We start from the raw sequence: 144,179 nt of genomic DNA on the forward strand, positions 1-144,179 counted from the left end.
GCATATACAGGAGTCTTACTGACTGGTTTCCTTTTCTTTGTCATGACCTCAAGCTGCTCACCCAAAAGAACATTGTCTTCCACTTTGCCACTGATCCTTTCCCTGTGCACCTCTAAGCAGAGTCTAGCTGTGCCTGTTCTATAACCTTCTTCTGAAATCATAAGTTTTTCTTCTCCAGACTGAAGAAGCCCAGTTCCCTCAGGCTCTTCTTGTACTTCATTTGCTTCAGTTTTCTGAGCATCTTAGAGGCCTTTGCTGGACTGTCACCAGCTTGTCAATCTGTTCCTTTTACGGGAAGTGATCTAAATAGTGCCTAGGCTGCCTGTCTTATTCAGTATATGCCTTCAGAGAAGACCACTTCACAGATAGTTCCAACATCCTACAACACTTCTTGATTCTGTGGCAAAGTCTCTCTGAAAATGCAAAGCTGATCATTCACACTAAAGTGAGACCTCTTATTTGCTAGCCACTTTATTTCACGACAATACAGTCTTTCATTCTTAGCTAGGAGAAGGACTTTCTATAAAGAATGCATGTTTTCCAGTAGACAAAAGAGACTAGGTCAGTAAATACACCTTAGCAAGTTTTCCTCATTATCTGTATGTACTGTCTGTAACCTACTCAGGTGGCATTTGCACTGTGGTGCAGTCAGAGGAGGAACACGTATTAGTGGCCTAGTACTTTTAGTGGTAATTTATGATCCGTAATGAGAGTAATTTTTCTTCTGAAAAGATCTCCAAAGAATTTAACAAGCTCAAAAGACTTTTTTTTTTTCTTTTGAGGAATAGATTTACCAGCATATGACAGAATGGTTGAGGCTGGAAGGGACCTCTGGAGATCATCTAAATCCAACCCCCCTGCTCAAGCAGGGTCACCTAGAACGCATTGCACAGGATTGTGTCCAGACAGCTTTTGAACATCTCTAAGGATGGAGACTCCACAACCTCTCTAGGCAACCTGTTCCAGTGTTCAATCACCCTCATAGTAATAAAGCTTTTCCTCACGCTCAGGTGGAATTTCCTGTGTTTCAGTTTGTGCCTGTTGCCTCTCATTCTATCGCCAGGCACCACTGAAAATAGTCTGGCCCCATCCTCTTGACACCCTCTCTTCAGATATTTATACACATTGGTAAGATTCCCCCTGAGTCTCCTCTTCTCCAGGCTGAAGAGGCCCAACTCTCTCAGCCTTTCCTCATAAGAGAGATGCTCCAGTTCCCTAATCATCTTTGTAGCCCTTTGCTGGATTTGCTCCAGTAGTGCCCCATCCCTCTTGTGCTGGGGAGCCTAGAACTGGACACACTCCAGATGTGGCCTCATCAGGGCTGAGAAGAGGGGGAGGATCACCTCCCTCGACCCGCTGGCAACACTCCTCCTAATGCACCCCAGGATACCACTGGCCTTCTTGGCCACAAGGGCACATTGCTGCCTCATGGCCAGCTTGCTGCCCACCAGCTGTGCAGAACTGCTTTCCAGCAGGTCACCCCGAAGCCTGTATTGATGCCTGGGGTTATTCCTCCCCAGGTGCAGGACTTTTTGAACAAAGACCACTTCTTTTTGTTGAACTTGATGAGGTTCCTCTCTGCCCACCTCTCCAGCCTGAGAGAGAGGTCCCTCAGAGTGGTAGCACAGCCCTTGGTGTCTCAGCCACTCCTCCCACTTTTGTAGCATCAGCAAACTTGCTGAGGGTGCGCTCTGTCCCTTCATCCAGGTCATTGATGAAGAAGTTGAACAAGACTGGACCCAGTACTGACCCCTGGGGGACACCGCTAGCTACAGGCCCCCAGCTAGACTTTGCGCCACTGATCACAACCCTCTGAGCTCTGCCATTCAGCCAGTTGTCAGTCCACCTCACTGTCCACTCATCTAGCCCGTACTTCCTCATCAAGTGCTAGTCTTTCCAGCAGATATCAGGATGGTTGAAGTCCCCCATGAGGACCAGGGCCTGGGATCATGAGGCTACTTCCAGCTGTCTGTAGAAGGCCTCATCGACTTCCTCTTCCTGATCAGGTGGCCTGTAGGAAGCACCCACAACAGTGTCACCCATGCTAGCCTGCCCTTTGATCCTTACCCAGAAGCTCTCAACTCGCTCTTCATCCACCCCTAGGCACAGCTCAATACATTCCAGTTGCTCTCTCACATAAAGAGCAACTCCACCACCTCGCTTTCCTGGTCTGTCTTTCCTAAAAAGCATGTAGCCATCCATGACAGCACTCCAGTCATGCAAGCTATCCCACCACGTCTCTGTAACTGCAATGAGATCATGGCGCTGTGACTGCACACAGATCTCTAATTCTTCCTGTTTATTTCCCATGCTGCGTGCATTGGTGCACAGGCATTTCAGAGAGGCGATTGAGCATGCAGGTTTCCCAGGAGGAATACAAGAGGATCCTCTATAGTCATGTCCCAGCTGCACTTCCCCAGCTGCATGCACCCACTGGAGGCATCCCGACTTGAGTCGCCTTTTCCCATCTACCCTGTCTCTATAACTCTCCCCTTCCCCCATCTTTCCTAGTTTAAAGCCCTCCTTGGCAGACTGGCCAACCTGTTGGCAAGACACGTGTGCCCTGCTTAGTGAGGTGGATCCCATCTCTCCTCAGCAGTTGTCGATCTTCAGACAGGGTCCCATGGTCTTAGAAACCAAAATCCTGTTGCCAACACCAGCGGCACAGCCAGTTGTTAACTTGGAAAATCCGTCTACTCCTTCTCCCAGCCTTCCTCCTTACTGGCAGGATTGAGGAGAGAATGACCTGGCCTCCCAGACCCTTGACCACCATCCCCAGAGCTCTGAAATCCTGTTTGATGGTTTACAATTTGCCCTTGGTATCATTAGTGCCCACATGGGAGAGCAGCAGAAGGTAATTGTCTGAAGCCTGGACAAGCCTTGGCAGTCTTTGTATGACATCTTGGATTTGAGCCCTTGGCAGGCAACAAACCTCTCTAGACAAGAGGTCAGTCAGCAGATAGGTGCCTCCGTCCCCTGCAGCAGAGCATCACCCACAACAATCACTCAACAATCACCTGAGGTGGGGCTGACTAGCCTGGAATTCCCTGAGTCTTCCTTCTGGAAGAAGTTCTGGAGGACTGGCATGACATTAGCCTTCTTCCAGTCCTCAGGCTCCTCTCCTGTTCTCCACGTCCTTTCCCAGATGACTGAGAATGGCCTAGCAGTGATGTCTGCCAGCTCCCTCAGCACTCATGGGTGCACCCCATCCAGGCCCATGGATCTGTGGATGTCCGGTTTGCTAAAGTGATCCCTAACCCTATCTTCCTCCACCAAGGGAAAGTCTTCCTTCCTCCACACTTCCTCCCTGGTCTCTCAGGCCTGGGATTCCTGAAGACTGGTCTTAGCAGTAAAGATGAAGGTAAAGGCAGCATTCAGTATCTCTGCCTTTTCTGTGCCCTTTTTTGCTAGGACCCCTGCCCCATCCAGCAGTGGGTCCACATTTCTCCTAGTCTTCCTTTTGTTACTGATGTATTTGAAGAAGCCCTTCTTGTTGACCTTGACATCTCTTGCCAGACTCAACTCCAAATGGGCCTTGGCCCTCCTAGCCCCATCCCTACATACTCAGACAACATCCCTATATTCCTCCTAGGTTACCTGTCCCTGCTTCCACCTTCTGCACACTTCCTTCTCTGTTTGAATTTTGCCAGGAGCTCCTTGTTCATCCATGCAGGTCTCCTGCCCCCTGTGTTTGACTTCTTGCTCTTTGGAAAGGACCATTCTTGAGCTTGGAGGAGGTGATTCTTCAACATTTTTCCAAAACTCACCTCCTCCACAATCAAGGAGGAAGAACATTTTCTTCAGCACATATCAATAATCTCAGAAAGGAGATAATCCCCAATAGGGAAAAAAAAGAAGCTTCAGCTATTTTGCTGGACTCCTGTGGGAAATTCCAACCCATTTATTCTTTGTCACTGTTGAATTTCCTCTGCCCAGGCTAGTCGCAATGTCTCCAAACATTAAAGTATTTTCCCACCTTTTGACTGCCCTCTCAAACACATGACAGCCCTTCTTAGGATGCCATGCTCTCACACAAAGAATCACTTTCTCTGTGAGAACATCATTCATTAAAACCAAAACAAGCAAGAGGCCACTTTTGCTAGGTTTACTAGAAGTCCTCTAAATTATTTTCCCTGATGACTATGTTTGACTCTGTTTAAAACCTGTAGTAAGCACACAGTATTTTTCAGAAGATCAGTTTTGTGTTTGTATCTCTTCATAAGATTTAGTCTTTACACACTGAAGTCTCTTTTTTTTTCAGACAGTGTAACCAAGCTATCTCTCAACTACCTTCTTTTAAAGCATTTACATTACTTGTGTTCAGATTTCTATCTACTGCAAAATCTGCTGCTTGTTGTTAAACTGGAACTGTCCACATAGCTCAAGTAACTGTTCACATAGCTTCCTCTCTCTTCTGACATCCATGCTCACTGCTGGTTTTCTATACCATATTTTTTTGTTGGAGATAAGGAAGCATAAAAAGAAAAAAATAAAATGCCCTACCTGAAGGCAGGACAGTACTTTCTTCACCTGAGATCCAGAATGGTACTAGACTTAGAAGCCCTATAAAATAAGAAAATAATAAACCCTACACTAACAGAGAGTTTATTTAACCATCTCTGTTGCCAGAACCTTAACCTGTAAATGAAACTAGAACGAGGTTGTGACTGCATGCTTCTCCAAATCCCTTTAATTTTGCAAACAAGAACTCTGCAAACCCTTCTAACACAAAGTAGCATTTTCTCTGGTAGAGCCAGCTGTAGAGAGAACAAGAAGCTCAGACTGCAGAAAGCTTGTGCTAAACTATGCTAAGCAGTAATATGACTCATTTTACATGGAGGTGAATGTTGCCCAGTCTTAGCCTTCACATTGAACTCCAAAAGTCCAGAAGTGAAGCTGGATCATCAGTGCATTGAATTCACAGTCTCCTCTTCCACATATTAATACACCTACTTCTGCTCCATCACTATTATTGTATTTATCAGCTCACAGCCTTGTGAAATAAGACCTCTATTTTAGATCCCTTGCGCTTCAAAAGCAAAGCCTATGACAAATACATAGAATGTAAACACCGTGCTAAATGGCAAAATGGAGAGTGCAGAATCTAAGCTCCTAGCTTTCCAATTCAGGTTTTGCAAGTTTGCGATTATTCTCTTAGCTCCCCTTTGGACTTCTCCGATGGATCTCCATTTTTCATGATGTGTAGTGCCAAAACAGGATATGCCTGAGTCCTTCACAACACTGCACAGAGTGCAAAGTTCACCACTTCCCTCACAACGTTTTCCTTTTTCAGTACACCATTACTATGTTGACTCCTGTTTATCTTCAACTGGTTCCATCTTTAAGAAATTCTGAGATTAAGATATTCAAGAGTTTGTGACCACATGATGCGTGAGCATGCAGTGTTGAGGGAGACACACTGAACTGGGGAGGTGTTTAAGGTCACCTTTACACTGCCCTGTAAATCCGCATCTGAGAGGCTGGAGTGTAGGGATTCTGTACTGACTTGCACAGAGCCATAAATGCACTGAATTCCTGTGTCTTATCCCTTACAACATGAAAAATGTCATCGGGTTTAAGTTATGGCACCTAAAACTTAAGTGGCAAGACTGTGGAGTGATGTTAGATGCACAGCTGATTTATAAGCTGCATATAGCCCCATAAATCCTTCACGTGCACCATGGTACCAATTTCTAAATCATATAAACACAGATAAATCATGAGATCAAGGCAAATGCACCATCTTGTAGGAGAAGTCATCCTGTTGATCTGTGGCAATGTGTCATGGTTCTACCAAAGGAGCAAAGTCAGGATTTTCCATTACAGCTATTACTTATGGAGATCTCTAATTCTTTCAGGAAGAAGTAACTGTCGAGCTGAAACTGTTGACACTACATGAGCTGTGTATGCGAGCTGGTGACTTTAATACCTTCCTTCAGAATATCTAACATATGGCCAGGACTCATCAAACAGATTTTAGGACTCACACATTTCTGGTTTGATTCTAGGTGTGATGAGGGGAGGTTCATGTGCTCTGAATGAGCTATCTAGAAGTTAAAGGTGTAAGGCTGAATTAGTTAGTCAACACTTCCTTCATACTCAATGGGAAGAAATAGGACTACCAGAGAGATTCACCTCATCAGAGAAGTGGTCAAGACAGATTTGGGCATGCTTCTCAAAATCCACAGACAGAAGTCAAGCAGACCAGTTCAAATACAGCTGTTGAACTCTAGTTCCCTAAACCTAATAGAGAGGGATCTCATTCATTGCACAGTTTAAAAAGTCACTGTACATACACCCACACATACCAACGTAAAAAAATATACAAACTTATTAAAAAGAAAGAGAACTTTTGAAACCAAACACCCCAAACTGGAAAACATCTGGAATAGGACCACCCTCTCACTCTCATAAAACAACCACCATGGAGCCTCTGTGTTTTCTCAAACACTTAGTCAGATACCCTTCTTTAACACCAGCTCAACAACTTTCTCCAGTGCAACGAGAAATACACGGCCCAGTGCGCTGCAGAAAATGAACCCACTTACTAGGTTCCTAACTGATTTCCTAGTTTCCAAAAAGAGACTCTCAGTAAGTGACTTTGCCACAGGTTCAGTTCCAGCTACCAACCAGCCACAGCAGGACTGGACTTCCCTTCTTCCTTCACTTGCATGTCCAACTGCCTTGCAGGCATGGGCCAGAAATAATGAAGTACAAAATGTACAAAATGTACAAAATGTACAAAATGTAACAAAATTTGTTATTTTCACTGAAGTTATTTTTAAAAGCTTGTCTGAGTCGAAAGCTTGCAACATAGATTGCTCTTTGATGACTGCCTAGGTACACTACAACACTTACTAGGGATCAATAACAAGAAATGACACGAGAGAAACTGCTTGTGGTCACTCATTAAATAGAGATAATTTGACTATGTGTTTGAAAAGGAACATGAGAAAGACCAGATTTTCCAACCAGAAACAGTTGGAATAAATAAATTATGAATTTTCTCCAGAAAAATATTTTTGGGAAAAGAAACTATTTCAGGATAATAAATACCATGACATCATCAGTGTTTCATTTCAATACGAACTGTTTTTGTTTACTATTATAAAAAATTCAAAACAAATCAAGACCAATGACATGTCATTTCAAACAGAAAATTGAAGGGCTGCTCCGAAAAGGTCAGACCTTATCAAAGCAGTGTACTCCATCCTTTTCTTCTCAAGGAAATTTCATCAGAATTGACATGATTTTTGTAAAGTTTTTATTTTAATGAAGTGCCCTTTTTGGAAGAGAAAAGCATTTAGGCTGTACATCTGCAAGCAGCTACGTAAACAACCCATTCACCGAGCCTGCTACCCCATTGTCTATTTGAAAGATCAGTTCCTTTTTTAGGTAATAAGCACCAGCAGAAAGGGCTACTGCATCAATCAGGTGGAATCATATCTTTTCATACTGAGATTAGCTTACTAATTAAACAATAGAGGTATCCTGGATTTACATCAGCTAAATAGTTACAAGTCTGTAACTATATCAATTACAGTAAGGGAACTATAATTTGAAGAAAAACTGTATTGTTGAAGTTGAAACATCAAAGAACTTACACTGCTCATAGCTTTAACCTTAGTTTGCCGCCAATTCTCTTTACTGCCCTACCACAGAAATGTAGCTGATATTTATGCCACTAAGAACAGACCACAGAAACAGACTCTTTAATTTCTGTTCTGAAAACATTGGCTTTTGCCAAGCTGTGTTTCGTGTCTGCCCATTTACCATTTATGCCACATGCCACACTTGCCCCTTTGCAAGAGGAGCCTGTCCCTCACAAACACAGCCCGCATGGAGCCACCTCGGGGAGGCAGGGGCAAGGGGACGTGGCGTTCCCAGGGAGAGCAATCATTGGGCAGGGCCACAGGCCATAGGGCAGCGGTATGACAAAGACCCTAGTCAAGGGGAGAGCAGAACACATGTGGACACAAAAGAGCTTTGCCATGGTTGGCTACTCTCCTAAACTCAGATGGACCCTGAGTACCAGGTAAGTGCGAGAGGCACCTGCATTTGTTTTGCTTCCAGAAAACCTATTCAAAGTCCATCCATCCATCGCCCTCCCTCCGGGCAACATCCTGCTGGGCTATGGAGTTACAGATAGAGCAGTCGTGTCTTCCCCCACTGTGCTGCCATGGACGTCTCTGGAGGCAGGCATCAGCGCATAAGGGACTATCTAGCTTTATACAATGATTAATCCAAACCAGAACGCTCCAGGTAATGAGCGACATGAGCTCATTGCCTGTGAAACAGAAATTCTTTCATCTTGCACTTACAGAGCAATCAAAGTTACATTTTAGCTGGCATATAATCAGGAAAGGGAAAGAGATTTACAATACTTGAAAAAGAAAAGCATTATAAACGTTGGAATTTCGCATTTGTAGTTTGATTTTACAGAACACTATGAATGTGGCCTATAGAAATGTGGCATCAAAGCAGCTCCAGCTCTCACCAAAGCAGCACACTTCAGAAGCAGTTGCAACTAACATATTTTTAATGTTTGAGGAACTAGACACAGTGATCTCTTTTAAAATCATATCAGACATTTCCCTCCCTAACTGAAGCTTTCAGACTAAAGTAGGAAAATTTCAGACATGTTTCTCCCATTTCTCAATCACCTATAAAACTACTTTTTTTTTTTTTTTCAATTGGTGAGATGACTGAAACATCCTCTGTTCAGTTTGGTGGTTTTTTAGACAAAATCATCTCTTTCCTCCTCCACCCAGTGATACCACTTCAAGTTATACTTAAAGGTATTTGAAAAACTTATATGGGTAGTTCTACACCAAAGAAATCCAGATTTCTTTTTACACAAATTGCCTAGCATTAGTTAATTAGGCAGTTCTCGTACATAATGGGCTTTACTTGGTGAAAGGACATACCTGTAATTCTTCTGAAGCAAAGCTCTTTTTTAAGGCATAGAAAGTAGAACTAATAATGGTTTACTGCATTGCTTAATTTACTCCCAGCATGGCTGCAGTTATGTAGTGTTTTCAGAGTTCAAGACACTCCGAAAAGCCTTCTCCTCTATGCACCACCCAATATGTCAAAAGGCATTCATCATGTCCCAGTGCTCCTCTTTCCCATTTTAGAGATTATAGACCTGACTAATATTAATAAAGGGAATGCTTATATTATGCTTGTGATAGGGCCTTTTGCCCTGCCCCTCCATGTGAAGGAGACTCCTGAGTGTAAGAGTGATTGCCCATAGAAATGAACAGAGATGCTGAGGAAGAAGCATGATGCTTCTGCCAGTAATGCCATTTAGTGGATTGATTTCAGCAGCCACATGGCACTCGAGGCATTTTCTGTCCTCATGCTTTGAGAAGGACCATACTTTGATTATGCTCCTCAGCTGAAAAGCACTGAGCCACCTTTGCAAAGTTGCATTTGGGCAGGGAAAATGTATGACTAGCTCCTCAAAATGGATACGAATCATATTTTGGCTTCATCCATTTTGGAGGGGGATTAACCAGACCAAGATTGGATTCATCCCACCTTACTTCAGACATCTCACTGGGACACCAATGTGGTAGTTACTCTAATCACTGCAGAGACAGGCTCTTCCCAAAAGTGATGCAGTTCTTAGCTGGGCCTCATGCTGGGAACAGCCCATGTTTCTTGGCTGACTACAGAGGGAGCCTAAACTGTGACTGCAGGTGCAGCAAAATGGGGTGGATTCTGGGACTGACAGTGTCCTTTTGAATTTGAACCCTGGTGTGTCCTGGAATAGCTTTGCCTTGCAGACAGGCCATGATGGGCTGAGCTGTGGTGTTTTTCCTGCCCCACTGCTGCTAGACTTCTGCCTCCATCAGAAAGCCAGGACCCTGCTCTCCCCACCGAGCCAACGGAGCAGAAGCCTGAAGGCGGAGGAGGTCTAACATTTTGGCAGGACCTGCAAAGAATATGAAACTTTTTTCTTTCTTTCTCCCTCCCTCTCTCTCTGTATTTTTAATTGAGCTTTACACAGTTGCAGAGTAGTGCTGTCTGTGGCACTAAGTGGGGAAGAAATCCTGAAGGTTGTTAGTATAAAGGCTAGCTTCTGCAACCAGAATTGATTTAAATGCAAACCTAGAGCCCAAGGCTTGAAGGGCAGAGAGGTGGGAGGAACGGGGTGGATTAGTCGCTCTGCAGAACTCTAAAATCATGGATTTCTTTTTCTCCAATTTACCAGCTAAATCCTCAGTCGAGTTTTCTTTTCTACCTGCCAAAAGATAGTATTGAGCTCTGCAGTTATAAAGCATGGAAATCTCCGGCAGAGGCATGCCTGTATGGATGTACATGAGAATTAAGGGCTATGTTCCCTGTATACCCTTAGTCCCATACCACTATGAATTATTCCATTCACCAGGATAGGAAGGTGTACATTTTTATATCAGAGTGTATATCTGTGACACTATACTGCTCTTAGGCACTTTATTGCTATTCAAAGAGGAATTCAGCCCCTGTCCTGACAAAAAGAACTCAAAGACACTGTCACTTAAAACTAAGGTATTTGTGTCATATGCACTATTAGACTTCTCAGTTCTGTCAGGAGAGTAGAAAGGGATTTTGTTAGCACAGACAAGGACCTGATGATACCTATTTGTCTGCATCTTGTTTGCACCTGTGCTCTTGTCTCCCTCTTGTCAGTGCCTGGTTCACAGGAGAGGTTATAGTAATCACTCTTATTCTTGCTTCCTGCAGAGGTGGAGAAGGGTTCATGCCTGTGTGCAAGGGTTGGGTCAGTATCTCCTTTTTCTTCTAGTCCATGTGGAGTTAATCACAACATCACAGAATGGTTGAGGTTGGAAGGGACCTCTGGAGACGGTCTAGTCCAACCTCCCTGCTCAAGCAGGGTCACCTAGAGCATGTTGCACAGGATCGCGTCCGGGAGGGTTTTGAATATCTCCAGAGAAGGAGACTCCACAACCTTTCTGGGCAACCTGTTCCAGTGCTCTGTCACACTCACAGTGAAGAAGTTAAGGACAAATATAACTTCTCCATGAAAAATGTTAGCTCACCAGTGAGAAATTCAAAGAGAAACTTGACTTATGGAAGGAAAGGAAGCTAAGTGTTCTGCCCAAAGCAGCAGGCTGACCCACCTTCAGAGTCACTGGACTTCAACACACCCCTTATAACCAAGCTGTCAACATGAACCATGATATGTCAAGAAGGGATGCCTTCCTAAGAATGCCAAAGGACCAAAGCATTTCATTCTTTAAAAATCCTTCTCCTAGAAGTAAAAATCTTAGAATACGTAAACATGAGATTAACATTTCTTTCATGTACAGGATGACATTGCATTTTTTTTTAACTGCATTCTTGGAGGTACCTTTATTAGTTGTGGCTGTATATGCATTCATCCCTCAGAGCAAGCAGGAATATTTGCCTAATTATTAGGAACAGACTGTAAATGCTTCAAAGGACTATTTATTTATCTCTGTTGTATGGTAGGGCTTTAAGTAAAGAACCTTGTCCTCTCTAATGAACTGAAGGTCTTAATAGACTCCCTAGCTGAAGACTGGTCCACTCTCACTACGCCTACTATCATGGCTGGTAAAGAAGATTCAGAGAGGAACCTAAACAGATGAAGATGTTTTCAGAAGATCAGCTCAGTTCACTGCATGAGAAGGAAGGACCCACCTGGCCCAGAATATGCAGAGAGACCTTCCTCTTGTCCCTGTGAAGCCATTTTCTTAGCTGCATAATATTCTGGTGAGGGTGCACAGAATTTGCTGGTAGAAGTTGGAGTGTCCTTCCAGAAGAATGCTCTGCTAACATCAACATCAGCTAGAAAGATTACAGGCTAAATGAACATCTGTAAATGAATTGCTTCTCTGAGGAAAAACAAAGGGGTATGAAATTTACAACCAACACTATTTACACAGGAAATCACAACCATACAGCTTACAATAGGTGAAAGCTCATACTCATTTGTCTAAAAAGAACCATCAGGGCAAAGAATGGTAAATGTGGAGATAAATGCCAGGTGCAGGGAACATCTGTTCTTTTCTTTGCATGATATTTAACAGACTATGCTCCCCCTTCCTGAATCTGCACAGATCCCAACAGCTTTGCTTTTTTGTTTCAGCAGGGAAGGCTGAGACTGTTTGTGCCTTAGTGTTTAATAGTGATTGCATTGCAACAGCAAACAAAAGAGAGGAGAAGCAGAAGGGGTCAGTTGTCCTGTCTTGCAACAGTACTCCTTCATGTCCTCATGCAACTCGTGTCAGACAAGACACCAGAACAGAGCAGCAAGAAGAGACAGAGAATCCTATGCACTAAACTTCAGGCACCTATGTGTAAGTAAAAGCCCCTTCTGTAGATGGTGGTGAGAAACCAGCACATCCTGACTGAGAGTCATTCCCCCCTTATCTGCCAGACAGCTCTCAGCTCCCCAACACCACCAACTTGGGGGACCTCACCACTCTGCTGCTCCCCAGAAATACTCCCATTTTAATGGGGACGAGTAGTTAATGCCATACCCTGACTGGAGATCCCCCAAAACAAACCTTCCTGCTTTGTCTCTTGAGGACCTTCATGAGGAAGTAGGCCAGCATCCTAGGTGGCCAGCACAAGCCACAGTAACCAGCTCCATATGACTCTGAGGAAACTATGAGTTGGGAAGTCCCAGGGGCAAGATCTTAGGGCCCTCTCCTTTTATTACAAACTCAACTTTCAGTGCAGACAGGTCTGCAGTCACTGTTTTAGTGCGCAACAGCACTGAGTTGAAGGGAGAACAACAACAACCAAAATTGCTGGGCATCACCAGGGAAGGATGGAGGACAAGATGGGGGGGGGGGCATTCTTCACTACATAAAACCTTGGCACACCCATCTCTTGAGTACAGTGTGCACTTCTGGTCTCTACAGAGACCCTCAGTGAGAGGGTAGAGATGAGCGGTGGACAGAGAAAGGCAATCAGGAGGTGGACTTTTAGAGGAAGAGACTGCAAAGGCCAAGACTCTTTGGTTTGGAAAGGAAAAGGCTGGGAGGAATATCAGGGCGTTTACTAAATTATGAAGGTGGAGGACAAGGTGAATGCAGAACTGGTCAGAAATTCTAGAGCAAGTGTGCAATCAGTAAAACTAGAATGCAATTGGATTAAAAGAGTAAAAGAACACAGTGGGAAGTAAACTTATGGAACCTGCTGCCTCAGGAGGGTGTGAAGGCAGATGATGTCAAAAGTTGTGGACAACAGGCCTGTAAACAGGTACTAAAGGGAATGGGCAGGGATGTCCCCTTTAACATCCCAGCTCCAGTGACAGGCTGCTACAAAAAGCGGCCAGCATGACATGATCTCCCTGAATAGATTCTCTACTGATGGGGTTAGGGAGTCAGGGACAGAGGGCTAAGCTAGTAGGGCATTTCTTATGTTCCTAAACCACCATTCATGACTTTGGCAACCTGTCCCTCAGAGTTCAGGGGATGCCAGGGAGCCTCAGTAGTACAGTAATACTGAAATGCCCACTGTCCTCAGGGACCAGGATACAGCCAGTCCTTCGGGGTATTGTGTTGGGACCCACAGACTGTGCAGGGAATTGTAAAAGGAAAATCAGTACTAACTGTACCATAGATTTCTCCCACAAGTTTCCCCACTGCCAGCTCTCCCAGCATTATGGCCCATGGCTCAGAGGCCATGAAGAGCAGACCTAGCTACAGAAAGCAGCTTGCAGAAGGCAACGATGCTGCAGTCATGAGCCCATCAAAACATTTGCCCCTCCAACCCTGGCCGACATGCTGGGAGAAGCATTCACCATGCTCACAGACCCCCAGAGCAGCAGTCTGCATTTAGCAAATGTGGTTTACCAGGAGTCAAAGGGATTTAATTCCCAGTCCCCTTCAACTTCTCCTAGTTGCCCTTGTAATCTGTTCCCTTGTCATGTCCCCACAACACTCTAGTTTGTTTCTAGTTCCTTGGAGATGCTGTCACACTCTTGGGAATATGGGCAACATAATCATTGCAAGAGGGCAGGAAGAGTTGGGAGCTGACAGTAGTGTTGAAACTTCCCTCTCACAGACTGAGCTCTGAGGGGAGAGCAGTCGGTGTTGTCTACCCTGACTTCAGCAAGGCTTTTGACACTGTCTCCCATAACATCCTCATAGGGAAGCTCAGGAAGTGTGGGCTAGATGAGTGGACAGTGAGGTGGATTGAGAACTGGTTGAATGGCAGAGCTCAGAGGGTTGTGATCAGTGGCACAGAGTCTAGTTGGAGGCCTGTAGCTAGCGGTGTCCCCCAGGGGTCAGTCCTGGGTCCAGTCTTGTTCAACTTCTTCATCAATGACCTGGATGAAGGGACAGAGTGCACCCTCAGCAAGTTTGCTGATGATACAAAAGTGGGAGGAGTGGCTGATATGCCAGAGGGCTGTGCTGCCATTCAGAGAGACCTGGACAGGCTGGAGAGGTGGGCAGAGAGGAACCTCCTGAAGTTCAACAAAGGGAAGTGCAGGGTCCTGCACCTGGGGAGGAATAACCCCAGTCACCAGTACAGGTTGGGGGTTGACCTGCTGGAAAGCAGCTCTGCTGAGAAGGACGTGGGAGTGCTGGTGGACACCAAGTTAATATCACTGGAGATATTCAAAACCTGCCTGGACATGATCCTGTGCAACATGCTCTAGGTGACCCTGCTTGAGCAGGGGGGTTGGACTAGATGATCTCCAGAGGTCCCTTCCAACCTCAACCATTCTGTGATTCTGTGATTCCGTGATATAATGATGATACAAAGCTGGAAGGAGTGGCTGATACACCAGAGGGCTGTGCTGCCACTCAGAGAACTGGACAGGCTGGAGAGGTGGGCGGAGAGGAACCTCATGAAGTTTAACAAAGGGAAGTGCAGGGTCCTGCACCTAGGGAGGAATAACCCCAGGCACCAGTGCAGGCTGGGGGTTGACCTGCTGGAAAGCAGCTCTGCGGAGAAGGACCTAGGAGTGCTGGGGGACACCAAGTTGGCTGTGAGCCAGCAATGTGCCCTTGTGGCCAAGAAGGCCAATGGTATCCTGGGGTGCATCAGGAAGAGTGTTGCCAGCAGGTGGAGGGAGGTGATTCTCCCCCTCTACTCAGCCCTGGGGAGGCCACATCTGGAGTACTGCGTCCAGTTCTGGGCTCCCCAGCACAAGAGAGATGTGGCACTACTGGAGCAAGTGCAGCGAAGGGCCACAAAGATGATTAGGGGACTGGAGCATCTCTCTTATGAGGAAAGGCTGAGAGAGTTGGGCCTGTTCAGCCTGGAGAAGAGAAGGCTGAGAGGAGATCTTATCAACGTGTACAAGTATCTGAAGGGAGGGTGTTGAGAGGATGGAGCCAGACTCTTTTCAGTGGTGCCCAGCAACAGGACGCGAGGCAACGGGCACAAACTGAAACACAGACGCTTCCATCTGAACATGAGGAAAAACTTCTTCCCTGTGAGGGTGACAGAGCACTGGACCAGGTTGCCCAGAGAGGTGGTGGAGTCTCCTTCTCTGGAGATATTCAAAACGCGCCTGGATGCAATCCTGTGCAATGTGCTCTAGGTGACCCTGCTTGAGCAGGGGGGTTGGACTAGATGATCTCCAGAGGTCCCTTCCAACCTCAACCATTCTGTGATTCTGTGATTCTGACTGTATATCTCAACAGCAATGTGAGAAGAAGAGACATTTCAGCCTCTTGTTTACACCAGAACTGGCTCTGCCCTTCCTGACACTCCACAGCAGAAGACAGCAAGTGAAGAACAACACTGAAGTGAGAGAAGAGAAGCTCCCCATGATGGACACGGACTGTTCTAGAGATAAAGAATAAAACATAGTGGAGCCTATTCACACCAGTTCTCCCAGCAGCCTGGGAGCCTGCAGGTGTCCTGACCCAGGAAACAGAGCAGGGGGGCAGACTGGAGGCAAATATAGCTGCAAGCAGCAGATGAGTTGGATCAACCTCCCTGATGGTGGCTGTGTAAAAAAGAAACAAATGAAACAAAACAGTCTAGTGACAGTCTAGTGGAGGGTCACAGAAAGATACAAGCTCAAAGAATAGCACAGTTTGAAAAGATGAACAAGCGGCAGGAAATGTTCACAAGGAGCTGCCAGACCAACAGCAGAAAAAGCCTTAGTTTTGTTCACACAGTTTGTCCCAGAAGCTGAGATCTTCTGTCTCAGGCAGCATTTTGGTTCGGGAAACACAGCTTTGATACCTTTGACTGGCATTTGAATGGCAAAGGGGAGGAGAGGAAGTATCCCAAAGCACCACCAATCCAAAGAGAACAACATTTTCCTGGTACCCCAAGGAGCTGCAGTTGCCCAGCTCCAACAGAACAGAGGTACCGGTGCTGAGACATGACATTTTGCCAAAGACTGTCAGTACTTGAGGAGAAAGAGAAGGTGGGAAGATGGCTCACTCACCCACACTCCACTTCTTTTAGCCCTGCTTCTCTAGCCTGCGCACCACAGGACACAGAGCCACGCACACAGCCCTGAAGGTGCAATGGCCTTCACTGCAGCAAAGCCTGGGTGGATGTTGCCTCTGAAGAACATTGTTCTTTGGGGGTGGGTGTTTCCCTGTGTCCTCAGAGCCATGGGCATATTTTACCCACCTGCAGAAAAAGGAGATCTTGCATAGGCAGGGGGCACTTTGCCAGCAGCCTTTTCAGGGTATTGAAATAAACACAGGGGAAATGATCTAGACGGGGCCTTGGGGTGTGTCTCTGATCACTCCTCCCCTGGGCTACTCCAGAAATGGTCAGGAAAACTGTTCAAACACAGGGAGTTCACTTCCAAGACCCCACAAGAATTTACCCCCTCCATCTGTGGAGCTAAGGAAAAAAGGGCTCTTCAATCATCACTGAGCTCAGCAGGACTTGCCAGATTTTCCCCACCTAATTAAATACAACATCTACTTCAGCCTTCCCTCCTCAAGGTAGAGTACCTCTTCAAGGTGGCCCAACAGAGCAGGATGGGAAGAAAACTCTACTAAGACAGTATCTCTTGTCCTTCCATCAGGAAAACCTGCCTGGGTTACAGCAAAAGAAGGAGATGTGGGGGAGATGTCTGGACATTACCATATCAGACCTAAATGCAGGTGGCATGCCCAGCAGGGGGGATACGCTCCAGCCCAGCTGGCATGAACTGGCTTCTGCAGGCTTTGAGCCATACATAGAGTGTGGCTGGGACAGGCGTAGCTTTCACAAGTTCAGCCCCCGCGTTCAGCTGCGCAGTGGATCTGCACTTGCCCTCACACTGGAAGTGGAAGGTGGAACGATCATTTAAAGAGACTGGGAGTCTCACAGGATGGCTCTCCTCACCTGGGCCCTGAAGCAGGGCTGCAGTACAGAGTGGTAGGCAAGGAATTGCCCTCTACTCCGGAAACTCCTCAGCCCCTTTTTGGTATTGAGAAATAAAAACCAGTCAGGGCTCCCTTCCCTTAACCACCAGTTCCATTTATTTGTCTAATTAGAGCTGATTCCCATTATTCAGTATCAGTCGCTTTTTATCTCTCTTTGTGTACAGCTTCTCAGGAGCTGATAGATGATGCTTACTTTGTAGAGTTAACTGAATCCACTGCATGGAAATGTTCCCTCTCTGTTCAGCTTTGCTAGTCCAGGTCCATTTGACTTGCTGTCTCATAAGACATCTACATGCAACATGGTGCCAGTGACCGCTATGACCACCCCGTTCCATGCTGGACCACAGTGAAGGCAAAAGCTATGTATAGCCTGGGTGGGACTTCTGGGGAAGGTGACAGATGTTTTCAACCACTTTTTGGCTGTTCACACAAGCGCAAGAGTCTGTCATCTCCATACACAGACCAATATGTCCCTGTACAGCCTCTAAGATACACGCTATCTTACTGTTGCACAATGTGGGTTGTACAAGGAGTCTAGCTGGCAGCAGCCCTGTACACAGACAGCTTGCAGAATTGATCACTAATCCAATGCCCAGCTGGATCCAATCTATATTACACGCAATTCGTTGCCTGCAAAATACGTTGCTGGATGGGGAGCCATGCGTCCGGAGAACTCACCAAAAGAATATATTTCATCTTTAAAGGCTGTGGAATTGAAAGTAGGCAAGCTGACTGCTTGAATGCCGGAAAAATAAAGTTGGTTTCAGGCCATTTAAGTCTCCTCATAACATCTGCCTTTCGTGAGGATTCTTTCAAGTCCAGAAATCAGACTTTGCCTTTTTTCCCCTTCATCTTTGAATACAGTCATCCCTTCAAAACACATAATGAGGAATGTATCTTGTTGATAAATACTGCATAACAGAGCTTTGCAGGTCTGGAAGAGAGGGAAAAATTCTGTCTGTCTTTTTTTTATTATTATTTTTAAATGAACTTTCCCCCTAACAGGAAATAGAAGCAGAATAAGCAAATGGGTGAATGTTACAAACCTGAAGCAGTTGCAGCAGCTCTTCTTGAGAATTTTCAGTCCACAGGGCTTGTCACAATCCATCACACTGATTGCTGTGTCACCTTGCATCTTAAATGAGCTGCTCTTGGCACAAGAAAGCTAAACTTTCCTCCCAGACTTTGCCAACCCCCTCTCCCAGACTGGGGCAGAGAGCTGATGCCATTTATCCTTCAGCATATTAAGGATGGTTTTGCCTTCCTTGGGCACTGGAGCCTTAGAAAATACAGTCAATATTTTCTTAAGCAGCAAAGGTATTGGCGATTAACTTAGGTTTTGTTGTTGCTGCCATGCAATAAATTCATTTCTAGGATCCATTCCAGAAACGGCACATATTCCTGTATACCACACTGCTACCTCTCCCACCTCTAGGACATTTGGCACATGGGGCTGAAGAACCAGAGAAGTAGGGTGATGGACTGGATACATTTGCTTTGAATGAGACAGAACTGCAGACTAAAGGAAGGAGGGGGAAGGCCATGGTCATAGTCTTACCTCATGATCATGGGGAGGAAGGGAACAGCAGAGGGTGAGCCAGGACAGAATTCAGTTCTGTGCTTTTTGGTTAATAATTTGCCTTTGCAACTAGATTGTTTCCCTTGATAATGTGCTAACAAATAAGAACACCCTAAATCAGTCTTGAGATGAGGCAAAATAAATTAGCTCTATTTTGTATATGTGGAGAAGCTTAAGTATTATAGGGGGACCAGTGCTGCCCCACATGCCAACCAAGTAAAATCCATCAGGATTGGTGCAGCACAATCACATAGTACATGCATAGAATATTTAGATGACTAATAGGGAACCATACTTAGGAGTTGAACGTGATAAAGCAAATCTATAAAAATTTCATTGTGAACTGCTCATCTTTTAGCCTTGCACCAAGACATGGAGCAGCAGCAGGGGATGCAAAGTGACTTCCTTAATTAGTTCAAGCAACAAAGGAAGATCGTGAGGATCCATGTATGATTCATAAATGCAATGCTTCTTTTAATCTAATCATTACAGCCCTTCAAAATGAACTCCACGGGAATTTTTCCTTCTGCTCCAAAACCAGTGAATTTTTTCTAACTGTTTCAACTGTTAAAGCCAAGGGTTTGTGATTTTCAGTATCTCAGATATGATGGCCTGACCATGTCTTTTCTCTTTCTGGGAAGCATGGTCTGGGACTGTTTGCTGTTGGTGACACAGCTATTTGTTGTCAGAAGAAAAGGTAGAAGCCCAAGGAGTCCTGCAGGCCGCAGATATGCAGATAGTTTCTCTCTGGCTTGCCCAAAGGATCTGCCCTTCAGATGCATGCATTTCATGCATTTCATGCATTTATGTTTTCTCTTCAGGAGCTCCCTTAATCCTCTTCCCCACCCTTGGCCTGCTTCCTTCCAGTGTCAGGCAGGAGTTTGGCAGTGTTTCCCTGAAACAACTCAGCAGTTTTAGCTGAAACTTCCTAAACAACACGCAGCCAGAAGCATACACCTGGCATGGAAAAGCGGCGGCCCAGATGCTGAGCATCTGGCAAAATACAAAGTCATGTCAGGCGGGATGTCATGGAAAGCATTGGCCTCAGAGCATGCTAGCTGCTCTCCCAACAGTGCCAGCAGCAGTTACAGTGATTTACCTTCTGTCCAGACTGACTCTAGCTCTCCTTTCTGAAGAGTATAAATGAGCAGATGGCATCTCTGATGGTTAAACAGGCTACCTTTTTGAAGACATAGGCCTCACTGAGCTCTCCAGAAAAGGATCTGCAGAGGAAAACAGCTGGAGAGCCTCTGTCAACCTCCTAATGAGAAGAAATGCCAGGCTAACCAGGTGCAGCCTGGATCCTAGTCAGAATTGCACAGCAAGACCTTCCTTTCTCTGGCGTGCACAGGAGACGCTGTCCTGCGCACAGTATTGAATTCTGTGCAGCAGAGGGAAGCTGCACAGCTGATTATCCAGAATCGATGGCAAATGGAGGTGAAATAAAAAGCTCCGTGTGCACCTGAAAGAGTCAGGGAGTTAGTACATCATCATCTGCCTGTCTGAAGCCTGTCTGAATGCCCCAGCCTGCTGTGCTGCAGAGATTCATTGTTTGTGTAGTAATTCTCACAGCACTGCCTGAAATCAGCTCTAACAGAGCAAGAGAAATAGCCTAGAAAAACCTCTGTGAGCTGGATCTGAAAGGTGTAAACAAGCAGGTAGGTACAGCAGTTCAAAGCACTGGCTTCCATCCACCTCCCGGAACACTTCAAAATCTTTTATTATCAGGACATGGTATTAGGGCCCAAATTATATCTGACAGTAACAAAACCTGATAGCAAGTTACAGCAAGATGACAATTCATTCTCTTCCCATCAGCTATCCCTGGGGCCCAGCAACCCAAGTCCAAAGCAAAGAGTAGTTGTTCTGCCTGTCTGAAAGCTGTGCCTTGCAGCAGCCTTGGTATTTGAAGGGTCTGGCTGGTCCTAAACAAAATGATAGAAAAACTGATCTATCTGACACAGTGCTGGACCAAGACTCAGCTACAGATGCCATGTGTGATGTTGTTCCTCAGCCACGGCATTTCTCTGTGGCAGAGTGTCTTCTGGGGTGGTCGCTAGCTAGTGTTTACACCAGGCTTATGGTTCCTCAAAATCAGCTGTGCAGGAGACCGAGAGAGGAACTTACCAATGCATATAAATATCTGAAGGGAGAGCATAAAGAAGAAGGTATCAGACTCTGTGGTGGTGCCCAATGACAGGACAAGAGGCAACAGGCGTGGATGGAAACCTAGGAACCTCCATCTGAATCTAAGGAAAAGTTATTTTACTCTGAGCATGACTGATCAGAGAGGTGGTAGAGTCTCCAAACTTAGGAATACTCATATCCCTTCTTGGACCAGTCCTTGGCCATGTGCTCTAGGTGACCCTGCTTAAGCAGGGGGGTGGCCCTAAGTGATCTCCAAAGGCCCCTTGGAAACTCAACCCTTCTGTGAATGGGGGATCTCCTTCCTGAACTCCACAGGATAGTGGACGGGGCTGGGAGACACCGACCCCCTTGTCCCTGCCCTGCATGGGCTGGGTTTGGGGGGATCCCATGGTGACCTCCAATCAGCACGTCCCAGCCAGCTGCGCACACCAGATGGTGCACGCTGGGAGACAAGGCATGCTGGTGGCCAGCACCACCATGGCTGTCCCCACTGTGTGGGCCAGCCCCCTGAGGCACTTGTCCAGGGTGAGAGTCCCAAGCTGAGAGGACAGGACCCAACATGATCTGCTGCTTTGGGCCCTGTGCTCAGCAGATGGGGGCAGAAGGTGACCTCCCAAGTCCCTTGCTGCATGCCTTTTTCTGCTGCTTCACTGAAGATTCAGAGAGCTGCATCCAGTGGGGGAAGAAGGAGGACTTTTTCTGTCCATCAAAGCAGAGGAGAAGAACACAATAAACTGAGTGAACAAGTCTGCAGAAGCACTGGTTTCTTGCTTACAGCGTGTATGAACTGCAGTGGGTATGTCTGCCTCATTCAGTGTGTTATTTCTTGTACTGCAGAGCTCCCAGGTTGCACCCAGGCAACCAGTCCAATGCTGGCTGAAGCAGAGGGTTGGTCTGAAGCTGCAAAGGTTAAACAGCAAGGTTTACCTAGCCACGCCTAAGGGTGACCTGGACAGGAGCTGTTGGCAATGAAATGGGCTTGATCTGGCATTCAATCTCAAATGCTTCTGAAACAATGGGACATTTTCTGGTGCCAGCTCAGGGACTGCAAAAACTATGGTCTTCATGGCATGGGAAGGTGTTGTAGTGCAGCAATCCCTCCTGCACGATAAGACAACCTCCTTCTGTTGACAACCTCCCTTACCTAGAAGGAGCTAGGGACAGCTGCTGTTAGCATTGATGATCCCAGGCTGAGCCAGTCAGTGGTTGGCAGCTATTTCGCCTGGGATCAGAAGGGAGGTTTCAGAGAGTCTGGACCTTGGAAAAACCGCCCAGAGCAGGATCATCACCATTACTTCTACTTAACATTTATCAGTGGTAAAAAATAAACAAATTGCAAGTAGATCTTCTAGAAGTGTAAATAAGCTGTCAGGAAGTGGATCTCACTGATCAGCAGATGATTTACTTCTGAATGTATTTAGAACTAGACCCCTGCTTTGTAAGTTGCATCTTAAGCCTTCTTGCTTTTGTAAGGATCTGTTTCTGATTTGGCATTTAGAAAGCTGGTCTTTTTACCTGATTACCTTAATCTGGATTTTCTGTTGCACAAAAAACTCCACTGAAGCCATAGGGATTCAGTCTGTACATCTGAGGATGAAAGTCTCCATCAACATGTGTGAAAAGGAGGAAAGCAAAATTTTGTAAGGAAATACTTATTTCAGGCTTCCATAGGGTACCAATAAACAGAAAAAGAGTTCACCAAATGATGAGTGTTAGCTGACCAAGGTATTCCCTAGGATCTCATCTTCCTTCCCTTTGCGTGTTCACAGAGGAAAACTAGCCTGCTGCTTTCTGTTAAACTGTCATTTCCCTACCTAGAGCTATGATGCACATTTTTACCAAAGACAGAAGCTTGCCTGGGCAACTTTCTTTTTTTGTGATGACCCACAAGCAGATGAAATCCAGCCTGTGCATTTAGTCCTGGAGTTAGAGATACAGGGAACAGCACTGAAAGGAAAACGTCTTTGTCAACTGAAAATGAGAGATGCCAGCTGTGCCCCTCCACACAGACACTGCCAATTTTAGTAATTTTCCACATGTCAAAATGTACAACAGCTGCATGAGGCAAGGCACAAGGGTTGGTGCTACAGTTGGCTTTTTAACCCTTTTCAGCTCCTGTCTCCCAACAGACACAGGAAAAATCTGTCTGTAATTACATTACCCATCCTGTGGGAGCCTTTCCTGCATCTAATAAAAACTGGTGATGGGAATCCAGCTGACACAAGAAGACTCAATTGACACTCTTCTCTGGGATGTCTATTCTCCATGAGCTTTCCAGGTGATTATATATATATATATTTATATATATATATATATATATATATATATATATATTTTTTTTTTTGCTTGCTTGCTTGTGCAAATGCTGTGTTTCACCTTGGCTAACTGCAACCAGGCAGATATATAGTGTGAAGAACAGCACTATGCACTGGGCATCTCTTGCCCAAACCAGAGTCCCCACACATGTCTACCGCAGAAGGAACATACGCCAGGTTCTCCTCTCCACTCCTTGTTCTCCCGGTCCCATTGGGCTCCCAACCCATCTAAGAGCTGTCCAAGGGCAGACCTGAATGAAGGGAAAGAGAGTCTGAAATTGTGGTACTATTAGTGTTGTGGACAAACCCAAGAAAATAGCATGGATGGTCATGGCATGTGCTTCAGAGAAGGCATGCAAAAAGGGACTGATTGGCACAGCAGAGAAGAGAGGCCAATTACTTCATGGCAAAATGAAAAATCTCACTCACCCTAGTCCCCACCTTGCTCTTGTATCTGGGAGTGCCTGTTTTCCCTCTATTCCCATCTTCCCCAGTCAGAGCTTTATCCCGGATGGGAAGCTCCCTGCAGAGAAAGAGCTGGGTTAGAGCAACAACTGAAAGTTTCTTGTTCTCCACCAAGCAACACAGAGGCTCATTTATAGGACTCAGAGGCTGTTTCTCAGCACTCTGCTAATTTGAGTGGCTGAGTGGGCCTAGAAGTGATGTTGGCACAGTGGCACATGGTGAAGGGAGAGCCAAGGAAAAACAGTCCCTTCCGCCTCCAAAGGGAAGTGCAAGAGATTTTGGCTCCAAGTGTCCTACTTGACTGCAAGGGCCACTTAACATGAGCTTCAATGGAAACAGGGCAGACAGGTCCCCACAGCAGTTCTCAGTTATCATGGGAGGCAAAGCTCTTGGGCAATGTAGAAATGTCACACACAAGGAAGTCCCCTGCCAGGAAACATCAGGGATGGCTTGAGGAAATTTTGACAGGACCCTAGGGGCAGCAAATTTGGGGGTGAGGGGTGGGGGGAAGTCATGGTGCAGAAGCACAAACAGCAAGCTGAGCTCCCCAAAGATCTCTGCTCACAGTTTCAGCCCTGTCCCAGCCCCTTGGGGTGCAAAGCTCAATTTAGTGTGTGTTGCTGAACAACCGGGGCCAGTTCTGAAGCACAGTCGGGAGGTTTGTCTACACAGAGGTCCTGCTGCAGAATGGGCCAGACACACCTAAGTTCATTAAGGAACAGGAACCAGGCAGTCACAGACATGCAGAGCTTAAACAGGAGCAGGCTCCACAGTTCCCCTCCCATAGCTATTTATAAATTACAGGGGCTGTCAGCCCCTACTTGGTCCAAACTCTGTGCCAGGCCATCAAATGATGGTCTAGAGAGCACTTCTTTGCTCTGTCAGGTACTTTGGTCCGGGTCACAACAACAAACAGCCTACTCACGGCCAAAGCAAAAATTCTGTTTGAAATATTCTCTTAGGTGCTGCTCGGAGTTGTTTACTAGCTGATCTAAAGAAAGAGTTCACTAACAGCTTGTGTCCCCTTGCCCTTGCTAATGGTGGCAAGCATCCGCTAAATGAAAGGCAGTTATTAGTGCCACAGTCATTATATTCTCTTAATTTCTAAAGAGAGCAGCATGGTCTTTTGCTGACAGAAAATCCTGTCCTGTGATTTCACCAGCACTGCTTTGCCACAGAGCAGAATGTGTCTTTTAAAGCTAAAGAAATTCTGGTTTTGCCGATGCCACCAGACTGGATTTCAACCATCTCCTCTCCACAAAATAGTGATTACATGAAAAATTAAAATATTTTCCCTCAAAAAATGAATGAACAAATGAATAAATGAACAAAGAAATAAAGAGAAAAAGAAGAAGCGTTTTGGGGAAAATCCAGCTCGATAAATGCTAATGATACTTTTCATTTGAGATTTTCCAAACAGAAAGATTCTGCAGACCAAACATGCAGTCAGACCTTCCAGAACATCCTCATCTGGGGTCAGCAGAGATATACATCCACTTTTTCATGAAAAATACCATCTGTGCTGGGAGATAGGGAGCTAGGAACTGCTGTAACATCTCATCCCAATGTACAATTAATAGCAATTCTGCACCCTGACAAACAGGATGAGTAAGAAAAATCAGCTGGGTGGGTAAGATAAACCTCTGCAAGCAGCTGCACACTCAGGCACCAGCATCTCCACTCCCCCTTCTACCAGCAGCATGAAGGTGCATACTCAAACTTCTGCTACTCATTCAATTATTAAGAAAACACCATGGCAAGCTCAATCATTTCTATTTTATTCCACCCAAAAAATAAAAAATGGAAGAAGAGCAAGCCGTCAGCTTGTCAAAAACTGCGTGCATCTAAGCTGCCTGCAAAATTTTTCTCGTTCCTTGCCTTCTTCAAAATTTTCACCACCCACTTTCCCACCTCCTGAGTAGTGAGAATTAAAGGGTTAATCTTCAAACAATATTCCTTCCTGGATTTACAACATTATCTGCTTCTCACATACATATTTGTACTTTTCTATTTGCTTATCTGGCACAAATGATCTCTTCTGTGCTGGAAACACATGCAGGAACTAATTTTGTGAGCTGGAAGAAAGAAGTCATCCATTTGTGCAAGAACTGGATTCAAAACTGGCTAAATCTATAAGATTTCACATGCACCTTCCATTTCTCAAAGAATTTTTCAAAAGCTGCCAAAGCAAAACTTCCTGCAAAGTAATGCTAATAACAAAACCTCAGAAATCCATCATGTGTTTGTCCTTTGATAAAGAAAAAAAGGAGAAAGAGAAATGAAAAGGAAAAGGAAAAGAAAAAGGGAAAAGGGAAAAAGAGAAAAAGGAAGGCATTTGCTCTTCAAGAAATAGTTTTTGCTTCTAGGTTTTGCTTTTAAGTGCAGAACATTTCACCTAAGCTGAAAATTTTCTGCCAAAAACATTAATTATTCTCAAAGCTATTCTTAATATAAATACACAGGTATGTTTACGTTACAATAGTGAAGTGACTTCTGGCAGAGCTGGCTGAGCCTGAATGATAGTTCATCTGCTGAGACAGCGCTGGAGATCATAAGAAGGAATAAAGGAGCCTGTACTTGGCCTGAGAACTAACTGGGTGTTTCTCCAGCCTCCAGTGTCTCCAAACCCTGCAGACTGCTGACCACAGGGTTACTTTCTGGTGTCAGCTGTAGTACAGCCCTCCTCCACTGGCCGGCTCGCCCAGGCTTGGGCTATGAAAATGGATCTGAGCAGCCAGGGTGGGTCTTTAGAGAGCATTAATGAAAATCGAAATCTCTGCAGCAGTGGAAAGACCAAGTGGGTGTGAATGTTAATCACTCCTCCCTGGCACAAGACCCCGAAAGAAGCCTTGTTGTGCACATCACCTTCCAGGTTCTACACACTTCCAGCATCTGGAGGAGAGAGAACAGTCTCACAGCATTTCTGTGGACGAGCCAGGGGTGCAGGATCTGGTTGTGAACTCAGCTCACCCTTGCCATGAATATGAGGCAGTGGACCAAGAGAGAGATTGACGTTTTGAAGAGAGTCCAGCAGAGTCCACAAGATGGTTGGGGGCTGGAGCACATGATGCACAAGAAGAGGCTGAGGGAACTGTGCTTGTTCTGCCTGGAGAAGACATGGCTCAGGGGACCTAACTGTATTTGACACTGCATAGAGTGGGGTATAAAGCAGAAAGAACCAGCTTTATTTCAGAAGTGCACCACGCATAATTTGCAACAAATGGAAGTCTGATTTTGCATAAGGAAAAAATGTCTTCCCCTGAAACTGGTGGAGCTCTGGTACAAGGACCAGAAAGGTGGGGGAATCTTCATTCCTGGAGATATTCAGAACTCAGCTGGATGAGGTCCCCAGCAGCCTGACCTCGCTGTGAATTTGTCTCTGGTCTGGACAGCATGCTGGACTACAGACCTCCTGTGTTCCACTTAGGTCCTTTCCAACCTAAATTATTCTGTGATTTGAAGACAATTGTTAATCCCACAGAAGCTGATTGGAAAAATCCAGAATTTCAGTCAAATGGACTTAGATTTTAACCCTGTGACAGTTGATGGAGGAATAGTGACCCTATGTGGTATGCAGAAAGGGTCTAGAAGGAGAAGGATGAACCTTCCTAAGGAGAAGATGAATCTTCCTAAGGAGAAGATGAATCCCTTCAGAGGCCTCACACACTGAACCATGCAAATACAACACAGGTTTCTTTGCTTTCTTGGTTTTAAGCCTTCCAGATTTCGTGTTGTCTCTTAAACTCTCTCCTTTGTCAGGAGATCTGAACTATAGGATGTGGCCTATTTTCACAGGTTTGTTTTTTGGACTTGCTGGTTATTGTGCCTGGAGTCAGTAATTTAGCAAGGGAAGTTTTCACACAGTTCATCCTGTCTCCTGAATGATCTAACAGATTGTAAATACGAAGAGGATTCATGGGGAAATACTTTGGGGAGGTTGTGTCTGAGTGTTTTCATCATTAAAAAATATCACTACCTTGTGTTGCTTCCATTCAACAAGGCAGACTTTAATATGTAAATTATCCCCTAAGCATACTAATGAGGTACATAAAACTGCCTCTCTTATCTGAGCAGAGAAGCTCCACAGAGAATTCCCTGTTTCAGCAGGACTGCTGTAAGTTATAAGCACCCTGGAGGGGTGCACTAATATATTTAAAGCGGCCTTCATTTTTATAGAGTACTCTACAAGTCATCTTTACACACCACTTCATTTCTTATTAGGTACTAGCTCACTTTCAAGTCCTCCCAAGTACAAGAAAGGGCAGAAATATCGGAGGCCGTTATATATTTTTAAATTAAGAATTCTTGCGTAAAAAATGAGATGCATCTGCTTTCACTGGCTGAACCTTGCTAAGTGTCATAGGACACTCCAGCAGTAGCAAGAGAAGCATGTGTTTGGCTTCTAATATAAGACACACCTCACATGCTTTGTGCAAAAAGTTATGACAGCTGATTACTGGGAAAGGAAGGATGCACACCCTGGCAAGGACTGGAATAAGATATTATATATTCCCACAGCCCTTAGAGCAACACAGAGGGTCAGTGGGCATCAGTCAGTTCCCAGCACAACGACAGGAACGATCTACCACGAGAGGGTTAGACCATCTCTTCTTTCAGCTCTCTGACCTGGTGACATCATCTGTAGGACACACCAACTCATCTTTGAAGAAGGTTTGCCAGCATTGGACTCTGAGGAGTGCTTGCTGGAGGACAGAGATACTCAGCCCTGACATACTCATACTGCCTTGGCACAGGCTTTTCTTCTGTGGGGATGTGCCTGGGGAGCAGGGCAACTGGTCCCAATGTCACTACTGCTGATGCCAATGTTCTTCAGCCTTGATGGGGTCTGGCCATGGCTCCCGGTGGACCTCTGGCCTTCTGTGGTGACCTGGTTTTTTTTTTTCACTCTGTTTTAGGTTCGTCTGTAAAGGCCATCCCTGGACTCATGCTCCTTTTATCAGAAGACCAAGCTAACCCAGCAGTATGGCACTGCGAGCACATAGTGCTGAAGGCATTGGGAGCAAGGCTCATTCTCTGGCTCTGACTGACGTACCTCTCTGTACTCCTTCACTAATAGGACTGTGCCTGCAAGGCTGGAGAAGCCCATAGCTATCCACCTCTAGCTTCTTCCATCCAAAAGCATTTGATATTCAACCTATCAAACCAGCCTGCTCTCATGCTTGAGCTGGCTATCCCCTTCAGTAGGCAGTTAGCTGGAGACTAGTTATCCATGGCTTCCCCACCTAACGCAAGCCTTCCTCAGGCTGTAAGATCTTCAGGAAATTGGACTGGACCTTCCTACGAATACACACAGCACAAAGGTCTTGCCTGGAGTATCCGGGGAAATAAGTGGAGAGCACAGGAAAACCATCCATACACTGATAACCATCCATACATTGATGATGGATCCTTAAAGCTCCTTGATAAGAGTGATGTAGGCCTGAGTGGCGTAAAGCAGTCAGATCTAGCACCCCACTGGTGTGTCATACATCCAGATGTGCACTGCACATCCTACTCACCATTGGTTGATTAAGAGGATTGATTAAATAGAGTTCTAAGGGCAGAAGGGACCCTTTCACACTGGATAATGGGGGAGGGGGGAAGGCTAAAATGCAGGTAAAATACAGAGAGAAAAGACCTGAGGTAATTGGAGATTAAAAGGTAGATACAAGTATTAATCCTTAGAGGCAGCAGAAAAACAATTGGAAAGCTAAAACAGAAACATCAAAAGGCATGACAGGAGAAGAAAAGATGAGCTTCACAAAGCTGAGACTTATTTAAAGATGCATGCAAACCATTAATTAACCAAAAAACAAAATCAACTTCTCTTTCAAAGGAGGTGTGTGAGCATGGGAGGGGACTTTAAATGTCTCTATTATAAGACTCCAATGTGAGCATTTGCAGGAACAAAGACCGTATCAACCACTAATCTCCTGTGCAAGGCAGCTCCTCTAGCTGTCCTTCTCCAAAGGAAAGGGAGAGCAGAGAAACACTTAAAGAGTCCCTGCCAAAATAATATACATGCAGCCCTTCTCCTAGCTGTCCCCTGGTCATTAGTCATGGCAGTTTGTACCTACCTGGAAGATGTTCAGGTAGCAGGCTAAGGAGGACACTTCTCCAGCCAAATCTAGTTTGAAGAAGGAATTAAAAGAATCGCTATGCTTTTACTAAGTAAACTGCAATCACATAGTTGCAACGAGCAGCATGGGAAAAGATAGCAAAGTAGAGCTGGCGGAGGCATATGATGCAAATAACATCCACTTTACAGAGTGTTAAGACAGCTGCAACTCCATGGGATTGAATTTCCAACACCATGCAGCACACAATCACTTATTTTAATATAAAAATGGTCATTCTGGATTTAACCAAAAGGACTTTTAGCCCAGCTTGTCAGTAATGCTAGGGAACAGCATATGTGTTGAAGAGAGCAGAAGAACAGGACAAGCATGCAACAATACTCCTTAAAATGCTTTCCTAACCACCAGCAATGTGCAGTTCAAGGACTTCCCCAAATAGAGAAGATATTTTTATACTTAAGAGACCCCCAATGAATTTTTCTTCCATGAATTTGTGGAGTTGCCTTCTGAACCTGTGTGAACTTTTAGCAGTTTTAGCAAAATACCCTGTGGCAAGGAGTTATACTAATTAAAGGTAATATGTGTAAAGAATGAATTCCTTCTGCCTTGAAACTGCTTCCTTCTAATTTCATGTGTTATTTTTTTGTTTGGAAGAGACAGTCAATCTCCATTCACCTTCTCCACACCACTCATGAATTAACAGACCCCTGTCATATCCCTTCTCAGTTTTCTCTTTTCCAGAGTGACGATCCTATCTGTTGTTTTACCACTAACAGTAGCAGTCTGTCTGGTCATTCCCAAGGCCATTGCAGGTCTCTGATCATTTCCTGTCCTTGTGAATAGACACCTGAATAGACACCACAGAAAGCAGTTGCAAACGGCTCTTGGTCTGTATAAGCATAAAGTTCCCTGGCGTGGACTGATGAACCGTGGCACTCAGATAGGGAGCAGAAGTGACTGAAGAGGCATCCAGGAGCTCTGTCCATTCCCCAGAACAACAAACGGACCTGAGCCTGGGCCAAGTGGAGCGCTGCTGCGTAGCAAGAAGTTTTTCCAGCGGCTCAAAGTCAGGAGAGAAACAGGCCCCAGGAAGGTAAACCAACACTTCAAAGGATTATCTAGTCCAAGAGACAGGATTTTCCCTTCCAGATCTGTAGCAGATATTGAGGTCTTCTTACAGCTTGGTTGCCTGGTGGTACAGAAACTAGGAATAGAGGATCTGACTATTTTCTCAGTGCGGTTTGGGAAAGCCAGTCTTGGAACAAAGGTGATAGTAAATGACAAACAGATAGCACCATTTCCAGAAATACCCATCTGCTGACTTTCACCTAACAGTAAAGACAACAACAGTTTCAATATATTTTACTATTTGTTTCAAACTTTTTCTTGTTTGAGCTTCCAGTGCCAGGTGTTCTTAGGTAAATTCTCAGGTAAGCCTTAGGCTCAGTGCCCTCACTGAGGACCAGAACCCTTGAAGGGAAATTTCAGTGCCCCTGACAACTGTGAGATTTAATGTTTTCTCTTAAAGCTGCTGGAGTTCCATAAATATACAAAAATTCTCCAAGTCCGTACAAAGTATCCTATTTTTTAGCCCTCAGGATTATAGCACAGACCTAGATAATGTGACTCAACAATACAACCAGAGCTCTGAAACGATAGGGCAAATAAAATGAGCCTAGCATTTGCTAGATTTGCAAAGCATAAGCCAGTCTTACAATTTCAGGGAGAATGACTCAATTTTGTGTATTTGGGCTTAGCAGTGCTTCCAGCTGAGTTTCAAAGCCATGGATAAACATTTCCCAGAATCACAGCCGAGAACAACATAATTACAATGACTATTGTATGAGTATGAAGGGACATGTCAAGAAATGTAAAAAGATTTTTCAGATGAGAACTGTCAGAGACTGTAAATGACCAAACAACTCAAAAACCATCTTTTCAAGGACAAAATTAAATCTGTGAATTGATAAATTCTCCCACAGCTGGAATACTCAAAAGCATCTGCTATGAAGAAAATTCAGTGAGGAGCACTGTCTGAACTAAATGGCTGAGAAAACAAAGAGCTCTGCAGGAACTTCTGTTTTAACAGAACAAGCGTAAGTTTGTGAGATAATGGTGAGCAGAGCTGGATCATGCTTTCAACCCCTCTATGAAGCATGTACAAAGGTCAATTCTTTCCTGTGGTACAAGCTGTTTTTTAGAGAAGAACCCACTGAACAACACCAAATACTAGTAAACAGGCCTGTGTTGCTTTTCCTGAGTGGGATGTGCTTTGTCTTGTTCACTGGAGGCTCCAGTCTCATAGATACCCATGTAGTGGCACCTGGACACCTGGACACTGTTGAAGAGAAATCAGCGGAAAGTGAGGAGCCCCTCAGAGACAGGTTGAGTTGAAACAGTTCTTACTTGTGCACAGGTGGATAATCCAAAATTGTGGGTGTTCTGGCAATAACCTTAACGCTGTGAGAATTTGAAACACGGAGGAGTCCAGCTGGGATCTCAGATCTCTGTTGGAGCACCTGAGGAGCTGACCTGAAGTTTGGATGGGTCAGCCCCAGAGGGATTCAGCCTTTCCCTTCTCTGTTCAGTGTGTGTGCCTGCAGCTTTCACAGCCTCCAACTGAGACAGGGAGCAACATCCCACCATGCTGGGGGGAGGAGGTCTCATCATGTAACTTCTGGTGGTTCCCACTGAGCTTGGTGCTCTCTGTTGCTCATCCTGGCCTTTTCCCCTCCCCTAGACTTTGATTCCTCCCTCCTCTCCTCGTGCCTTGGGTTTCTCTTTCCACAAGTGTTTCTGGATTTTCTTGATTGCCTCGTCTTGTTTTGCTCTTTTCTGTTCCAGCTCTTGTCCCTTCAGTCCTTCCAACTGCCACAGGTGGTCCTCTCTCACCTCCTCCCAGACTGCTGGGGAAAGTCTCTACCTAGTAGTCTGTGCACATCACTGGAGTGCTACTGGTTGAGCCAGGAAGTCGTACATAAGTTCAGGATGTCATCCTCACTCCTTTCAGGAGAATGTTTTTCTAAGATTGTGGTTGTTGACACAAACAAGGAAGCTGTAGTGTGACTCTGGATAGATAAAAAGCAAAACACCTGGGACTGCAGTGGAAGAGAGGGGAGAGTCTTCTATCAAAGGGCAGGCTAGCCATACTTTTGAATTTAAATGTTTTTGATGAGGAAATGTTTATTTTTTGAAAGAATAATTTTTTGTAATAAGTGATTTCTTCCTTTTATTTCAAATTTCCTTTTTCTTCCGTAATGAAAACTCTCATCTTTTAGAGCTTGAACTGCTGGTGTGTATAGGAAAACTGTGCAATAAGTTATTTTCATTAAAAGTCACATACTGGAATATATTTAAACAGAACTAAATTGCATAGGCATTCTTAAAAAAGCCATGCAAAATATCAATAAAATACACCTGTAACATTCAGGACATTTAGCTAAATGCTAACCAAAAATTGAGGTGATAATATATTAAAAAAAAACCCAGGGAGTAGACAAGACTTTGTTTGAAACTAAGAAATTGAAAGGACTCAACATGTTTCAGAATACTCTAATAATAAATATTCCTCCTGGTGCAAGTTGAGCTTCCCTAGAGAAATTCAGCTCAAGGTAAAATGACCTAAGAGAGACTGCAAAACATAAGACTGAAATAAATCAATAAAACTTTCCAGCCAGGGGGAAACTGCAGTGATAAAGCCATTATTGGGCAATTTATTAAAAGGAAATTAAAGTGATCAAAAGAGAACAATACTGACAGCAATTCACCATAAAAATTACCATATCCAATCATCTGCAGTTTCAAATAAATGTTTGTTCTTTCTTTCTCCAGCGAGCAGGAAGGTGTCGTAAATGACAGACAGGCCCATGAGACATTGTTCTCAGCAGCCAGACTTTGGCAGGAGGTTGCACCTTATCACACGAAACAGTGAAAGGGAACAAAGTCAATTCATCGGACAGTTTTTCAGGGCAAGGCATAGGCGAAAAACTAAAGAGCAGAGAGATTTGTACAGAACTGAAGGCTATTCCTTTTAATTCAGCCTAGCACTTAAGGCTTTCAACAGAGCAACAAAAGCAATTTTGACCTTATCTTTGACTGGATCCTAGAGAAGACAGCTAAAGAAATAAGTGTGAGTCAGTGGAGAGAAATGTATGTATTTTCTAAATTCCCAGAAACATTTGAGAAAGTGGAAAGCCAAAGAAATAAAAAAAAAAAGGCACCCAGTTATACCAAATGAGGGGCTGTTAGGAGATGGACCTAAAGTAAGGATATATGTTTATCTGTAAAAACCAAGGTCGATACAGAAAATGTATAAGGTTATGAAACACTGTTTACATGCTGTACAAGCACCTTTTGTGTGTAGGCCTTAACAAGCAGTTCTGAATAGACCAGCCAATAAATTGTAACTATCCTTCCTAAACAATGATTGCACACAGTAGAAGGAGCTCTTGAATTTCACCTTTTCTGCAGGCACAAACTGCCTGCAAATTCCAGGGTGCAAAAGCCAACATTACAATAAGCTATACAGAAATCAAATGCACCTCAATCTATTGAAGCAGAAATATTCTATGAATATATGAGTCATTAAGTAGTGTGAGATTGAAATCAAATGGTAGTATCTCTCATTACTATCACTCAGTTTTTAGGAGAAAATTACATGGAATAGGCCTAATGAGGACCCATTTGACAGCAGTGTGGAAAAATATGAAGCGACTGAAATTAATGAGGAAGCCGGATGGGGAGCGAAAAGCATAGAGTTGCTCTTGGTCAACATGGGTTGATCAGCATTTCTTCTCAGAGCCTGCGCTCCTAATGCTCATTATCATGAGGGCAGTGAATCTGCTTGCTGCATGCTGTGGCCTTTATTTTGGAAAGTGCAACACTGAATCCTTCCTTTCCAAAGGCTCACTGCAGCCCACATTTACTGTGCTGGGCTGTTAGTTTGGGGTTCACCTTTCTCAATCCAAGCATCACAGTTCTGCAGGGTCTTGGAGCATCCTAGGGTCTGACTCCTCAAATTCACACGTAGACTTGTGGGAGGAAACTGAAGCAATCTCAGCAAATTTGCATGTGGCATGCAAATCATGAGGCAAGATGCTTGTGTGCACACCCTTTTCTCTGAGCATACAGCTGTACACAGCCTTCGTTCTTGAAGAATTCCTCGGTTTAGTTAGAAAGAGGATACTGCAGTTACTTATTAGAGAAATTTCTCCAGGGTGAAGGTATTCCGGGAGACTGGCCAATGGGGGGCTTGACAGATGAGCAGCCAGATGAAACTGAGTCTCATCACTTCTGTCTTCCTACCCCTGCCATGGACCAAAAGCAACAGTTCAATCTGAGTTTCTCAGTTATGACTGAATTTTCTCCAGGGAAGCCCACACGATGCTTGTGTCTGTGCTTGTGTCATCTGCAAAGGATTCTTGAACAGAATTGCTCTGCAAGAGGTTATTATCACTGGGTTGTTTCCATGACATGCTGCCCATTTCTGCATTCAGACTCAGCTTTAGACTCTGCCAGTACTTCATCTAGCAGGATGAGAATGTAATAGGCAGCAAACTCTTAATTCAACTGCAATTCTCACAGTGACATAACACTTCCACAGACCAAAGTGGAAGGATGTCAGGGTATTAAATTTGAGATATGTCCTGCGAATATGAGAGAAGATATTTGTTCTGTCTTGCACAAGGGGTTAAATCAGAACCAAACAATATACATCTGTGTATATGTGCTGATAAAGAAAGAACCTCTTCTGCCGCCATATCCAGTCTTGCAGGGGCAAGGAGAGCCTGGATGGAAGGAATTGTGGTCATCTAAACAGAAGTCTGCTATGGACAAGACCTGGGTTGGAAGAAGTCCCATCAACAAATGGGATAGTGCCTGTGAACTACACTTGTTTGAGGGGGAGGAGGAATTTACTGCAGCTGTACACACTACAAACAGCTAGCAAGTAGATCCATGGCCTCTGGAAAGAGTTGTCAGGCTGACAGAGATTTGTGGGTGACCTCAGTCTGTCGCTTCTAGCCCCAGGACAGAAAGTCCTTCACAGGATGACGTGTGTGTGCGGGCGAAGGGACAACAAGCATTGTCTCATACCCTGTCACACACCCCACAACATGGCTCAGGTCCCAGTCCAGCTCTGCCCTAGCACAGCCACAAGATGACTTGGAATTGAGTGTTGATGTCAGGGCCTGAAAAGTCCAATGCCTTCACTAGTAGGTGGAGTTAGGCTAGTAGGCTTTGCATTCCTTTCTCAGGGACCTCAGATGGGGACCATGGCCCCGATTGTCCTCTTCTTTTGCTTGCACCTTTTAGCCCATCTCTGATCAGCTCTCCACATCTCAGCTTTCTGCTTTGGCTTATCCTTCAACTTCTCTCAGGCTGAAGGAGAACTTGGTGGAGGAGCGCTGGCAAAGCTGCTGTCTCATTAAATACTGTATTCTTTTATAGAGAGAGCAATTTAATCAGCAGTGATATGTGCCTTCTGAATCCTGCTCTCTTGTGTCTGAGTGAATACACACAGCCCAGTGCATATACACAGACTACCTTGAACAACCTCTGCTACGTAATTCTAATTAAGATGTTCAGCCATCCTGGGCTGAAATTTTTCATCTGGAACAAGAGTGATAGAGCACAGAGGGCACAACAGATATTTTAAATCAGGGGCAAAAGGGAGAAGAGGAGGTATTGCAAAGACTGTGAGATCTTCTCCAGCTTTCCAGGGAAAAGGCTCAGTCCTGAGACTGGGATAATACTAAGGAAGTCAGACAAAAGGGAAGAAAATTAACACTTCCAGTGCTGACAGTGTGGGTCTATAAAAACATCAAAGTGGTTAAAAAGCACTAATTTCCCTCAGTTCAGCTGCCCAGGAGTTTCTGCCATATTCCCCATCTCAGGATGCTGAAAGTTTCAGGCATTTCAGGCCAAACAAAGTGTCTGGCAGTTGTTCTCTGGTGTGAGCAGGGTCATGCAATCCTCTGCTGCTGTGGATGCTGAGAGGTAAGCAGACAGCTTGCTCCTCCTTCACGGTGCTGTGCTACTGTCTGCCTGGCGAGCAGAGCACACTGGCAGCCTGGATGTATGCAGAGAGCAGGAAGGGAAATTATAATGGGAGCAGGCAGAAGAGGAGCCACATAGGTGCCATGGAGGTGATTCTTCAGCACATCTGCCCTGCTGCAACTCTCAGCCTGTCTGTGCTGAAAAGTCTTCGCTTGCTACAAAGCCACACAGTGAGGAAGAGACCTGAGCTCTGCCACTGTATAAATGATCCTTCTCCAAAAAGCATCACCCTCTGAAGGGTTGTGAACAGACCTCACATCCCAGGAGTCTGACTGCACTTGGTGTGAGAGCACCCAACAGGGACACTTCCAAAAAAATGTTGACCTTTCTTCTGCCAGATGCCAGGCCTGGAGGGTTACAAAGCACCACTCAAGTGTGGTACAGCGGTGCAGCAGGCAGCACTGAGTGCTCCACAATGTGCCTCCCTAGTGAAGGAGCACGAGCTATCTCATCGTAAGCAGACCGACATTAAATTTCACTTGGTGGCACACCAGCCAGGGAGTCATCTGTCCATGCTATGAAACAGTAAAGAGGCCCTCTTCCTCCCCAGTGAAGTCATACATCTGCTCCTTGGCATCTTCTGCTGCTTCTGGCTCTTCCTCCCACTCCTCTCTGTTCAGATCTCAGTCCTGACCCCTAGTCATGGCCTCTTCATGTGAGTGATAGCTTAAGCCTCCCTGGTTTATAATCTTGCTTATTAGTGGTCTAGATGGAAAAATCTTAGTCTAGTGCTTTATTGACTTTGAACTCTAATTCATACTCTTGGTACAGGACAGACTTGTCATTTTAATTTATAGTTGCTCATTTCCAGGGATGGCACTGTGCATCATAATTTTGTTATTCCCCTGAATAACTCATTCCCATCTAATGATCTTTGGTCTGTTTATGCAGGAAGCAACAAGAGACCATATTCTGTCAAAAACATTTAATAAGATCATGAGATTGAAAGTGCACTTCCCCACGTACTCTCATTTCAGAAACATTTTTCTGCAGTAGCATGCAGAAAAATAAGAAACTTAATTTGGAAACATCCTGTCCTTTTTAGAGCATGTGTTTCTCCCTCAAACCACGATCTGGCACCACGAGGAGAGAAAGTGCTCTATGCCCTGCTAATAGCTGGATCACACTCTGCTGGCAGACGTTAGAGGTTTATGATTCAGCACAACACAAATATGCCTCACTGCTCTGCAGAATGAAAATTCACCTCTTGGCAGGCATTCATCAGCTGCAGTCTCTTTTAAGAAATATCAGGCATTAGTTAAAAGATAAGGAGCATGCCATCAATTTCTTTGGAAGACACAGCATAGGAAAAGACTGAGAAGCTTCAAAAAAATGAATAACCGCCTGCCCCATTTCACTCTAAGTCTACGAAACTCCCTTAGTTCCATGGCTAACCTTCTGCCTCCTGCTCCAGGTGAAAGCTAATGAAGGGAGGAGATAAAACAAAAAAAAATCTAAGGCCTTGCCACAAGAAAAATCAGTGCTAGGTCCTGCTTCTGCCAAACTCAAGCATATAAGTAAACCCAAGGGACTTCGCTGGAGACTGCCTTGTAGGCTAAACTGAGGTAATTTGGCCTGAGCTATTCTGCCTATGGCTTTGTTTGAGTAAAAGGAGCCTTAGCAGAGAAACTGAAGAGCCCAGACTGAGTCACTGTAGCCCTTTTGATCACATCTAGTGAATCTCTGCAAGAACCAAGCTGTCTCAGTACTTACTGGATCCACGTGAACCAGAGTCACCAGAACAGTCCTCAGGAGTTTTCCTAAGATACAATCTCTGCCAGCTTGAAGCTTTTCCTGAAATCATGACTGGACTGCTGCTAATACGATCTGGCATTCTACATTTTTTTTTCACATGGAGATGGATGTCCAGTAAAATGCAACAATTCAGCCAAAGCTTTTCCTGCAACTGGGCTGTTCATAACCTCTTTCTCCTGGGTAGTTTCACTGGAGCAGGGAATTTTACCTCAACTAATATTAAATATCTAGAGTGTAGATGACTCTATGTGAACTAGATGTTTAGACTCACTTTACAACAAAATGAAAGCTGTAGGCACTACCAAAACAGGTCAGCTGAATTGTGTTCCAAAAAGAAATGCCGACTTCTCTCTCACAGTCCTCTGAAATTCTGCTGGTAGAAATTACGGAGATATGTTCATTTCTTTCTTGAGAATTAATGTACTGGTAAGTTTTATGCAGGACATTTGAGACTTTCAGGGGTAAAATATGCTGCAAGAACACAAAAAATACAGAAAAGCAGTTTGATGGTAGGCAAACGATTCTAAGAGAAGTATTGGAAGTTATATCTCAGCACAGAGCTTTTGGAGAAATTTGGAAGAGAAATATTGTGTGAGGAGAACTGGACAGAAAGGCCTCTTCTAACCAAACAAAGAAAAAGATGAAATTAGGAAGCAGTGTGTAGGAAATGGCTGAAAGAAAACATACCTTGGTAGACAGGCACAGAAGAGGGGAGAACAGAAGGAAAATACGCCAGGGTGGCAAAGGAAGAAACAAAAATATGAAGTTCCCAAGAGGCAGCTGAGAACGCTGAAGCTGATTGCCAGCTTGTAAGAAGGGTTATCAGGGTCAACTTCAAGCATGTTATCAAGCAGTATTTGTATATCATGAGCCAGTCTGTATCAACTTCAGTGATTTTGAAAAAAATCTAATTTGTTCTGTGCATCTGAATAATACTGCAAAGTTCATGACATGTTAAAGTGCAGACTTCATTCAAGACCTTAATTCTGCAAATAGGAATAAGAACTAACACAGCCAATCACAACAGAGACCAAGATTTTTTTGATAAGGTCCGTAAATTATTCAAAAAAAATTCTGTTCAATTGGAAAGTAAATTTTTGAAAAAAAGAAAAAAAAAAAAGCTAGATGGGAAATTTGCACCCAGCCCTATCTGTGGACGATGTTTCAGATTCAGAAAGGGTGATTAATGACTTGGGATTTTTGTTCAATACTCCATCTCATTTTATTTCTCATGGACAATTTCAGATAATTGAGAATAAAAACCTATTCTTGTTTCCCAGTGTGTGGGATCAGCTTCTCTTAACAGTGTCACTACTTACCTCCATCTATCAGGAGACAAATAGACAGAGTGGCTTGTGGGTGACCTGGAGTAAAGAGGGGTTAAGTGGTGAGTACCATTCTAAAAGCATTGGGGTACAAAGTCTTTAGCTGCACACACACAGACAGCACAGCTGTGGCCTCCGATCATTTCCTGTCTTTTCATTTTGTCCCTTCAGCTTTATCAGTGGAAATGATATCTTTGCAGAGGTTTGGTACAAAAAACTCTTCTGTCACATCTGCTCAAGAGGTTTTTGCAAATCGACTTCAATTGTCAGGTTCATTCATCTGCTTTCACTGCCCTGTTTGCTCAGATTTTCCCTGGACTTGAATACATGAGAAGCCAGAAAAAATACGGGCAGGCTGAAGATGCCATCAGATCACACCTAAACCGGATCCAGATCCCACATTTAAATCTGTACTGTGTGTCTGCCTGGGAAAAGCTGCTTCCCCAGGCTGTGCTCTGTGGCTGTGTCCCATCCCTTGTCTAGTAGCCAGGATTATGTTCACAGCAGACATCCTGACCATGCACTTGCCAGCACACTGAGGTGGTGGCAAATGACTCATCATAAAGAGAAACCTAGTATCTTTCACTCTGCAATATCCAAGGAGCTTCCTAGGAGAAGTGATAGGACAGCAGCTCAGCTGTAGGGCAGTGTTAAAATTGATATTTTATTTAGTGGGAAATAGTCACATTTAATTTTTTTTCCTTATTATTTCAAATGACTTCTGGTCATCAGAGAGGCAAAGCTGACTTATTCTAGTAAGATCTTGGCTAGCCAGGGTTATTTCTTCCTATCTGTATGTATATAAGTACATACACGATACATACACGATGCAATGGAATTTGCTGTCAGCATACCCCTAGGAGATCCAGAGACACCACCACTGAACAACAGATGAAGAGATGACACCATGACCCTGGCTAGACCATTAACCAAGCTAAAAATAGAGCCCTTTTCCTCTGGATTGCTGCCAGGTGCTTTATCCATTAGGTACTCTCTTAATCTAGTACAAAAAATCAATACTGACACCCACGAGCTGCAAGAGAAACAACAGCCCCTCTGCACCCAGCACATAAGGCACAGCCTTTGCTGCATTTGCAGTCTCCCCAACAGACTCCTCCCCATAATGTTTCCTTTACCTGGCCTCTGAACAGACAAGAGTTTGCCAGGTTTCTTGTAGTTAGTTCATTTTCATAGGTCACCTTCAGCTCCTAATTTCCTGCCAGTTTCGCTAATTTATCTAAATGTGTCACATTGTCTTGTTATAGATCTATCTTTCAGGGCTGGAAATGTTGCCTAATCACATTTTAAAGCCTGCCCTCAAGATCCTTTCTCTGGAGGAGAAACAATCTAAGAAATACAGAGCAAAGAGTTAAGGAAACACTTAAATTTTAATGTTAAGGAGTAAGACTGGTGCAGACGAAGCAGAGGGTCTTTGGGGAATACTGTCTCTCTTTGCAGTGCAAGTCTTGTTTCTCCAGGAGTCATACCCATTTACCATGCAATATTAGCATAATCGGAAAGTGAGGGAAGAAACCCACGCAGTTTGTCCCTGTCAGAAGAGAACAGAGTCTTTTCTGACCTCTTTCTAGGGGAATCCGGAGGGATATGAAAAAGCAGCACTCCTAACTTCACAGGAGCTTTTCAATGCCCCCATGCAAGGTGAGAGCTCCTGCTGAGAGGCTGGTTGGCAGAGCTTTGTTAAGTTAGCGTTGCTGCTGTTTCAAATGTGTATAATTAGGAGCTGAGAACAGGACAAGGCTGAACCCTCTGCTCCCCAGCTCACCCCTTTAGTAACACTTTCCACTGCTCGGTGGATGGCCATCTGCTCAGCCGCGTCCCACCGCAAGGACTCCAAACCTGGGCATGCAGCCAGGGTGGGAATGGAGGGGGAGAGGACACCCCCGGTGGTTCTACGTTTCCCCAGCTGAGCTGTGGCACAGCCACTCACCCTCCTAACCCACCGCAACCTGAAGGAGCTAATGCTTGTTAGTGTAAATCTCAGTACAAAGGTCTCAGCTAACATGGTTTACCTTATGCTAACTACAGGATCCAAGCACACACTCCAATGAAGTGAGTAACTGCAGCTCAGCTGATGTGTACTAACTGTATAAACTCCAAAAAATCACTGATGTTTCTGAGGGTAGCTATACTGCTACACTCAGCATCTGCTGAACCTAGGCCAGGCCCTCCGCTCTCACCCTCAGATTCCTCCCACGGGTGGATCAGAGCAATTTCCCAGCTCACTGAAACAAACCAGCCACCATTTTTAAGTCAGTGAAGCTACGCAGGTTTATTCTAACTGATAGATCTACGCAGAGTTCGTCTGCAGCTAGGCGTCCACAGAAATGGTGGCCTTTCAGGTGAAGTTAAGATTGTATTTTGATTGCTTTCTAGCCTTCCACAGTAAGATGTAGTTTATTTAGCGCCAATGTTTTAGCATTTAAGGAAGCAGAAAAAGTTGTTTATTTACCATGGATGTTCTAGCAGTTAAGCAGGGGAGACGACTGATTATGTATTGCAATACTTTATTGACAACTTGTGCCTCATTGGGACCATTTGTCCACAACAATTATAAAGCACTTTACAAAAACACACTCCCGATAGCCTTCCCTAGCTAGCACATTCCCACAGGCAGGAGAGCCTTCTAATGCATTTGCCTGCATCTGCCTTTGACTCTGCCTGCTGCTATTTCCACCTTCAATGGCATGATTACAGCTCCAGCCCAACCACTCAGCGTCTTCCTTCTCAGGGTAGCAAAGACCCTGCTGATGTTATCACTATTATTATTCTTCCCTTTTTAATCTCTTTAGAGGCTGAGATAGCAGGGTAGAAAAGGTGAATCTCATCATGAAGAGTTTATATGAAGTGAGGCAGAATCTTTCCCTCTTTCACAACAGGGGAAACTGAAATGCAAACAAGTGTTGTGTCTGGTCACCTCAACAATCCACAGGCTTTGAAACTACTTTTTTAGCTAGTGTGATTTAGCAAAGCTACTGATTCCCAGGACTCTTATTCCAAGCTGATTGATGCTGGACTGGGATAGACGTGGTGTTCAGAGATGAAACCTGATTTATATCACACAATAGCCAAGTTTCACCCATCTTGCTTCATTTGCATTTCATAATTCCACTCTTGGAGGGTGAGGGTAAAAATTAATGTTTCTTAGAAATTGAAACCGTATGTAATAAGCACAGGTGATGCCTTTCAATATTCAAGTGCCATGCAATTGCTGCAAGAACACTATCTGTGTATCTCAGAATGAAAGGAGGCACAACACACTTGTGCCTGTATTACAGGCTCTGCTCTGACAGCAGAAATAACTGCTGCCCTTGACACACACAAGAACTTGGGGGGTGGGGGGGGGAGAAGAAAATGATATTAACAACCTTGAAAAATACTTCTCCTTCTTGCAGGCTACGCTACTTCTTTTTTATTTAGTGGCTACATTGCAGATCTTTTTCCATGCTGTGACCACAAAGCGGGAAAGGGAGGGTTGGATACTGGCATAGAGAGACACTCAAAGTTCATGAGGGGTTAAACAGGATAGATTTAATAAAGGACTTACACTCCAAGCTGCATGGGGAGCCCCAGGAACCACATGGAGAGGTCACTGATGGGAGGCTGCTGGACACACAGGTCGGAAGCCCAGGCAGGACCCAATTTGTTGTATCCTAAGGGCACCTTTCATCTACTAGAACTATTTCCTCATCTCAGCTGTGCTAACCTTGTGTAGCTGCTGGCTACAAAGTAGCTAGACAATGAAAAATATGAATATGCATGTCCACCCTTGATGGGTTTCAGTCAGCGTGTAGAGAGCACACTCTGGGACTACAATCATGTACTCTGCCAGTCCCTGACTCCTCACCAGATCTCCCACAGATGTTCCAGAGAATGAAGAGTATGGAAGCTCATCTTTATGCTAAGCCATTGTAACATAGCTAAGAATTTCTGAAATATACAAAGAATAATCCAATTCACAGCTAACAGAGACAGTGAACAGACTCAGCAGTTTGCTCAGCAGTGTCTAGGCTCTGCTTAGAACCTCTGAGAACCATGTCAGAAGTTGTGGGGACTTTCTGAGGATCCTCTGAGGAATGAGAGGTTGCTTGCTTTGGACAGCTAAGGAGAGCTAGGCAAGGATAGCTACAGAAAGCCTTAACTTCTGGGAAGCTCTAGCTAGGTGTAGCTGCTGCTAACGAAACACAGCTCTACAGAATTATCACTTACTGATCCACATGACACAGAGCCTGCATACATCTCCACTGCTGGGGGGGGGGGGGGTGAGACTCTGAAAGCTGTGGGGTTTTTGAGAATAGGCCATCTCTCTCTCGATCATCTTCTTGGATGCTACACAGCCTGCTTACTTCCTCAGGTGACTCCTTGACCTGGCGACACAACTCATCACCAACAGCACACCTTCTGCAGAAAAGTTGACTGTCAGCTCCAGCCTCATGGAAAGGTCCCAGGTACTTCTGGCAGCCTGAGACCTGCAGAGCTGCGTCCACTGTCAGAAGGTCTGTCTGTGGAAGCCTCCAACATGGCAGACACAGCGACTCCAACAGCTACTGGGGACTGTGCTCTGCGGCGTGTCATAGCCATATTGAGGAAGTGTATGCTACTGTGAGGGGAGAGGAGGGGAGGGCCCCTTCTTTGCACCCTTCTACATGAACTGCTACACAAACTGCTGCCTCTGTTCACTGCACTCTAGATCTGGCTCTTATATAGCCTCTCCCTAGAACAGGCTAACAGGGTGCTTGACCCACCCTAATCAAAGGTCAACTGGTGCCAACTCCCTCTGATCAGGGGCAACCAACAGAGCTACTAAACTGAAACACAAGAAGTTCTGTCTGAACATGAGAAAAAACTTCTTTACTGGGAGGATGACAGAGCACTGGAACAGGTTGCCCAGAGAGGTTGTGGAGTCTTCACCATTGGAGATGTTCAAAAGCCATCCTGGGCAACGTGTTGTAGGTGATCCTGCCTGAGCAAGAGGGTTGGGCTAGATGATCTCCAGAGGTGCCTTCCAACCTCAGCCATTCTGTGATTCATATTTCTTGGGTTCTTGTTAGTAAAATCCATTACTTTGAGGCAAAAAGCACAGAGAAGTCCAGTCAATCCATTGATTCTTCTAGGTATCTTTTGACCAGAAAGTTCTCTGGGAGGATCAAGCCTCCTATTCAGTGTTTTCTTTTTGGCTTCTTGCATGAGAGAAGCAGAGGAAACCTTTTCCCTTATATATTATCAAATGCATTCCTGAAGGGTGAGCTGTTCTCACCACAGAAACTGTACACTGGGTCTTGCTTCACTGAGTTTGTTCAGTACTCATATGCCTCCATCCCTTTCTAGCCTCAGGGCCATGCTGAAACATTAAACTTTCCTATTTCAAGGTGTGCATTTTCCTTGATTGGTAGTTTCATTAATTGTTACTTCATTAATACTTAGTCACATGTAGCACAGGCATGAATGTGCTTCTGTTTGTCTTTAGGAGAGCAACATACAGAGCTTTCTTCTTTCTCATTTCCTATATAAGAATGACAGCATATTTTGCATCCTTTCCCAAGGGCACAAGGTTTTCACTGTCTATGGCTGTGTGAACCCCCACTCTAATTCTGACTCTCTGTCCCAGCAGTTTCAGCCACACTGATGCTCACAGGAGCCTTCTTTTCAAGGACACATTTCAGTGAATGTCCAGCTGGAATGAGCATAGCTACAAACACAGTTTTACACAGGGTTTGCACCAAGGGTAGACTTCCCTTGCATTTCACTGACTATGAGGAGCAAACAGCTTCACTGTCAAGGCCATTTCTCAGAGCCCATGGGAAACACAACCCTCAGAGCTCATTCTGCAAAGGACAACTCAGCTGGGAACAGCATCAGATATAGTCTTTGATGGGCAGCTTCCTACCTACGCAGCCTATGGGAATGTTGGCTCTGACACCAGGAGACACAGAGGCAGGGATGCAGTGATAATTTTGGGGGGAAAGATGGAGGGACAGCCCAAAGGGGTCCACTGACAATTCTTTAGATCATTTGGGAAACATACAGAGCAGAGGCAGGGTCTGCAACAGATACAGATCCGTGAGCTATTTTTTCAAAGTCAGTTAATCTAGCTATTGAGTTTAAATAGCTGCTCGTATTTATAGCTCTGAGAGCTCTTGTGTTGCTTGGGGATTAGGCATAAGCAGCTGGGGAGAAAATGTTAAAGAAAAGGAGGAGAGGAGGAGAGGAAGGAAGGAAGGAGGAAGGGAGGGAGGGAGGAAGGAAGAAGGGAAGGAGGGAGGGAAGGAAGGAAGGAAGGAGGGAAAGAGGGAGGGAGGGAAGGAAGGAAGGAAGGAAGGACTGAGGGTGTTAAAATGAAAGGATTATTAAATCCAAACATATTCTCCTTACGTAAAAGATAGCTGTCTCAAACACCCTCCTAATGTCCACTGATGAGCTAACATCCCCGTAATGAGCAATGTCTGATTAAGAGTGGCTTGGCTAACATATTAAGGCCCAGAAGGAGATTTATTCCTGTTCATCTTCTTTTTGCCTCCCAGGAAGCCAGGGAGCAAGGCAAATTGCAATAATTCGTGTCTGTAAAGCAAACAGAGAGATCTAATTATATTGTTTTCACCAACAGTCACTTTAAATACACTGTCCTGGTTTGCATTTGCTTTTCTAAAGTCCATTAGTTTTGTCAGTGATGTTTTCTTGGAGGAAAAAGTTATTATTGCTGAGTAGCTTCTGATTATTTTCATTATTATATGAGACACTTGTTTGCCTGGCAAAACATTTGTTATGCCAGTTGGCCCCTTCAGATAATACTGTTTCTCCTAGCATGGCTTGGTTAGGTTTAAAAAATTCAAGTAATGCAACTGACAGGAAAATGATCTACTCAGGTCTCCTTAAAGCAGGTTTCTTGTTTGACCTACAAATCTAATTTCCAGTCGGCATTTGCTCTTTGGGTGTCCTAGAAATTTAGACACAGACAGACAGACTTGTTACCTTCTGGTGGCCCATTATTTGTTCTGCCTCCTGAATATGACAAGGTATACTCACATGAAGGAGCCTCACACATATCTTGTCTTTCACAATGCTGGTTGTATGCACATGCTGGGCAGTAGATGACTGACTCTTCATTGTGGATCCAAGTGTGAAGAGGACAGTACCAAACCCACAACAAGACTGTTACTCTAAGGATGTATAAGAAAGCAGGAAAGCAGATCAGACCATTAAATCTACCTCTCGTAGATCCATGTTGATGGCTCTTACTTAAATTTTTTTTCCCCCAACTCACAGAAGCAACATGAGATGTGGGGGAGTTAAATGGTTAATAGTTTTGAACACCCTGTTCTTCCAAGCCTTCAAGTTGGCCCCATCTTGCAAAGGCTGGAAGGGACTACATCCTGCTATGGACAGGGAATTTATATGACGGGTAAGGTTCAACACTGCAGTCAGGAAGTGCAGCAACAAGCCTTCCCTTCTTCAAGTCTGATTTACCTTATTCTGCTGAAGAAGTCAGTGAAGATTATGGCTGTCCAGACTAATACATCCTCCCCATTTGGAACTGCCTGTAGATTTCAGTAGCTCTGTGAGAAAAGAGTAGATAAAATCACATGGGGCTGAGCGGGATCTCCACAGTCTCTCCTGCTGGGAAAGCCACCCACCATTTTTCCTCCTACCTAGACTTTGTTCAGACTCACCAGATTTATCCATGCCTGGCTGTCCCAGATTGCACAAAAGGAAGTGAGAGTCCTGTAGGCATTGATTTTCAAGAGTGCCTGGACCACAATGCATGAGCAGGGCCTGATGTTCACAAGTCCCAAACTCAGTACTCTCTAACAAGAGGATTCAATAATGTTTGCATGGTAGATAGGGCCATGGTTGGGGTTCTTCTTGCCCAAAGGCACTTGTGATACTTAACAGAACACAGATATTTGGAAATAATGTTAAACGTCCACATATAGAAGAGTGAGGAAAAGTGTAAAAACCAGCTATCATTCTTCCTGAGGAGGGACCAAATCCAAAATGCATTTCCTAAGCACAAAACCTGTTCATGGGAACTGCAGCCTAACAGTGATCTTGAAAATGATAGAATTAAGGGTATACTAGTTGCACCACCTGGCACTTGGTGCTGACAACCAGACACACTTCCCCAAGACTGCCAAGTTCAGGGACTGGATGTAAGCAGGGAAAAGTCCCAGTATGCAGCCCTGTTCCAAGTCCCAACTTTGCTTCTTTTGCTGTCACTGCACACTGTGACAGGTCCTGTGGGTCCAGCCTTGCTGACATCAATGACAAAACTCCCATAAAAATTTAACTTGCATGGTCAGCAATTGCATCCTGATGTAACAGGCACAGGGATCTAATGACTCTGGGTGCAGCATCTGCAGAAGAGGGAACGGAAGAGAAGGAGGGAAGCAAAAAAATGGGAATAATCACAACAGTAGCAGGTCCATCACAATCTGATGGCTTAGGGAGTGGCAGGGTAGAGATTCAGGAGACGAAACAACTTTGAGACCATCATAAAAGTTTTTCCTCCATGTACAGCTTTGAAATTGGGGTATTTTTGGTAGTCAAGTGTGTGCAAAAAGGCCTTGCTGCTTCCTTCAGGACTCTCCCCTGATTTTATGGTAGGACACTTGTAGTAGTATGAAAGTATGAAGCAGTTCTGTGGTGAGCAGCACTGTGCAAGCCAGGGTGAATTCTGACCCCTTCCCTGGAGCTCCGTGATGATGCTGCAATTTTGCAATTTCCTTTACTGCTAGATTAATGTCTCTGCAAATGTCTTTCATTTCCTTTGGCTAATGCGAGATGATGGAACACTTCTCCTCAGAAAAATGGCTGCAGTCACCTTAAGCAATGGCAGTTGTAATTAGGAATAACTTTCCAATCAGAGGGAGAGTGATGCTTTTGAAAAGCTTCTCTGCTCGACAGCTTTCAGCCTGGTGCACTGGAGTGGGGAGAGGGTCAGAGCCTAATCACAGAATTACAGAATGGTTGAGGTTGGAAGGGACCTCTGGAGATCATCTAGTCCAACCCCCCTGCTCAAGCAGGGTCACTTAGAGCACGTTGCACAGGATTGTGTCCGGGTGGGTTTTGAATATCTCCAGAGAAGGAGACTCCACAACCTCTCTGGGCAACCTGGTCCAGTGCTCTGTCACCTTCACAGGGAAAAAGTTTTTCCTCATACTCAGATGGAACTGTCTGTGTTTCAGTCTGTGACCATTGCCTCACGTCCTGTTGCTGGGCACCACTGAAAAGAGTCTGGCTCCATCCTCATGACACCCTCCCTTTAGATATTTGTACACATTGATAAGATTCCCCCCTCAGCCTTCTCTTCTCCAGGCTAAACAGGCCATGCTCTCTCAGCCTTTCCTCATAAGAGAGATGTTCCAGTCCCCTCATCATCTTTGCAGCCCTTCGCTGGACTTGCTCCAGTAGTGCCACATCTCTCTTGTACTGGGGAGCCCAGAACTGGACGCAGTACTCCAGATGTGGCCTCAGCAGGGCTGAGTAGAGGGGGAGAATCACCTCCCTCGACCTGCTGGCAACACTCTTCCTGATGCACCCCAGGATACCAGTGGCCTTCTTGGCCACAAGGGCACATTGCTGCCTCATGCTTAACTTGGCGTCCACCAGCACTCCCAGGTCCTTCTCAGCAGAGCTGCTTTCCAGCAGGTCAACCCCCAATCTGTCCTGGTGCATGGGGTTATTCCTCCCTAGGTGTAGGACCCTGCACTTTTCTTTCTTGAACTTGATGAGGTTCCTCTCCACCCACCTCTCCAGCCTTTCCAGGTCACTCTGAATGGCAGCACAGCCTTCTGGTGTATCAGCCACTCCTCCCACTTTTGTAGCATCAGCAAACTGGATGAGGGTGCGCTCTGTCCCTTCATCCAGGTCATTGATGAAGAAGTTGAACAAGACTGGACCCAGTCCTGATCCCTGGGAGACACCGCTAGCTACAGGCCTCCAACTAGACTCTTCACTGCTGATCACAACTCTCTGAGCTCTGCCATTCAGCCAGTTCTCAGTCCACCTCACTGTCCACTCATCTAACCCACACTTCCTGAGCTTGTCTATGAGGATGCTATGGGAGACAGTGTCAAAAGCCTTGCTGAAGCCAAGGGAGACAACATCCACTGCTCTCCCCTCCTCTACCCAGCCAGTCATTCCATCAGAGAAGGCTATCAGATTGGTTAAGCATGATTTCCCCTTGGGGAGCCATGCTGACTACTCCTGATCACCTTCTTTTCCTCCACATGCTTGGAGATGGCCTCCAGGATGAGCTGCTCCATCACCTTTCCAGGGATGCAGGTGAGGCTGACTGGCCTGTAGTTTCCTGGGTCCTCCTCCTTGCCCTTTTTGAAGACTGGAGTGATATTGGCTTTCTTCTAGTCCTCAGGCACCTCTCCTGTTCTCCAGGACCTTGCAAAGACGATGGAGAGTGGCCTAGCAATAACATCTGCCAGCTGCCTCAGCACTTGTGGGTGCATCCCATTGGGGCCCATGGATTTGTGGGTGTCAAGTTTGCTTAAATGATCTCTACACCGATCCTTTTCGACTAAGGCAAAGTCTTCCTTCCTCCAGACTTTCTCTCTTGCCTCCAGGGTCTGGGGTTCCTGAGGGCTGGCCTGAGCAGTAAAGACTGAAGCAAAGAAGGCATTCAGTAACTCTGCCTTCTCTGCATCCTTTGTCACCAGGGCACCCACCCCATTCAGCAAAGGGCCCACATTTTCCCTAGTCTTCCTCTTGCTGCTGATGTATTTGAAGAAGCCCTTCTTGTTGTCCTTGACATGCCTTGACAGATTTAATTCCAAACGGGCCTTAGCTTTCCTCATCGCATCCCTGCATACTCTGACAAAGTTCCTGTATTCCTCCCAAGTGGCCTGTCCCCCTTTCCACTTTCTGTATACTTCCTTCTTCTGGTTGAGTTTTGCCAGGAGCTCCTTGCTCATCCATGCAGGTCTCCTGCCTCCTTTGCTTGACTTCTTACTCATAAGGATGCACCGCTCTTGAGCCTGGAGGAAGTGATGTTTGAATATTAACCAGCTCTCTTGAACCCCCCTTCCTTCTAGGCCCTAACCCATGGGATTCCTCCAAGTAGGTCCCTGAAGAGGCCAAAGTTTGCTCTCCTGAACTCCAGGGTTGTGATCCTACTTAGTGCCCCGCTTCCTCCTCGCAGGATCCTCAACTCCACCATCTCATGGTCACTGCAGCCAAGGCTGCCCCCAACCTTCACATCTTCCACCAGTCCTTCTTTGTTTGTTAGTACAAGGTCCAGCAGCACACCTCTCCTTGTTGGCCCCTCCACCACCTGTGTCAAGACATTGTCACCAATGCTCTGCAGGAACCTCCAGGACTGTTTGTGCCTAGCTGTGTTGTCTTTCCAGCAGATATTGGGGTGGTTGAAGTCCCCCATGAGAACCAGGGCCTGGGATCATGAGGTTACTTCCAGCTGTCTGTAGAAGGCCTCATCGACTTCCTCTTCCTGATCAGGTGGCCTGTAGGAAGCACCCACAACAGTGTCACCCATGCTAGCCTGCCCTTTGATCCTTACCCATAAGCTCTCGACTCGCTCTTTATCCACCCCTAGGCACAGCTCAATACATTCCAGTTGCTCTCTCACATAAAGAGCAACTCCACCACCTCGCTTTCCTGGTCTGTCTTTCCTAAAAAGCATGTAGCCATCCATGACAGCACTCCAGTCATGCGAGCTAACCCACCACGTCTCTGTAACTGCAATGAGATCATGGCGCTGTGACTGCACACAGATCTCTAATTCTTCCTGTTTATTTCCCATGCTGCGTGCATTGGTGCACAGGCATTTCAGAGAGGCGATTGAGCATGCAGGTTTCCCAGGAGGAATACAAGAGGATCCTCTATAGTCATGTCCCATATGCACTTCCCCAGTTGCATGCACCTGCTGGAGGCATCCCAACTTGAGTCCCGTTTTCCCAACTACCCTGTCTCTATAACTCTCCCCTGAGGGAAAGGTCTCCTGAAATGAATCAAGATGAACAACTGCACGTTCCATGCTGCCCTATCCTCACCCGTTTTGACTGGCAGGTCTCGTGAGTAGAGGCCAACTTTTGATTCTTGATTGGGCAATTAGCAAAAAACATTATCATTCTATGGGGTATTACCTCACATTTGTTGTGCCAAAGAACAGAGTATCTATAAAGGCATTTTTTAATTGTTTGTCTAGTTCTAGAGTGCTGAAATGATTCAAGAAAAATTTTCCAGTTCCTCTGTAGATGAATTAAATCACAACCATAATTGAGAATTCAATACAGCACTGTGGGTGTGACCTTGTCATGCAGAAAATCACTTAGAAAAGAGACAGGATCAGAGCTTCAGAAACTTCATTTTCTAGTTTTCATCAAAAATGCCTTTGAAATGCAAAACAATGGTGATTAAAAACAGAAAATTCATTTTAGGTAAAAGTGAAACATGGTTAGTAACTTAGAAAATGTCCTATATTTCAACATCTGGACATGAAAAACAGAAAGTACTGGGAACTCAACAAACCACTCTTATCAGTAAGGGCTTTGTCCATTGTGAAGATAAAGTTTGCAGCTTTTTATCCAGAAATATAGTTTTATTTTTAATAGTGACCCAAATACAAACAGCATAATCCACCTCATGTCCATATTTTCTTTTTTATAATGAGATTCTGGGAAAAAACACAAAGTATATTTTGCTTCTGACTGATAAGGAGTGCAGATCACAATCAATCTTGGTTTATAGACTGTGTTGACAATAATTTCCTGACATGGGTGATTGAGCAGCAGATAAGGGATAGTGCTCTGCTGGACCTCGTACCTACAAACAAGGAAAGCCTGGTTGGAGGTGTGAAGGTCAGGGGCAGCCTAGGCTGCAGCCACCATGAGCTGGTGGAGCTCGGGATCCTGCAAGAAGGGAGCGGGGCAAAAAGCAGGATCACACGCTGGACTTTAGGAAAGCAGACTCTGGCTTCTTCAGGGACCTGCTTGGAAGAATCCCATGGGATACAGCTCCAGAGGGAAGAGGGGTCCAGGAGAGAGGTTCCAGGGTTGATGTTCAAGGATCCCCTCTTCCAGGCTCAAGAACGGTCCACCCCAGCAAGCAGGAGACCAAGCTAAGGTGGCAGGACACCTGCGGGGATGAACAAGGAGCTCCAGACGTCACTCAGCCATAAACAGGAAGGGTACAAGAGGTGGACCTCCAGGTCAGGAGGAGCCAGGAGGAACACTGAGACACTGTCCAAGCATGCAGGGATGGGGTTAGGAGAGCTAAAGCCCACCTGGAGTGGAAACTGGCAAGGCATGTGGGAAGCAACAGGAAAGGTTTCTACAAGTGCATATGCAGCGAAAGGAAGGCTAGGGAAAAAGTGGCCTGCTCCTAAAATGCAACAGGTGCCTTGGTGACAAAGGAAACAGAAGAGGCAGGGGTACTGAATGCCTTCTTCCCCTCAGTCTTTACTGGGGGTAAGAGTGGCCACAGGAATCGCAGGCCCCTGGGACCAGAGGAGAAGTCTGGAGCAAGGAAGACTTACCCTCAGTGAAGGAGGATCAGGTTAGCAAACACTTAAACGGGACATTACGCAGGTCCACGGGCCCTGAGGGGATGTGCTTGCAAGTGCAGAGGCAGCTGGCCCATGTCACTGCAAGGCCACTCTTGATTGTCTTTGTCAAGTCATGGTGATTGGAGAGCTTCCTGAGGCCTGGAAGAGAGCAAACGTCACCCCATTCTTCAGGACAGGCAAGAGGAGACTCCAGGGAACTGCAGACCAATCAGCCTCACCTCCATGCCTGGGAAGGTGATGGAGCACTTGGAAAGCATTTCCAAGCAAATGAAGGACAAGAAGGTCATTGGGAGTAGTCAGCATGGCTTTTCAATGTAGAAATCACACTTAACCAGCCTGGTAGCCTTCTCCTATGAAATGGCTCTCTTGGTGGATGAAGGAAGATCAGTGGATGCTGTTTATCTTGACTTTAGCTAGCCTTTCCACACCGGCTCCCACCACATCCTCACAGACAAGCTGAGGAAGTAGGGGCCGTATAAGTGGGCAGTGAGGTGCACTGAAAAGTGGCTGAGCTGGCGGGCTCAGAGAGTTGGATTCAATGGCAGGACATCCGGCTGGAGACCTGTCACTACTGGTGTCCCCTCAGGATCAACAGTGGACCAATATTGTTCTTCGTCTTCATTAACAGCCTGGATGATGGCACTGAGTGCACCCTCAGCAAGCTGGTGGACAACACAAACTGGAAGGCATGGCTGACCCACCAGAGGGTTGTGTCAGTGTTCAGAGGGACCTCAGCGGGCTGGCAAAATGGGCAGAGAAGAACCTCCTGAAGTTCAACAGAGGGAAGTGAGTCCTGCACTGGGGGAGGAATAGCCCCAGGCACCAGTACAGGCTGGGGCCAAGCAGCCAGAGATCAGTTTTGCAGAGAAGGACCTGAATGTCCTGGTGGACAGCAAGTTGAACATGGGCCAGCAATGTGTCCTTGCAGTAAAGAAGGGCAATGGTTTCCTGGGCTGCATTAGGCAGAGCATTACCAGCAGAAGCCCTTTACTCAGCAATGTTGAGGACACATCTGGAGTTTTCTGTGCAGTCTTGGGCTCTCCAGTACAAGAGAGACATGGACCTACTGGAGCAAGTCCAGCGAAAGGCCACTATGATGATCAGGAGACTGAAATCTCTGTCATAGGAGGAGAGACAGAGAGACCTGGGACTGTTCAGCCTGGAGAAGAGAAGGCCCAGGGGGATTTTACCAATGTATATACATTTCTGATGGGGCACAGTATAGAAGACAGATCCAGAGTCTTCTCAGTGATGCCCAGACACAGGATGAGAGGCAATGGGACGAACTGAAATATAGGAATTTCTGTCTGAACATAAGAAAACACTTCCTTACTGTAAGGTTGTTTAATGTTGGGACATTTTGTCCAGAGAAGTTGTGGAGTCTCCGTCCTTGGAGGTATTCAAAACCTGACTGGACATGGTCCTGAGCAATCCACTTTAGCTGACCCTGCTTGAGCAGGGGGGTTAGACCAGGTGATTTCCAGAGGTGCCTTCCAACACCAGCTGCGCAGCTACAGAACAGCTAGAAGAGAGGGTCTGGCGTTCCTTTATTTTCACATGTCTCTTCCTTTCTTTTTCTGCCATCATATAGGTCTTAATGGCCTAATTTTGGATTTCTCCAAGATGTTCTGTATAAGAGTTTCAGGTTTGTGCAAAAACATCTATAAACTCAGTTTTGTAGAGGTATTTCTGGAAAGCACAGTGTAAGAAGCCTGTTTGCGCTCCATTCCTGTTGTTCTGTGAGGCTATTTTTCACCAGATACACAAGGATATAAGTGCTTATTCCAACTCTTGTAATTCCTTATGACAGATGAGCCTGTTGTTAGTAAAGTTCCCTCTCTGACAGGGCCTGCTTTTCCTCTTCTGGGAGTAAGACTCTTTCTTCAGCGCAGCTGCATTTATAAAGGACATGCAGAGCTGTTTTCGGCCTCCTGGCTTGGCTCCCTTGCAGGCTGCAATATTTGCAGAGGCAAGCAAATGGTTGCGTTCAAACAGATGCCTGAGGCTGTAAAACGGTTCCTGGTTTCCTCCCAGAATGATGTTCCAAGATCTTCAATCTCCTGTTTTTATGATGGGCAAAGTGGGGTGCACAGTGCTGTTGCTTGCTATGGTTTGTTCTACCCTTTGCCACAAAGTGGCCAAGCAGGCATCTGTAAAGAGAAAATCTTTCCTCACTAGTAAGGCATTCCCTTAAAATGCCACATTAGTACTGTTCCAGAAAAACTCCCGTTTTTCTTTAAGAAAATGCAATAAAATAAAAGCCAAGCTAAGGTCCATTTGCAAGCCTGTGTGATAAAAATTCTTCTTTAGGCACTGCTCACAGCAGTCTACCAGGAGCTTGTAATTGCCTTTGACCCTGTGGGGATGCTGAACATGAGTGATTTCTTTTCATCTGCCTCTCTGATGCAGCAGGATCCTTCCTAGGGTGTAGGTTTATTTCTAGATATAGTACAGCCACAAGAGTGCACACAAAGGCAGGAGGTCCAGCCAGGGGTGAAGACATCTCCTGTCTCCTAGAGATAACTTGTAAGGAGCAGAAAGACACTGTGAGTGTTGCTCTTTCTGTGCTGTTACAGGTGGCTGTCTGATAACAGAAAGGATGGTCTTGTGGTTGCTCAGCTGCAATGGAGTAAAGCATATGATTTTTCATTCTGGGACTTTGTTTCACCTCATTGAAATCTGTGCCTTAGCACCTCCTCTCCCACTCATACTGGCACACATGCATGCCCACATGTAAAATGGTGGAAAATGAGGAGTGGAAGAGAGAATCCATTAAGGATTGGTAAGTGCTTGGCAGGTTCTTTTTCTGTTGTGCTGGAAAAAAGTACACGTAGGAAGAATAGTTGTCTCTGAAGTAGAAATCTGAAATATACAAAGCAGAAACATTTTGGGTCTCTTGCTTTTCTGTCTATAACTCAATAAAGCAAATAAGCTGTATTGGTAGCATGCAATTTACTTGTTATTCAGGCACCAGGTGCTGGAGGAATACATTAGAATGCATGCCGAGTGGCAGGAACATAATCATGGAAATTGTGCAAAATTTGAATGCATTTGCACAATGCATTAATTTCATCCTTAAGTGTACTCTTCTTCACAGAATTTCTCTTATATATTAGGGTCTGATGCAAAATCCTTTGGATGAACCCTCTTGATCTGGGAGAATTCTGGATCAGGTTCTTTATATATTATTAGCAGTAAATAATTTCACCTTATGAATTTAGGTTGTTTCCTTGTTATCTGTTAGAAAAAGAGACTCAAAAGGCTTGAAGGCAATAAGGAACAAAAAAAGGTAGCAGTTTAAGAACAGAAATAGATAAACCAGCTGTGGGGGATCTTAGACCATTTGAAATATTCTCCTTCCAGGGTCAGACACGGTTGTGTGTCTGCTAGATACATTGACTAAGCACAGAATTTTAATTAGACTTTCCATTCACCTTCCCAAGAAATAGTTACGTTACTGTGTTTTGCAGTTCTGCCGCAAAGAAAATAGCAAGATTTTTGTCTGATTCATTTAGCTTCTTCTATGCTGGGGCACTGGCAGTTGTTGTGAGAATAACATTCCAAGACCTTTAGAAGCAGTGTCCCAGCCTTCTTCTAATCACAGCTGCAAAGCATTGTTGCCTCCATGATACGGCTGTCAGATTTGTTTTCTTTTTATTAATACCTTTGCTGCACACAAAGTAAATTGCCATTTAAGACATCTGCTTCATACCCAAACCTCATGACACCTAAAGGCAACAACAGATGGTAACCTCCATAGCAGAATCCCATTCTCGCTCCATGAATGAGGCTGGACACATGTCAGAGGATTTGGAAGAAAATGCACACTTCATACAGACTGAATAAATTACAGATTTGAGAAGGTTTATGATACAAAGGAACCACCCAAACACTAGCTGGCATTGCAAAAACAACTGGCAAAGACACCTCTTTATTTCCAAAGAGAAAAGGTTTTCCACTTTTTCAGTTTAAGCCAAAAGTTCTTTGAGTGGTGACTTGGTAGAAAGATGTGCTGTGACGATTCCTCATGGATGAAACAACTTCCTCCCAGCATTCCAGCCCTTTTTTAATATGAGCTGCTGTGTTTCCCAAAATATAGTTGGGATCCTGATGAACATATCCTGCAGCAACATATCCATATCCCACTGTCTTCTCTGAGGCTGGTGTTGAAGGTAGCAGTCACCTTTTATATAACACCTCTGACTGCCTATGTCATTCCCCTGTGACGAGGGGAGATCAGATTTAAGCCATACTTGGCTGAAGCATTAGGAAGCTGCTAGCAGGTTACTTACACTGTGTCCCCCCTTCCTGAGGCTAAACTAACTCAACTCTTTCCACCTTTCCCTGATAGGCCACATTTTCTGAGCCCTTCCCTACAGCCTTCAGTTTGTCTACATCTTTCTTTAATTCTGGGGTCTCCTTCAAAAAGCATTCACTTCTCCAGCTAGAATCTTGTAACCATGAATGGGCTGGAACAGACTTATTGCCTACTGCACCTGATGTACAACACTGATGTAAGTACACCCCAGTGTCATTATGTTCAGCGTCCCTGGCACCATGGATTGGTATAGTTTGTTACCCAATATAACTGGAAACCTTCTTCTGCCGTCCAGTTGGCTCAGCAGCACTCCTCCATTTCTTTGTATGTTAGGTTTTCTTTCCTTTGCACTTGACATTATTGCTGCCAATGATTTTGGGTTACCTCTTTGGTTGTGATCTTGGCTCCAGAGGTCAGCTGACTGCCATGAGCATTGCCTTTACTCTTGTGTGAGCCACAGCTTTTGTAGGTTGTGCTATTCAAGCTGTTAATTAAGACATTGAGTGGAACGGGATCAGGGTGGAGCCCAGTGGATTAGCAACTGCGACCCAGCAACTCTGAATTTAACATCTTATCATGGATAACTCTTCTAAACCACATTTTCACACAGGTTTATCCTCATCATAGAATGGTTATATATTTCTGTATGCACATTTTGGAAGCAAAGCTTAACATTAAGCCTCAGGGCTCAGATCTGTCTCCAGCTCTGCACTTAAATGACACTATTGGAAAGAAAGAGTTTAGGAAAGCAGGAGGGATTATCTCTCGTCTTTTGTTCAGGAGTCTTTTCAGCTTCCTCTGAAGGACCTTGTGTTTGTCACAGAAAGGGACAAGATGTAAATTAAGTGGATGGGTCTGCAGCTTACCTAGTATTGCAGTCCTGTTATGTTGTCATGGTTTCCTTGTTGCACATTGCTTTGTAGGCCAGTATTCAGCTGAATTTGGAAGATGATGAGTGTTTATACTGCTAATTACTTCAGTGATATTGGGGAGGGTTCTTAAACCAGGCAGAACATGGTAAGACTGCTCTCACTTTTTCTTCAAAGTGCAATTGTGGGCCTTAAAAGACAATGTTAATAATCTAGTTTATGATTTAATGCTTTCAGTTTCAGAAATAAGTGCTGTCCTTTGGCCTGCTGGGGCAGTTCTTGTATTAACATCTTATATTAACATTAACATTCTTGTATTAACATCTGATATGAGCTTCCAATACAAACATCTTTGTTCTTCCACTCAACTTTATGAAAGATTTTGTCACCCTTTCTCTTAACAATAATTCTAGGAGTGAGAACAAAGAAGGAAAGCTCAGTGCAACAGAAGGGAATAGAAAGGAAGCAGTTTAGAGGAGAAATAGACATTTAAAATTAGCTGTAGCTTCTGCTACTTCTGCAACCTGTAATAAACTGGATATCACAGTGTGCTTCAAAGAAGTCTGTTTTCAAAATCTCCTTGGTTTGGACAGGGTTTGTTGTCACAGGCTTTTAGAAGAAAGCTATTAGATGTAATTTGAAAAGAATGTGAGTATTTTATGTTGCATTTTTTTCTGTATCAGATTTATAATTTTTAGAGGATGTTTATGAGGACAATTTATACAATGCTATTCTTCACATAACCTGAATACGAACACTTGCAATGGGTTGAGGTTTGGGCAGGCTTTTAGAACAGGCCTGTGTGTGAGTAAAGGAAGCTTATGGGATAATGGGTGATGTTTATATTGTGTTTCAAGTGTTCTTCCATTTTCTTTCAGCTCTCTCTTTGGTTTAAAGTGGATTCTTTTGCTGTGTCCTCAACTTTTTTATTCAGGATATTTATTCAAATGTTTATTTCAGGAGCTCTGAAGGTTTTCTCCGTATCAGATAAGAACTCCTCCTCCTAGGGAGACCAATGTGAGCAGTTGTGGGGGGGGTTTCAATACTTAAATTGAAGGGCTGAGAAACCGGTTTGGATTATCTTTGTCTATTTCCTAAGGACCAGATATTCAGAAAGGCCAGCAACTCTAACACAAGAAGCTAGTAATCACATGTGATTCCAGAGGAGTGACTACAGGCCATGAGGACACACTTTATATGGACTGAGATATATTCATAGATATGAACTGGGTGAGAATCTGTCTAGGACTGCAGGTAGCCAATTAAAGTGGTTGTTAGCCTGTGCTGAACTCTGGGCTGCTGTAGCTAAGGTGCTAGCTTAAATGTAGGTGGGGTTAGGTCAGCATGAGCTTCTTCAGTTCATTGGGTTACAGAGCAGACACATACACCTGAGGCACAGTGAGTCAGGCAGAAGATGTCACAGAGCTGCAGATTTAGGAGACAGGAGAATGCCGGAGGCTAAGTTTGTGTTAGCTGATTTTGTAATGGCTTGTGTATTCCCAGCTGATGTCAGGACAAAGGCTTGCCAGGGCACTGACCAGGTCTCTGAGCTCATAAGAAAGGCAAGGTACAGAGTCCCAGCTAAATATAGTTAATATTCCTGTGTTAAATGCCAAAGTGCAGCTGTGCTGCCCCACAACAGAAAAGCTGAGCCCGTGCCCAATCCCATGTAGCAAACATACATAAGCATGCTATGGCCTAAACATGTCCTGAGCTCTTTGCACCCAAAACAGGGAATATACAGAAGAAGCTATTGCAAGGTCACCATTGTCAGTATTTAATCTTTCCTTGTCACATACAGAAATGGTCTAAAACTCCCTCACAGGAAAGATGATTATTGATGTTCCACCTGCAGTAGAAGTGGGAATAGTAGAAGTGACAAAAAAAGAGAAGCAAATTTTATTTGAGCTTACAGAAGATGGAAGTTTCTTTCTCTTAGCCAGGAGCTGTAGTAATTTTTCTCTTGGAATTTCCCGCAAGCCCTGTTTAATACAAATTTTTATTGAACTTGCTTTTGAAACTTTTCTGTTAGTGTCATTCAGAAAGTAGAGTTTTTAGTAAATAGAATGGTTCTTGCAATAGTTTTAAAAATGATTTTGATAAAAAGATTGGTGGAAAAATTGACAGGTTTTCCCACTGGTGTTTCTGGAAAAGTAAGTTTCATCAATGAAAAGAAAAATGATATTTTTTCCCAACCAGAAGCTGTCAGCCCATTCTAGTTTAGGATCAGGCTTTATGTAATTCCATTGGATTCACATTTATTCTGTTCCAAAATAAGTATTTGTCAGCTATGATGTGCTCAGTTCATAGATCTAATATTCTTCTGCAAAGTAAAGTTGACTATTTTTTGTCGTCCTTTTTTTGTAGTTTCCTTTGATAGTTAGCAGACAGTTTAAGCATACAGTCAACTAGGTTGCAGCAGGCATTTATTACCTGTGGAGGTTAGCTGAAAAAAATTGATATTTCATCTCTTTTCCAGGGACTGAAATTGTTTCCTAGCACTTGCTGTACAGGATACAGTCCTGGGAAGCTGCAAGGAATTCCTGAGAGGAATTCTGGTCTTGTAGCAATGCAAAAGTGAAAGACAGCTCCTGCAGATAAATTTGTTGCTCGATGAGCTTCTCAAACACAGCTTTGAAAAGCCATAATTGGCAATATTTCACATTTGGCATGTTTAGCAGGAGAAAGGAATAACAGTTGACATATTCAGATAAGTGACCATACAGCAGGTGAGAAGATATGACAAAAATGCTGAAGAAGAGAAAGCAGCAGGTTAGACAAACAAAGGATTGGTAAAACCAAACAGTACAAATGGACTACATAATTGGAGACACCTAAACAGAATCCAAATTAGGCCCTTCTGTTAGGGACACTGTCATATATTGTGCTAGGTACCTTTTTTTTTTTTTTTAAGGACAATACAGAAATGGAACATGTAGACAGTGGGAATTAAAACTATTCATTACCCTGTGGTTCTTAAAAGGTAAGATAAAAAGAGATGAAAGGAGGAAACCAGTAGGGTGTGGAAAGCACAGGATGGTGTGAGCTGGAGACAGATGATGAAAGAAAGACCCAGCTTCAATTAATAGCAATGGTGAAGAATATGGACTAGTATTTCTGAACAAGCACCTAAGTAAGTGACAAGCTACCAGCTGACTGTACTTGGCATTAACTGTTATTTAGGAGATCTATTTAAAGTTAACCTGAAAGTGAGATTATTTTCCTTTTTTGTGGTAGAACAAACAATAGGTCAGTTGGAGACAACTGAAGTATTTCCTTTGGCCCAAAATAAAATATTGAATTTTGTTTTCTTGTTACTTCTTCCATTTTGTTTTTTCTTTTTTGGCAAAGTTTTTTTTTTTTTTTTTTCCAAACTTGACCCGTATTTGCAAATATTTCAGTCACCTTTTTTCGGGGAGGGGGGATCAGATTTTTGGGGGGAAAATCTGCTGTGCACTGACATAAACATGTTGAATGTTGAAATGGATATGATCTTTTCTGGAGCTCAGAGTTGTCACTGCATTATACAGGTGTAATAGGACCAGGCTAAATATTTGGAGAAAGACTACCATGGGTCATGTTTTGTGCTGTTCATCTGTGTAGTGGTGACTAATTAGTACTTGGAACAACATTTTGTTTTTAAATACTGTGCTTGATGAGTGTCTGCCTCTGCTGTGGTGTGAATGGTGGTGCTTTATAAACAAAACCATCTAAAGGATGGTTGACAGTGTGTGTGTGTGTGTGTGTGTGTGTGTGTGGTGGGTGGGTGTGTATGTATATAACATTAACATATATCAAAGAATCTACTGCTGACTTAAACAAGGCCAGAAGCTCTCCCACACAAGGCTATCACACTGTAATGTAAAATTACCTTAGGTTCTCGACTTGAACTGGCATCAAAATCACGCCATGCAGTATCTATATATTTATGATTAATGTGTGTTTATATTTCTAGTCCTAAAATCAGGATGAAAAAAATGAGTTTCCACACTGTGTTCCGACTTACCATATTTGCATTTCTTACAGGTTTAATAGTAACTTCTGGCTTAATGTGGAGTTGTTTGTTTATCTTCTTGGTTTTTTGTTCTTTGGGCCAGGGAAATTATCAGTTTCTGTGTACTACTTATTGAGTCAGAATTATGTCTTTACTTGGAAAAACAAGCATAATTTTTTATAACATGAAAAAATTAAGTTTTTTTTTCTGACAACATAATTTGATTAAAAATATAAGGGTTCAGAATTAACCCTAAAATCCATTTCTGTTCCAAAATTTTCATCTAGCATTAACTTTATTTTTTAAATTCTATTTTATAATCTTAATTAACCACAATGCAATTTTGCTTTTGCCTGAGTATTCCATTGTTCCTTTCTTCTTGCTTACTTCTTTTTGTTAAAAAAAGAAATATGTTTCATATGCCAAGCCTGAAGCTCAGAAAGGTTGTTTACCTGTGCTGTCTCCAATGACTTCGTGATATTGACACAAATTGTCTCCTGCACCACAGCATTGCTTAATACAGGATAGAGAGCAAGTTCAGTAGTGTGAAAGACCATGTGATGTACCTCCAAACCACTCAAGCCTCAATAAGGCAACATGAGAAACAGCAATCACAATTTCATTGACAGCCAGGTAGTGGTGCAAGGAAAGTATTCTGCTTGGTTATGAATTTTAATAGCTTGGCAGATATCTCAGAAATTGTTGTATTCCAGGTGACTGTCACTTGCTCACACAGCTCTACAGGTGCAGAAGGAGAGAGGCCAAAAGCCCACTGAGATGATGGGAAAATCCCCCTTGCTACCTTCAGTACATCCTGAACCAGAGGCTGTAATTCTGAGCCATTGCATCATGGTGATTACAGAGACATTTGTGGGTTTTTTGAAGTTCTTATATGTTTGTTGACACTGTTATGTACTTTGACTGGAAATTAGATCTTGTTAAAATCGCGCAAATCAGTCTGGAGGATTACTTCTTTGGTTTAGCCCTAACCCTGTAAATAGCGTTAGCTGTATGGATAATTTATGAACAGATTTGCACTTGCAAGGGAGCACTCTTGGAAGTCCAAGTTGCCCAGGCTGTGAAGCTATTAGCCCACCTCCAGGAATGTTTTTGTCCTGACTGGCCAGCACTGTCCCAATCACTACCTTACAGTGACCATTCCCCCTAGGCAGTTTGCCTGCAGCCACCCACTGTGGAAGCAAAGACAGCCTACTAACCGATCATCCCCTGCCATTCTGCCAGAGGTGCCTGGGAACATTCCTGGGCATATTTAATTCATGAGGATGGATGCAGCCTTCAGGCCTGACTTTAACACTCTGAGCAGTCCCACTATATTTATTACACCAACAAGTGTGTGCAAGGTTGAACTCCCCAGTGGATGTTCGCCAGCTTGGCTGAAGTCATGCCACCTATTCTCTTCTAATGATGAGCTGTAAAGCACAGCTTTTTAGCTTGTAGCACTTCTCCAGGAAGGTTTTGATTTAACCAAGATGTCAGCATCCTGTGCTACTTCTTTTCCTCATGCTGGGATGCAAAGAGAAGGCAGGGAAGGCACTCCTGTGTCAAATTCTGCTTTTCATCACAGGCCAGCAAGCGATACAAACCCTTTAAATATTTACCACTGCTAATTTACTGAGTCTCCTGCAGTCTCTTTCTCCTGCCGCATAGTGCCTCCAGCTCCTTGTAAGTGCTGCCTTCCTGTCCTGCTGAGAGTTTTGGCAGGTAGCTCTGCTCTGTTATGCTTTTCTTGCCTGAAACTAGCTCATGTCTCTAGTGGTGAGGGGATGGCCTTTGCTCCCTGAAGTGGGTGATGGTAGGGTCAAAAGGCTGAAAGGATTTTTTCCAAGGCAATCTGTGACCTGCTAAAGGCTGAAGTCCTCTCTGATTGAAAAGAAATTCTCCACCATTTTATGGCTTACAGATAAAAGTGCTGCCTGTCTAGCTAAACCCACTCAGCAGTGCTCCAGCAGTGGGTGTGCCTTGTCCACTGAGATGCCCTCACTGCCGCTCCACAGCCTGAGTGGCAGGAATCCCTGGTTCCCAAGTCCCACTCTCTGAGTTGCTCACCACAGGCATCTGCTGGCACCTGGCTACTTTCTAGCAGCCCTTTCACCCACCACCCTGCCTGGCAATCTCTAACTAGACAGACGCCTCCACCCTGATCTCTGGTCCTGCTCAGGTACACTGGATGAGGGCTCAGCTATCACATTTCCTCTGGCGGAGGTGAGATTTGATGATGTCCACCTCCCTACCATGAATAAGTGACCTCAACCTCATTACTTTCTGGTGGTGCTTCATGTGTTTCATTCCATCTCTTCCCAATTGTTTCTAAATAAGCTTCATTTACCACCACAGTTGTGCTATCATTTGTGTACCCTCCTGACAAAAGGTCTGCACTCCTTCCCCATACTCCCTGCTCTCCATTCCTTAGTTTTCATGTGTGACATGTTCAACACTTCCCATGAATCATTTACAAAGCTGATATGCTTTGACCTGCTGTAAATGGGGAACACATGGACAACATCAGACTATGATCCCCGCCTCTACCTATGGCCTGCAAGATCTCAAATGTCTTCCTCCTGCAATCAGTGTCGTCGTTTCAAAGATGGTGAAGAAATTTCAGTGTCCTCTGCAGGCTTTCACTCTTCATATGCATCCCTTTCTTCTCCTTTTGAAGCACTGGACCCCAAGAGGAACAGTTGAAAATAGTGCAAGAGGAATGAGAAAGAGACGGCATTAACATCTGGGAAAAGGGCAGCTTTGGACACTGCTCACCAGGGGATGTTTTCCAATGACCTGACCTACCAGTGTAGTTCAAACACTTGTTCAACTGCTTTTGCGAAGACTGAGGAGCTGGATGCATTATTCTTCCTTTGGCCAGCATTCCAGGGACACTGGAACATTATTTGACCATTTTAGCCTTCGGGGTTTTTTTTAAGTTTTTAATTATGTTTTACGGTCTAGGAATATGTTTTGGGAATGCTTGCCAAATCATTTGCCTGAACTGCCCTGCTGACCTGGGCTGCCTTGCTTTTGGGGGAAGCTGTTCTAGACTGGGGACAGGAACCTGTGGGTGTGACATGGGACCACTGTGAAAAGCTGATGTGCTGAACAGAAGCAATGCAATAGTTTGCTCAATGAGTGACCTAAAGCAGAGCGCTGCTCCATCCCACAGCACATGGAGAGAGCTGTTTGTAGCCAAGAGATGAGAATCAATATGGGACAGGGATGAAATACTCATCTATATCCTTTTGGCTCTGCATGAATTCACTGTAAAGTTCAAGGTACATATAACATTTTCCTCCTCCTCCTATCATTTCACCAAGCCTTTCTGCCCAGCAGGGAACCTTGTTGTGTAGGCAGTTCCAGGGAGGTGATTTTTCTCATAGCACATATTAATAATATCTCCAAGAGGCCCTTCACAGTGTTTCATGGAAATCTGCATCAAGCATTTTGGAATTTAAAATGTAGGAAAATTGTTTCCATTTTTATTCCGTTTACGAGGACCTGAGGGCTGCAATTTGGTTGTCAGAAACTTAAATGGATTGAGAATCACTTTTAAAGCCAAGAGTTATTATAGTCTCACACCTCCCAGAGAGAAAAGAGTTGATAGACTTGAGGGAAATGGATCTATTAGGATGGGAGACAGACACCTCTTTGCTAGTGCTTGAGAATGTAATGATGTCCGACTCTTTTATTTTGAGTAGGAGCTCAGTGAAAGAAATTGTTTTGCTACCTGTTGGAGAGATTCATTGAGGATGTATCAGCAGGGTTAGGACTCATTTTTTTCTTCTTCTGGTTCCCCCAGCCACAACTTGTTTCATTTCCTCTTTTACCAACAAACTTTGTTCTTAAATCAGGATAGCATTCATTCAAGAGGTGAGCCACTTGCCATTCCCAGTGAGGATACTGGAATGCTTGCATTACAGAATTGTCTGTTAGGAGGCCTATAAAAGAATGGGACTTCTGGACTCCTCACAGAATGTCAAACAGACTAGCAGCTTATTTATAGGGGACGGAAACCGCTGACCCATGGCCGTGACCCACGGCACACCCTTACACTACTCGGTCACTCTGTGATCTCTGCTGAGGAAGGAGGCAGCACTCTGTCAGCCCGTGACTCTGGAGGTGCCAGGATCCTCCTCTCCTCTTTGGGATTATGTGTTGAAAGCAGAGTCCGGAGTGGGTGATGTTGTTAGAGATGAGGCAGAGGACCCGCCATCCTCTAAATCAACAAATGAAGCTTCCAAGCCTGCTTTCTGCAGTCAGGCTGACAGTCTGAAAGCTCTTCCATGTGAAGCATTTCACTGCCCATGCAGTTATATTAGCATCCAACATATTCATAAATTAGCTTTTTCCCAGGTGAAATCTAGCAGGAAGTTATTGTATTTCCTATTTGTCCCATTAAATCTAGTGTAATTTGACCAAGTACAGTACTTCTTTCCAAAAATTGTGCTAACTACAGCTCTTCCACCATCATTCATTGAATATGAGATAGGTAAGATCAGGGCAGTGGACAGGAAGGAATATCTAAGATTTGCCCAGGAGTTTCAGTGTGAGTGAGGTTAAGCTTGGGATGGCAATCTGCCTGCTGCCTTCCTTGAGAGACTATCTATATTTAGATGTTTATTATATTGGTTGATGCATACATATTGTTTTCAGGTAAATGAAAATGTTAAAATGTTAAAAGAAATAGTTAATTGGAGGAATACTAGCCACAGCAACAAGAATTTAAGTCTGTTATCCCAGCAACTGTTCTGTGATACTGGGCAAATGACTCCCATTGCCTGCTTGTTTAGGCTGTGTCCTCTGAGGGACAAGGACTGTCTCTTTCTTGCATTTATCAAGCAGCTCCAGGTAGGGAACTCTTGGAATGAATGGAGTGCAAATAATACAGAGGAAATTGCCCAAGATTCATGGTGTGGATGATGAAGAAAAGCTCCAGATGGACAGGTGACGCTCAGACTCAATTCCACCTGCCTTCCCAGAAGTTCTCTCATGTTTCAGATGGCTGGGGCTAGATCAGGGCACTTATACTGAGCAGACTCTTATTCCAAGGCTCCAGCCTTGGAGTCTCTACTGAAAGTGAGATGTGGCAGCATTAAGTGGAAAGGTGCTAGAGAGAGATACACTTAAACTTCGCAGGTGATTTGGAGCTGAGGGAGTGGAGAAAGGGGTCAATAGTGACTGGTGGTTGAAAGGGAGCAGATCTTCCAGGGTGTATTTTGGAAGACTGCACTGGGCTGACCTGCTATGATAGTTGATCTTGGGCTTCAGGCTTCAGAAATTTGCGTGTGCTTAAAAGAAGAAAAATAAGGGGGGGGCGGGAGGGGAAGAATCCCCCCCACCTATCCTCAGTGAGGAATAAACAGGATTTGGGGTTTATTTTTGACTTTCTGGCAAGAAGACAAAAGGTTGGGACAATCTAATGAGGTGTCCTGGCAACTGCTACAGAATGGAAAATTTGAGTGCAGCAGAAAATGAAAACCTTTTTTCCAACTGGTTGGACAAAACAATATTTTCATCATGTATAGTTATTTTAGTGATTTTACAGAGCCTTAGTGAATTCAAGTTTTGTTCAAGTGTTTGAGTCAAAAAGGGAAGGGAGAATCAGAAAATAAAACAGTAAAACAAACCAGCTTGAAACATCACAATGTCAGTTCTTTCGCATTAAAGCAGTGAATCTTTTACCCACAGAAGGCAGAGTGTAACGAAATGCCTTAGAACTTCATTGGAACAAGAGAGGCTTTTCCAGAGCAATACACTCCTTGAAAGAGAATCTGTGTTTTGGAGTCACAGAGTAAAGAGATAAATGGCCTCTACTCTCTCTTCCACTCTATAGAAGATTATGCATATAGAAGGCCAGCGTCTAAACCACACACAAAGGGAAAAACAAAAAAAAGGACCATTCCAAATAGAGTGAAAAAGTTTTCATATTTCTTCCTGACTGAAAAAGAAAAGAAAAAAAAAAAAGGATTTTGTTCTCTTGGACATGTTGGAATAGTTTGAACTTAAAAATAAATAAATAAAAAAGGCAAAAGAAGTGAAGTGTGGATCTGCTGGTAGCGTCCCTATTTTCTGAGGATGTTACCTGGCTGGAAGCCCACATGAGAAGCAGGGGAGTCAAATATCCCTTCAGACAGAGGAAGGAAACTTGGATGCTGTACGGTGTAGGTCAGCATGCTAGCTCGAACATGAGGAAAAACTTTTTCACTGTGAGGGTGACAGAGCACTGGAACAGGTTGCCCAGAGAGGTTATGGAGTCTCCTTCTCTGGAGATATTCAAAACCCACCTGGACGCAATCACAGAATCGCTGAGGTTGGAAGGGACCTCTGGAGATCATCTAGTCCAACCCCCCTGCTCAAGCAGGGTGACCTAGAGCACATTGCACAGGATTGCATCCAGGTGCGTCTTGTGCAACGTGCTGTAGGTGACCCTGCTTGAGCAGGGGGGTTGGACTAGATGATCTCCAGAGGTCCCTTCCAAACTCAACCATTCTGTGATTCTGTGATTCTGTGATTCTCTTAGGTCCTGGTTTAAAGGGATATGCCACCATTACCGGCAGAAGGCAGACTCTAAGCTTCAGTTTTTGGAGGTGAATGTCTGGTGAATGAAATCACAGAGCCTTATTGCTTGGTTACTGTGCCAAGGTAATAAGAAAACGTGGATGAAGCTGGCGTGTATTTTGGAGTGCAAACAGAGGAGCCTGGATCTGTTTGTACACAGATGCACTAGTCAGGACTTGGGCAGGGACCATCTGGGCCTATTACCAGTAGGCTTGAGGTTAATTGTTTCTACCTGACTAATCACAGCATTAGGTACTGTTTTTCTTTCAGCTTAAGATCTCAAGAATCACAAAGTCACAGAATCATAGAATTGCTGGGATCAGAAGGGACCTCCGGAGATCATCCAGTCCAACCCCCTGATCAGAGCATGATCAACTAGAGCATGTTGCTTAGAACCATGTTCACATAGATTTTGAATTTCTCCAAGGACAGAGACTACACCCTTTTTGGGCAACCTGTTCCAGTGTTCAACCCCCTCATTAAAGTGGAATTTCCTGTATTTTAATGTGTGCCCATTGCATCTTGTACTTCCAGGGGGCACCACTGAGAAGAGTCTGGATCCATCTTCTTTAGTCCTTTTGCCATCAGATATTTATACACATATATCAAGTTATCCCTGAGTTCTCTCCGCTTCTCCTCATACAACAGAGGCTCCAGTCTCCTGACCATCATAGTAGCCCGTCACTGGACTCGCTCCAGTAGGTCCATGTCTCTCTTGTACTGGAGAGCCCAGGACTGCACAGAGCACTTGTCACAGATGAGTGATGCACTTCACTCATAAGAGAGAAGCAGCAATATGTTTTATTGAGATAAGATAGTGATTTAACAAAGTTCAATAGTAAATAAAACAGTGGTTTAACAAGATTCTATGGCAAGGTACACTCGGTTATTTACTGCATGGAGGGCAAGGTCAGACGAAATCGTCAAGGAAACCGTCCCATTGAGTCATGAGGTTCAGAGCAGATCCCCTTGCTTTCCAAATTTAGAGGAGTCTGAGTGTGGCTGGATCCAATCTTAGTCCCAGACTTGGTCAACAGTTTATGTCTAAAGGATTATGTGCACAATCAATCTGAGATGCAATTTAGGAAAGTTTGCAAAGTTTCAGCATGCTGTTAGTCACTTACCAAGATCCGTCGTGGGTAATGAATTTCTTGACCTTGAGGAGTAACCTTGAGAGGCGTCCCTAATCGAGAGGAGATCCTGGCATGCAGCCTGCTGCTGTGCAGACGGACTCAATGGGCTCTGGGCTGCCCCCTATTTATGGGGTAAGATGATTGACTTATAGTCATATTTGCATACCAGCCGTATTTTGGTTGGCGCATGCTCAATTAGCCCTTGGCTATTGTGCTGTTATCTGTCTCCCCAGATTCTGATTTGAGCCGGATGCAGCCATCACGACTGTTACTGGTGGTTATTGCCTGAGCTGGGGGAGGGGTGGGAGTGGGGGAGGTCAGGTCTTACTGAGGGCTATTGCCTGAGCAGGATTATGGGTGAAAGGTCGGTTGGGGGCAGGGGGGAACACACCGTCACAACACTCCAGATGTGTCCTCAACATTGCTGAGTAAAGGGCTTCTGCTGGTAATGCTCTGCCTAATGCAGCCCAGGAAACCATTGCCCTTCTTTACTGCAAGGACACATTGCTGGCCCATGTTCAACTTGCTGTCCACCAGGACATTCAGGTCCTTCTCTGCAAAACTGATCTCTGGCTGCTTGGCCCCAGCCTGTACTGGTGCCTGGGGCTATTCCTCCCCCAGTGCAGGACTCACTTCCCTCTGTTGAACTTCAGGAGGTTCTTCTCTGCCCATTTTGCCAGCCCGCTGAGGTCCCTCTGAACACTGACACAACCCTCTGGTGGGTCAGCCATGCCTTCCAGTTTGTGTTGTCCACCAGCTTGCTGAGGGTGCACTCAGTGCCATCATCCAGGCTGTTAATGAAGACGAAGAACAATATTGGTCCACTGTTGATCCTGAGGGGACACCAGTAGTGACAGGTCTCCAGCCGGATGTCCTGCCATTGAATCCAACTCTCTGAGCCCGCCAGCTCAGCCACTTTTCAGTGCACCTCACTGCCCACTTATACGGCCCCTACTTCCTCAGCTTGTCTGTGAGGATGTGGTGGGAGCCGGTGTGGAAAGGCTAGCTAAAGTCAAGATAAACAGCATCCACTGATCTTCCTTCATCCACCAAGAGAGCCATTTCATAGGAGAAGGCTACCAGGCTGGTTAAGTGTGATTTCTACATTGAAAAGCCATGCTGACTACTCCCAATGACCTTCTTGTCCTTCATTTGCTTGGAAATGCTTTCCAAGTGCTCCATCACCTTCCCAGGCATGGAGGTGAGGCTGATTGGTCTGCAGTTCCCTGGAGTCTCCTCTTGCCTGTCCTGAAGAATGGGGTGACGTTTGCTCTCTTCCAGGCCTCAGGAAGCTCTCCAATCACCATGACTTGACAAAGACAATCAAGAGTGGCCTTGCAGTGACATGGGCCAGCTGCCTCTGCACTTGCAAGCACATCCCCTCAGGGCCCGTGGACCTGCGTAATGTCCCGTTTAAGTGTTTGCTAACCTGATCCTCCTTCACTGAGGGTAAGTCTTCCTTGCTCCAGACTTCTCCTCTGGTCCCAGGGGCCTGCGATTCCTGTGGCCACTCTTACCCCCAGTAAAGACTGAGGGGAAGAAGGCATTCAGTACCCCTGCCTCTTCTGTTTCCTTTGTCACCAAGGCACCTGTTGCATTTTAGGAGCAGGCCACTTTTTCCCTAGCCTTCCTTTCGCTGCATATGCACTTGTAGAAACCTTTCCTGTTGCTTCCCACATGCCTTGCCAGTTTCCACTCCAGGTGGGCTTTAGCTCTCCTAACCCCATCCCTGCATGCTTGGACAGTGTCTCAGTGTTCCTCCTGGCTCCTCCTGACCTGGAGGTCCACCTCTTGTACCCTTCCTGTTTATGGCTGAGTGACGTCTGGAGCTCCTTGTTCATCCCCGCAGGTGTCCTGCCACCTTAGCTTGGTCTCCTGCTTGCTGGGGTGGACCGTTCTTGAGCCTGGAAGAGGGGATCCTTGAACATCAACCCTGGAACCTCTCTCCTGGACCCCTCTTCCCTCTGGAGCTGTATCCCATGGGATTCTTCCAAGCAGGTCCCTGAAGAAGCCAGAGTCTGCTTTCCTGAAGTCCAGCGTGTGATCCTGCTTTTTGCCCCGCTCCCTTCTTGCAGGATCCCGAGCTCCACCAGCTCATGGTGGCTGCAGCCTAGGCTGCCCCTGACCTTCACACCTCCAACCAGGCTTTCCTTGTTTGTAGGTACGAGGTCCAGCAGAGCACTATCCCTCACTGGCTGCTTGATCAGCTGTATTAGGAACCTGTCATCAATGCACTCCAGAAGCCTCCTGGATTGCTTGTGCCCTGTTGTATTTTCTCTCCAGCAGATATCAGAGTGGTTCAAGTCCAAGCCTTGTGATTGTTTTCAGGCTCCTGCTCCTGGACCAGTGTCATGAGAGAAAAAATTAGCTTTCACTGACACAGAGAAGGAAAGAGGAAAAACAGAAGTATGGTCTTACAGTTACAGATAAAGAACTGAAGCTGTGAGTTCCTACATTAAAAGGTTTCTAATTCTGGAGGAGCTTAAAATGATTTTTATGCATGAGAATAGCTTAAAAAATATGATTTTTATACTATATATATTTGGATTCATTTCTGACATTATGAATTTTTCTGTTTTGCATCTTTACAGTCTTTTCTCAATCCCTTTTGTGCATCCAAGACACCTAAAAAGATATTATTTTAATAAGCAAGATGAGGTAATCAGAAGACTCCGGAATCTGGTGCTTTAGGACAGGAAGTACCAGAAAATCCTGAGTACTGGTCAATCTGTAACTGGTGCACATCTCTCCAGGACACAGATCTCTATGCCTAATGCTCTTCTTCCCAGATTTTCACTCATCTGTGTTGGAAAGCCATCGGTCCCAGGAAGAGTCACAGAAGCAAGTTATACAGAGCCTGAATCGTGTATTACAGTCACTGCTCAGCAGATGCACTTGGTAATTCCCCTTATAAGAACAGTCTTATTCCTGCTGAGACAATGCTAAAGCGACTGCAACTACTTACTATATCTGAGTAGTTACACTTACAACTCACCTCATGTTTTATTCGGAGCATTAGATTTGTTTGACAGATTCACACCTTCAGGCATGATTTAATTAATATTATGAGCAAAGCTAATAGCTCTTTTTTCTTTCTCTTACAGGTACCAGTGTCTAACTACACTTAGACTGTGAAATACATTACTATAATGTAATGCTGCAACATCTGGTCTCCTTCACTTTCTGTCAGAATGATCAGCTTTAATAAACAGATGCATAATTAAATTGAAGACATTACTATTTAGTGCACATTAGATTTCCAAACATATTCCTGACGTTTTCTGGTTCCTGGTATACAGGTTAGTAAGAAGTGGTAATGAGCATTAGACAGCAAATGGGGGATAAAAAAAAAAAGAAACCTTGAAGCAAGCTAAGTCTCATCACGACTATGCGCACCTCGCAGTACTAGCATGGCTGCCCCGACATGCTCTGTTTTACTCACAAAAGGCCAGGCAGCAGCTGCAGTTTCAGCAGCTGGGTTCAGTGCCCTCCCTTCCCTGGAAAGATGAGCAGTCAGCATCTCTGCTGAGAAAAAATGTGTTGAAGAGAAATGTGTGGGAAACTATAAGCGATTTTGTTTTTGTAAGATTTTACGGGATGACTGAGGTAACAGCTGAAGACAGGACAAAGCCATGAAATATGGATCCCCATCTCAGTAACTATTAGACTTCAGGCTATGCATTATTCTACTGTTGATGTTATGGTAGCATGGAGAGGGGAAGTGTCTTTGTTAAGGCTCCCAGGAGATACACAGTCAGAAAGAATCCCTTCCCTGAAGTGTTTACAGACTGAACAGAAAAGACAAGATGTGATTTACCAAGGTCATGAATGAGTTTAGCAGCAGAGGCAACCTCAGGATTTGTGTTGCCTGGATGTCACACCGATGTTTGATGATGTATTATGAGATGTCTGTACTCTGAGTGAGTTTGGCCCTACTTCATGTCAGTCAACTGAACCAAAAAAAAAAAACCTTCACAAAACAAAAAAGTAACAACATTTCTGGCTTCAGAGCCAAGAACTAAGGAGTCTATGTCTTCTGAGCTCTACAGAAAGCATATATTTAATATATCTTAATATATTAGATTATATATATAATCTAATATATAATAATATAATATATTTATAATAATATATAATATAATATAATAATATATTAATGCATATATCTAATATATCTTAAGTTTGCTGCAGCAAAGAAGAAAAGCTTGCTTGACAGCCAAGGCTTCATTCGCTGTCAAAAGCACAAACACTGGGTTTCAGTTAACCTTGGTAAAAGAGGAAAATGCTGAAAGATGGCATGCCCACAGATTACTAACCTTTTCCGCATTGTCACTAGACATCATGCAACAGTCAAAAATGATACTGGCAATAGACAAAACACCACTATATTCAAACTGGACATCAGCCAATCCCTAAATTTCTATGTTGCCCATTGTCTTTGATATACCTCGTCAGTAAAGCCTGAAGGACACAGGTAAAAAAAACAAAAAAAACTTCATTGAACCTGGAAGGCAAACCAACCAGCAGGCTAAAGTTAGATACTAGTCATTTTAGTTTCTTAATAAACATAAGCGGTAATAATACTTTTACCTTCTTATTGGGATAATAGGCAGTCTGGTGGACATGCAAGAGTATAATTTCCAGCTGGCCATAATCACCAGATAGTGGCAATACCTTCTGAGGTGGGTCCTTCAGTCACACAGTCTGTTCATGTGCTTCTGGAAACCAAGCAGTTCAATGATTCCTTTTAAAAACTCTTCAGTGAATGAATAGTTCATTGTGGTAAATAATTTTCCTGCAGCTCCCATCCTGCACTGGAAGGCCAAGAAGCACAGCTCGGCTAAAGGATATCTGTGCAGCAGGAACTGAGGGAAGGATTTGGCGGAATACAGACATTTGCCCTTCAGCCTACTTCTGGGCAGACTCCAGCTTGCTGCTGCTGTTGGCTTAACATGCACATCATCTGACATACATAAAAGTGACCCATTTGTTGCACTTAAGCTGCCAGTCAGTTTTCAGGCATGGCCTCTATGAAACTTTTCTACATGAAGGTAAATAAAAAGATCTGAAGGCAAAACCGTATTTGCAAAGGAAGCACAGCTACCATGTGGCTGTGTATGAGTAAGCCAGGCCTGCAAGCTCCACCTGTTTTTGAGATAGTTCCCAGGGCCAAGAAAGGTCTCTTGCAAGGGCCCGGATTTGGCCTCCTCTTAGGTATTTCACTGGTGAGGCACAGCTTAGAAGACCAGTAGCCTTAGGTCACTTCAGACAGGAAGAATTCACAGCATCTCCACTGTCAACAGAAAGAAACAGTCCCCTTCTAGAGTGCAATTCAGATCATAGCATGGGATGAATCACAGTGATTCATCCTCCTCTCTGGAGGCCTCTTCTTCTCTACAATGCCTGTCAAGGAAGGCCAGGACAGCCAGTTTCAGAAGCTTTATTGAAATCAGGGTCTATCACTCTGGCTGCTTTCCTCTTATCTACCAGGCCAGACATCCTGTCAAGGAAGAAAATTATATTGGTTTAATATGATTTATTCCTGACAAATCCATATCAGCTGCTTTTTATGCTCTTACTGTCCTCTTGGGAACTTGTAAATGAATTGCTTAATGATTTGCTTAAGAATCTTTCCCTGGCTTGAAGTGAGGCTGTTTTCTGTTCCTCATGGTCTCCTTTTCTGTTTTTACAAAGAAAAAGGAAGCTTGACCTTCTCCAGGCTCCTGAGACTCGCTCCAGAGCTTCCATGACTGGTTAAATATTGTAGTGTGGGCTCCATCAGACCCTGGCAAAAAATTTGAAAGTGAAGGATGGGTTTTTGAGAGCTGCTTGGGATCTTGCATCCCCCAGTTAAACTAGTGAGAACCAGCTGTCTTGTCTCCTCGGTCTTTTCTGATTCTCTGTAATCTAAAAAGTGCTTGCAGAGCAATCACTTGGGACAGCACAGGCAATGGTTGTGTGAATGATGAACTTGGGGGCTACCACAGACTGAAGTCTTCAGTAGCCAGGGGCTGAGTTCAGCCCTTGTTTTCTAGCTGTCTTGTAGAAGGCTGTTTCTGATCCAGTTCAATTAGCAGATACATATCATTCAACAGCATGTGCTGCAAATCAGTTGCTCAGCATTCACTGAATGACGGAGAGTGGAGATCTAGTCCAAGCCCTGGGAGAAGCTAAGGGAAGAAAGAGCACTTGTCACTTAACATACTGAAACAAGCTATGTTTTTAATAAATATTTCCATGATTTCCTTTTTTCTTCAAGCTGTGACTGAATTTCTTTCTCAGCTATGTCAATGTGGCAGACCTCAGGGAACCCCAGGCATTTCATGGAATCTGCTTTTGCTTCCAGCTCTCAATTTTTCATCCATAGCATGCTAGGCCTGAAAGGCCATGCTCACCTTAGCATGTTAATACAGTGACCACTGCAGTGTATTATAGTTTATTCATTACCGAAGTACCACATCTGAAATAAATAGTGTCTAAATCAGTATAACAGGAGAATCCACAAAATTAAAATGATATATGCGCTTTAATTGTATGTATATAATGTATGTGATTTCTATAATATCATATAGATTTTCACACATCTGTGAAAACCCTGTAGGTAGCTCAGCCCTTCTGGCCCTCCACCAGTGCTCAGCACAAAGTGGCAGATGGCTTTCCTCTTTCATGCAGACCCAAAGAGAGGTTCTGACCAGTTGTCATTCCCTCTGCAACACAGACACAGCTCACCATGCCATAGGGAACATTGGATAACCAGGCTTCAAAGGATCAGATGTTGCCATATCTTTGAGCATGTTGCTGCAATCGTTAGTTATCCTCCACCATAAAACAGCAATCTTATTTCTAATCTGAGTAGGTCTAGCTTTATTTTCCAGCCATCAGTTCCTCGTGGTGGATTTTGCAGCTAAAGAAGCCCTGGTGATCTGAACTTTTGGGTTCCATGGGTTGTCATCAATTTCCTCTTCTGCTTGACCTTTGCATTCATTTAACCAGAAAGAAGTAATACGGCTCTTGCAACTTCACTCTTTCTATTCTCTTGTTCCTCCCAGGTATAACCATGTCCAGAAGGTATTAGATGGAGGGAACTGCACAGCCATTAACCACATCCTATGACCAAGTGTCGGATAACACTCCTGGCAGAAATGAATGCTCATCTGTAAACAAAAATAAACCTTGGTTCTGTGCGTCTGTCATGCCACAATGACTGTGTGCAGTGTACTCTGTACTCAGTGAGTTACAATTTTTAATCTCAAATTTCCAGAGAACAATGTTCTCTTCTTGTACATAAGTAACCCAAAAAAAAAAAATCCCCAAAGCAGTACAATTTCAGAATGTATACTCTTTCAAATGATAAAATGAATCCTGGGATTCCCAACATAGTGTATCAAAAATATTTGCTCATGATTTTCAACAATATACAAAGACATAAAGAGCAACTTATGTACAAAAGCAACTCCATTAATTGAAGAAGTTGTGGTTGGAAGGATGGACAAACAGACAGATGGATGGATGTATTATTTCATGAATAAATGACTAAAAGACTGAAAATGTGATGTGGTACCATTAGAACTGCCTTCAAAAAGTTCGGAAAGAGGCAAAATAAAAAATAATGTGTTTTATCCTGCTCAACTACAAATGGGATACAGGTGATTTATTTAACAATATGACAATGCTGAGGACAGGGTGTTCCCAAAAGTACCTTGAAAACAAAAAATTATGTTGCTGAATATTAAGAAACGTGCCTTTTCTATGCCTCATACCATCTAACCAAAGAAAGGTGTCCCTAGAGTTTTTAGATTGTCACTGATAAGACTTTTGGGGCTCTCACAGAAACATAGGCACTGAAATTTTGAATGATGGGTCAGACATCATTGTACAAAAATCAAGTTTCTCCAGGTTGCTATAAGGCAGAGCAGATTGACCAAAGAGAACTGGAACAATAAAACACGAAGTATGGACTTAATCTGACATCCACGAAGAGATTAATTAGAAGAGGAGATCCTGAGTATAAACAAGTGACAATCTCAGCTTGAGCATCACTGGGGAAATAGGGTTGCTTATAGGGTGTTTTTTTTCATCCGATCCAAAGGCTCAAGCACTAGCGCAGTACTCAATAGCTTGAGACGGAGAAATGATTCTTCCTGGAGCAAATGAAGTTCATAATATGGATTTGTACTTACCTTCCTTCCTTCCTAATGCCTCTTTTCTGTCACGAAAAAGCAATCAGCAAAACCACCAGAACTTCATTTCTGCCATAACGTTTCCGGTATTGTGTGACTTACATTATCATAAAGCGTGAAGTCAGCAACTGAGACTGAAGTCTCACAAAGTCAGGTGCTGTGAATGAAAAGAGAATTGTTTCACTAGAGGATGTCAGCCTAACCAGAGTTGAGGAAAAGCAACAGGGTTGCAGAAAGATGAGGCCCAGATTCCATTTAGGGGAGAGTACAAGGCTGGCATTCAGACCATGCTGAGAGGAACACCTGGCAGGATTACCAAATGCAAGCACTTGGCTTATTCCAAGCGTGCAAACACCATAATTCAAGTCTTCATAATGACGAGTTGCCTTTAAAACAAGGAATTGTGGGGAGTCTTTCTCTTCATCACTCAGTTCATGTTTGTAGGTCGTACTTGTCTCTTCTTTCAAAATATTCTTCTCAGCTATGGAAGCTAAACAAAAGTTTTCATTCTCCAAATAAAATCTGTACTTCTTTCTCCATTCCTAATCCAGCTGCTGGATCTTTAAGAAAGACTACATCCTCAACCCTTTCAACAAAATCCTGGGAACAGATAACACAGACATGGATAGGTCCTCTCCAAGCTTCCCTTCCTATCCCGTATACCCATCTCACTCTTCAATGAAGTAGCTAGTCCCACTAATTTATAAGCAAAACAGAGAGGACACCCAGCTCCTGAAGCAGATGGGAAAGAAAGTAACACTGCACAAGCCTGCCAGGTTTCTCCTGTTACCATATGTTCTAATTGGGCTTGGTGATATACACAGAAAAGGAAAATTTGGCTCACTGAACAATGCCTGAAATACAGGTAGTATCTATTTACAACATATTAAGTGTTTACACCATCATTCAAAGAAACCCTGGACTCCAAGCTATACCGAATGTTCTCCGACCAGCACAAAAGTTTTCATGGATGCAATAAGAAAGAGATCAGGAGAGAGCTGTCATCTAGCCACCACATCTCTATCACCATCAGAGAAGTGATTGCCTGTGTGCAGCAGGCAGAGAAGCAGGATGCACATGCCATAGCAAACCCTCCTAATGAGTTCACAAATACCTACTGCTGGTGCAGCCAGTGCTGCAATCTGTGTTGCCTCAGTTTCCCTGCTGTTGTACACATCCTTGCTCCATGGGAGCTGACTCAGGTACAGCTCACCTTAGAAGTAGTATCTCCTCTGGCTATAAGTTGCACCCTGAGATGGGAACCAGGTCATGCCTATGTATCATGCTTTCCTCTTTGTGTCCAAAGCTGCTGGATCCTGCAAAGTGAAAAGCAGAAAGAGAACAATGCTTTTACTCTTTTCCAAGCCCTTCTTCCATGAATCTGTAGCTTAGGCAGTTCCTTTCTTTGCTTTCTATTAAGTAATAGTTAAGACTGTGGCAATGTTTGTGGCAAGTTCTATGGAGGAGAAAAAAAAATGAAGTTAGTCTCCAGTCTCTAGTTTGGTCTGCTCCCTTCCCAAAGGTAATAATGACATTATTTTGCTACTTGACTGTTTGAGCTCTTCCCCAAAGACCCCAAATGCTCCCCAGTCCCCACCTTCAATCTCTGCTAGCCAACTGCAGGAATATATGAATATAAAAATGAAAAACTAATTACAGTCAATAGAAAAATTGGAAATGGGAGGGACTGAATAATCCAACAAAGTGCCAGTAGACCTCTGCTTGTGGACCTAAAGCAACCCAGATGAAATAACAACACCTATTGTCAGTATTTGCCAGGATGACCATTTCTTGGTAAATATTGACATTCCTGCAGATGACCATCCTGCAGATGATTTCCAACATGAAAACTGCTTCCACATTCTCATGAAAATGCTTCTATGACCACAAGTCTCTCCAGAGAGTAAAAAACCTACAGCTTTAAAATAGAGAGTATAGAGGGCTTTGGTCTCCCAGTGGCTATTTGATGAGAAATGCCATAAAGAGATTATGTCTCAGCCTGCATGTGTTCAGAAAGGTGCTTCTTCTTTTTCGTTTTCTTGTCTGGCTCACTCATATCTTCCTTATCAGATATAAGGACCTTGTTGTTCTATTTATTTATTTTTTCTTTCTACAGTACAATTTATCCCACTCTAATTCTCTCCTAAACATGATGAATACTGTTCTAACATCCCAAAAAACACCTAAATGCATTATTACTGTGTTGTCCCGTGACAACCAGAGTTGCAGGCTCCTGCAGACCTATATTTGTGCATATCCAGACTGAGAGGTAATCCCTGTTAGGAAGAGCTTACAACAGAGATGCATGGACAAGGCAAAAGGACCTAGATGCATGGTCAACAAGATGGGGAACAAGGGCATGAGCTTCTCAGAGCTCCACCATAAGACTGACAGAGCTGAAAAATGAAGAGCCCTTAGGTTTATTTCTAATTCTATGACCCCTCTGCCACACTGCCAGTTCAACAGAGAATTCCAGCTCAGGAATTTACATTTTTTGACTTTCTTTTCTGTTTTGCATTGCTAGAAGAAGGCAAATCCCAGTTGCCCACAGGAATAACAATCAGGCATTCAGCAGTGAATTAAACATGTCCAGATGCCTTCACGTAGAGTCATGTAGGAAGGATAAATTCAGAGCTCTCCAGTTTGTCTCAGCTTCATGTATAATAATAAATGCTCCAAACTTTCAGCAGGATCTAGGGACTGCGCTTTACCCCAGAATCTTGTAGTTTACATTTTTATAGATTTTTACGCATATATTTCATTTTATAAATAATGCTTTATTTTCCAGGGAAATCAGAAGTTGTGTGGTAAATAATCTTCAGGAGATAGCAAGCAACAAGTCCCAGAAGAAGTTTAAAACTTCTTATTAATGTATTTTTTAAACCTTTCTAGGGGAGAGTGAAAAAAATAATTAGAGCAAACTGTAAAACTCTGACTTTAATTTTCTGCAGTTCCTTTCCTAGGGAAAACTCTCCAGAATGTTGCTGTACAGAAAAGGAAGGACAAGAAATGCAGAAACTTTACTAAGAAATTAAGACCAGAGCCAAGAAATGAGAAACTGAAGGACCACATTATGAGCATCAGCAAAGGACCCAATTTCTGTCAAAAAGTCACTTGTGGCCTTCTGCTTTCCACCACTCAGTATCTAGTATATAGCAAAAATAGCTTGATTATTTTGCACCTTTTCAGTATTTTCTTTTATTTTTCTCCTTCCTCAAACAACGTGTGCTATGATGTAATGTATTGCTGCATAAATGGTTTTTAGTATTTTCATGTATAATGTGACAACTGCCATCTTTTTTAATATAATATGATTTAATGTAGGGGAGCTCCAGGATTCCACTGGATCATTGATTGGTTATGGAGCTACATTGCTTTTTCTTCCAGACACTTGGTCGTATAAGGACCACAGCATACAGTTCAGAAATCAACTCACATCAGTCCTGCGCTGACCTTTGACTGGGCTAAGTCAGCTGGTTAGCCATGGGGCGACACTAAAACACTTAGTACCTGTCCTCTTTTTAAAATAGACCAAACACACAGCATTTATCCCCTGGTAAAAGACAAATGCCATTTTCATGAGCCTTGAAGCCAAGTTCTGCCTCCATGGCTCTAACTCATCTCAGCATGTGGTTACTAGACTCACAGCTTAGCTAGTGTCAAACTTACCATGCATCTCTCTCCCCATCTCTGTCATGCCCATTAGAACAGAAGTGTTTGTAGTCACAGCTCGGACATCTTTGACAGAAAGGGTGTCAGGGAGAGACCAATGATGGGGAAGCAGTGATCAGAAAGGGATGCAGAGGAGTTGAATTCAGGCTAGAAGCTCCTTGGAGCTGTGTGGTGTGTATGATATTTATTTGAGACAGTATTTGGTTTGGCAGAATAGTCCAGACTTAGAGAAGAGCAGTTAACTTTCATGGCATGCCAGATATTTCCCACTAAAGTGCTGAAAAAAGCATGATTTTTAAGATCATGGAAGAACATGAGAGAGTGTGGATGGGATGCAGGGAAAATAGTGGATGTCATTGACCTTGACTTTAGCCTGATTTTCAGTATAGTCTTCAACAGCATCCTTGCTGTCGACATGGGGACTTTATGGTCTAGATAAGCAGGTTACTAGATGGGTGAAACACTGGCTGGATTGTTGGGCTCAAGGGATAGTTGCTGATAGGTACTCTATTTGGGACCGGTGATAGCTGGAATTCCTATGGGATTTATCCTGGGACCTGTTTAATATTGTTATCAATGACCTGGACAAGGAAACATAATGCACCTCATCATATCTGAGGATGACACCAAATCAGAGGTGCAGCTGATCTATTTGAGAGGAAATCTGTCATTCAGAGAGACCTAAACAGGCTGGAGAAATGAGTTGACAGGAAGTTTGTGAAATTCAGCAAGAACAAATGCAAAGTCCTGCACCTGGGATGGACTAACACCCTGCAACAGTGCAGGCTGGGATCTGACTGGCTGGGGCACAGCTCTTCTGGAAAGGCGCTGCAAGTCCTGGTAAGCTAAATGTGAGCCACCAATGTGCCCTGGTAGCAGAGCAGGCCAACAGCATCCTGGGCTGTATGAACAGAAGCACAGACAGTTGACTGAGGGAATTGATTACTCCCATTTACTTGGCACATTAGACCACATCTAGCTTGCTGCATCCAGTGTCGTGTCCCCCCCAGTAAAAAGGAAGACAACGATTAACTGGCGCAAGCTCAGTGGAGGGTCATCAGAATGGCTGCGGATTGGGGCTCTTGCCCTGTGAGGAGAGACTGAGGGAACAGGGCTTGTTCAACCTAGAGAGAAGACAGCTTTGGGGACATCTCATGGTGGCCTTCCAGCACCCGTGAAAAGATCATAAAGAGAATGGAACCAGGCTCTTCACAGTGGTGCATGGAAGAAGACTGAGAAACAGTGATCAAAACCTAAGTTGAGGGGTTCAGACCGCATATAAGGAAAAACTTTTCCCCAGGATGTTGGAAGAGGTTTCCCAGAGAGGTTGTGCAGAAGAGGGCTCTGCCAAGCCTCACCATCCAGTACAGACTTGGATAAGCCTTGCCATTTTGATGAGGACAAGGGTGAATCCCCTCCTGAGGAGCCAGCAGAGTGGAAGTGGCTCAGTGAAAAGGCACACGGTACCCTTACATAGAGGAGTCAGCTCCCAGGACTATCTACAATGAAGTCCTCTTCAGACATCTGCCACATCCACCCATGGTAGAACCAGGCTGTCAACCACGGCAAAGCTTATTGTCCATGTATTCTGGAAAATGAAGACTGCAAGTTCCACAGATCATTTGACCTGGTTGTAAGCCACACGCCTCATCCTTTGTGTAAGCATGCAGAAAAGCAAAGGTCTCTCCTCCTCACACTCAGTACCTCATTAAAGAGGAGAACAGAGGAGATGAATTCACTTCACAGAAAGGTCAGGGCAAGAATTCTGCTCTTGCTACTCTTTTAATGGTTACAAGAGTAAGGTGGAGCCTCATGTAAACGGAATATGTACTCACCTCAAAGAATATTTAAATTATGCCTGAGTGAGTGGTCTGGCCAGCAACATTAATCAGTCCTCTGCCATGTTACCACATGCATCCTTTGTCTCAGTAGATGTCATCTCTGTGTATCTTTTTCAGGAAAGGGTTAGTATGGCATTTAAACTGAGAGATTAAAACTGAAAGAACAGTTTTTATTTAGAGACAGAGTTCAGACTGCCATTTTGCAATGAAGTGTGCATGACTTGAAAAGGCAGGAGAAGTTCGGCAGGCAAGCCACCAGACCAGGATGCCAGAAACCTGGGCTTGACTCCTCTGCAACCTGTGTCCTGTGTGACCGCAGCAAGTCACTTCCCCCTGGCTCCTTTCTTCCCTTCTAAATCCACATCTGTCATGCTTGCTTCCAATGTAAGCTCAATGAGCAGGGACTACTGAAAACATATATATTCACACTCAGAACAGGGCTCCCATATCAGTGGGAGTCTCTGGGCCACACTGCAATACAAGGAGGCAACAAACCACGTGGAATTTATACGGGCAAAAAGAATTCATTACGTCATTAGCTGCTGATGCATTAAGGCCTTAAGTTCCTGTGAATGATGGAGCAAATAGATGTATTTGCTGTCACTTATCAACTTTAATCAGTTTTTTACATTATGCTGTCATTGTTCTGGAATTCACCACGAAGACGATGAAATCAGCAAACATGGCGAGCATACAAAAGAGGTGGGAAAGATATGGGGGGAGGGCAGAAAGCAAAATGGCAAATGGAGAACGGAGCTCTGCCAACTTATTCCTCATGCATAACTATTTGCATTTGAAAATTCAGCCCCAGAGAGAATCTCTGCAGCTTTGTTTATAAACACATGTAATTAGGAGCTTATAATGTGCCCTGAATAACAGAGGCATCAACATTACCAATGAAAATCAAGATCATTCCCATCTGAGGCAATGAATTTCATATCTTAGAACTGAACCGGCTCAGAAAATTGGAAAGCATTTACTAGACTTCTGACAATGTGATAGCTTTTCCCTCAAGTCGTCCACTTTTCTTATTATCATTCATCATATTTACGGCCACATTCAATCCTCAGTTGGCTTCATTATTTATGTTAAATCTGTTGATGGTACTGTAATGAGTTGTGTACCACTTGAAATGGAAACTCATTTTTCAGGGAAAATAAAAAAAGGAATGTGTCCTTATTTTGTTTTGTTTCTTAAGGAGCTATAAAAGTTTTTTTACATACTAATGAAATTAGAACAAACAATAAGAACACAGAAGGGAAGGATGGAATGAAAATAGAGAAAAGGTCAAGGTTGTAATGGCAAAAATTCATGTCCTTTAACACACCACAGTCAGAAACTTTTGAAGACACATGGTGGGAACAGATGAAAATGCAAAGCTGAGACAGGGCAAAACCATCTCCAGATTTACCTGCACAGGAGCTGTAGTTGCCTTATTATTAATCCTTCTCACAGGTTCACATGGCAGATGCCTGACAAGCAAACTCATATTTGTGAGCCTTCAAGACCCACCTTAAACTAGGCAAGCAGAGCCATGTTGTGTGCAATGTGACACTGTGAGCTGGACCATTCTGTGTAGATTTTCTGAAGACTGATAAAGAGGGATTTTTACTACCCTGTTTCTTCAGGTGGTGACAGGACTCAGTATCTCTCTTCTCTACTTTTGCCTTCTATTTCCTTCAAATACCACTGGGGTTTTCACCTCTCTCCACAATTTGGTTGAAAGTGGCCATCAGGTATGAAAATTATTAAGTGAAGTAAAATACATATAGAGACTTAGAGAAAACTGTGAGAAACAGGGTGGAAACTGAGGTTCAGCAGAGCCTATGACCTGTGGTGCCATCTACTTGTTTGTCTCCTAATGGATCTCAGCAGAGAGTGATTTAATTCACTGAAATTTTGTGGGTTTTTTCTTCCTTGTGTTTGTTTGTGATTTTGGAGAGAATGGAGAAGGTAAGGTCACAACCTGCTGGGAGCTCAGATGATCCTTCTTCTATATATAAAGGTCTTTCCCTAAGCTAGGTATGTTTAAAATACAAACTTTTGACCTCCCCTTCAGGTGGCTTTTTGTCAACAGCTGAACTTTTGTGAAAATGCTTTTGATCCTATCAAAACTTTGCAGATTAGTTCTTACAGAAATGAGTGGGGAAAAAAAGTTAGGAGCCTAAGTTCAGACTCGGATGTGGTGACGAGAAGCCACAGGGAGGGGTGCTGGAAGCCACCTGCTCCGCTTTGCTGTCCCGATGGGGGACAACTCATTCTGACAGTCTCCCAGAACATGCTTGATTTACTTGATGTACAAATGGATCTACATTACATGAGAGTAAGATTTTTTTAAACTGTTTCAATACAAACCAGATGAACGACTAAGCAAACTTTCCCCAAAAGTGTCTGGATTTTTTTTTTTTTTTTTGGTCTAACAACAAAACAAGGATTATTTCAACCTAAACATTAGAATATGCCTCTCTGTTACAGGCAAGCAGAGCTTTAAGGTGTGTTACCAGGAAACATTTTCATGAACAGAAGGTATATTTCCAAGTGAATTTTCCACCAGAAGTAAAAGATTTTCATAGATTCCCAGCCTTAAAAATTTACCAGTAACAAGGATGTGCTTTTTTATGGAGAAGCACGGAATTAAACAAGTGAAAAGTAATGGAAATATATGGAAGAAAATCAAATCAACCAACAGTTAGATTAATGAGCAGCTTATAACCACATAATGGAAAGTATACCTAATAGATGCTCTTCCAATTCAAATAGTCTCCCTTTATCAACTGAACATTAAAGGTAACATGTTTTCAATCGCATATTCTCTTTCCTCCACTTTTCCTATCACCAGAGCACACATTGCAAATTTCCAGTGCAAACTCTCTCTTGAATGTTCTAGAAGAACGTTGGGAAGCTCCAGACAATAGGAAACAATTTAAAGGCAACAATTTGATACAGATGGCAGCCTCTTTTCCCTGTTAGGACAATATCAGCCTTATGTGAATTAATCATGTCCTGCTGCTTTAGGCTATGTAATATATTAGTCTTTCAAGACTAGAAATAACAACCTATTTGTGACAATCACTGTATACAAATAGTTCTCTGTTTCCAAGCCATGTGGAAAACAATGAAAGAGAACGTGAAGATTTTTAGAGGTTAAACCACTTATCAGACCAACTCTTAATAGAAATAAGGAAACAGGAAGGAAAAAATGCAGACAAAAAAAAAAAAAAGGCAAAGAAGAGTCACAGTATTTTTCAACAGCAGCATCTACCTGTGTGCAGAGGACTGCAATATTACCTACATTAGGCCAGAATTTCTTCGTATTAGGTCACAGCAGAAAACTCTATGGACAACTTAGGTCCATACCTAACGAAATATCATGCCATTGTCAGCTCCAGGTAAAGACACTTTTATTTCCTTTGAGCAGCACCAGTCTCTGAAAACATTGTTTCATCTCCACTGTTGCAACACTCAGATCCCAGCTACTGCCCAGACACAGTGGGTGGATGGTTTGGTGGTTCTTCTCTCTTTATTTGCTATTTTCTGAGATCTTTGACTCCTCAGAAGAGCCACCCCAACTGAGAAGCACTTGCAGGAACTCGCTGAAAGAAAAATATATCCTCTCTGATTAACAATGAATTTGGGTCAACATGATGGTAAGGGTCCTCTTTGGGTTCCATAAAGGAGGAATGAATTTTTAATCCACTTTTGACTCTAACACAGTCTCCTGTTCCAGGAAAAGGCTTCTCTGCTGTAAGTAAATTCTTCAGTGGGGGGGGAGGGGGGGGAGGGAAGGGAAAGTTTCATTGTGGAGGAGCAAAACTTTAATTTCCAAATACTCAAAGGAAAGGTAGAGTCTGGTGTTGCCCTGCTACCAGTGTTTCTTTATGAAGAGTTGGGGTGACAGCAGGAAATACAAGAAGAGGAATGACAACACAACAGCTAGTTCTTGTTGGAACTGTTTACTATATCAACTGTGACCAGCCAAACAACTGAACTCCAGATAACTGAAGATAGGAGAGGTTTCTGTGTCCAAGCATTTCTGATAGTACTGCAAATAAACAGCCTAGACCACATGGAAGTTGTTGTTCAGTCACACTCCCAGTCAATTCAGCTAGCAGTATAGCATGGTGTAAATTCCAATGGAGCAGCTGGGACTTTTACAGAAGTGGTTCTTCAGATTCCTAATATTTGGAATTTTTCTGTGTTATTTACTTGAAATCAGCACTGGGATAGATACCGCTCATGAGGACTGAGGGATCCCCCAAATCTTCAACATAGAGCATAAAACTGAAGATTAGTGGGCTGAGGCAGGAAATGAGGCCACAAAAGTTACAGGATTTGCCCAACGTCACATGGCAAGTCAGTCAGAGAGTCAGGGAGAGACATCAGGTCCCCCAAGTCATGGACAAGCCTTGTCTTCTCCAGGTATGTTAGTGTATCTCTGAGATGAGAATCATGGGCCGCAGGCTCATGGTACCTATTCACCCAGATCTACTCCTACCCTCTCCTGTCTCTGTTTCTCTTCCTGCTCTCAGCTTCTCTGTGTTTTACCTTCTTCAACCTTTCTCTAGCTTCATTTCCTTTCTGAGGTGTTTCCTGTCACATTGCTGGTGGCCCCTTCTTTCTGTGTCTACTTTCAGCCTCCTCTCCCTGTTCCCTTGGCAGTTTTCCCTCCCTTTTCACATCAAAAGACCTCCCAGTTAAAATATTTGCGACCAGAAACATATTAACACAAGGGAAGCTGCTTTAACATATGAAAGATGTGCATATCCACAACAGAAAGGATACATATTCTTGAATCATGTGAGAAGATGGGCAAGACATCTGCTGAGATACAGATCAGAAGCCATTCACAGCTCGCACAGCAATAGGGGCCTGATGGAATGCACTTGTGAGTGCTGAGGGAGCTGACCGATGTCATTATAAGGCTACTCGATTATCTTTGAAGGGACATGGCAATCAGGAGAGGTTCCTGAAGGACTGGAAGAAAGCAAATGCCACCCCATTCTTCAAGAAGGGCAAGAAGTAGTAGTCAGTATGGCTTTATAATGCAGAAATCACACCTAACCTGCCTGGTACCCTTTCCTATGAAATGACTGTCTTGGTGGATGAAGGACGATCAGTGGATGTTGTTTATCTTGACCTTAGTGAGGTTTTAGACATTGTCCACCATAACAACCTCACAGATCTCAAAAGTCCAGGATGGCTTCAAAACCACTCACACCTTTCCTCACTCCTTTCTCTGATGCCTCTTTTGACCAAACTCATTGTGGAAAGCTGGAAGGATTTGTGAAGCTCCTTCAGTCCCATGATTTTGGGTGACATGATCAGTTTCTCTTCTGATGCTTGAGGCAATTTTCTTCAGGTCCTTGTGAGCCCTCACAGCCCAGTAAATGCATTTTGCTAGCCCTTCCCCACTACAGTCTTTCTCACAGCAAATTTTGAACAGCAGGTTGAAGTCACTGTTTTCTGTCCAGGCCACTGAAACAATGAGATGCTTGCCTGTCCCTTTTCACCACTTTGTATTCTTTCAGATAAATGATACCTCAAACACTGGAGCCACTAGACTGCATTGTCATAAGTGATTTCCTCTTATTATTGCACTGGGTAAGATTCCACTGGCAATTTTGTTCTGTGACTCTTCTTTCTCTTCTTTTGCCTTCAGAATAGATCTTGGGGGACTGCATGCTCCACTGAATGACAGAGTGCCAGGACATGATGTTCTAGCTCCTTCACAGGTCACAGCAACAGTACATGACCTTATAAAGACAATGGCAATTCAGAAACAGTGAACTGGGCTAATAAAAAAAAATTCTACATCTATATTAATAATAGCAAGGCCTCTGTTTCCACTATATCGAACACAAGTGGCTAAAATAGCTCCATAAAAAACAACTGAGTGGGTACTAGACAAAGAAGAAAAGGCAAATATTTTACTTTTACGAAACAATGAAAACTGCTAGAACAGTAGCAGCTTGGGTAAATTGCTTTCAGAGAACTGAGCATGATTACTCTTCCATAGTGCTTCTGTTAAATGTCCTGCAAGAATTCAAGATGGTTTTCTACAAACAGCAATACGAAAAAGAAGGCAGGTAGAGAGCCTTAGCAAAATTTCAATTCAGAAATAACTGTTCATTTTGTTTCCTTTCAGGCAGACTGAACGACACCCTTCTGAGTGGCTGCAACACTGCAACAAAACTGTTCAAATGTCCTCAGTTCTGTCCTAGGGACAGATGTAGCTGCTGCAGCCAGCTACATCTCCCATCGGAGAACACAACCACAGTTCTGTTCACACTGAATTCAAGGAGATGTAGTCAGGCAAAACAGTCTGGGGTAGAATGGAGATAGGAGGCACTGTACTCTACTTTTCATGTGAAATGCCACAGATGGCTCAGGCAGTCTCAAATTATTAACAGATTGACCCAAAATATACTTTTTGGCTTGATTCCAAGAATTAAAACATTCTAGATTAGGTCAAAACAAAAATAAACAGTTTATTCCATTTTTTCCTATCAGAAACCTGAATATATCCTGACACTTTCAGTTTTGATAAAGCAGCCAGCACATTTTCCCATGTAAATGATTTCATAGATCAATTCCAGTCTATACTGTGTACAACTTACTGCACTGCACCACTCACAGATGCTATCATTCTACACCCTAAAAACATATGTCACTCAAAATACAAACTGATCTACATAATATCAAAGAACAACAAAGCAATGCAGATCTGGATGCTGTATACCAAGTTCCTTTGCCCAAAACTTGCCCAAAAGTGCTCACTGCACTGCACCACTCACAGATGCTATCATTCTACACCCTAAAAACATATGTCACTCAAAATACAAACTGATCTACATAATATCAAAGAACAACAAAGCAATGCAGATCTGGATGCTGTATACCAAGTTCCTTTGCCCAAAACTTGCATGGAACCCTTCTGAATAGTGCAGCCTCACCTTCACAGCCTCCTCAAAAGAAGTCTTTGCGGCTTGGTTGACAGAATATTCCCAAATTCTGAAAAGCAGCAAACTCTCAGTCCCAAAGAAGAGACCAGATCCCTTGCATGCTTGCATTTGTAACTAGACTCTTGGAGAATCACCATAGCCATTTCAATTACGCATATGCAAATGTGCTAAAATAATAACAAGCTACTTTTGAACAGCTTGATAGGGTTTTGCATTGATGTAATGACTGAAATTTCTCTTAAAAATGATTCATTGAGTCATTAGACCATAATTTGATATTTTGATTTCCCTTATTTATCTAACTCTCTGATGCAAGTTTCCATCTGTTTGTTCCAAAACAGACTCATTCAAAAGAGCAAATAATTTCAAATGATCCCCCTTTCTGTGAGGGGAATAATACCGAGCCTTTTACTAGCCTTTTACCTTGCTTGACATTTCTTCTTCTTCTTTTTTTTTTTTTTCGGTTCCAATGCCCAGGGCAATAGTTAAGAAACAACTGCTCTAAGTAAGGATCGTGGATCTTTCCTATTCTACTTGAAACAAACCAGAAGGGAAAGAAACAGTGGCAACTTCAGAACTCAGCAGCTCTGAACAGTTTCAGTTGCTTTCTGTTGTACCAGGATAAGTTTCAGAAGATAGGTAATTTTCTAGGTAGATCAACATTTTGGTGGATGGTTGAGGAACTGCAAAAGTGACTTTATCTTATATTATCATGTGAAAAGCATCACAGACTGTATCAAACAGTGTTTATGGCTGTGCTGTCCTCCTCAGCCATATAAATCAATGCCTGGCTTCACAGCACAACAATTGCCCAGCTTGCAAAGCTATCTGATCACCTACAAATTCTGTTGCTCTATGTGTTTGCAAGACAATCTTCATGCCAGATCCAGCAGCTGGGTACATATACACCTTTCACTCCTGCTGAGTTGGTTTACTCAGCCCTGTGGTTTAATCCTGCTGAAAAAATGCCATGTATTAAAATGGTAAGCCATGGACCTGACCCATTCAGTGCAAAACTGTCCCTGCATTCAAAGGACCTTACCTGATGCTTTTGGAAGCAGAAGCCAAAGCTGAATTTCTTCAAAAGACTATCCCTGGAACATGATTACACAGGGAATGTTTCCTGAACTATTTTTGAACTTCCACAGTTGCTTCCATCAAGTGCAGAGAAGATTGTTTTTTTCTGTTTCTCAATGCCTGCATGTGTTGGGGTGACCAGCTGTCCTGAACTGGCTGAGGCAGTCCCAAAAACACAGGGATCTGCTCTCAGGTTCAAAGAAAAACCTGCAAAGTGTTTTTGAGTCCCAGAGTTTCACTGGATCCTGGATTTTCTTCAAAGGCTATTCTCACACTGCAGCTGTACGAACTAGCCTCCTCCTAGGGCATAACTGGAGAACAGAAGACAGAGGTTTGGTACACCTTCACCCAAGGGTCCCAAACCACAGCTCACATCCAGCCAATGCAACTGGTAAGTCCTGGCATACCTTTAAAAAATAAAATGAAGCATCACCCCAAAGTATGGAGCCCTTGTATCACCTTCATACAACTTGAGGTTCTTTGTCTTCTAACACTTCTCGCACTCCTTAGTTTGTGTTTTGAATTCCTTAATCACTTAGGGTTTTTTGGGATTTTTTTGTTTTTGTCAAAGGCACATCATGGGCTGCTCCGTGCAGCGCAACTGCTGAATCTCATCACATTAGAACTTCTATTTTTAATAACATTTTCCAAATTCCAAATAGGAACTAATCTTTGTAGTGTCAATAGCACTTTCTGTATGGAAAGATAACATTTTGTTATTTAAGAGGCTTTGCTGTTTGTTTTTTTTTTTTTTACAATGTGGCAAATCTTGGTAACTATTTACGTTACAAGCTTTGCACTTCTTTTTTTAATCACATCTCAATTTTATGATCACCATTAAGCTCACATAAATAATAAACAAGAGCACCAACAAGATAATGATGTCTTTTTTCCTCTCCTTTACAATTGGTGGACCACAGTAGAAATATTTTGAAAGATATTATGGCCAAACAGAAGGACAATCCCTTCCAAATGTTTTACTTGAAGAATAACTGGATGAGGAATGTGCTGGTCTGAAGCTGCATCTGCATCTTATCTTAAACTATCCATTGTGTTTAGAAGTGTTGGACTGGCTCTCATTAGTTTGAAAAGCAACGGCTGTGTTAAAAATAGGTTTTTGGAGAAAGATTTTTTCCACAGGCTTGAGAGGAAAGATCAGCACTCTGGAGTCAGAGCACACTCCCATCCTCTGAACACATTGTGCAAAGAGCTGATCAAAGTCCTCGAGGAAGCTTTACCACTCCATGACCAATGGTGTGAACAGCCTGTACAGGCACTAAAAGGTCTTATCCCTCCTTTCCAGGAGAACGCAGCCAACTTGCAGGCCCTTATGATTTTAAAGTGCTCAGAAGGGATCTGTCTCTATGTCCTGCATTATGCTGGTTTTAGCAATCTGTAATCCTTCCTGCTACTATCCTACTCAAGACAAAATAAAACTTGAAAACAGCCTTTCTGGGTATAACCAATGGCCCATCTGCTACAGGTGCTGTTTTATGCAATAACTAGAGCAGAAAGGCCAAAAAAAAAAAAGGGTGCATACAACATCCTCCTTCTCTCTCAGATACACAGCTTCCACCTTCAGCTGTCCAAAACCTCCAGTTCTTAGCAAGGCCTCCAGGTTTAATAGCCACCTATCCTCCTCGAGGCAGCATTACCCCCTCTATCATTAAATGATGTACTGTGTGTAAAAGGACTTTCATTTGTTTCCTCTTCCAGTGTATGTACCTTGTGAGAGGAGTAACAACAAACCTGAGCTGTGGACATGCAGATTATACCAATCAAAGAGTTCTCCCGGCACTCTACAAAGGAGTATTATGAATATAATAAACCCCATTAAGGAAAAAGGGAGTTGTTTTCCCATAACATAATCCCCTGTCTAGAGGCAGGCACTGCAGCAGATGTGGCTACTGCAGTCAGTGGTGGTGGGAGGAGAAGACATGATTTTTTTCCTAGGAGAGACTTATCTGTGCCAAGAAACACAGACAGTCCCCTGTTTGCTATTCCTTTCATTTACAGGGCACTGCTCTTTGTATAAGCATTTGAGGAGGAACTCTGCTTTACAAAACTATGGATACTCATGTATAAATGGGGCACATTTGCATCTGAACAAGCTAATTTGCGTCTGACCAGCATATTTGTGACAGAAGTGTGTGTCTGACCACACCACATCACTTGTGGGGACTGTGACAGGAGGAAGGTTGAATGTTAGATTTGCTTGATGGAGAGTAAAATCAAACCATCTCTGCTGCCCTCAGCAAGTCAAAGACCCTGCTGTTTTTAAACATGGGCATCCAAATACATACTTTTTTTAAAAAAGTTTTGTGCTATCTTCCTATAGGAGCACATCAACAGATTTTAAATACCCATGGCCAGTTTATCTCATCTCCCTTAAAACACTACCTTCCAGTGGTTTTTTCTCAGACACAGGACTGGCTTATAGAAAACAGGGCCATACAAAGGAGGCACAAGAGCACTGTCCTATGACCTTGCTGACCAGGGCATTTAGCAGATGTCCAAAAGCTTTCTTGCATCAGCAGCCTCTGCCACAACAGCATCCTCACATACCTCCAACCCAAACACACTCACAGACCCTTACTGGCATCAAGCAATTCTGATCAACAGCTAGTGTGGAGGTGCCACTTTCCACCCACCATAAGCATCACGCAGTGGTGGTCAAGAGACAGTGGGGGGAAAGGCCAGGTCTTGGTCCTACTACAGCCAGGACCACCTGAGTCGGCTGCTGCAGCTCAGCTACAGCCTGGCTCATCTCAGAAAGACAGCTCTGATGCTTCTTACCCAGCCCAGCCAGCTATTCATCTCACTCCCACAGCCTCTGTTCCTCCCAGCCCAGAGAAAGACACAGCAGAAAACTTGCAGGTTTCTCTGCTTTTCCTGATGAAAGGCCAGTCACACAAATAAAAACTTTCAGCCTTCTCAGCGAGCAGTAATTTCTTACTCTGTGTCAGCTTCCCAGGCTGTGCTGTTCCTGTTCTCCCTTCCCTTTCATCAATACATTTTGAAGCACTGTATCATATAAACGCCAGTCTGAAAGTGAACATAGTCTCCAAACAATGCTGCATCCAGACTGCTCTGGGGCAGCACTCAGGTGTACCTACAAAGGCTGCCAGGGCTAGTCCCCTTCTCTTCCACCTGCCAGGGAAGCAGAAGGCTCATTTCTCTTTAAGTTCTCCAGCTCTTACAGAAATATTTGCAGAGAACACTGTCTGCTCACAGATGACATGTGAATGACAAAACAGGTTTAATCTCACAAGTGAACACTTTGCTTGTTCAAGCAGATCTAACTGCAGCTGCTCAAAGGCTCAATAGCTCTGCAGTGTAGCATTGCAGTCTTACTCTGCAGCCTCCAAAGCCTGCATTGAGAGCTCATGACCGTGCACTGCAGTGCGACGCTCTCCTACCACAGTACTGCAGTCCGTGCAGACTAAATAAAGGACAGCAGCAAAACAGAAGCTTCTGGCAGAGCCCAGAATTCCATTTAGCTTCAAGGATTTTGCTTTGATGAAGCACACATTCACTGTTTTAATGCAAAACTCAAAAAGCAGAGCACTGCTTTGGTTTCATTTTTGAATAGGCTGTGCTTAAGGATTAACTCTGAGCTGACAGTGGGATCAAGGAGTGTTCTGTTCTGTATTAAGTGAGCAGCACATTTTCCTTTTTCATTGATTTGGAGAAATCCCTGGCAGATCTTTTGGCACTGCATTGCTTTCCAGGTGATGCTGGAGGCAGCAAATAGTTTTACGGCCCATGTTAGACAGCCAGCTGGACTGGAGGATCAGTATGATTTTAACTCAATAACACCAGGTCAGACACAGGCGGTGTCTCACTTGGAACATTCTTCTACCTCACTTTGACTCTGTTTGTCTCCTAGTTTACTTCCCACTCACCTTCACATTGCAGCATTTTCCTGTCAACTAGCAGCATTGTACTCTGGGAGACCTGTCTGGCAGCACATCTCTCCAGCTGCAGGAAGAGAGCCCAGGACTGAAAGCTCATGACTGCAGTTGTTCCTGGCTCCCCGTTAAGAGGGGACTCACTGATGGGGCAAGGAGGTTCCACAAAGAGCAGATAATGGCTAATACAGGAAGAAAAAAATAAATAGATATCCCAAGGCATAAGAAAATTTGCAGGAAATGCAAATAGCCTTAAGAGACTTATCTGGTCTTCAAGAAAAGACCTGAACACACAGAGACTACACACTACATGGAGAGGAGACTTGCAAAGAAATACTGGCAAGCACAGCAACATGATCCTGGCTAAATCATCTTCCCTATACTACAGGAAAAACAGACTCGCTGACTCCACACTGCTGAGCTCCTTTGTCCTCCATTAAAGTCTACGGGAGTGCCAAATTTGTTAACTCACAGGGTTTGACTCTCTTGGTACTATGAAGATACTCAAAAGTCATAGAAAAAAAGTAAACACAATAATAGAAGAACATCCTCAAGCCCGTTTTGCTTGCTATGCATTCCACTTACAGTGTAAAGGGGGAAACGCCCTCCCCTCCAACACAGGGCAAGGACATTGCCTTTCTGGAAAACTGAGGTCCCAGGCACTACGAAAGTCAAAGGCTTTGCACCCCTGAGCAAAGACATTCGCTCCTGCCATTCTTGGTTCTTCATTCGGGCCTGGGTGCAGTGAAGACAGGAAAGAGAGGAGTCAGGTCCTTTCAGGAAATATCGCATAACAGACTGATTTCTATTGTAATAACCTTTGGCATTTCAATAGCTCAAATGATTGATGAGTCTGGACTGGATATCTTCTGAAAATATCCAGGACTGAAGATATCACTGGATATCTTCAAACCACAAGACGGACTCCTGCGGCCTTGGACCCATCTGCTAGGAAAGAGAAGAAAGAAATGCCTCCGACTGCATTTGTTTTTATAAATATTTATTTTAGCCAATGCTACATTTTCCTACTTTGATTTCACAGCACAGAAAATCCAGATGGATCTAGATTTTCTTCCTCATTGTCTGGCATGGCCATTTTCCTCCACTGGCTTTATTACGCTTATCTTTGATTTCAGAAAGGTAGCACAGATTATCTTAAGCCTTCTCTTTTAGAGTCTGTTCTGCCTTTCAGAGCCAAAACAGTGTTTCTTAAGTCTGACCTCACAGCCTGCTAGACCAGACCCTCAGAGGAAAGCTGTCAGGATGCCAGAAGCTAATTGCCACCCTGTGAAACACTGGTTATCCTATACTCTCCATGAGGGCTGACCATCACTCTTAACTTCCAATAGCAATTTCTGACCTAGCTGGGGTTTTCTCCCTGCTCCAGGCAATGAAGATAGGCAGATGTATTCAGATTCTTACTCCTCTGACCTGTTTTGGTCATCTAAATCAATATAAGCTGAATCACTTTCCAGAGGTGCTGATTCTTCCTGCAGACTATGATGGGAAGCTGGACGGGTGCAGATGTAGATGCTAGCAGACCTGACCTGGACAGAGAGCTCCTCTCCAGCCCCTGCCTCTGCAGCAGGGGGTCCAAGAAAGCTGGCTCTCCAAACTGTTTCCAGCTTCACTCAGTCAGGCCAGATGCTCCTTATGCCACCCAGCTCTCATTCCAAGATTGCTGTGTGCCAAGGAAAAGTTTCCATATTAGTGCCGATGCTCTTGCGCTGTCTGGCAGAAGAAACACAGAAGTTCCCTGCTTCCCCTTTCCCCTGTTCTGCTGCTGCTCCGAAGCATGATGCTGCTCAACTCTAGCCCATAGGCCAGGGTCCTTGAGCACATGAGTCACATGCATTGCTGGTCATGTTAGGACTCTGCGAGGCTGTGAATAGACTTTATGTGCTTGCTGGGAATATTTAGCTCAATCTGAGAATTTCAGTCACAGGCCAGACAAAATAACTATCATGGACATAGGCAGGAAGTCTCCACAATACAGATAAGCCAGGCTACTTTACTAGCAGTAAATCCAAGACACTTTCTTGCAACAGCAGAACTATTTGCAGAAGACACACCAAGGCTTACAGGATTGGATACGTGGCATTTATCACTTAGTATGTTCAGTAAGGGACCAGAAACAGCAGCATTGCAGAACATCTCCTGGCAGATAGGAGAACAGACTGCCTGACTTGGAGATACTGGTATCAACTTACAATAACACTTGGCAGGGCAAAGATGGCAAAATAGTGCTGTTTTAACACAAGGGCTGTTCCTCACATGGAAGTGAGGAAATACAAGAGGCTGAACCCTCCTGCTCTTGGAAAGGGTTGTGTAATGCCATGGCTGCAGATTGGTCCATTGCATGTGCCAGAATTGGGAAAGCCATGTAGGTGAAACAAAACATGAGAAGAAGATGTAGACAGCAGCACAGAAGGAGTGCTCTGATCTCTCTAAGGGGCTTTCCATTGCCTAAAGCCATTAGTATGGTCTGGGGGCAGGGGGGAGGGACCAGAGGTCAAGCTGATTTGATAATCACTCAGATTCTATAAATAAATAAATATAGAAATATAGAAATAAATAAATATATGTCTTTTCTTCTCTACAGCTGAGTAATACCAGATCCTTAAAAATGTGAGATTATAGGTGTACCATATCACTAAGATAGTAAATGCACTGAGGGGATGCATCTCCCTTGGTTAATCTTTACAGGTCAGAGAGAAAATAACACCAGCTTCTACCTTAATTCTCTGCCTTTCCAATGGACAGGTGTAGGAGGAAATGAAATCAAAGCTTTAAAAATTTTTTTGGACATTGATGGATTTCATGCCTAGAGTCTGGAGGAATACTCATTTCCTTGTCAAAGCTGACACTTTTATCTTAAATTCTAGATTTACTTAACAGTAGGCCCAGCCCATTTCATTTGTGTACCTCTTGACCTGCCAATCTGAATCAGGCCTAGAGGGGAATGAAAGCTTCCATCCCAACTTGATACCTTTTTCAAAAGCCTATTTAAGTAAGATGAGGTTAAGGCTAAAAGAAAGCCCATGTTAAGTGCTGCCTGACAGGCAGTTCTGGCAAGATTTGCTAAAGCTGTGTAAGAAGTCCCTGACAGCTAACAAGATAAGCCCAGCCGAATTTGTACTCACAGCTCAACACCACAGCTCTGACTGGCACATGAGCCCAAGCTGCAGACAAGCAGGGTTGCACCAGGACACCCAAAGGTGAAGTGAGCCCCAGCAGAGAGACCAGGTGGATGGCTGGAGATGATAATCTTCTACCATACCTGATTGCTCATTTGGCATTAACCAAAGCACTGAAACACTTCCAGACATTTGGGATTAAGTCCTCTGCAATCAATCATCAATTTTTTTGCACAGCTTTTTATTACCTGGTACTCATCTCTGTATCATCATATAATATTATTAAATAGCAAATTTCTCACAGGACAAATCCTGGGCCAGTAGGCACCTAGCAGTAGAGCCAATTAGCCCCACTTTTAGGTTTGTGCAAACACACCCATCTGATGTGTGTCAGTGCAAAGTGAGAGTTGGATGTGGAGCTCAAGTACATACAAAGCCCTGAGGACCCATGCGGAAAATCTGTCTGGACTTACCTTGTTTAGAAATGCAAGCAGGATGCTGGTGAAGTTTTATTTGCCTGTTCCAGCTCATGGGAATATCAAACGATGCATCATAGAAAGAGTGAATCCAAAGATATAGAAGTTAAACGAAGATGGTTTTCAGTTTTGCTAAGCAGGAAATCAAAAAATGGAAGCAGCCTCTTGAAAGAGGAACTAAAAAAAGAAGAGTGACTAATTGCTCTGTGTGTCAGGAAGCTTATTAAGCAGACAAATATAGGTTCACAAAAAAAGAGAGAGAAACCTTTGCTCCAGTTTCTTTATTAAGAGTTCAAATCCTACAAAGTGGGGGCTGGATGCACGCTCTCTTGCAGAGGGGCTCTGTTCTCATCCAGGGCCCCTGGAGTTACCATGATAAAGTGAGACCCAGTGATGACAATTTAGACTGTATGTCTGGTTTCAGCTATGCTGCTTACGTACCTCTTCTGGTCTTCAAGACTAGACACAACTTTGGAAAAGCAGGAAACCCGCCTCCTGCTTTGAAAACTGTGATGGGTATTAACTACTATCACATGGTTGTTTGAGACAGGAAATGCATTCTCTAAATCAGTGTTGATTGTTTGAAATGCATCCTCATGCAGCCTGGTAGGGGGTCAAGTAGCTAGCCCATTGGATTGAGGCGTAAGAGATCTGGGCTGTTGTCCAAATCCTGTTACTGATCAGCCACACAGCCCTGTGCAAGCCATTCACCCTTCACTTCTCCTCGCACTTCTTTCCCACCCTTCTGAATTCACATGTTAAGTCTTCCAGGGGTAAGAAAAGGCTCTGAGTGCGTGCGTGCCCAGCACCAGAGGGGTCTCGTTGTGAGTCAGGGGTTGCAACTGCTGAAGTAGTGTAGTACTTAATATACTGATATAGCTAGGGATACAAGCAGAAAGTATCCAGGGAAAGACATCATACGTCACAGTGTAATATCAAGGCTAGCTGTCTCATAAATGCTTTTTTGACCTTCCCTTTTAAATCATTATGCTTTAAAATCTCAGCTAGCCAAAACAGCAGATTGATTTTAAAATGTCACCCAATAGTTATTTTAAATAAAAGAATCTGCCAAATACTGAAAATTGTATTACTAGGAAATCAAAATCATTAATTTGACATTAAAGTAACCTTTAAAAGTCATTCCTCAGAGACAAACCTAACCTTTTTACCTAAGCAGCATGAAACATACTCTGCACAAGTCCATATTGGAGCTGATATTTCTGGTCAGGTATAAGGAATGCACAGTGAGTGGGCACCTAGGGCCTTTAAGCTCCAAAGGCAGCTGGCTCAGACATTTCTGGCAGGACTGGGCCTTTCAGTACAACAAGAATTTCTTTTTCTGGAATCTTAATTGAATGCATAAGCCCAGAAGCTTATAAGGGGTGTGTGCAGGGACCTGTTGATCCCCTGCACTGCTCCAACAAGCCACTCTCCAGCTGGGCTTCCCAAGGGGTGGAGACAGATGAAAGACACAATCTGTCTCCCCCCTATTCCCAGTTCAGAGTGGAGCTAACATGCTCAGCCAGTCCACAGTGGGAAGCACTCCGCTGCAGAGCCAGCATCAGCAAAAGCAACCTCCACCATGGCATGGCCTTCATACCACTTCTCTCCTACAGCAGCAAGGGTCTCATCACAAGGTGAACACACTCAGTCAGAGCTCCTGTTATCCACTGGAACCTTACAGTCCAAACAAAGAAAAGAGAAAGTTTTACTGTCCCTGTTTTATAGAGAAGAAATCAGTGTAAGTCGATTGAGTTTGCCCAAGGTCAAACAGAGAACCTGTGTTGCTCAGGGAGTGAACCCTGCCTAAGGCCTATCCTGATTCTCCTGTGGATCAAGGTTAGCCCTGAAAAAGGCTTAGGATGAGGATGAAACTGGTCCTCAATGCCCCCAGCTCAGAGGACAATGAAGAGATTGATCTGGATTGTTTTACTCTTGTAATGCCTGGGTGACAACCCCTTGAAACAGACTGTACAGGGCATAAAAGGAAAACACCTGCATTAATTCATCCAGTCCAGCAAAGTTCAATTTAACGAGAAACCTGTGACAAACAGCATTCTGCAGTGTGCGCTGGCATTTCTACAGTTAATTCTTGTATTAACATGAAGAAAATGTTCTGCAGCTGGTATTTAATTGAGAAATAAGTGGGTAAAGAGCTAGCCACTAAAATATCTTTTGAGAGCTATATTTACATTTCACGAGCTAACCAAACTGCATGTTATCTACACATCATCTAGCTGGGTGTTCTCCAAGTCATTTTATTACTTATCCAGGAAATTTGGCAAGGGGAATGAGAAGGAATACAATGATAAACTTCACACCATTGCTTAAGGTGTTGCCAGCTCAGAACTCTTCCATACTTACAAAATTCCTTTGCCAATGACTATGGTATGAAGCAGGCTGCTGAATGGGACTACGTCCTCATGGTTCCCTTTCAAACACAGAGCAAGTGCATGTCCCCACACTGAAGCACTTCATGCGTTATGAATGCTGACCAAGAACTATGGTGCCCTTCTGGTCAGAAACATTTCTTTCTCTTAGTTCAGTTCTCTTCCTGAAAATGTTGTAAACATACATTTTGAGAGCACTGGTTCCCTGACATGTGTGAACTGTCCTTGTAGACACTGGGTGCTGTGGCTCAGAGCTGTCCACAAATCCAGTTCCAGGCCAACAATTACCCTCTCTCAATTAGAGAAGTGTTCCAGGGACGGCGGCACAGATCTCTTCTAAAGTCATAACATATGTGACAGCAACGTAGCAGCACAGATGCTGTTTCAAACCCTCATCCAAGGAAGCCTCTGTCAATGCCATTTTGCAGATGAGAAAAAAAAGGTCTTAAGAGCACTACCATCACCTGCCCCTTTCTCTACTTGCATAGCCAGGGGGCCAGACAAAAGGAAGATAGGAAAGAAAAGCAAACCTATTGCTTATCCCAGACATCTCTGTAGGAGCTGGTATCCTGGTATTGGGATGTCACTACAAGATCATGACTGGCAAGTGGCCAACAAGCCCTGTACACACATAGAAGTGAAAAAGAGAGTAAAGTGTTTGGGTTTGGGTGGGGGAGGGGGGGAGTTGCTGATGTTTGTTGGGGGGGTTTTTTGGTTAGATGATTTTTGTTTTTTTTTAAATAGTACAAAAAGTGGCCAGGAGAAAAAAAAATGTTTGCAATTGTCAGAAGACTGAAGAACCTACCTTGCACATTGTAGGGCTGAGTTCATAATAAGTCGCCACAGAGATGCTGAGACCTAGGACAGTGGGGAGGAGGGAAGGGTGGCAGCAGAGAGGGACATCATAGAAGATCCCAGATCAGCTTTAGACAAAACAATGGTAATTTTCTGTTCAAAGGAAGTCCTGCATGTCAGCTATAGGTCTACAGTAAGGAGCACAGAGCTTTGCCACTTTGAACATGAAATTCAAAATACCACAAAAGAACTGAGGCAGAAAGTTATCCAGAGGTCATAAAGCAGGAAACAGTACGTGAGGCATGTTTGCTGCCATAAACACTGCTGCCTACAACTATGCTGGCACATGGTGCAAGAACCAACAGAGATCTCATCTCCCTAAAAGACTCTCTGAGCACACAAAGACAGCAGTGCAAACAACAACAGCAGAGAGATTGTTTGCAGGAGCAATAGACAATGCTGTATTAGAAGATGAATGGACTATCAGGCTGGAGGCTAACAGGATATTTATTCATTTTGTGTTGAAAACATGCATGCCAGCCCACATGCACAAGTATATGAAAAATAATGATGAAAGTACTTGAGGAGAAAAAGAAACATTCAGTAACAGCAAACAGGTAAGACCCCAGTGCTCAGAGTGATGGTTTGCTCCAAGTACATTAATTAAGAGGAAGGCTAAATAGCAATCTGGAAAAGGCTGTTGGGAAAGTACCACTATCACACTAAAGTGCTCTTGATCTCACCAAGACAGTGCTTCTTTGGAGGGACGGCTGAAGAAGGGTATTCCAGAGACAGAGTACCCCTGAAAGGGCATATAGAGAGTAAAAGTTCATAGGTTCAAACAGAAGAGGGCCTTTTGCCTCAGCTTACAAAGCAAACAAAACAAAATTTGTCTCCCGACAGGAAGGCCAGAAGTAGCTGAAACTAACAGTACCGAAAGGGGACAGGCAATCAACCCCAAGAATAAAGAGATCATGCACTTCAGTGGAAGTAGTACAGCAGAGACAAGGCTAGAAACTGACTATGTATAACACCAGCCCAACTTAAAAGCCTGTTTGAGTTCAGAAGGGACAGATGGTATCTGCCATAGCTGCAACTGATGATGAGCTTCACAGAGAAGCACCAAAGAACCTCCCAAGGTGTTCATCTCCCTTAATGTGAGGGATCCAGATTAAAGGCATCAAGGTACTGGTGGGGAAGATACTCCAAACATATATTCAAAATGACCTGTTGAAAGTCATAAAGGAACTGCAAAATTGACAGGAAGGACCAGAGACAGCTTATTCTTCCCCAGTTATACAGTGATATTGAAGAAACTGGGAGAGCCGGTGTGTTTTTCAGTACAGACTGAGTAAGCAGTAAAGCACAGATTGTCAGAAAAGGAGAAAAAAGTAGACCAAGACATGAGAGGACATGCCCAAACATGTGTCTGGTTTACGAAAAACTGAGCCTGGATCGTCAATGTTTTTGGACTATCACCCTCACTGGTGGCTCTCCTTTTCTCTATTTCTACTATGGCTGAAAGTCTGGAGCGAAAGATCTCCCTGCTCCCCGTACTTCATCTTCCCTCCACTTCCTGGGGATGTGTAAGGAGTAAGGAGAGGTTTGAAGTGTAACTGCTGAGACCCTGTCAAGACCCAAACATGCCCATGAAGAATTGGTTGTGGTGGAAATTCTCCTTTCTGAGTCACATTACAAGCCCACCGAATTTATTTTCCACAAACTTTTCAAAGAAAGCTTGTCTTAACAAATTATCTCTATAGTTGGCTCTAGACTGTTCCTCATAAAAACTAACATGTTCCAGACAAACATTAGAAATAATTTCTGTCTTGGGAAGCAGGTGGGAGTATTCTATCCATTTTTTTCTCATGTATTATGTAGTTAATAACATCATCACAACTTTGGGGTTTATTGACTATCCATCTCCATTTTAAAAAAGAGCAGTTTATAGGGAACCCAGTGTCTTACTGTTGTGCCAGTGATAATCTCCAAATTGCTGGTTGACCCAGTATTGTGATGAACAGCTCAAACCATCCACAGATCAAAGACAGGAGGTTAAAGACAGAAGAGCAAAGGCCTAGAAGGATGGTCTAGAGGATATGACATAATCCCCATTAAGATCTCAGCAGGAATATTATGGCCAGTTCAGGGTCCCCACCTATCAAGAGATACATGTACCAGTTAGAAAAAGTTTAGGCAAGCAGAAAGGATGGACAGAGGTTTAGATAACTGAACTTGCCAGGAAAAGCTTGGAGGGAGCTGTAATAACAGTTTCAGATGAACAAAAGATTGCTGGAAAGAGAAAGAGAATAGCTCTTCTCATATACAGAGTGGATAGGACAGGAAGTAGTGGAATTAAATAGAGGGAAGGATGATGTGTGTTAGCCACAAAAGAAGGACCAGCAGAGTAGGGGTTCTTCATCCTGGCAAGCTTTGAAAGGCTGGTTGGACAATGATGGTTAAGGTAGAGCTGCTCCTGGAAGGTAGATTACATGTCCCCTTGACAGCCCTCTTCTGCCTGATTCTGCATTTTCTGTCCTAACCTAGCAAATCATTAAACAGAGTTTATCTTTAAGCAAAAAATTAAATCCTTTTGATTACAGCAAGATTACTTGAGCATTTAGTATTAAGCGAATTAAGCTTGGCTGAACCAAGCCCTAGAAAGAATTTAATCAAGCCAAGAACTAACACATAAAAGTCCTATAAAGAAGATAAAGCTTGTACTTCATATGGAAATGGATTATTTTCAAAATCTAATTTGTTTTTCTTTTTCTTTCTCTTCTTCTTTTTTTTCTTCTTTTCAAAATCAATGTTCCTAAAAGTAAAGCAGGCTTTACAGCCAAACACAACATATCTACAGCCCATTTTATCTCTCTATAACTCTGTGAAAGTACACAGCATTTTTCCAGGGCATTTTTAAGAGGATAAGTGGAAAGACGCTCAGTGATCCTGGAAAGATGAGTACAGACAAAAGTGGAGGCGGTGGGTGGAGAGGTAAATGCTCTCTCATCACTCTTCTTCTGGGGTAACACACCTTTTCATTCTCTGTTTGTGCCTCATCTGAGACTGCACTCTCAAGTCCTATCAAACTTCTGATAGCAATATCCACCATATCCTCTGATTTCCTCAACCACAAACTAATGCAGACAGATCCAGAATTCTCCATCTATCTGACATCAGCAAAAGACATACCCCAAGCCTCTAAGAAACCCAGCGAGGGGAGAAGGATACCTGAGAGGATGGTTCCCTCGCACTCTGGTAGGTACCCTGGGTGGCTGCCCTGTCTCTCTCTCCTCTTTCCATCACTGGATCACACACACCAGAGCTGACAGCAAAAACATGCTGTCCCATGGGGCAATCCAGTGAACGGGAAAGTGAGAGCAACCCTTTGAGGAAGAACATGGAGAGGATGAGAGAAAACGACTCTGATTTTCACAGGTGCTCTCCAGAGCTGCCAGAAATCCCGTAGCCCTCAAAGTCTGACAGGTTCTTATCCGTCCTCCCAAGAGCTGCTGTTATGACAGGATCAACACCTTGACCTTTTGAGAGGCGGCTGAGCCCGAGCACAGGATGAAAGTCAGCTGATCAACACACAATAGTATCAACCCAGAACATTATGGTACTAATAATAATAATGATGATTTCAAAATGTGAACCTTGAATAAACTGCATAAAGCCCAAAAATTAACTTGGTCTTTCACTTAGACAAAAGTAAATTTCTCTTGAAATAGGTGGGGAAAAAACAAGATTTATGGGGGCAATCAGGAACACTGGACAGTATTATTTGCATTAGCTCTTTTTATTTTTATTACTGTCTCAGTAAGTCTCCAGGGGATCTATATTTAAATACCCTCCTGAGAATACATTGCAGCTGCAAAAGAGGATTTGATCTGATTATAAATGTTATTACTATAAGCAAACACAAGCTGCATATTAATACTTACTGAACTGAGCTGAGACCATCAAACAGAGCATCAGGTTATCCCTTTGGCTGTACTCTGTGTGGCTCTGTTAAAATGAAACCAATTAAAAATAGTTCTTGTGAAAAGCTGAGAAAGACACAATCTCAGCAAATTATAACCTGTGGCAGTGGAGTGGGGGAAGAGGGATAGTGTTCAAACACAATGGCATTACTGCAGATAATAAAATATGTTTGCATGTTTCTCCAGCTACAAAATGTTCCCCATTCTGTAGAGAAGTTTCCAAGAGGAAGGGAGGGTGATGGGATTGTATGCAGCCACATTTCCCCCCCTGGGGCCCCATTTTGAGGAGACAACATTTGCATTCCTGATTCTTCACCACAGTAAGAGGGCAGTAAAGAATTTGGCAGCAGTCAAATCCCTGGGCTCAGCAGGAGCAGGACTGTGCAAAGGATAGCTTCAGAGCACACATGCTTATTTCCAAAGCCTGCTTTAAAGAGAGACCACGGGATTCTCTGAAGTCACTAGTGACTCTGTAGCCTAAGTGTTAAAAGTCTTGCCTACCCCAGTCCTATATCTGTCCTGCACTGAGTGACAATATGGACCACAACTGCCTGCTTGTGACCTGCCAAGAGATGCTGGCTCTGCTCTTCTCTGCAGTTCCTCTGTCTCTGAAGAGCGCAGAGGTACATGGGAGCCTGACACTCCCTACCACAGATGGCTTCATCACCAGAAATAAAGGGTGTAAACAGGGCCAGTTTCTGCTGCTGGAGTCCTCATCAGCCTGAGCTTCCAGTCACTAGAAAAAACAAGGGCAAAAAGGTTTTAAGGCTTGAATCCGGCATCTGGATATCTTCTCGGGATGTTTTCTGGGGGGCTTGCCTGCAACTCACACAGGTCTACCTGTGCCTAGTATATCCAGATGTCATGGACAAGTGTCCAGGTTCCCAAAGGTTCTCTGACCTCACATTGCCTGGCAGGAGTTGCTCCTCAAAATATTTTCTTTCTGGAAGCCTTGGCCTCGCTGACCTCATGGTGAGTCTGGAACTGGTATCAACACATAGAGAGGTCACACGCAGAGTCTGGTAGGGCTGCACGTGAGTTGTTCCTTCAGGCCACAACAGAGGCATGAGCTGATGAGATGGTACATCCACCCCAAGTACTTGCCTGATGCTCTAGACAACTATGTAGCACTTCCCATGCTGCCCAGCAAAACAGAAAAGTTTCCATTATTCTGGTGAATGGCAGGTACACTGCGACTTGTAGCTACAATAGGTCAGGCTGGTCATCAAGCATTCAGCTGAATAACTTCACTTATAAAGCTCAGTCTGCTGTGAACAAAGCTGCCCTACAGCCTCAGCCAGGAAACATCAGCCTCACCTCTCCCACTAAGAAAATGAGATTACCCTTCGCCTGAAATACTTGCTCCCAGAGTTAATCCTTAGTGTGTGTTGCATCACTGAGCTAGGAGGAAATCAGAGGTCCCTCATTCAGCCTGGAAGGATGACAGGCCAGGAGCCTGAGCAGAGGGAGAAGCTGGGCTCTGGCTCCTGTACCTCCAGCTCACTGTTCCCTTGTGATAGCAACTTACCACAGGCATCCTCAGACACAAGAGGAGGATCCAGAGCCTGGTTTAGACTCAGAATGGCTCCTACAGGAAAGGAGTTTCAATACAGGGGACAATCTGACACTACATGTTTTATTATTATATTTTTGTGTTACAGTTTGCCCTGTGATACGATTGGGAGCATGACAATCCACACATCCAGCAACATCACTATGTGGACCCCCTCTGCACTCCCCTTCCAGTCTGCAATGGACTGCAAGAGTATTGAGTGATTACAGTTAATAACAGTACTTTTAACTTTGTGATTCTTCACCCAAAGCACTTCTGCAGCATCAAAACACTAGTTCATTTTGCCAGCAAGCAGCTTGAAGGCTGCTGCACTTGTAGACATTCAGGAGGGTTCCTCCAAATTAACAATGACTCATTTGCTAAAGCACACAAAGGTCTTGTTTATCTGCTGCTTTGCAGGAAAACATCAGTGTTTATTCAGCAGAGCTCCCCTCCACTTTGGATGCAGGCTGAAGGGATCTCCTAGGGAGTATGCAAACAGCAGTTGTAGCACTCATGCACAAATGTACTTTTCAGCACACTGATTGCACAGGTGAGCCATGATCATAAAAGAAGAGCTGGACTAGGGTTTAAGACAGAAACATTCCTTTGAGTTTCTACAGAGTACTATTTGCAATTCTATATTGTTACTGGAAATAATACAGAGTTTTATACCTTTTTTTTTTTTTTTTTTTTTTTAGGTATTGCTTTACCTAATTCTGAAAAAAATCTGTGAAAGGTGCACAGGCTCTTCTCTGTGTCCACTTCACCCTCCCTGCAATTGTGGATGTAGGAACTACTCCCAGTACTAACCTGTCTTTCCATAGCAGGCCAGTCAGTTCCTGCAGTTTCCTTCTGTATGAATGACTGCATGTCCAACTGATGGTGTGCACTCACTGCACCTTCTTCAGATAAATTGTGCCATTCAGAAATTACAAAGGGAAGCTAGCCTAGGATGAAACGCAGGCAACAACAGATTGACGTAATTTGTAGCCCAGGTGCAGATATGATGTTGCTACTAACGACGATGTCCTGGAATTTGTCTAGCAGAGCAAGTCCAGGCCTCTGAGCTGGGAAGAAGAGATCGGTCCCTGTAGCCCTGGCAACACAGCGTCTCTCCACCCTTTGGTGTTGAAATAATGCAGAAAAGGCACAAAGTATTATCTACTCTTTGCTCGGTGGAAGAGTTGGTTTTATTTCAGCCCTGGGTTCTGTCCAAACTACCCTTCTCAGAGGTATGCTGAAAGGGTGATGGAGGATGTTTTTAAGATTGGAAATATCCATGATGCCAAGTTCATTTTATCACTGCTATGCCAGGCAACCCCTGAAAGAACATGGACTATGAACTCTCACAACTTAGCAAAAGGGTGGGACATTTACAGACTTCAACAAATACACCTTTTTTAAACAAATGTTATTGGGCATTTGAAGCTACCTAAAAGAAATCAAGAACAGTTGACAATTCATTTCTGCCCACACCCTAGAAAGGGAGCAGGTTAAACACCACTTCTCCGAGGGAGCCCTGGGGAAGTTTGGGTCTTTCAGGAATAAAATCCTTGAGGCAGGGGAAGGGGGAAAAGAGTCTGGGCTTCTTTCCACTACAGCAGACCCACTCTGTAGAAGCAAACAAGAAAGTAAAGGGCATTTGTCTTCCAGATTAGACAAAGCCTCACCAACTGCAGCATGTGTACCTAAGAGTTATGCAAAGAGCCTCTATATGTCTCCTTCCTATTTATTAATCTGAACTTTGATCCCTTCACTCATCCCACTACTCCAGACGCTGAAGAGTTGCCCAGCATGAGAAAGCTTGCTTGAGAAAGTCCTCTTTGCATTGCACCTGGATGTAAAAAAAGAAGGAAGACCAAATGCAACTATTTTTTATTTCATTTCTTTCCTATATGAAACTCCCAATACAAAATGTTAACTCTTTAAACTCTTTATAAAAGAGCATACCTTCCTTTTATATTTCCCCAAAATTACTAGAAATCAGCTTCAAAATGAGGCTGACTCAGCTTTGCCTAACTCAGCAGGGGTGGTGGCAGGGATTTTATTGCATGCACAACAAATAATAAAGCATTCACAGTGGTTTCATCAGCTCTTTGTGCTGATATCCTTTTGCAAGCTTGGATTTGGGTGGAGGGTCATGTCATTGCCCTTTGCCCCATGCCAGTTTTTACTTAATGTTCCCTCAATCTTTCTTTTGCTGAGGGGATGCTGCTGCATGGCACTGTGAAGAGAGTTGAGGAAGAGACTCCAAGAGCACGTGGACATCGTAGCTGACAGCAACACTGATGCAAACAGCTTCTCTCTCACCTGTCAAATCAGGAGCAAGACCTAGAAGCTATAATTGGATGCAGTAAAACCAGAAGCAAGGTACCTGTTTGTCACCTTGCAGGGAATTAACCCTGTGGGAGGACTTCATCATCAATGCAGTGTCCTCCCTAACACACGTTGCTCCTAGGTCTTGATGTACTGGCTGTCAAAACTGGACAGCTGCAACCGGCCCCCTCACAGTGGGAAGGCTGGGCAGGGCTCTCAGCTTGTGCTATACAAACAGGCCAACTAGATGATCACAGCACACCATTTCTGGCCTTCAGATCCGGAGGAGGTGGCAGAAGGAGGGAATTATCAAAACCACAGGGAATTAGTGTTCCTAAGTTACACTTAAGAAATATAAGAATGCACTGGAGACAGAGCAAGTCTTCCCAGGCAAGGACATACAAACAAATTAAAAATAGAAGCACAAAAACCATTGACCTTCCCCAGGCATATACCATATGATCCTCCTCTCTGACAGAGTTGTTTCTCCTTGGACATCAACTCTCTCCAGTACAACAGCTTCAATTCTTTCCTCTCAAAAGAAAAAAGTATTTGTCCCTAAAGAGTATGTAAAGTTACAGCAGAGCTACTTCAGTGCTCTAGCTAATAAATACTAATTTTAGAGCAAGAAAAGTCATTTTATACTTCCTTTGAGCTTTTTCTGCCAATGGTATTTGTTTCCTCTGTAGCAATATGGGATGATCTTTGCTGGGCAGCTGGGAGACAGAGAGAACTGTGGATCCAAATAATGCCAGAAATCAAGATCATTCCTTTATTTCTATGTAGGTCTTTCCTCCCACCTCCACTCCACTCATTTCAAAGACTACCTCACCATAGTCAAGTGATTTTAAACCTGTACTGCTGACTACACCACTGGTTATGTGTTTGTGCTGATCCCCTTCTTTGCTGGTTCGGATTTGAATGCCATCCACTCTGCTGTTTCCTGCTTGTTTGTTTGCTTTTAAATTAGTAATTGTTCTGGGGCCCATCAGGTAGGGAAGGAGCTCGTGTTGGAGCATTGGAGTGGCTGAACTGACCCTTTGGAATATAAGTTCCTTCATACATTTTGAAACTAACAGCCCATTGACACTAGAATGTGGCAGGTCGAGGCTTGAGCTGGCCAGAGTGTTCCTGGACTGCAGAAGGGAGGAACAAGGCTTTCACTCCCCCCAGTGCATGGGGACCCCTCTGAGGGTGAGAAACAACAGACAGCACTGCAGCTCCTGCATGAGTTCCTGCAATGTGATTCTCTTACACCTAGGAATTTTCAGACTGTTTTTTTATGCTTCTTCAGAAAAAAATCCTGTTACGTGTAACTCTAGCACAGCCCAGTGCTTTTGACTCTTGGGTGGAGCAAGACACACCTCCTGTGTTTTATGTCTGTTCTCACGGCACTGGACACTCTCAGTGCAGCTGGAGTTTGCACAGGAGTAAAACCAGGAGGAGAGCAGATTAACACCCATAACCACAGCAGGAGCCCTGGAGCTCCTTGCTTCTTGCTACCATCTCCCTGTATTTTTGTCTAAAACCGTGGCTGCAGGGTAATGCAAAAGGTGGGAGCAGAGCAGTCACTTTGCATTCTTGTCCCACCTGGAGACCTGGTTCTGTTCTTTATGAGAAGACATAGCCCAGCCTGGTCACACTTTTTGATTCATAGGCATTTACTCCAGCAATTTAGCACACCCTACATTAACTGCAAACCAGCCCATGGAAGAATAACCACAGAACAACTTTGTGCCTATCACAGAAGACTGGAGGGAAAGCAGTGAGCTGGCATTTAGGCCAGGACACAGGGACGGGCTAGAAATACTCCTAGACTACTAATAGCATGAGAGACTGGACAACTGATCTAAATTCCAGTGCTGGAAACTTTGAGAAAAAAAGAATTAATTAAAGAAAGTATTTCCAAGACACCAAGGTTATGCTTAAATGACAGGAGGAGGAATATGTACAGTCTGGATCTGATATACCTATTCTCTGTGCATTTGTAATATATAAATAAGTATACTCATTTCTAAGAGAAATTCATAGTGAGATACCTCTTATAGATGCAGTCAGTGGCAGATGCTGCAAGTAGCAAATGATTCCTTAGCAGAGTACACACATTTTCCAACATGCATTGGTTAATAGTCCCTCCACTTTGTGCTCTGGATGAGGGATTTCTTACAGAAATACCAGCTTTTCATTTTACATTGCCTTTTCTTCAAATTTAAAAACAAGCTGGCTATAGTAAAAAGAAGGGAAGGGGTATAACTGAAATACAGTCAGCAGGAATCCGAGCTCACCAGCTTTATTCAGATAATAAATCCCTTTTATTTCTCCAACTTCTGACTCCCCTACACTGCACAAGTAAGAGTAATGGTCAACCAGTGAAAATGAAGGGCCACCAATATGATCTCCCCTTGTCTTCAGGGGCTTTGGGCAAGGCCTAGCATCATTTCACGGGCATAATACGAGAGTGAGTTCTTATATTTGCAAAAAAGCAATTATGCTGTAACCAGTTTGCCGTGGCCTCCAGAACTGTGTCTCAAATGGGGCCAGGCTCGCACAACAGGCCATAAATACCGCAAGTGTTTCAAATGGGATTGCCATCCAGGCTCAGAAGCTAGGATCAGGAGATACTCTTGCATCCTGTTTTCATCTTTTTCTTCCAGAAAGCAATGCCTCCAATACAAACTCTGGAGCTGCCAGAAATCAGCAAAATATTCCAATTAAAAAAAAAAAAGTAATAATAAAGCAAGTCAATAACCAGCTGATATTAAAGGGCAGACTTCAGTCTGAACACATTGGGTAAATCATCTCACAGTTTGCCCTCCACAGTCGGTGACATTTATACTTCATCACACATGCACGAAGATTCATTGATTCTGAGCAGATGAGACAGAAATGGACATGATCCCAGCAGAAGAGACAGGGAAGGGAGAAGAGCCTGGCACTCCTGCAGGGACCTGATGGGGCCGAGACCTCCCCTTTGGAAACAGGAAAGCAGAATGGTGGCCTTGCAGAAAAACAGGTCTCCATCAGTGCTGTCTTACAGCAGCGGCAGGACCTGGTGGGGGCCAACAGAGGAACACTAGATGGTGCCCTGCTGGTACATCCGCCTGAGGGAGGAGACCTGCCTGTGCCACAGGATGTGCCTGCCGCACAGTCCCTAAGAGACTGCTAGACCTGCATGCACAAAAAGCAGCTGCATGATGCCAGAGGAAAAGCAAGGGAAATAAACAGCTTTAAGGCTATTAAGCTGCAAATATCCATGCCTGGGCAGTCTGCTGGTGTACATCAGCAAGAAGCTTGCATTGGTTTGTCCTTCACTCATAAAGAAAGAAGCATATTAAGTAGTGAGGAGCAGTTTCCTCCTTTTAACAAGCCTCACCTCACTGCCCTTTATGCTGTCCCTTCTCTTCACTATAAGCCCTGCATTTTGGCGTGGGCACCTTGAATTGGCTGCGATTTACACGCATGTTATCCTCGCAGCCAGATATTGATGTGAGCAGCACAGCAGCCCTGGGGTTCTGTACAAAGGCAGTCTCTGGACAGCCTGCAGGCAATTCTTGGGATGCTGCAGGATGAAGCATTAATTATTCCTGTTTCTATGGGCTACATCTCTGAGGCAAGACAGCCCTTCTAGGCATATAAGACAGCAATTAATGATGCCCAAAGGGTCCAGACCAACCGCCTACTCTAAGATAGTCAAGGGCATCTTTGTCAGACTGAGTCCATCAAAATACTCATATTCACTGCTGTAGTTGCTAGGGACTAAGCTGCAGGAAACACCAGGCAAAGTTAAAAAATGAGCCAGAATTTAGTATCGGCATTTTCAGTGCTTTAGGGCTGGCGTCAGACTGCCCCAGGGCAATTGGAGCAGCCCCAAGGCTTTCAGCTGGCTTGCTAGGGGAACAGGAAAGGTCCTCAGAAACACAAAAATATCCAGCATGCCCATGTTAGCAGCTACTGTGAAGAACAACAAGGTTTATCAGTTTTCTTAATCTCAGGATATATGTCTGCAGTAGAGTACCACCTATTCCGGCAGCTAAGAAAGAACAGAAGAAGCCATTGAACATGGATTAGGGTCCAAAACAATCATTAGATGGGAATAAGAGGCTGGACAACTCCACAGTGTCATTCCAGACACTCTGCATAGCATGATTTGAGGGCCACGAGGTCCCATAAGCAGCACTGGGCTGCTGGGGAAAAGTGAATGTTGTACAGGGATGGATCTGCTGATGGGAAGAGGTGTGGGATAAAACCCTGCATTGGCAAGCCTTAACAGTAAGACCAAGGCATCAGTACTTGTTTGGGGCATAGGCTCTCAAAAAAAGATGTAGCACATTTGGTGAAAACCCATACGAAGGTTACAAGCACAGTCTAATAGGTCAGGAAAATAGGAACTACCATAAAAGAGGAGACTAGGGGGAGTAAGTAAAACAGACTGCAAGTCTGGCAGAGAGGAACAGAGCAACACCTGCAGAGAGGTCAAGAAGACCTACACCATGCCAGAAAAGATTCACACTGCACAGGGAAAAAGCTTTCTAGTAGCGAGGATAGTTAAAGGCCGGAACAACCTTCCTGGGGAGGACCCGGACACACCATCATTGGAGACTTTCCTGAATGGGCTAGTCACACCTTCATCATGGTTCTGTCATGCAGCTGGTCCTGCACTGGGGTGGTAGGTGCTAAAGCCCTAGGTATGGGGCAGAGCCTGCATTGATAGAAGTGATACAGGAACCAGCTGCAGGCCACCCTGGGGTTACTCTGGGCTAAAGCACCCTTGGCTCTTTTGCTGCCCTGACTACTTCTTACTCCTAAACAGCTTCTGACCTGTGTCTCATACAGAAAATGTTGTAAGCAGACAAAAAGCAGCAAAAATAAACAAGCTTGAAAGATATACCTTGTACACAGATCTCCTTATTAATCCATGCCTAAAGCTAAAAGAATAGACATTGCTACACAAAAAGAGAGTTTGAAGACTGCAAAGATGATAAAAACATCCCTAGTCCTTCTGTATCACAAAGCTTCTGAACTCTAGTGTTTAACCAGCGGCGTTTTCCTCACAGAACAAATCTTTTTATGCTTTTCAGTCAACTCCTCAGCACAAATAAGATGTGTCAACCATCTTCAGAATCTCTCAATTTCTGGGGTAGAATGCTTAGGTTATTTTGCACAAATGCTCAAGATGAAACAATAACCTTCAATGTTCCTCTTTCCTTCCAGCCAGGACAAAGTTGATGCTTTGGGATCCATCTTACACTGGAGATCCACATAGCTCAGCTCCCTTGGCAAACCGGTGGGACCTTGCAGGCAGAACTGATCTCCCATCCAAGCCTTTGGTCTGATGAGTGCACCCAGTGATGTCAGTCACAGGAACAACACAAAGATCTGTGTCCATTCAGTTGCCATCTCTGTTGTGAAATACACTCTTAAATATTTACCTGAAACAGAAACATTTACATGAACAGCAAATGGCCTACTGAGGGGGATGTAGGTTGCTTATTAGCTTTTCAAAAGTCTTGTCTGTCAGAAGAGAAAGGACTGGTCTCTAGAGATATTCAAATGCCATTATGAGTAATTAACTGCCTTCATTCTCATTTTCTTATCTGATGAGCATCCAATAACGGTTTTCAGTTTCACTTTAATTTTTCAGTATTTTTACATTAAAAACATTAACTATTATTAACATTATATTCCCACAGTTTCAGAATTTTCTGTTAGTCTGGATTACTTTTCTCACTTTCCTAGCAATGTGCATCAGCCTACTAAGCAAGGAAAACTACCCTGGAACAAGCAAAACAAGCAACTTGGGTGTATGACACTATCAAACTGCCAAACAGCATCTAGCAGGATGATGCAATATTGGCAAAGGTGGTCATTCCCATATGATAAAATCACTCTTGAAATTAACTAAAACTGAACTTATACAAGTTCCACTTACTTCTGCAGCAGTGGCTGCATGTTCAACTCACCAGCAAGTCAAGCTGTACATATGGACTTAACCCAGCTGCAGGCTAAGGTGTTTTAACCTATCTGCTAATGTGTAAATTAAGAGAGGGACAGAAACAGAGAGTAATGTAACATAATAGATGGAACTTTCTACTCGAAATTAAGATATTGATCTAAATCCAGCTTCTCCCTCTGTATTCACATGTCAATGGAACCAAACTTATATAAAAATGTAGATTAGACAGAAAAGGTGTTAGTCTTCACAATGTATAAGATATGTTTAATGCATGATAGGAAATATATTTCACTTTTATTTGATTTTTTTTCAATTAATTGATTATAATAATTCAATTATTCAACTCAATATTATAATAGTTCAACTTCTTCATCAATGACCTGGATGATGGGAGAGAGTGCACCCTCAGCAAGTTTGCCAATGTTACAAAAGTGGGAGGAGTGGCTGATACACCAGAGGGCTATGCTGCCATTCAGAGAGACCTGGACAGGCTGGAGAGGTGGGTGGAGAGGAACCTCATGAAGTTCAACAAAGGGAAGTGCAGGGTCCTGCACCTGGGGAGGAATAACCCCATGCAGCAGTACAGGTTGGGGGTGGACCTGCTGGAAAGCAGCTCTGCGGAGAAGGACCTGGGAGTGCTGGTGGACACCAAGTTAAGCATGAGGCAGCAATGTGCCCTTGTGGCCAAGAAGGCCAATGGTATCCTGGGGTGCATCAGGAAGAGTGTTGCCAGCAGGTCGAGGGAGGTGATTCTCCCCCTCTACTCAGCCCTGGGGAGGCCACATCTGGAGTACTGCGTCCAGTTCTGGGCTCCCCAGTACAAGAGGGATGTGGCACTACTGGAGCAAGTCCAGCGAAGGGCTGCAAAGATGATTAGGGGACTGGAGCATCTCTCTTATGAGGAAAGACTGAGAGAGCTGGGCCTGTTTAGCCTGGAGAAGAGAAGGCTGAGAGGGGAATCTTATCAATGTGTACAAGTATCTGAAGGGAGGGTGTCAAGAGGATGGGACCAGACTCTTTTCAGTGGTGCCGAGCGACAGGACGCGAGGCAACGGGCACAAACTGAAACACAGACGCTTCCATCTGAACATGAGGAAAAACTTTTTCACTGTGAGGGTGACAGAGCACTGGACCAGGTTGCCCGAGAGGTGGTGGAGTCTCCTTCTCTGGAGATATTCAAAACGCGCCTGGATGCAATCCTGTGCAATGTGCTCTAGGTGACCCTGCTTGAGCAGGGGGGTTGGACTAGATGATCTCCAGAGGTCCCTTCCAACCTCAACCATTCTGTAATTCTGTGATTATATCTACTATTTCAATATTAATGCAAATGGATTTTTCCAAATCATTTCATTTTAAGACTGTTTAAACCAATATAAAATGTCTGACTTTTTTCTCCTACTCAGGGTATTCTTTTAATGTTGGTACTATTCATGAGATTGAAAGTGGCCAACATTGGCTATGTCAGTGAACATTTAAGAGAAATCAGCTACTTACACAAAAACAAGTCCAACAGTATAGACAGTCTGTGGCAGGCAGCCCAAAAATGGACCAATCTGTATCAAGGATGTTCCTCAATTAGAATTTTTAAAATTCTTTTTTGAACTTTAAAATGCATTTGATGATTGAAAATTAGCATTTGGCTATAAATGAAAATGTCAGCCCTGAACCTCATTTTTTCACAAAAATTAAGACACTGAAAATCTGGAAAAAAAAAAAAAACTCTTGATACTTTTCCTCTGTCATAGGAAAAGGACAAAAGCAGAGAGACAGAAGAACCACTCAGAAGTGGTGATCAAAACAGAATACACTGAAAGGTGCCAGGGCAAAGCAACAAACATTTTTGTTATGTTCCTCAGAACTGTGCACCTTCTGGCCAGAAAGCATTCACAAAAAACCCTATGACACAAATAGGACAAATGCTTTAGTCCTGAAGAGCTGTTTGAAGGCTCTCCCTGACCTAAAGTGTGCAATGGCTGGAGCAGGCTGGCAGTCTTTAGAGATGATGTGAGGACACAGGAGAACTCCCCAGGAAAGCAAGTAGTCCTACAGCAGTCAGTGGCTCACCACCACTTTGAGGAAGAAGTGAGGCCCAAAAGAGGAAGGTAGCAGGACCCAGGATCAAAATAAGCATAAGGAGAGGTCTCTTCCTCTGGTTGGCCTGGTAGTACTTCTTACCAAAAGATACAGATGCTTGAAGTTTACCTGCTTAAAGTTTCAACCTTGAAAAGACTGGAGAAACTCTTGGGAGAGAAGTTACTGAACAGACAGAAACAACATCTGGCTCAGAAGATCACCTCCACTGAAAGCTGCAGGAGGCTGGTGAGTTCTCAGGGGAAGTATCATATCAGTTTGCTCTGTTCTCACTTTTCTCCAGGCAGCCATTTATAGCCTCTGTGGGCTTTTTTTGTTGTTGCTGTTTTTTAAACTTCAGAAATACTTCCTGTTTGTCAACAAAACTAGAGTCACAAACTGCTCCCATCGACCACACATGCAAGGCTGAAGCCTCAGCACCTTTTACGAAGCAGGGAGATCTCCAATGCACATTAGTCCTTGGCATGGCTGAACTAAAGAAGACTTATACTGCCATTCCCAAGCCTTGAACGAGGAGACCGGGCAGATTCACACACTGTGGATCAAGGGGGCCTGAGCAGAGGCCTCCTTTTACTACACATCCAAGGAAGGTGGAGAAGCATGGCTAACATTCAGGGAATGCTGGGAATACCCTGAACAGCAGGTGAGATCAAGACAAAGTGCAGAGCTGCCAGTTAAGGGGGCTTAGCTAAGCACATGCTATTGCAGAAAACAAAAAGCCTGGTGGTGGTGTGCAGAACTGCACAGCTACCGACTCACTTCTTAAACCTCCCACTCTGATGACTTGAGCAGTGAAGCAAAGGAGCATCATGGTGAGAGAGGCTTGTCCCTCCCAGAAGCCTGATGTCCCCATCTGACCTGCAACCAAGGGTGTTCAGCAGCTGCCTATCAGACAACACCCAAATCTAAGAGACCTGCATCTCCCTCCGCACCTAGTCAGTCTAATGTATTCCTTTGAACACACAGAGGATATGTCTAAAGAGTTGCTGGAGAAATGCAGGGTCTTTAGCTGAGACATTAAATAGTCAATGATTTTGGAAACATAATACTGCACATGCAGTGACTGTCACAAAACAGCCCAGCCAGGCCAGTTCTAGACAATTAAACTGCTAATGCCACTGGCACCACACAGCTCAGCTGCACCATCCCATATTTCCTCCACACTGAAAACTCTTCCAGCTCAGAACATACTCTTTCTGTTTCCAGTCCAGGTAAGTGGATAATGCAATCTTCTCCTAAGAGGGTCCACCACTGACTGTCTGCAAGGGACAAAATGAGTCAGGGATGCAACAAGAATCAGCAGAAGCTTTGCAGTCAACAGAAATTTGACCCTGGATGAAAATTGCTCAGAAGCAGCTCAAGCAGCTGAAAAAAAAAAAAATGCAGAATGGTGCCTAGATTTGTCAATGAGTGCAGAAACTGCCAGGTGCGGGGGAAAGCTGTTACAGTTCTGCACACCAGAACTAACCTAGCTCCAGATTCCCAACTAATCAACCCGCAGAAGATAGGGAATAACTCTGACAAGGTTAAAATGCAAGAGTTGAGTGCTAAAGAAGACAGACCAAACTGTCAGAAAATCAGGATATTTAAGGCACCTGAAAAGAGCTATCCTAAAATAGTGGTATGCAAAATCACTCATCCTCTCTGCAGAACATTAACAGCCTCTCCTGCTTACATGCTGATTTAAGCCTATAGCTCCACGGAAAAAAAGGCAAGTGCAGAAGCTCTGAATGTAACTGTGTGGTTCTGGTTTGCATTTCAATAGGTACCCAAAGCCTCCTTCACAGGGCTCAGTGCTGTGCAGAGGAGAAAAGATGCTCTTGCCCAAAACTAGTGACCTCTTAAAGGGACAAAACAAAAAACTGGGACAGAGAGAGGAGCACACAGGAAAAATATGACATTACCGGACAGGAGGGCAGGCTGTGTGTACAGCACATTAAACTTTTTTGGAGGTGGTGCAGCAAAAGAGCATTTTGAAGACAGAAATAGAAAAAGGTCTGGAATCCTTCTGAGCAAGATCAGGTGCAAAAATCCTTATTTTCCTTTATAATCCAATTTGTTTAAAGAATGAAACAAAGGACTAAAATATGCTTCAAAAAGCATCTTCTTCTCAACATTGTTGCTTCTGCACAGAGTTCTCATGCCAAGGACTGTGGAGCTGGGTGCATAGTCCCAGTGAAGCACACTGATAAAAAGCCATCATACTGCTGGATCAATGTTTGAACAAGACACACATTTTGCTGTTAAATTTAGGGGAAAAAAAACAACCTGTGAAGTCTGAATCTGATTTGAGGGTCTTCATTGTGTTTACACCTGATTTATCATGATCATTAAGAGTCCCAGTTCCGGGTCTCAGGAGATGCAGCCTCAAGTCACTGCTTTGCTTCAGATACCAGTGTGTGACCTTGAGAAAGTCCACTCACAACTTCTGCTTCCTTCATCTACAGCATGGAAACAGCACCTCTCCCCTCCTTCACCAAGGTAATACAAACAAAAATACTCTGTTGATCGCTACAGACAACTGCAGAATACAGGGAAACTCAAGCAGAAAGAGAATGAAACAGCAGTTACTTGCTCTTACAGTATGTTCCTATCCGTGTTTTTTTCCCTTTTTTCTTTTTCCAGGGCTAAGATTGTGGGTAACTCTCCATGGACATACATACCTTCAGACTGGTATTTCTAACACAGCTTTATCAGCAGCCAACACACAATACCATAGACTCAGCACAGGTTTCACCCTATAGCATTCTTCACAGGCCATATTCTATTTAACAGACATGCATTACTTGCCCAGCAGGGGTCAGATGAAGGAAGTAGTACTTGTGTTAAACATCCAAACCAGTCACTTATTGACTATCATGATAGAAGTCCAGTAAAAAAGGTCAGAACAACTTTTAGTAGAAGCTATTTACAGCCTGACCACTGACAGTTTAAATACAAGCACACACACCCATCACGTCAGTTGTTGAACAGAGTCCAAAGTCCAGTTAAAAAAAAGTCACCAATGGAAAAAAACACTAGTTGATCAAGGGCAAAAAAAGCAGAAATGTCTTCTGCAGAGATAATAATTTGCAGCTGCAGGAAGATGGCACAGGACTCACTGCAGTGGAGGATATGGGAATTTCTGAGCAGAAAAACAGCCTGTTTGTGTTTGTGCCTGTTTTGTTCATGGAAGCAGGGATTGTATTCAAAAAATTAGAGGCATGTGGATTAGATCCTTACCTCTTTCCATTGATTTTCGTGCAATCTGCAAGGGCCCTGTCACCAGCTGCGAGCTTAGGCCAGTGCAGAAATCTCACCTGGAATTGTGGCAGCAGGATAGCCTCTTTCTCCCACAGGCTGACCATGCATCCTCGTACAGCCTACCCATTTTTAAATGCAGACTTTCTGTGTGTGATTTCTCACTCAAGTTCTTGGCATGCTCCTTATTGGCCACAGAGATTGTGTAGACCACCTAAGGTTTATTGTTTATGCTTGAAAAATATCTGTGCAACAACACTGTTCTGCAGAATTTTGTACTTCCAAATAATGCGGGAATTCTCCATGTGACATTGCTTTGAATAAACAAATGCTGAATCATGGAAAAACAGCCATTAAGGTTTTCTTTAACAAAAAAATGAATACGTCTCCATGAACTACAGGCATCCTTCCCTTTGATTTATCTCTCTTTGCAGAAGGACAATAGTATGCTTGCCAGCCTTTGGGAGATACGTGATTTCCAGTTGTACTGTTATTAGTAGTTTATTTATGAGACATCTGCAGTCCCAGTTAACACTAACTCACAGAACTGCCAAGTAGGCAGAACTATCTGACCTTACAATCAGCTGATTATAACCTAAATTTATACTGTTAGCAGTATGTCATCTGGTTTACATCCGAATTGTAATGGGAACCAGCAAGTATTAATGGCAGTACATTTGCTGTTTATCTTACTCCATCTGCTGGGACACACGGCTCTCTGCAGAAGCAGAACAGAGGACACAAACTTTAGACATACTTAAAACATCACTGAATATGCGGCCTGCTCTTAAGTGAAGGCAAACAAAAAGTCCTGCAGTTCTCACGAAGCTGTTAGACGGCAGATCAGCTCTACGGCTGCCGTATGCCTCCGAAATCCAGATGGGAACCAAAGCCAGTTTCTTAGCAAGCACAGGGAAACAAGGCTGCAAGAGAGCAAGTGAGGTGAATGGCTCTTAAGAAGAAAAACAAGGTAAATGCTAACGCTTTGGAAACTGCCAGAAACAGTGGTAAACATTCAGTTTCAGCCTCTACTTGGAGAGTGACACTTACACAGCAACGTTCCCATCCATAGGCACAGCATGGGAATGTGGAAGCCACTTTTCCACTGCTCCTCACGTCCCCAGTATCTTACAGTGGGACCCAAGGTCCTGACTCAGATGCGGCTTCATGCAGCAGAAGCTGTATTGGCACATACAGAGCTTGCCAGCCCTCCTCTCTCTGCTCTTCTCCTGCCCTTTCCCATTCAAGGCAGGCACTACGGAAGAATAATATAAGAGCTAACCACTCCCATGATCTTGTGCAACATGCTGGAGTTCTAGGACATCCAGGGGATGTAGCTGTAGTATGTTTTAATACAACCTGTAATATAAAATAGATCTTGCTGTGAAGGGCTTACAGTCTAAAATGTCAGAAGAGGTGGAAGAAAGGAAGGTCACTGTCCTTACCTAGCAGACAGACAGCTGATCCTGGAGTTGTATTCTCTGAATCCCGGAGTATATAGATTCTGTACACACGTTCCTCACCAGGGCATCTGAATGGCTGCCAAGAAAGCAGTAGATGTTATGACTCACAGCTGTCATTAATGTTGGAAATAAGGCACATCTTTGCACACATCTGACCAAATTGCTCTGCTCACAGGCCTGCCATGTAACAACACAAACAACGTCTAGCGCCACCATCGGGTTAGTGTGCCTTCTCCTTCCAAATTCACATTGAAGTTGCTGTCAAGTTCTGAGAGAGCCTGTGCTTGTTTTTTCTTGTACCATTGTGAATACAGGAGCCACTCCAATATTTTTACCATGTTCACATCACTGCTGAAGTACTCTCAGACCGAGTACTAGCACTTTTCAGAAACATGGCCTTACCTTTCAGATTCTACTGTCCCACCCCATCTCAATCCTGTCTACAGAAATTCTCTACAGGGATCTGAAAAATCTTGATATTATATGGAAACAAACAAAGCAGACATGTACAAACACACTCACAAACAAAACATCAAGTTTCAGGCAGTGCGTTCAGCTGGTAGAGAATATAATCAGAAGATCACTATCAAACAAGCACCTTCCTAAGTCCATCGAGTTATTATTCTCCTTAAGACTGCAGAGGAATCTGCATGATTCAAAGGTGTTAAGATATTTTGATGATATTAGGTAAATTATGAAATCTACAGAAAAAAATCTAAATTCATGTCAGTTTACCTGCAAAATCGCCCACACCTTGCCAAATATTCCACAGAATTTCGCAGACAGGTTTATTACGTGCTTTACAGCCATTTCCATATCTCAGAGATGGAGGAGGTCAAGGAAAGTTCATTTATTTTTGTGTTTACTTTCTGGTGTCACTGACTTGTCCTCAGAACACTATGAAAGTGAGAGACCTGGGAAGGAGAGTTAGAAAAGAATTAACAACATACTGTACGCACAGTAATACTATTAGGACAAAAATTGTCAGGCAACAATTCTGGGTAGCAGAAGTTGGTTATCAAATAATTCCTCATCTGAAATTGCCCACTTTTTGTACCTCTTTAAGAAAATTAACTATCAGCCACTTCTAATAAAAAAGAACAAGCCCCCAAAATAGGCCACTGGCATGATCTGCATTTCAGACCCTGTCATCCCAACATTTGATGGAAGGGATAAGTAGAATTCTTCTCCTGTCATAATGATTTGGGGCCCTTTAAGACAGGTCTGGGATGTGGCACCAAACTGAAGCATAAGGCAACACAAACATTTGGAAGGAGATTGTGACAACACAGGTGGGAATGCATTCCATGCCTGGAAAAGTGGCTTGAACAGAAAAGTGTTTGTTTTTTGCCATTGTGACAGAATCAGGAAAAAATCACCTGCCCTGATTTAGTCTATCCAGAGACAGGCCAGCCTTGAGGAAAGCAGTAAGAGCCTTCATCCACAGTAGCTTCCACGCCGCAGGAGCTGAGGATGGACACCAGTTCACAGAAGGCAGGTGTTCTTTGAGCATGTATGTTGTAGACCATGTTCCTGAGCCTGTGTGCCCACTTTGCTCTGTGCACTACAACAAGACAGACAACCTGTAAATTAACTGGATAGTATACTCTTGAGCACTGCAAGATAGCAAATTTATTTTAAAGAGGTTCCATCCATTGCATTTCAAGCCATATATTAAATAGCTTAGCCATTACACTAAGCAGACTACAAGAATCACAGAATCACACAGAATCACAGAATCGCTGAGGTTGGAAGGGACCTCTGGAGATCATCTAGTCCAACCCCCCTGCTCAAGCAGGGTCACCTAGAGCACATTGCACAGGATTGCATCCAGGCGCGTTTTGAATATCTCCAGAGAAGGAGACTCCACCACCTCTCGGGCAACCTGGTCCAGTGCTCTGTCACCCTCACAGTGAAAAAGTTTTTCCTCATGTTCAGATGGAAGCGTCTGTGTTTCAGTTTGTGCCCGTTGCCTCGCGTCCTGTCGCTCGGCACCACTGAAAAGAGTCTGGTCCCATCCTCTTGACACCCTCCCTTCAGATACTTGTACACATTGATAAGATCTCCTCTCAGCCTTCTCTTCTTCAAACTAAACAGGCCAAGCTCTCTCAGCCTTTCCTCATAAGAGAGATGCTCCAGTCCCCTAATCATCTTTGCAGCCCTTCGCTGGACTTGCTCCAGTAGTGCCACATCCCTCTTGTGCTGGGGAGCCCAGAACTGGAGGCAGTAGTGCAGATGTGGCCTCCCCAGGGCTGAGTAGAGGGGGAGAATCACCTCCCTCGACCTGCTGGCAACACTCTTCCTGATGCACCCCAGGATACCATTGGCCTTCTTGGCCACAAGGGCACATTGCTGCCTCATGCTTAACTTGGTGTCCACCAGCACTCCCAGGTCCTTCTCCGCAGAGCTGCTTTCCAGCAGGTCCACCCCCAACCTGTCCTGGTGCATGGGGTTATTCCTCCCCAGGTGCAGGACCCTGCACTTGCCTTTGTTGAACTTCAGGAGGTTCCTCTCTGCCCACCTCTGCAGCCTGTCCAGGTCTCTCTGAATGGCAGCATAGCCCTCTGGCATATCAGCCACTCCTCCCACTTTTGTATCATCAGCAAACTTGCTGAGGGTGCACTCTCTCCCTTCATCCAGGTCATTGATGAAGAAGTTGAACAAGACTGGACCCAGGACTGACCCCTGGGGGACACCGCTAGCTACAGGCCTCCAACTAGACTCTGTGCCACTGATCACAACTCTCTGAGCTCTGCCATTCAGCCAGTTCTCAATCCACCTCACTGTCCACTCATCTAGCCCACACTTCCTGAGCTTGTCTATGAGGATGCTATGGGAGACAGTGTCAAAAGCCTTGCTGAAGCCAAGGGAGACAACATCCACTGCTCTCCCCTCCTCTACCCAGCCAGTCATTCCATCAGAGAAGGCTATCAGATTGGTTAAGCATGATTTCCCCTTGGGGAAGCCATGCTGACTACTCCTGATCACCTTCTTTTCCTTCACATGCTTGGAGATGGCTTCCAGGATGAGCTGCTCCATCACCTTTCCAGGGATGGAGGTGAGGCTGACTGGCCTGTAGCTCCCTGGGTCCTCCTTCTTGCCTTTTTCGAAGACTGGGGTGACATTGGCTTTCTTCCAGTCCTCAGGCACCTCTCCTGTCCTCCATGACCTTTCAAAGATGATGGAGAGTGGCTTAGCAATGACATCCGCCAGCTGCCTCAGCACTTGTGGGTGCATCCCATCAGGTCCCATGGATTTGTGGGTGTCAAGTTTGCCTAAATGATCTCTAACCCACTCCTCCTCCACCAAGGGAAAGTCTTCCTCTCTCCAGACTTTCTCTCTTGCCTCTAGGATCTGGGGTTCCTGAGGGCTGGCCTGAGCAGTAAAGACTGAAGCAAAGAAGGCATTCAGTAACTCTGCCTTCTCTGCATCCTTCGTCACCAGGGCACCCACCCCCTTCAGCAAAGGGCCCACATTTTCCTTAGTCTTCCTCTTGCTGCTGAAGTATTTGAAGAAGCCCTTCTTGCTGTCCTTGACATGCCTTGCCAGATTTAATTCCAAACAGGCCTTAGCCTTCCTCGTCACATCCCTGCATACTCTGACACAAGAAGAAGCCACAAGCCCCATCGTGAAATATTTTTGTGGTACATGAAGCCTTCCACAACCAGAAAACAAATTCCACACTAGGAGGCAGTTACGTTTAGCAGAAGCAATGGCACTGCTGCAGCTATAGTAACTCATCATGGCACAGACCAGGCTCCGTGAGACAGAGCAACATAGTCTCCACAGCCTTCATACATCCCAGGCAAGCTCCGCTTTATGTGCAAAGTCCCTCTGATGAATTATCACCTCACCCACAGATCAAATGGATGAACCAGGCACTGCAGACCACCAGCCCTTACTGCTGACAGACAGCTAATCTGCAGCAGTTTTGGTATCCCCTTGTAAGGCTAGCAGAGCTAGATACAGAGGGCATACACAAGAATAAGGCAAAGAAACATTTAACTGTAAGAAAAGACTTCTTTACTCTGAGAGTGATTGAACACTGGAAGAGGATGCCCAGAAAGGTTGTGGAGTCTCCACCCTTGAAGATATTCAAAACCCAAACAGATATGGTCCTGAGCAACCTGCTCTAGTTGACCCTGCTTTGAGCAGGGGTGTTGGACTGGGTGATCTCTGGAGGTCCCTGCCAACCTCAACCATTCTGTGATTCTGTGACACAAGCATGTCTCAATGTCATAAACCATGGTGGAGAGGGTACTGGGTACTAGGTGCAAGCTGCAGCATCATGCAGATTCTAGACAGCCCTGCAACCATTACAGAGCCATGCAGATGCTAAATTACATAAGGGTCCTGTGCAGATTTCATAGTGGCTCAAGATCAAGAGGGCACAAATGTGGCTTAAAGCTGCACAGAGGGTCTCCAGCTGTACCCCAAACCCCAGGCAGTGATGCCAGACCTCCCACAAGAATCTCCACTCCATGCACTTTTCTAAAATCCTGGATTTAAGTCCAACTTAAAAGAGTATTGAGATAAGATTTTCTGATATCACTGGTTTCAGATCTTTCTGACTACCCTGAACCAGACCCTCACCTAAGTAACTTGAAGAGCAACCAAGCATACATCCTCTTCTACTAGAAGGTCATCTAGGACATTCCAGCTAAAACCATTCTGCAGGCTAGCACTGAAGTATTGTGTGTCTCTCCCGGATTCTGCGATTGATCCATTTAGCATTCAGTACCTGTAATCTGTGTGCTCTTACCACAGCACTAAAAGGATTTCCCTGACTTTTCTTTCATGTAATTCTATGCCCAGAGGCAATTTGATTCCTCCCTGGTGCTGTGTAATATGACTCACTCTCATCTTTTAAGAATTCCATTACCAGCAAGTGGTGACTCATCACAACCAGATTAGCAATGATGAGCTTTTGTGCTTCTGGCCACTTCTCAGGACTCATCCTCTGAATACCTGAAATTTTGCATGCTCACAAGGTGTGGGGGTTTGGAGCAGAGTGCTTGCATGTATGGAGCTGGTTGCTTTCACTTTCCAGTAAGCCTGCGCACTTGCGCTCACCTGTGTGGCTACCCAGCTCCTCACAAGAACACCTGAGCCAATCATTCCTCAGGATGGCGATGAACATTTGGCAGATAGCTGTGTGGGACTAGAGGCTAACGCTGACCCATCCAGCCAGCTGTTCTGTCCTCTCCCCAGTTGGGACCTTACCATTCTTGTTAAATCTGCCAGCTGAGATATTTATATGGCTTTGTTACCAGGGGGCTCAGACAAGAGACACAATTCTTGCAGTTGTGACTGATACATCCTAAAAGAGGACAGATAAACCAGCAGAAGCCAGTTGAAACCAAGATTAGGAACGAGACAGCTTTCTCAAACAAAGAAATGAGCCAAGCCAAGACCATGTATGGAAAAGGAGCTCAGAGTTCATGGGAAGACACTAAGAGGCACCTCTTCAACAACCACTAGGGACCACCAGAGACCCCCATAGAAACCCCCTGGAGACTCAGACCACATGCGTAATGACTATGTAAATATGATAATGAGTTCCAGGGAATAGAATGAATATGTATAATCATTCCGGGAAATTTAATGCATAGGTATGTAACAGAGCAATATAAACTTTGGCTGATGCGACACCGGTGCACACATTGGGAGGAGCGATCCCCCATGCATTCGGCACCGTAATAAAGAGAACGTCTTCTTTCTAATGCTACATTGGTGTTAAGGAGTTTTTCTCCCGATTTCGGTGAGTTTCAGCCAAAATACGCCAGGTGAACTTAAACATTTTAAAACAGTATACTTCTCCGTGTGTTCCGGCTGAAAAGCAGCAGAAAAGTAATCTCTTTCTGCAGCATAGCTTTCCTGTAAATGCAGTACACTCGAAGAAATACTTGTTATTCTGGAAGATTTTCTCAGGATTTTTTAACCTGTCGGGAACAACTTCAGTGTTTGCTTTGCGTATCCTCAATTTATTAGTATAGGATGTTTCATGCCACATTACTAGAAAAAATGTAGTGTTAGCCATTTGGATTTAACCTCCCTCGCACAAGGTCAGCATGAAGGAAAGGAGAGGACAAAACTCCCTGAGTGTTGCTTCTTTCGGCTGCTGCTCCTCCTCAAAAGCAAAGCTGAGCTCTGCCCACCTCATTTTCTCACCTGTTGAAAGAAAATTGGGCTTTTTATCCAAAGCAGCACTTCAGCTCCAAACTTTTTGTTTCATGCCGCAGTAATAAATCTGCTGAACATAAAATTTTCAGAGGCTAAAGAGAGGTAGTTTGGTGACCAGCTGCATCTTGCACTTGCGTGTTGGTTTCCCAGACCAGATTGTTGCTGTCTGAGTGGCAGATCCCTCTGAACTACACTCAGGTTTTGACTAATTGCTGACAGAGAGTGTTGAAATGGGTTTTTTTATTTGCACAAGTAAAATGATTGTGGAAAACTGGAAGACATTTAACCTAATCTTTAGGTTAATTAGCTCATATTGTGCATAAACTGTAACCAGAGGTAAGCAGGTAATTCTAGAACAGAGTTCATGAGTTAAGATAGGGTATGTGACCTTCCTAATGCCCTCTGGATCCAAATGTAAGGTCCAGGGGTCTTAATCATTTCTCAGCAGTGAGGACTCCTGGACCAATCCTCCTAGCAACACTGAATAGCTAAACATGTTAGGATGAGATAAAAAAGTCAATCCACTCTTCCTTAAAGTGAAACAGATTATAAAATGATGAAAATAAGACAATTCCTAAATAGCCATAAGTAATGTGAATTTAGTTCCAGCTGCATTTCTAGATGGAAGTCACCTGCAAGATCAAAGGGCAAAGGGAAGAGGATTTTTATTGCATTCCCATTATTTAAATGCTAAAGACCCCTATGCTGCAGTTTCTCATCATATCCCTCTGGTTTTGACAAACTGCTTTGCAGACCGTTCTACCTCCTGTCCAAAATTGCTTTTTATATTAAGATGATGAGAAAACAAATTAGAATGTCTCTCCAGTTTCATCTTTTTACTGAACAGTTTCCTGCCATTGTGGAAGTTTGTCTTTGTCCACAGATTAACAAGCAATGTTGTTATGGTTATTTGTCTGTTTTATTGGCAGTTGTCAAACAGAATATAAGTTATATACTAACTCCTAGTACCATTTTTTTCTCCTCCAAAGGCAAGAGAACACCATCAGAATGTCTTTTTAATCTTCTGAAGCCCAGTCACCCCTGAGGACAATGCTCAGCCAATACCAACAGGGCAGCACCTAGACACTTGGAGCTAAGCTGAAACTGGAAAATAGAAATTTTTCTTTGGGATTTTTTTTTCTGTGCATATATTAAAATGTAAACCATTAAGACTTCAGTCCTCCCCCTCAGGTTTAAAATTGCTGGGTAATTTTAGAGCTGTAACTAAACAGACACATCTTTGTAGCTTCTCACTCATTGCTATTACAATTCTTACTGCTGTCTCTTGCAGAAATTTTCATTTTTGAACAAAGATGCCACTATACTAGGCACAGAATTAGAGAACATACCCTGTCACCAAAACCTTACAGCAACATGAAACAAAACATGTAGGAATGGTGACAAACAAGTTATGCAGGAGATAATGTAGAGCACTGTGATAGATGACTTACAAGACAGCAGCAGCCTAACCCAGAAATCAAGTTCTGTTGGCACCTTGGCAAAGCTAAACATTCAAGAGGGATGTGCAGGAGAAAAATGAGATAGCTTTGAAGATGCTCACAAGGAATCCTTTCTCCATCCTAGCGCACAACCGGCTAGAAGAAAGCCCACCAGTGGCTGGACTGAAAAATCTATGCAGGCTGGTATTGCTGATGAAATGGAGGCTAACATTGACTTCTCAATATTTAATAAAGAGGAATATGCCTTCCTAGGCCTTGAAGAGGGTGTATGTAGTCCACATTTTCACTACAGAGAAGGGTGAATCAGTCCAGGTGCTGAAGTTGGTACCAAGTGTGCTTTTATACATGCTCAGTCTGATTCACTCATTCATATCCCAGGCATAACAAATGACAACTGCTAGGCAATTAGAGACCTCTTCCTAGTTCACAACACTCCACAGTCCAAAAGGCTACAATGGGAGTCTGAGTTTGTTTCTGCCAGGCAGTAGGATGTAATACCTTTCTAGCAAGACCATGGAAGCTTTACCATGATCTTTTCTGAGATAAATAGCTCCTGCTGTCAAGGCCTTCAGATATTATACTTGTGTTTCCCCAGCAGCACTTGCTGTATTTAACCAAACTGAACAGGGTACCCTATGTAATTAGTATTCTTTGGTGTTTGGTGTCTTCAGCTTTCTTGAATTTATTAAGAGAAAATGATGATCCAACTGTGTAGTAGTTCTACAGATCACTTGTGCCTTTCAAATTGTCAGTCTCAGAGGATATGACCTTCTTTTCATTAGTAAATGCTTGCTAATAATTGAAAAATCTGTACCTAGTTGTTGGGTTTTTTTAATTGCCAGTATTATTTCCAACTTTACTTTTTATTCTTCATACAGATCCTCTGGGTTTTTGTTGGATTTTCCTGTCTTGCTTCCTTTTCTAATGACGCTTTGCAAAAAAAATCTGCTCTATGGTCAGAGGAAATCTTGAGATTATTAATTATGATTTATTTCCATTTGTCATAGATCAGCAGGTGTTGTTATAATAGTGCAGAGCTTTCTGTAATTTTCAATGTTTTCTCACTCCAGACCATTTGCACAATAAAGGAATTGTATTTCTTTTAAACTCTAGCAAATTGCATGGCAATTTTCATTAAAATAAACATATATTTCTACCTCCTATTCCAGAAATGTTGTATTCTTATAGTCAAATGTGACACATTAATGGTTATGCTGTATTAATTAATTTCAGCAATTTTGCCGCAGAACAGGGGGCTGAATAGCCAAAGGAAGGAACTAATTTAATTACTACAGCTCAAACTGATTTAGATGTGCATCTTATGTGTTTGCAGTCAAACCATCTTAAATTTAACAGTGCAAATCATTCTGCATTGATGCCTGTTTATCCAAAATGATCAGAAATGGGGGGCAATTTGTTCAGGTTCACAAAAGGACATTCTCTCAGTAACAAAGGGTAGAAATTAAGAATGGACCAAAAAGACCATACCTTGGTCAGCCTGCTAACGACAGCACAATCTGCTAAGAGGGCACGGCATTAGGTGATAGAACACATCATGGAACACCACCAACAAGACAATGCAGATTTGGCTCCTCCTGGGAACAATGCAAAGATCATGGCAGAGTGACACATAACAGCTTGCTCTGGCACAAAGCACTCTGGAAATGCAGCTCATGGTCACACGAAAGGAATAGTCAAGGAAGGCTGATGTGTCTGAGTGTCTGAGCATGCAGAGCTCTTGATGCCAGCTGGACAGCACTGCTAGGAACCAGCAGTGGCACCTACATCTCCTCTCAGCTTTCAGGGCCAGGAGAGCACCAGCAGCCCTTGCTGTCCTTGACCACCCACCCAGTCTGGGGCCATTGGTCCCTACCCCATGATGCCGTAGTGGTGCTGGTCTTCAGCCCTGCCATGACCCTGCCCTGCCAGCACGGGGACCCCCTGCAGCCCCCAGCCCTCAGGATACTTGGACCCCATGGTGCCCTGACAGCAGATTTTGGGACTCCCTTCTCACTGTTATGCTACTGTGATGGAGGGTGAGGTGTGACAAGACAGGCACAACTACAGAGGGGCTTTGTCCTGTGGTCCGAGTCACACGACAGCAGCACGGATATCCCCAGAGAAGACAGTGAGCCCCACAAGGCAGCAGGGCAAACAGCTCTTCTCCTGGTGGGGCATGGTATCTCACATGGAATAAGAATGTGAAGTGCAACCCCGCACATGAACCCCAGTGAAGAGTGGTCCCACTTAGAGAAAAAAGATTCTTGACTGACTGCGTTTCAGCACCTTCCATTCTCTGAGACAGATTATTCCAACCCTACCTGGAACTTGGGAGAGTCTGCTTGGTCCTTTGAGACACCATGCTCTAAAGACAGCAGATTTGCCTGGTCCTAATGAAGTTAGATCTTGTTTTACATAGCGCTTGAGTCTCCCATGTCTCCTCCAGAATAGCCTCTGCCTATGGTAAATAAGGACTGAACTAGCACTTCTCACATTGCTACCCAACCAGGAAACTCCAACAGGGTGAGATGAAGAGCATGAACAAAAATTCGTGGAAACTGACAGGGAAAGAATAAAGGTCTGTACCCTAAAGCACAGGGGATGGAAATGAACTTAAGAGCTGTGGTCTCTGGGCTTAGTAAATGCAACAGTTCCTCCTGCCCTTGCAAAGGGCTAAGGACCAGGTGGGAAGTCCAATTTTTCTTCTCACCCCACCTACCTGCTCCCTTCTTAGCAAAGCAGTTGTTCTCTCTGCATCCCTACTTCCACCCAAGGTCAGCAAGCTCAAGGCTAAGCTGACCTGGGTGTAGAAGAGAGAAAGGAGCCAAAGGTTCTTGACACCTCATGGATCCTGGCTCAAAACTGAGTGACATGCCAGAGAACGCAACTGGCAAGCTCTTCCAAGACTGCAGCCAGGACAGGTGAGAACTGTAAAAATGATATTTCTCTGCATGGAGGTTGGGAAGAACTAACACGAGAAAGAAGATAGATTGCAGGGAATCTGAGTCATAATTAGGTTATCTAGAAAGCTGAGATCCCAGACACAAAAGGCAGAAGAGCAGAAGAATAAAACCCTTTCCTTGATGTGTTTGTAAAGCAAGTGAGACACTAAACTAAAGTTACCCAGTTATTCATCTGCTTGCTGAAGAACAGAGAAAGGATAAAGACAGGTGGAATGACACTGAAACACTCAACAGATACAGAGGAGTGGTCACTAAGGCAAAGCAAGAAGAAGAAAAAAGAATACATTTTTATATACTCCAGGTTTCTCATTTAACTTTCAGAGGAGATAATCACTCTTCCTTGCTGTGCAAGAGATGAATTTAAACTTAAATCTAGTCTGAACTGTTTTGTTTGCACTATGGAAAGAATTTACCAAGGAAAGATGGAGAAGAAAAATGGTTTTACTGACTCCATCAGGGTTGAAGTGTTACATGGCAAGTCAAAAACTGAATTAATTTTAGAGAACAATTTTCCTTTGATGGGTGAGAAAGTAACCATACAATGTGCATCTTTCAACAAAACATTGTATTTGATTTTCTTGATTTAATCACAAGAGTTAAAAATACTCCGATTAAAACTGCAGTATCATAAAAAGCAGAGGAAATGCAATTGCACAAATTGAAAATGCAGCAGCAGCCACCACAGCCATTCTGCCAGTAAATATAAAGTATACATGGCTCTATATAGTGAAATATCTTAACCTTATGATCTTAGACTGAAATGTGAAAAAGAAAACAACCAGAGAGTGCTGAGAGCTTTGCAGAAGAAAATCGAGAAAAAGGAAAAGGTATCTACATAGGTAATAGAGAAGTGCAATCAAAAGAAGTGTGGAAAGTAGTATGAAAAATAAGAGCAAAGCAAAACCAGAAGAAAGGGCAGAAATACTGACCATTTTCCTGCTGTCGCATGGGTATCATTCAGGCCAGAATTTTCATCACAGTTCGACCAAGAAGAATGAAGATAAAGGACAGTCAAGGTAGGTGATGGATTGTGTGACTTCCCAGCTGCCTCTCTGCCATGTTTTTTTTTCCCATACTCAGCTCAGACAGAGTTCAGAAGGGGTCTTCCAGGGAAAAGGCTTCAAAGGCAGCCTTAGTGCTCATGGAAACTATCAGCCATGGCTATGGGAGCCAATCCATGGATCTCTGCCTCTCTGACCTGTTGCAATCAAGACAGCACTGCTTAGGCACACCCAGTGCTTTTTAGCCAATGGGTCACTGGTACAGTGATATTTTTCCTTTTTCTTCTATTTGTCTTGCAGGTACCACATAGACAGCAACAAAGAGCAGAAAGTGTGTTGAGCGGCAACGTGCTGATGGATGGGCAGAGAGGCAGGTGCAGTTCTGCAGAGGACACTGGTGTACACCTACACGCGGTCACTGTTGGTTGAAGGACCAATGGAAATATGCTTGGAGCATATGTGCATGGATGGTAGCCTCTGCCTCTGGCAGAAGCAGCAGCAAGCAGTTATCGCAGATGCCCCAGGAGCGGTGTCAGGCCCAACAGCCTGCTGGACAGGAGTGCAGCCAGCAGTGGAGGCTGGTGAGAAGCAGGCTGTGAGGCTGCATCAGCAGAGATGCTGTGAGTTGTCTTCTCTTTAGAGTCCATTCTGGACATTTGGTTTCCCAAAATCCTACAGCACACCTTCAGGGAGCCTGCAGGAGAGTCACTTAAATTTGCTAAACAGGTAAACAGGCAAACAACTAACTAAAAAAATAGAATGTGGCAACTTGCATGTCCTCTGTATCAGATTCCCCACTGCTTGTGCCTGGCCTTACTGCAATAATATAACCCTGGTTTGGGACGCAGAGGATAGCCCTTCTCCATCCACGTGTGCCCAGTCTTGCCAGAGTTGTTGCGGAGTCTTCTCCTGGTACACACAGACACACACATTTGGCAACACTGCAGCATTTGCAAAAGCTTCAGTGAGTTTCTTTGCTGTGATAGAGTTCTACAGCGCAGTCAGGCTCCAGTGTGACTAGCTACAGACTTGACACCAAGAGGATACCCCATGAGTCAGTGTGCTGGGAAGCGCCCGGGAACAGCTGCTACTGACTGCAGTATTCCTCAGTCAGTGCAACGCACCAACAGGCAGGCACAAGGCAGGAGCAACAACCCTGCTGGGAAAGCAGGGTTAATCATCACTGAAAAGAGGAGGAATCTAGCCCAGCATTGCAGATCTCGCTTAAGTGCAAGACATATTGGCTTTGTAGAAGTCAGCTTCCTTTGGTGAGCCTCCCTGCTTTCAAAAACTGCAGAACACCAGGTTCACCTCAAGTTTTGGAGGGTTTGTTAGTTTGTTTCTAAGAGAAACTGTGAAAAGATGCTTTTGTATTTCCCCCTTCACTGCTTGGCTTTCTTGTTATTTATTTTTTAATTAGCCACATTCAGACTTGAATGATAAAAACTTCAGAGAGTAGTTTCTGGATGTGCTGGGCCTCTAGCTTGCATTTTTGCAAAGAAAGATGTTTGTGCTGAAGCAGCAATGCAGTGTCTGGGAGGGAGTCTGTGCTGGAATCACCAAGGAGGGTCGGTTTGAAATCTGTCCTCTTTCTGATCAGTAGTTAAGTGAGCTGTGGATACAAGAGAACTGGGAAGCTACCAGAAAGTGAGGGGAGCCAGAGAGAGGATGTGTGCCTGTTAGTGCTGTTAATTATGAATGTGAGAGAGTGCTTCATCTCATTATAAAACTGCAGAAATAACACTCAGCTCCTCCCCTCCACTCTGTGTGACAGCAAACAAATTTGAGATGCTGTCCTCTTAAATAGCCCGGAAATAAAGTGCCCACTGAGAAATGAGAACACATTTAAGCCTATTCACACTGACATTCAGAAACAAGCAGGCATGAAAAGATGTCAAAACATCATTTTTTTCTCCCTCCTCTGCAGCATGAGGACCATGCAGAGTACTGGAAGGATGGCACAATCTAGAAAATACTTTAATTAAACAGAAGCCCCCATGAAACCCCCAATCTACTATCACCCAGTTTAAAAGTGAAGATGTTTCTTTTCCTTACTTTCCCCCATTTTGAGAGGTGGGAGCATTCTGCTTCTATTAAACCAACAAGACATTGAAGCTATGAGCTGTACTCTAACCGATAAAAGTAGCAAAAAGCAGATACAGAGAAAGGGTTAACGAAGAATGGTTGAAGAGAAGCACTTTACAGCAGGTGTTTCATGAAGATGACACCATTCTCAGATGTGAAAATTGCTGCATGCAGTCAGACTCTGCTGAACTCAGCCGGGCCCTCCGCAGGCTGAGAACAGCTTGCCAGACTGTCTTCACATTCTGGGGAGAACCACACATGTCTGATGCTTGACTTTGTGTAAACACCTCTCGGCATCCAGAGGAAAACAGCAAATAAATGAATGTCCATCACCCAGTCCACATGGTTCCCTTGGCTGCACAGAGAAAGAAAAAAAGTGTGGCAGGCTCTGGCGTTTCATGGGCTCTGGTGCACAGGAGTGGCCATGGGCAACCTCTGCTCTGAGGGAGCCACATTCACTCACCAGCATCAGGCAGGCGAGTCCTCCTGCTGCAGCAACTGTGGGAGAACAGCTCAAGCACCAAAGGAAGCACAGAACCAGGTCTTCTGTCTCTCCCCTCTTGTTCTTCAGGCCACCACTGCCCTGTGCTGACTGTGTTTAACCCCATCCATGGACCATGCTAAGGTCCTGAAGATAAAGGCACAAGCTGACCTCAATGCAATTCACTCCAGCCATCCCAGGAAGAGAGGTGCTGGAGCCATCTTGCTTGCCTAACAGTGCAATCTAAAAGCCTCTGCTTCATCTTCATCTGTCAGTGCTGCAGTCCTCTCTGGTCCTCTCCCTTTGCAGCTGGGGATCTGATTTGTCCATGACCCAGCTGACGAAGAGGCTGCTGAGGAGAGCAGCACCTGAGTGCAGGTGCAAAGCTGCCAGGCTCTTCCCCTGCTCCACCCTGGCAGAAACTTGGAGAAATCCCCCCTAAGTAATGCCTGCCTAACCAGAGAACAACTTCCTTATTCCACCTCAGACACCCCTTGAGCTCCTTAGGATTTGCCCTGAAGCCAAAAGTGAACAGACTACGCGTCCTCATGAAAAGGCAGACAGTCAGGCAGAGGGAAAACAGGCCCATCCACCATGGCCAGAAAGCATCAGTCTGCTGGAGGCACTTAAAGCCTGAATGGAAATGGGAGAGCAGAGGGATTACAGTCCAGGCAAGCAGGCACAGCCCAGTGATGGGAGCACTGCATATGTCAGACAAGTTGCAGATATAGCCAGAAAACTTGGAGGTGAAGGGGAAAAGCAATCCACTGTTATTTGCCAAAACATTAAATGCAACAGAAGTTTTTGTTTGTTTGTTTGTTTTTGTGGCTCCCTGAGGTCCCTGAAGACTCTGAATCATGACAGGGCTTAACCTGTAAAGCTCTTCTGTTTATTTCCAAGAGGTGCACCAGTCCCTCAGGATATGAAGAAAAAATGAGCACTGTGAAGGAACTTCAAATCAGACACAAATCCCCTACTCTGACTTAAGCTGAGGGGCACCAAAAGAAAAGACAGATGGGCAAATGAAATTGAAGACACTAGTAAAATATTAGATCACTTCCAGCGACAGAAGACTTGTCTAGATGCACTCCTGTATGCCAGCAGAAGATCGTGGCTTTCCTAGAGGGCCCTGTAGTTGCAGACCCAAAAGCAAAGTCCTCAGTGGCAATGGGGGAGAGTGAGTCTGCGGTTCTCCTCCACACCTTTGGCAGTGTTGAGCCTGCTCTGAGCGTGAGGATGAAATAAATAATTTCATGAGACCTCCTGACTTCTCCGTATAACTCTGTTCTGTCAATGCAGTGGCCTTATTTTAATTACCTGTCTGTGCTGTTTGCTCAGAGAAGCCTGGCATGAAGCTGTGCTCCAGTTCCGAAGATCTTGACTGAAACCATCTGAAAGGACCACAACACAGTCAGGTCCTTCTGAAAAGGCTGATGACTTTAAAACCAGGGAAACACAACTTCTGCATGCTCATTCTCAGTGATTCAGGAGCATGCAGTTACAGTCCTGTTTATCCAGCACAACAGGTGACTCATTAAAGCCTGTCAAACTCTGACTCGAGCCTGCGCCCTCTTCAGCCTACTTCAAACACAGCCCAGCATCCCAAGGTAGTCATGCTGAAACCCAGAGAATATTTCTAGACACCAAGTTAAAGTGCCTTTCAGGCTTGATCAAGACCCTGAAGTCATCAGCCTGCCATCCTCAATTTAAGATCTCAAAGAGGAAAGGGAGAAGATGAAGAAAATCTTGGTTCAAATGCAGCATCTAAGATGCTTGCTGGAATTCTCCTATTCCTCTTTTATTTCTTAAGAGTAAAATTCTTGCAAAGATTGATAGCAGCCTTAATCCTGGTTTAGTTAATTTTTAAACTGTATCTAACCCCTGTAGGCAATACCTAGATGCTATATTTAGACAAGGATTTCCAACAGTTATTAGAAATTGGACTGGTAAGCCTTGAATTGTCAATTCATCCATCCTGCCCAAGATGGGAGAATGACACTGAAGTTTAACTGTAATGCTTCTGAAATGAAGAACCTAAACTAACCTGCATACTTTTCTAGCTGGTCCGCTGCTGAGTTTAATCAAGTAGGAGCCGTGCTGAAGACACTTAGTTTTGAAAAGTGAGGTCAATTTATAAAAGGTTAAAGATTTGAAGGGGTTAAGTGTTTCGTACGGTCTTTGTATACACCAGTTTGAAAAAGAAAATTTAACACCATAACATCTTAAATAATTTTTCCCTAGCAGCTACCTATCAACCCTGAACAAAGCCAAGAGAGAACCACCTCCTTAATACTGCTTCAGTTGCACAGAGGGGAACTGGCTGTTGGAAAGGTTTAATTCTCTCCCTCTTACACTACATTTAAAAAAATTTTTTGAAGATCTAAGTTTAGATTAAAAAAAAAATTCATGGTCTTTTCAAAGCAAATGATTTTCATATCCCCAAATGCAAAAGAAATCAGTATCATGGAGTGCAAGTGGAATATGGCTGCCTTGAATGCCACAAAAGTGTATTTTGTTTCTTCTTTTCAGAATTATGGCTCTCACTTGAAAACCCTTCTGTGTTCTTGTGGGCAATAAAAAAGAATAAAGAAATGCACTCAGGTGATTTACACAGCACCAGAATGTTTAGCCAAATATGTCCACCTAAATTTTCATCCACACACTTTATGGGTACTTGTATAGAGCTAGAAAAGGCTTCAGATGAACAGATTATTGATTTCTGTTTAATAATTCACAAAGATCTGGATAAACTGAGTGGGCCGGAATACCATATCCACATGTCCTGTCTATTTTAAGACCTGTTTCCATCTGCTGCTAAACCACATGTATTCCCAAATCATGTGGCAGGTTGGCATTGACCACTGCATCTCTGCCTGGTAAAATTTCATGAAAAAAGGTCACATACAGAAGATACGTTCCCTGTTGCCTTTCCGCATCCCAGCACAAACAGGAACAAAAGTATGCCTTCCTCTAGGATCTGGTCTGTTTTTAGCAAAGATGGGGCACTGCCTTCATCTTGTTCTCCCAGACTGGAGGACTATCTAACAATTAACAGATATTCAAAAGTCAGACAGAACAGGAAAGAGAATCTGCAAAGAGCAGAAAGAACAGAGAAGTCTGACACAAAACCACAGCTAAGCAGGCTGGAAAAAAATACGCAGGTACTTCTGTTTGGGCCAGTATGTGTGGTAGGGAGGCATGTTGTTATTTTGTAAAGTAAATGAAGATGGGAAACCCTAGAGCTTTTTTCCCACCTATGTTAATTGCAAGCCCCCACTGGGGAAAACCATCCTTTTCCCCAGTAAGCCCACTTCTGAATAAATTCAGCCTTCACATGGTGATGCTCCACAAACACATTTTCAGCAAAGACGGTTCACTTCAGGTGAAGAGGAAGGGGCAGGCAGGGTAATTCCCATGCTCAGAGACATGAACAGTGGCACACAGAAAGAGCATCCAGCACGGGCAACATGGAGCCAGGGATGCAAACACGAAGTTGCGAAAGGCGACAAACAGGGCAGAAAGGTCAGTTGCTGCTCCCCAGGGCAGGTCTCTGGTATCATCAGTCTCTAACTGACCAGGTGTCTCTGCCCGACTTGTTTTACTTTTGCTTATCTTTGTGTGGCACAACCACGTTTCTAAACAGCTAACCGTAACGAGCAGCTGTTCTATGCAGAACCGAACTGGGGGTTAGAAGTAACAAAGAGGACAAAGAAATACTATCTGACATACAGAAAAGGCACCATCTGTAGCAAATCTGTAGGCAACGTGGAGTTGTAGACCAATGAAGAAAGAGAAAGGTGTAAAAGCATGTTAGAAAACATATGAAAATGTCCCCAAATGGATCCTAGAGGGAGACAGAAGTAGTCAGCAACATGAATATCATATTCTTCGTAGCGAAGGACACCAGATGATGATGACTTGCTGTGACATGCCCCCGTTACCACCAGCAGACTGACACCACCATCCATAGGGCCCAGAGGAACAGGGGAAGGGTGAACATCACACTAGGAAAATGAGGTGGAAACTAAGAAATGTGCATTTAACAATTTTAACTGCATTATTATTCTTTCATTTTCTGTAACAATTAGATCTGGATTAGACTCTTAAGATTTCAGATACGCTAACAATAAATTCCTGGCTTTACTTACACATCAGGTGTACTTCCTCCTTGCCTGTAAACAAGAATCTGAGCAAAACAAAAGGCAGTGCAGAAGGCACCAGTGTCCTGCCCACGCACAGCATCTTGCAAGGGGTTGTGCTCCATTGATCCATGTCTCAGCAGTGAGGAAACAGAGGCGATCTGACTTCTGTATACATCCTGTTGGTCCTGCTGCTATCAAGGTGCCAGCACTTCTGACTACTCTGGGATGATGGTTGCCCCAATAGAGCAATGTACTTGGAGATAATTCTGTTACCCACTGGATGCCTTTCTTGAGTGAGATTTTCTAAAAACAGCAAAATTTGCTCTCCTGCTGACAAAAAAAGCAAAGAGACACAAGAAGGGCTTTGCAATACCAAGGATGTAACTACTTAGTTATTTTCATGGTCTGTAAGTAGAGATAATCTCTGTTTTAGACTGTCAAATATTTTCAATGTATGCATCAGTAGTTCCGTTCATAGGTTTTCAGATCCCTGCTGAGCATTTGGGGGATGTTTTCAGAGAGGAGGCACTAGCTATAGATGCACTTACTTTTACAAGCCACAGGAATGGCTTGAAGCTGCTTCATCCCTCCCCTCTTCCCCTTCTCTGAACTGTACATAACACTGCAGTGAACTTCAACTTTACTCAAAGCAACCCGCTTGTGCAGATGTGTCACCCACCAGCTAGCTGTCCCTGCTGCACTATCATAAATGGTCCTCCCTGTGAAACGTGCTGCCAGGGAAAGTTTCCCAAGAGGAACAGGAATTAAAATGTCCCTTCCCAATCTAACTTCAAAAATCCTGACAGATGGCTGAGTTTCTCCATCTTCCTTCTTCTCCTTGTGCCTCCTGCAACCCTGACAGGTCTTTCCAGCAGGGAAATAGATATTAACCCTGGGGAAGAATCGGTGAGCTAATACTCCAAGACAGGACCAAGATAAGGCCCATTTTGGCAATGGTGAATTATCACCATATCAGGGTACAGAGGTGAGGTGAGGAGAGAGAGAGAAGCAAATTCTTCCTCTGACTTTACAAATTTCAAAAAATCAGTCTTTTTCCAAAAGTCACTAAGCATTAGGTCTCCATGATGGACTGTGCAGCCTAGGTAGGGAATAAGCCAACTGTCACAAAAAAAGAAATCTCCCCAAAACACATCTTCATCACCTCTGTCGTCCCCCTGCTCTCTGCACTGCACTGTCAGGAGATATCAGAGGAGCTTTTGGGGCATGGTCAAAAGCATGTCAAGAATAAATTTACATGATAAGCACATTGTTTATCGACTGAGAGATCCAGAGAGAAAATTTTGCTTCCAAATAGGAACAGCTACCCTTCTTATGTCTTTACTCACACACACAGAGCAGTATGGAGGCAGCACAGTTAGAGTACCACTGGAACAACAGAGGACTCTGGAAATCTTTCTCCAAAGCGGTAGTGACATCTCATTCATAGTTCATCAAAATTTCCCCCTAGGGTTTTCGTTTTAATCTCCTGAGATAAAGTCATACTTTGTCATCTATTTGTCAACTTAGTTCTTTCTTCACTAAAACTACAAGAAAGTGCTATCATGCTCTTAGTTCATCGATCCCTGCAAAAAAAAGGTCCCTGCTTGAATTTCTGTAGGTTACATTTACATCATGTCATGTCCCACTATACCATTTATGGTATGTGTTGCTGTTACAGAATTTTGATGTCCCATCTCATCGCATCATAGCCAGTCTTGATGCAGCATGAAGTAATGTCGCACAACTGCTGGTAACGATGCCTCCTGTAAATCAAACTGCTATCTGGGCAACTGCCAAAGCAGGCAGTCCATTTCTGTGAGCCTTAATTTTTCCCACAAATCAGGTAGATAAATCATTCTGCCTGGATAATGACACACACCTCTTACATAGCACAATCAATCCATGGAAAAGAGTTTTTCAGATGCAAGATTGCTCTGCCCCTCAGTCCATGCTTCAATGTCAGTCTGATGGTACCGTCCCTCTGCACCGGTGCACTCAGCGCTCAGCTCTGCCTACAACAGTGATGACCAAACAGATGGGAATTGCTTGAGATGACATGGCTAGGACAAACAAAGCCCAAATGCAAATTGTTACCCTGGCAGGTCATGCTATGTATTATGTAGGACACGCAGCAACTGCACAGCTCTTCAACATGCACCAGGACCTCAAAGGGAAAGGGCTCCCCTACCACAGACTAAATCACAGCTAAATTCAAGAAGAAACAAAACAAAGAGAGTTTTTGTGGAGAACTAGAAAGAGAAGGAGCCATTCTAGCTGCACAGCTGGGCTCCCATGGCACACTGCTGACTGGGCAACACCATCTTCTGTCAGAAGCG

The sequence above is a fragment of the Apteryx mantelli genome, chromosome Z (genome assembly GCF_036417845.1).
Source record: "Apteryx mantelli isolate bAptMan1 chromosome Z, bAptMan1.hap1, whole genome shotgun sequence".
In the NCBI taxonomy this organism is placed as follows: domain Eukaryota; kingdom Metazoa; phylum Chordata; class Aves; order Apterygiformes; family Apterygidae; genus Apteryx; species Apteryx mantelli.